The sequence below is a fragment of the Dermacentor variabilis genome, chromosome 6 (assembly GCF_050947875.1).
Source record: "Dermacentor variabilis isolate Ectoservices chromosome 6, ASM5094787v1, whole genome shotgun sequence".
NCBI classification, from domain to species: Eukaryota; Metazoa; Arthropoda; class Arachnida; order Ixodida; family Ixodidae; genus Dermacentor; species Dermacentor variabilis.
The window spans coordinates 113,012,922-113,157,100 of record NC_134573.1 but is presented as its reverse complement, the minus strand read 5'-3'; the positions used below and the strand labels follow the sequence as shown (position 1 = coordinate 113,157,100).

The following is a 144,179-nucleotide window of genomic DNA, read 5'->3' as shown; positions in this document are numbered from 1 at the left end:
TCAAGGGATGTGACATGTGTGCCGTGTAGTCTCAATATTTGTGGTTACTCTTCGGTACATGTTATGGCGTCTCGTCGCAAGGTACGGAGCCTCCAGTGTATGCTGCTGAAAATGAAGCTCCTAAGGAGGCGCTCCTCCAGCTTACGTTGAGACTGTGCTGCACGTGCCGCGCAGGCCTGTGGCTTTTTTTAAAGGGGACGATAAAACACGAACTGTTACCATCTTTGCCACGAGCTGCAAGTGTGATCCCAGGTGATGTCTGTGCAGTTAGGGAATATCAGCGAGATATATGTCAAGACAACAGGTCGCTCAGAATCACCAAGACACTGCTTCAGTCAACGACAAGCATGAGGCTCAGTATAGTACCAGCTGAGCTCAAGTGGGTTTCGTAGTTAGTCAAAAAATCAGTTTCGCCACATGGGCGAATCAGTGAATGCGATAGCAACACGTTAGCATATAACACGAATTTCAAGACTCTTAACTATAGTGGCAGTATGCACTGAAGTAATCGTAATCTAAGTAAAAAACGAGCTGTTGTGCTAGGGGTCCTCTGTTTGTATCATGTCATCGGACAATTTCACTTATGTTGATTAATAAAAGCCAGCGTAATTCATATCAAATTTGCCACCACTTTTGCGTATCGGGTATGTTTAAAGCCTTCTTTGTGGGCGGGTCTCGGATCACAGTCGTGCCAATGAAGGTACATCCATTTAAAGTTTGAGCACCGTTTGTTTGGCATTTTTAATATTAAAGTCTCCAAAGATTTAAAATTACACGCATGCGCAGTCGTTTTGTTTCATGACATTTGCTTGTCGGTTGCCATTCTCAGTATGCTGAGGGATAATGCTGTCAGGACTGTAAGACCTCGTACGAGCAACCTTAGAGATAGAATGGTGTGGCAATGTAACCCGCATATACCGCATGTAATATAGCAGGGCATGGCATATACCATACGTATACCTAAATATACGTGGAACCTCGTGGCGACGCCGACCGCAAAAGTTCGCTTGTGGTGTCCATATAATTGCTCACGAAATAAAGCTTTCGAGTTGGCGTAAGCCTTAACCTAGGTGAGTGAAGGTCAGTTTTCATGTCGTGAGTCTGTATATGAAAATGAGCAGCGTTATTTCCAGAGCATAGGCGCTTGTATGCGAGCGTGCGCAGTGAGCTTGAATCACTGGTGATTACATCTGCTTTTGTTTAGAGAGATCTGTGCATGCGACGATCAGCCTCTGTGCAAATGGTGCACAAAAATCGGGCTCTCTGTATTCACGAGCAGAGTCTGTTTAAATCGGTATGCCTCATCGATGACGTCTTAATAAATACTTGTGTCAATTAACTTGGAGACTTAAGAAATAAGCTGCCAATTCGTGCAGTAAACTGTTGAACTTACTTTTGTCAAATATGGGCTTATCTTCTACAATATTTGGCTTCTACGAAAATTTCTAGGCCTAAGGCATCCTCGTCTTCGGTGGCATATTGGAAGCAGAATCGAACGCACGCCACAAGGGTTTCTCAAGGACAGAAACACGACCAATTATCAGGCTGCGCTACAAGTGCATCGGGTACGTGCCGCTTTTCTATGAACGCCTTTCATGCCAACGTTTTAGCGAGCTGGGCCACAAATGCACTCGGTGTGTGCAGGTCTCTAACGAACCTTTCGTCAACTTTGGTCACTGAGTATAGGCCACTGAGTGCGCTGCAAGCGAGGAAACAATTCTCAGGGTTCACAGGCACCGCGCGCCACTCTACACGTCACGGAGGTTACGCGCGGACTTTTCAGCAGTGCCACCAGACGGCGCAGCGCGTCCAGAAAGAGGAGCGAGAGAGGACCCCGGTTGGTACATGACGCGTTTCCCTACGCACCGGTCTCCATGTCTGTCTCCATGCATTTCGGAGACAACGCGTAGTCTTCGCGTCGGCTTCGCCACATGGCGCCGTCTGCTCTTTAGGAATCGCGAAAACGAAGTCCCTTTCCAGTAAACGCCTGAAACGTAAACCAGTCCTATGCTGGGAATACGTTATATATCAATTGAATCAATACGTTTTATTGATTCAATGCTAAACGCGTTACCGTCGACAATCATCGTGAGAAGGGTTCTGCTGCAACATTTTTTTTTTCAGATATGAAATTTCTTTATGCTTGTCCCCACGAATGTCCTTAACACGCCGCAGTTGTAAAAATTCTGAGGAATAATTCAGTCAAAATATTAAAACCTTTCCAAAGCCATTTTGGCGTGTGAATAATGAACAAATAAGATAGTGATGGCTATGGCTAAAAAACACTTCCAGTGCCCATATGATTTCTGTAGCAAAGAGAGAGAGAGAAAGAAGTTGCAACATCAGAAGCCGCTCAGAGCGAACAGTGTTTCAAGAGCAACTCCTTTGCTATGACAACAACCTCATCTTCCACGGTCCTATTGTCCGCTATCGTCTCCATATATTTGCACAGGCACTGTCAATATTAGGATCTGCGGGGTGCAATAAATACAGCAAAAATAGCCAATGGCAAATGCTGCGCTATGCAGTTAAACTTGACCGAATTTTGAGTTTGTGCTATCTTTCTGTGAGTATGATCTCACTTGAGTTTCGCTGAGATGAGAAATATAGACTGGTGAGCATGAGGTTGAGCTCATGGTTATATTGCGCTCAGTTTTACAAACACGATACTAAGGAAGGACAGGACGTGGACGGACGAAGCGCAAACTACCAACTGTTTGATACTGTTAAAGAACGCGCTTATATACAAGGAGATATGGTGCGGGGGGGGGGGCTACATATAAAAAGATATGACAAGGTGACGACATGTGATTATAGTTTGGGTCAGGCATACATCCTTCACATGCACCCGTTCGCCCTGGCGAACTCGACCTCAGCTTTGATAAGCGCGATGGACGGAGTGCTTACGCACGTCTCTTTTTCTTTAGCTATCGCAAGCGCCTCCCATATTTCTCGCTCCGTTTTTGTTTTTGATGTTCCGATGTTCCTTCCTTAGTATCGTGTTTGTAAAACTGAGCGCAATATAACCATGAACGTTCACCAACTAGCCCCCTTCATTGCTTTACTAAATGAGGTTGAGCGTTTGATTACCGGCCATAGCTGGCATGTTCTAATCGATGCGGAATGCAAAAAATAAACAAAAATCATCTCAGGATGACTGTTGGCGTTAATGCAATTAGAACTAGAGCCGAGTAGCAGCACGCCGTATGACTACTGCCACAACGCGTCATATATGACGGGTGCACTGCAGCAAGGCTCTGATCATGCGCTTCCCATTGAGGGAGCGTACATACGAATGACTACACCACCGCTGGAGCCTGTGTCTGTATGAAAGACCCTTCTACCCGCTAAACACGTTACGTCATCCATCGGCGCCTCTGCGAAGTTGGTTGGTAGTGCTTGTCTGAATATATAATCGGACAATATTGCTCGAAAATATATGACACGGTTTCGATTCCACCCAGTACAGGATACATCTTAAGATACCCTTTTTTTTTCAGTGAAATTTGGTAAATTCCTAGCACGTTCCCTTGTGACCCGTAGAAGAAATTTAAATGCTCGTTTAATGTCATTAACATTGTTTGGATCGTTTAAGAACTTTGGGGTACGCTGCTCTTTATCCCTCTAACTTCTTTCACCACACATGCTCAGGAATTCTGGACATGTTTTTTTGCCACAAGTTAAAATACGTGCAAAAGGAAGAGGCAGCGGTGTCGTAGAGGTAGAACACCCGCCTCGCGTGCGAGAGGTCCGTGGTTCGAATCCCGGTGCCTCGCAATTTTCCACCGGATTTAAAAGAAAAAATCCGCGTGTTGATAAAATTACATAAACAGGCCTGGAGTGTGGCCTGATCCCGGTGACCAGAACCAGTAACACGTACTCCCTCAACAGAGCAGGATTGGCCACCCTGGTGCAGTACTTGGCCACAACCTCCTATATGAACACAACAATCAAACCCCGGCCCTCAGTCCCCAGCAGCTGCGAATCAACTGACCACGGCGGCGGTCAGACCTGCAACGCAGCAGAGGGTGCTAAGAATCCCGGCTCCGCACAGGCCGCCATTGGAATATGAACCTGGAAACGTTTAACGCTAGAACTTTATCTAGTGAGGCGAGTCTAGCAGTGCTATTAGAGGGCAGCAAATGGGATATAATAGGGCTCAGTGAAGTTAGGAGGCCAAAAGAAACATGTACAGTGCTAAATAGCGGGCACGTCCTGTGCTACCGGTGCTTAGCGGAGAGACGAGAACTAGAAGTCGGATTCCTGATTAATAAGAATATAGGTGGTAGCATACATGAATTCTATAGCATTAACGAGAGGGTGGCAGGTCTTGTTGTGAAATTTAATAACAGGTACAAAATGAAGGTGGTACAGGTCTACGCCCCTACATCCAGTCATGATGACCAGGAAGTCGAAAGCTTCGATGAAGACGTGGAATCGGCGATGGGTAGAGTGAAAACAAAATACACTATACTGATGGGCGACTTTAACGCCAAGGTAGGCAAGAAGCAGGCTGGAGACAAGGCAGTGGGGGAACATGGCATAGGCACTAGGAATAGCAGGGGAGAGTTATTAGTAGAGTTTGCGGAACAGAATAATATGAGGATAATGAATACCTTCTTCCGCAAGCGGAATAGCCGAAAGTGGACGTGGAGGAGCCCGAACGGCGAGACTAGAAATGAAATAGACTTCATACTCTGCGCTAACCCTGGCATCATACAAGATGTGGACGTGCTCGGCAAGGTGCGCTGCAGTGACCACAGGATGGTAAGAACTCGAATTAGCCTAGACCTGAGGAGGGAACGGAAGAAACTGGTACATAAGAAGCCGATCAATGAGTTAGTGGTAAGAGGGAAAATAGAGGAATTCCAGATGAAGCTACAGAGCAGGTATTCAGCTTTAACTCAGGAAGTGGACCTTAGTGTTGAAGCAATGAACGACAATCTTGTGGGCATCATTAAGGAGTGTGCAATGGAAGTCGGTGGTAACTCCGTTAGGCAGGATAACAGCAAACTATCCCAGGAGACGAAAGATCTGATCAAGAAACGCCAATGTATGAAAGCATCTAACCCTACAGCTAGAATAGAACTGGCAGAACTTTCGAAGTTAATCAACAAGCGTAAGACAGCTGACATAAGGAAGTATAATATGGATAGAATTGAACATGCTCGCAGGAACGGAGGAAGCCTAAAAGCAGTGAAGAAGAAACTAGGAATTGGCAAGAATCAGATTTATGCGTTAAGAGACAAAGCCGGCAATATCATTACTAATATGGATGAGATAGTTCAAGTGCCTGAGGAGTTCTATAGAGATTTATACAGTACCAGTGGCACCCACGACGATAATGGAAGAGAGAATAGTCTAGCGGAATTCGACATCCCACAGGTAACGCCGGAAGAAGCAAAGAAAGCCTTGGGAGCTATGCAAAGAGGGAAGGCAGCTAGGGATGATAAGGTAACAGCAGATTTGTTGAAGGACAGATTTGCTGGACAGATTGTTCTAGAGAAACTGGCCACACTGTATACGCAATGCCTCATGACCTCGGGCGTACCGGAATCTTGGAAGAACGCTAACATAATCCTTATCCATAAGAAAGGGGACGCCAAAGACTTGAAGAATTATAGACTGATCAGCTTACTGTCAGTTGCCTACAAACTATTTACTAAGGTAATCGCAATTAGAATCAGGAACACCTTAGACTTCTGTCAACCAAAGGACCAGGCAGGATTCCGTAAAGGCTACTCGACAATAGACCATACACAGACTATCAATCAGGTGATAGAGAAATGTGCGGTATATAACCTACCCTTATATATAGCTTTCATTGATTACGAGAAAGCGTTTGATTCTGTCGAAACCTCAGCAGTCATGGAGGCATTACGGAATCAGGTTGTAGACGAGCCGTATGTAAAAATACTGAAAGATATTTATAGCAGCTCCACAGCCACCGTAATCCTCCATAAATAAAGCAACAAAATCCCAATAAAAAAGGCGTCAGGCAGGTAGATGCGATCTCTCCAATGCTATTCACAGCGTGTTTACAGGAGTATTCAGAGACCTGGATAGGGAAGAATTGGGGATAAAAGTTAATGGAGAGTGCCTTAGTAACTTGCGATTCACTGATGATATTGCCTTGCTTAGTAACTCAGGGGACCAATTGCAATGCAAGCTCACTTATCTGGAGAGGCAAAGCAAAAGAGTGGGTATAAAATTAATCTGCAGAAAACTAAAGTAATGTTTAACAGCCTCGGACGAGAACAGCAATTTACAATAGGTAGCGAGGCACTGGAAGTGGTAAGGGAATACATCTACTTAGGGCAGGTAGTGACGGCGGATCCGGATCATGAGACGGAAATAATCAGAAGAATAAGAATGGGCTGGAGTGCGTTTGGCAGGCATTCTGAGATCATGAACAGCAGGTTGCCATTATCCCTATAGAGAAAGGTGTATAATAGCTGTGTCTTACCAGTGCTCAACTGTGGGGCAGAAACCTGGATGCTTACGAAAAGGGTTCTACTTAAATTGAGGACGACGCAACGAGCTATGGAAAGAAGAATGATGGGTGTAACGTTAAGGGATAAGAAAAGAGCAGATTGGGTGAGTGAACAAACGCGATTTATTGACATCTTAGTTGAAATCAAGAATAATAAATGGGACATGGGCAGGATATGTAATGAGGAGGGAAGATAACCGATGGTCATTAATGGTTACGGACTGGATTCCAAGGGAAGGAAAGCGTAGCAGGGGGCGGCAGAAAGTTATGCGGGCGGATGAGAATAAGAAGTTTGCAGCGACGACATGGCCACAATTAGTACATGACCGGGGTTGTCGGAGAAGTATGGCAGAGGCCTTTGCCCTGCAGTGGGCGTAACCAGAATGATGATGATGATAATGATGAAAAGGAAGACGCCTACAAGACAACACGGGCGGAACGTCCAACTGATTTAATTTGGGCGGTGACCCAGGAATATATATACAGATACACGCATGCGTAGGCTGTTTATGAACCTATGTATTCCTGCGGTCGAACAATCTCGTTTCCGATTGTTAGAGCAAGACAGAAGTATCGCAAATGCAACTTGAACCTTTCTTTTTGTATAGTAAGATTCAATGAGGTCACGTGCTGTTTGCTTTCGGCTTCTACAAATAATCTTAATCTCATAAAAACATGGTTGCACATGCAGTCCTTGCAGTGTGCTGGGAAATGTGCCACGCCATCTTTCATTAGATTTAGTTCGCGCTCCCTGGCTCGTTTATTTATGCAACGTCCAGTCTGTCCTATGTAGGACTTGCCGCACTCAAGGGGAATTTCGTACACCACCCCCGTGGCGCATTTCCTATAAGACGCGCTATGTATCTTACGACAGCCTGGCGAGCTGGTATCCTCGCGAGCAGTTCTCGAGCAGAGTAGCACCAGCTGGAGAGGGGTAGAAAAGGCAATGGTTACGCCATACCGGCCTGCCACCTTCTTGGGGTTATGGGAGACCTTATGAACATAAGGAATCACCGCAGGTGTTTCAGTTCTGGCACTTTCTTCTCCACTTGTGGCACTGGTACCTTTTACCTTCCCTAAAAGAGTTTTAGTGACTGATTTCACCAACGAGTCAGGGAACCGTGCTGCTTTAAATCGCTTGATCTGATTATCGAATGAGAACTGCGCCATGTGTGCATACGATTTCCTGAGGGCCGACTCCAAGCAGAGCATAGCAATTCCACGCGTGACAATTTTGGAATGACAAGAGTCATACGGCAGCAACCCTTTCGCGGCACGTGAGAAATATTGCCAGCAAACTTGCCCGTCATAAAAGGGTAATCTTAAATCTAAAAATTGCAGCGTGTTATCCTGTGGCACTTCATGCGTAAATGAAAGTCATTTGCCGTTGTTCTTAATAATGTTTAAAATATCATCGCAGCACATCAATGAGCCTTGTCTCTTAAAAGGGATTAAATTGTCATCCATATCTCTAAAAATATTTAAACTATTCGACGGGCTGACCCGTTTAGAAGTCTCATCGAGCAGGCGATCAGCACTAGATAAGAATATGCTGGACAGCACGTACTGATGCAAATGCCGCGTTTCTGTAAGAAAAGCTGTTTGTCAAACAAATAAAGGTACTATTAAGATTGGCTTCCAATAGCGTTGAAACGTTCTCAAGCGTAACACCGGCTGCATTTTGAAAAGCTATGATGCCGCTGTCTTCTATGCACATTTTTACTGCAATAAAAAGTACATCACGTGGAATTGAATAAAAAAGATCCTCAACATGAACAGAAAACGCATTGCCTATGGATGGATTGTTTCGTAGAAATTGCACTATGTCTTGTGAATAGCCTGCTGCGAAAGGATCTATTTTAACAAATTTTTGCACCTTTAGAATGTGCCTACCAAGTAACAACTACCACGTGTCCGTGCGCTCACGATGCCCCTAAACGTCACATTGGGCTTGTGTATCTTTGCATTGAAAGATATGTTTAGTGCTGCATCTCGTACATTGTTAATGTCTTCGACCAACTTGTCCAAGTTGAGTTCCTTACATAGATTGACAACTTTACTCTTTACCTTTGGTTCAGACTTCCCAATAAAGTTCTTGTTTACAGCCTTTGCAGCCTTCTCATTGTACATCCCTCTAGGAAGTACCACAAAACTGTTTCTCTTTTTCTGCGTACAATATAACTAGATTATGGCCTCTGCAAAAAGTTAGCCTTCCGCATAACAGCAGCATCATGGCTTGACCTATACTCTGAAACGCTTTGCGGACTGTCCACATCTTCAACCAAAAATCTTTCTTTGTCCTCTTGGGGAGCTTTCCAAGCCAAATTTCTGTTAAACGCTGCTAATTCATGCACAGGAATGCTGGCATCAACGCTATAATTAGGTCCTTTCATAAAAAGAGTTGCGGTATCCTCCGGAATGCTGGCATTTCCCAGCAGCACCAGGTTGATTGTTTCTACCGTTGTATTCGTTCCACCGTAGTCCTTGTGGAGCTGGCCTAGTGCTTGGTTCTCCCCAGTACTCCGTCATATGATGGATGACGTGTCCAGACGTCTTCAGCTCTCTCTCCGCTAGCCAAACAGTACCTTTCTTAAAAAGGAGTATCACAAAAACACAAAGTATTTGTTCGCAGCTCTTGCAGGAGCATGTTTAATAAACGCTCAGCTACACAACCTCGAAGACGGCCTCCAGACTACTCATTTGGTTTAGCAATACAAGATCAATTATATGAAAGTTAATTACCATGGCTTCGTGAATTACACACATTATTGCACATTTTGCTCCGTGTAGGGCGGTTACCATCTGAACGCTCGATTTACATTGGTCTATTCTTGAAAATTTATTGCCGTCAAAAAATACCGCCGGTATATTCGTGGTGGTGTACACTTCTGATAAAGGAGGTGCGAATGCTTGGACAGGTTTTCTTGATGCAATTCAAGTTCATTAACTTGGAATGCATTTGCCCGACCGTGGACCTCTGCCTTTACAATGGACTTGCCTGCTTTATACAAGGAACACCTCTGCGTCATGGTACACCACAAAAGGTGGAAGGAACATTGTCTGCGCTCCCGATTAGATTACTGAGCCTTGGTGGCATCAGGCTTGATTGCCTGGCGTAATTAGGAATGAAAAACGCACCGACGCAGGGGCCCAAGCAGGTAGACTGTTTTGGCCACTAGGCAGCCGTAGCCAGCCAGCCAGCCAGCTAGCCAGCCAGCCAGCCAGACAGACAGCCAGACAGCCAGACAGACAGATAAACTCGAAATGACTTAAGTAAACGCTAATAATGCTATTTGTCTTAAAGGGCCCCTCACCAGGTCTGGCCGTTTTGAGCTGACAAGCGCAGAACATGCATTGCGTGATAATGATCGTGTCTGCAAATAATAATAATAATAATATTTGGGGTTTTACGTGCCAAAACCACTTTCTGATTATGAGGCACGCCGTAGTGGAGGACTCCGGAAATTTCGACCACCTGGGGTTCTTTAACGTGCACCTAAATCTAAGCACACGGGTGTTTTCGCATTTCGCCCCCATCGAAATGCGGCCGCCGTGGCCGGGATTCGATCCCGCGACCTCGTGCTCAGAAGCCCAACACCATAGCCACTGAGCAACCACGGCGGGTTCGTGTCTGCAAAGTATTACATCGCTACGCACCGCGCAAAGATCTGAAATTTCAAACCGAACGCCGTTTTTCCTTCCCCTCGCGGCCGCCGCGCTCCAAGCCGGAGGATGACGTACTCGCGTCCCTCCGCCTACGTACTCGAGTCCGCAGTGTGACGTCGCTCGTGGCGACACGTGACTTCGAGAATTATTCAAGGCACCATCAGTTGCTTGTGTGATCTGTTGCTTGAATTGACGAATTAAAGTTTTGAGAAATAATAAAACACACAAACGGAATGTCTGTGTGTTGTTTGCTTTACTTCGCACTGAAGCAAGAGTGATGTATTTCCGCTTCGTCTGCTTGTTCCCCACGGTCCTGTGGTCACGTGCGCAGGTACCAAAACTATGCCATTTCTACTGTGTCCCAGCGCGGCGATCATGGTCTGCGATCCGCTTCTTCTACCTCACTATTCGTGTAGCACTGAATTATATCGCTAGTCATGTGTCCTCGTGCACAGCGCGCAAAATCGTGCGCTGCGCGAAACGTTATCAGCTCGCGCTCAACGCCACCAGCGCCTAAACCAGCGGAAATGCGCGCAGCCAAAAAAAAAAAAAAGCGAGGAGAAATTAGAAAGTGAAGGCGTGGCTCGGGACGTATGTGTGACGCGATCCTCGAGGCCCAGCGTGGGAAAACGCAGGGCAGGAGTTTCGCTTGCGAAGGCTAGACGGGGTGAGTGGAGAGACCATCTTGCTTGGCAGTGGAGCCCGCCTATTGCAAGCGCGTGTTCGCGGCAATGAAATGAGCCGACTTGAAAATTTTTTTGCTGCAGAACGCTCCCTAGAGGACACGTAACAACTTGCAGCGCATAACTAAAATTTTTTATGTAGCCTGGTGAGAGCCTCTTGAATAGCAGCTACATGGAGGAAAGCATTGGATAATTTTTTCGCTAATTCGTAAATGATTTGGCAGTGCGCGCCAGTTTATATTTGGGCTGGGGCGCAAAATGTGTTAATTTTAGAATGCTTTGCGGCAAATAGATTGATTGACTAAGGTTAATTATAATAAATTCTTCGGTTTTGCGAGCAAAACCCACATCATTAAAAGACACGTCGTAGTGGGGCTACCGATTCGCTTCACACAACACAACTTCCACACAGTGCACAGTACGCAAGCATTCTTGCATTTCGCTCCGACCGACATGCGACCGCGGCGGATGGCATTCAATCCTGCTCCCTCGGGCTTAGCAGCGCAACGCCAAAGTAACTGCAACAGGGTGGCTAGAACTGCGAGGTGTGAAAACAGCTCTCTCCAAGTGTGTCAGGATGCGCCATCCCTTCGCAGTGGCACTGCCGTCGGAGGTACTGGGCGACTGCAAAACAGTGAATTAGGGTTTGATTTATCCTACGTGCCCAATAGACAAATGGCGAGACAGAAGGTCCCCATACTGATATATGCGGATGGCATTCTGCTACTAGGGAACAATGCAAGATATTTACAGACACTTCCGAATGTTTGTGGGAACGCAAAATCTAGGCCTTAATTTAGCGCAGAGAAACCAGAAAGTGCAATCTTTAATGAAACGACGAGTAGTGTAGCGTCAATTCAACAGGAAGCCATACACATAGTCAAACAATGTAAATACCTGTGCATACATAACGAAGGAATGACTTACTCAGGCACCCACCAAGATGACTTGAAATTAAAGAGGAAGCGGCATGCAGCAATAATCAAACAGAGCACTCCGAGGCCACAACCATTATGAGGTGGTGTGTGGAATCTGGGAAGCAGTAATGGTGTCAGCGCTAAACGTTCGCAATTCCAATTCTATGCTTAAAATTATATGTCTTGTCGGGATTGGAAGTTAACCAAATATGTTTTGGCCGGTTGGCTTTGAGGGCCCACGGTAAAACCACAAATGAGGTAGTGCAGGGTGACATAGGGTGAGGCTGTGTTGCTTTGCCTGCAAAGCATAATCGTCGTAGTTTATGGTAGCCACTAACCTAACTTCCTTGACAGCCTCGACAAAACAGCATATGAGCACCTTTTCTAAACTTTAGGCAAGGAATCACCAATGCTGCCTCGGTTCGGACGAGGGACTCCGAAATAGCTGAACAAATTGCTATTGCACTAGCCCTGCTGGATAGCTCACGGGACGTCATCTATAGTGATTCAAGATCTGCAGTCAGAGGATTTGAAAAAGGCACCGTATCCAAACAGGCCCTCAGACTTATTGGGGGCCAGGCAATCACGCACCACTTCATTTATTGGTTTCCCGCATATCAGGGCCAGATAAAGGTTGCTCCTCCCAACCTCAGCGAGTCGGCTCACGGGGCTGCGCGTGAACTTGCCCACCGCGCTACCCTCAACCATTCGGAAGCCGACTCCCCAGAGAACAGAGACACGCCCTCCACCTACAACGTGATTACTAAGCACTACTATCTCAGCCATAGAACCTACTTTGTTCCTCATCCGCGCCTCGACAGAGCTGAAGCATTCACGCTCCGTCTACTAGAAACGAATACCTATCCAAATCCGTCGCTCTTACATAAAATCTATCCGGATACTTACACCAAGGCTACCTGCCACGATTGTGGAGATATAGCCACGTTAGACCATAAGCTCTGGCGGTGTGCCCGGTCATGCTCTATCATCGCTAACCACTCGGCCAGATGGGAGGCGGTTCTCCGCAGCCCTCTTCTGGCTGACAAACTCTGGGCTACAGGCAGGCCCACGATGCGGCCGAGAGGCTCAGCCTTCCGGTTCCCACGTGGGAGCGGCCCCCTTCGTGAAGACTCACGATCAACAGGACTTCATTAAATTTTACCATACCATACTAACCTAACTTCCTTCGCAGCCTCGACAAAACAGCATATGAAGACCATTTCTAAACTTTCGTGCAAGCGCTGGAAAATCGAACAGAGTCCGCAGCTTTGAGTCAGTGATTGCGCTAAGCACATCTATACAGAATCAGACCGTTCAGGGACCTAGCGATCCTATTCAGACTGCAACAAAATATTCATACCGATAATTAGAGCACTGCATGAACCCAGGCTGGCCGGAATGCCCGTGCCCTGCCCGTGGGCTCGTCTCGGGTCGGACCCTATCCCGCTCCGAGCGTGAGTGTGGGCTTCAAATATAGCTTCTTTGTTGTGCGCTTTTACAAGCGGCTTCTTCGTTTCCGATGACTTTTATCATTGTGTCTTTATTTATCTAAATAACCTTAACTCGAAGCAACTCAGCTTCGTAAAAGTGTGCAATATCTTCCAAGTTCTCTTACTGCGGTGTTTCATTTGTTGTTACAAATGCCAAATAATTTTTCCCTTGTTATGTAGTAGTATAAACGGACAATACCCAGTGAGGACGATGTAGACCGAGGGTGGTTGTTTCTCTATCTACATCACTGAAACTTTGCATAAGCAGTCCAATGAATGCATACATTTGTCATAACATCTTTATTAAAGGGGTGTGGCAATATGAAATAATTCATATCAATATATTAAGAATGGCAGTACCAACGTACTAAACTCGTGAACGTATGTTAAGCGCAAGCATATAGATGGTATTCCCTTTTTGTGCATTGCGCGTAGAATTTTTTTAATATACTGTGATTATGCGTGAGCTTTTTAAAGGCTTATTAATAATTTTGCAAGTATTATGTACGTTTTTTTATTTTTATGAAGTGTAAAGTGCCATTAGGAAAGAGTTTAAGCTACTGTAAGGAAAGGCGCAGTCTTTATTTCAAGCAATGTGGTAATGCATTATTCACACTATTAATTTTCCCTTTGTTCTCGTTATTCCTCTTCTGGAGTCTCCTCGGCACGTCAAGTTCGTGCCTTTTGCCGGATTGTTCAGCTTGTGCCCGGCGCTTGGTGACGACTTCAGGGTCGGTCGACTAGCATTCTGCCTGCCACCGCTTGCGTGCTGCTCCGTCCTTCTCACTCGGCGCTCGGCCTCTCGATCCCGAGACGAACCCGTAGCAACTGCCAGAGGAAGTCAACCCAGCGCGCCTCCACCTACCCTCCTCCTGCGTGACTCGTCGCCTCCTTTCTCCTTCTCCGCTTAGCTGAGCGCCACGTAGACTGTCCTCTAGGTGGCATTGCTTTGCGGCGCGCTCAGCACGCTCCACGCTCAGTACTTTCCGCGGCGCGCGATTCTCCTCGCCACCTCCAGGCGCCTTCCTCTTTCAGCGCTGTCTTTTCTGGTGGCGACACACATAATCTCACCGATATCACATATGGGGCATGTACGCTTGCGTGCTAAAGAAAAGAAAAATTGCTGTGTGCGGGAAGCAACAAGACGAACAATGGCCATGGACAAGCATGATATGCCCACAATCGGCTGCGTTGAAGTGAACTGAAAAAAATGCTAGCAAAATACTGAGACCACTGTGTAGTGACAATACTTTCTTTTAAAGATTTCCCATTCAATTCGCAAAGCATCATGGGCGTCCTCTGCGATAATTCCAACGAGATCGGTGGCAACCAGAAACAAGATATGCATGACGGAATAAAAGTCATTATGCAGACCGAATTCCCCTGACTTACAATTTGCGTAACCTGTTAAATTGCCTCAGGATAAGCCCAGCCCATTTTAACGCGTTTCGCCCGTCACAAAATAGCGCGCTCGTCTTGAGTAACCTTTCCAAAATAATACACGAATCTGAGCGCTTAGAGCGTTTTATATTTTGCTTCAAGTACAGATAAACAGTTCTATGAGAAGCATTAAAAATATACCCGTGAAACAGAGTGAACGTCGAGAATAGCACCCCTCAATATGCGTGCGTGCTTGCGTGTCTGTGTGCTAATAGGAGAAGAAAGAATCGCGTGGCAATTCCATACTTAATAACATTCAAAAGACAACTACGGTGAATAGTTCATTACTTCCGCGCTTCATGGAGAATGCGAAATTACAAGTGCTATGGAAAATACATGTGTGCAATAAAGGGAAAACACGCGGAAGGCAGGAGATGGAAATTAAAGACCATGAGCAAAATGGGAATAAGGTGAAAGCAGGAGCCACCGTTTCGACAAGTGGTCGCGTCTTTTCCAAGGCGGCGTATGCTTTCCCCGGCACAGTATATATTAGTATTGTTCTTCTAAAGGGGAGAGGGGGTAAGGCGGGTGGCTGACGCAACGACCGAAGGTGCGTCAGCGGCGAGGGTGTAGAATTGAAACGAAAGGGCTGCTATTCACACGGCCAGCTCTGCCCTTTAGAATAACCCTACCCATATATATTGTGCCGAGGAAAGCATATATCGCCTAGAAAAAGGCAACTCCACTTGTCAAAACCTTGGCTCCCTCTTCTACCTTGTTCTCGTTTTGCTCATGTGTGCTATAAAGGTGCATCTACATTTCGAATATGATTTCATGTCAACGATAAATCTTGTAGTGCAAGTACTAAATGGATCCCAAGGAGCCTATGGCTAGAGATCCACAATTCGGCAGACACTTCTTTATGATGTTTTTCCCAGAATAAAAGATGGTATTGATCGATTGCATATCCTCATTTTAGTGCAGGATACCGGCCAGTGCTCTAGTTCCAATGAATTCCTGACACCTGGTACGAGCTTGCATGTATCTTGCTGTATAGACTTTATATTTCCCTCTGTGGCAGCCCAGTCGCTATGCCGTCGCGCTGCTGAGGTGGACGTCGCTGGATCTAATCCCGGCTGCGACGGACACATTTCGTTGGAGTGAAATGCATTAAATTCCGCGCACGTTCAAGAAGCCAAGGTGATAAACAATAATCCGGAGCCCGCCATTACGGCGTGTCTCGCAATCAGGTGGTCGTTTTGGCCCCTAAAATCCCTGAATTTGAATTCGTTTACTGTTAGCGCTCGGCGCGAAGCGCGCTTGCGTGTATCACAATATTGTCATATTGTTGTAGCCTATGCTATCTGTTGTTTATGTCGTCACCGGACCTTGTGCAATCAGGTTGCATGCTCGATGCGAATAGTGTCGCACGTTGTGCAAGGTACGTGAGCATCAGAAATTACGCTGGAATCATCGACGAGTCACGTATAAACAGCCGGCGTGCTTTACCCGCATAACAGATATCGGCGATTGGCGCATGTGCTCGTCACTGTCGTTCAGCCCCAGCGTAACTGTGTATTGTTTTTTCTTTTCTTTTGGGGGGGAGGGGGGCACAGCTTCGCCCACTGAAGAGTTAGTTTTGTGAGTCGCCGTCGTGCCATGGTCTAATTTTTCACCGCCATGACAACTCGGGAACATTTTAAAGTGTGGGCCTAAGTCGAAGAAGGGCTTTTTTTCTTCTTTTTGCCCTCTGTGAGCAGGCGGAGGACAAAGATAGCTGTAACGCATCTCATGCGTAATTTCACGCTCAAAAACCAATTCCCAAGAGCTCAACCTCATGCCAGCAGCTTCTGAAACCCTGTCATGGGTGTATCGACGACTCTCGTTGTATTGACACATCCGCTATCGTAAGCAATATAATCGGGTACACAAGAGCGCGTGTCAGATAGCCTCGAACCCTGCTATGGGCGATGCCCAGTGGCCGCCGTAGGAAACAAAGTAAAAAGGAGGACGCTGTTCTAATAACCGTCGGCACTCCCATCATGTGTCTTTCTATACAAAGTGCGGAACTTCGCATCGCCAGCGCACATTGATAAAGCTGTTCGATATTGTGGATAACCGAAGCGTGGCCAATAGTAGCACTGTGTTGTAGCGAGAATATTCGAGGGAAATCTCTTCGTCTGTCTGCAACCGGTGACACAATACGCGCCATAAGATATTTATGAGGTACTATGAGGGAATATATGAAAATACCTTACGCTAAACATAGGAATGGGCGCCTAAAAGCTGCGCTGTAAAAAGAAAAGAAAAGCATGACTTAAAAATGAAACTACTCACTTTAAGTCACGCCGCACTCTGAACCGTGTTATTGCAATCATCTAATTGGCTATCGGGGGCCAATGAAATGCCGTAAGCTGCGTTTTTTACAAATGCAGGCGCGGTGGGAGTGCCAACAATTAGCGGAAGAGCGCCCCCCCCCCCCTTCCCTTCTGTTTTCGACAGCGCCATCCGCGTATCGCTCTAACTCGGTTACGAGACGATTTGCCCCGCGTTAGCGTGTCCCCGCTCATATTGCTTAGGATAGCACTTATTTATCTTTTTCTCGGGGACAGCATTTCAGCCGCTAACAACTTCGTTATCCCTCAGCGCAAGACGCGCCAGCTGCATGACCGGAAGTTGTATGCTGTTGTTTATTCTGTCTGTTGTGTATGCTCTCGCAGAACCTTGTGTAAGAAGATGGTATGCGCGACACCAACTGTACACACCGGTAGGCACGCGGGCCCCAGCGATTACCCTGGAACATTCGACGAGACGTGCATAAAAGCCACGCCGCTTGACTCGCAGATTAGACTTTCGACGATCGTCGACTGTACCGGCCGTTTCGTTGTGCTTCACTGTTGCTTGTTTCGCCTGGGCACAGGTTCGTCAAATAAAGAGTTAATTCCTTGATTCACAGTTTTCGTTACTGTGTCCTTCACAATCACTACAACATCAGATCTGGTGGAGGTGGTTTGCATTCAGGTACCGGACGTCACCGCAAAGCCGTAATTTAAGCACGAACCGCGAAGAGAGCGCCAACATCGTCACCAACAAGCGACTTAACCGCAGGCTGCCAGGATTGCTATCGGAGTATACGGACCTCTTCCTGAGAAAACATTGAAATGAACGCCAAGTCAACAACCACAAGGGCAACGCTAGTGCCCCCATTATGTTGCGACAGCCCAGGAAGCCACCGATCTTCCGTGGATCATCGTTTGAAGACCCAAGAAACTGACTCAAAACATATGAAGGATCGCTAAATTCAACACTGCAACTCCGACGACAAGCTGGAACATGCGTACTTCCTCTTAGAAGACGTCGCCAGGACGTAGTTCGATAATCGTGAGTGCACCAAGACAGTGTGGAACCTGTTCCATAGTGCCTACTTGAACACGTTCACGGGCGCTGTCCGTGAAGAGAGGGTGGAAGCCATAGAGGAAACCCGTGAAACGAAAGCACTGCGATCTACCCGGAAGAAATGACTGGCCTGTTCCACCACGCCGAGCTGGACATATCTGAGCACAAGAAAGTTCGATTCGTCATGAGTGGTGTAAAGCAAAAACTTTTTGCCGAATCGATTCGCAATAACCCAAGACCATCACAGAATGTTTATCGGGAACTATGGAGATCCAGATAACAACGGAAATGCGCACTCGGCAATATAATGGGGAAGTGCCTTCGTCGAAAAGCGAAATGCAAGCATCAGGCTCCGACGATCTCCGAGAGACCATCAGAGCCGTTGTACGCGAAGAACTGCGCAGGATGCTCCTGTCGACGCACCCTCAGGTAGCCTCGATTTCTGACATTATCTGAGAGCAAAACTACAGTCTATTGGAGTTCATGAATCACCGCAGCCTCAGCCGGAAGCGATGACCTACGCCGCTGTAACCCGCGGTCAGGTTTCCTCTGCGTGATGAAATTATGAATTACTTGACCAGCACGCACGCAGCGCTTTGCCCTCGATGGTGTTTTATCAATGTGTTTTATCAACATTTATCAATGTTGACCGCATGCGTGAGCGTGAATAGCATGGCGTGACCTGTTTTCAAAAATGCGAAGCACTCACTATTGTTATCTGGAGTACGCTCAAGCAAGCACATGATTCCTATCTGGCCATTCGGACTCTCGTGATGCTGAGCTTTTATGAACGACCGATAGCGAGTCACACGGAAAGCTGTCATCTAAGTCGATAGGCGAAAACGTCCTAAGAAGGGTGCAAAATATTCAAGGTTTGCCATTGCGACATGCAAACCGGTACTTTTGCGACGAGACTAAGCGGAATTACGAGAAGTAAGCGTGAAAATACTACGATAACAAAAGCATACTGGATAAACTACAGACGCACACAGGCTGTGTATTTATCCTGTGAGCTAAAATCTCAGGCTTAAGATTATTATCCCTCAAGTGTCGTGTTCTTGAGAGATAAAAAAATCCCATATTACCTCATCCGTACTGACAAAGCAAAGGTCAAAGTGCGGCGCAATATCCCCCCATACGCGGATATTTGCGTCTAAGCACATTTGTTAAACAAACTTCAGATGTTCTCGGCGCATCAATAAAATGGAAAATGAGCTCTATTACAATATTACTAAGGCCGTTTACGGCCATTTTAGCATATATTGCTTATACAATGAAGGCGTACCACATTTTAATAAAGCAGCCATGTTTACCCCCCCCCCCCCCTGACAACATGACTAGAATAATATAGAAGCAAAAAGAAATATTTGTAAACTGAAGGACTGAACATGGCAGAAATATTTAAACTGAATGACTGAACAAGCCATAAATATCTAAACTTGATGACTGAACATGGCAGAAATGTCTTAACTGAATCAGTTAATATGGCGTCTCTGATGCTAACAGAAAGATAGAAGCAATTTCTGGGTGTTCATGATTAGAAGAAAAAAAACTTTCGTGATTAAGCCGCTACCATGCGAATGTGATTGTTGTATCTTTCTTTACTTTGATGTTTTTGTCTTTTTTTATTTTTTTGTCTTTTATTTTATTCGCACACTTTGCGAAATAAATATCGTTGAAAGTGAGCGTGCGTGTGGCTTCGTCCTTCGTCGGCTCGCGTTGCTAAACATTCACTGTAGCCAAGGAAACATTTTATTATTACGAAACACAGAGTTCAATTACCTTAACTCCCTTCAAAAACGTTGTGTCGGCGAGGTGCTGGAGGGTGACGTGTTGGTGTCAAGAGGTCCTGCACGTGGATCACAGTGTTTCAGGAGCTGCCGAGGATGCAGATATGGTCGAAATAAGGAGCTTCCCAGCTCTCTTTAAAATTTGGAGCACGCATAAGCTTCACCTTTAGGAGTGCAACGCCATAGCGTTCGAAGACCCCTGACTGCTTCTCACGCTTCCCGGCAACTGCAGCTTATATAACCGTAATGTTTACACGAAACGCTGGCACCGATCGCTATGCAAGAAGACGAGCTTTCTGGTAGAAACGCGGCCTCTTGCATGGGCCGCGATGAATGGATGGATGGATGTTATGAGCGTCCCTTCCGGAACGGTGTGGTGTGTTGCACCACCATGCTCTTGTTAAAAAGAACAGGGAAAAAAAAACTCGCGATGAAACTTTCTGAACCCATATCCTGAACTTTGTTTTTTCACGCTTCCGTTTGTCGTTTCCCTACTTTTATTCCACCAATCTTCCGATCGCCCCCTACTAATCTCTACTGCGTACACGTTTACTTTCCCCCTGTTCTCACTGAATGCGGGGTTTCAAGGAGGCCAGAGATGCCTAAATTGACCGCTGGGAAGATAAAAATAATTGTGGGGTTTTACGTGCCGAAACCACTTTCTGATTATGAGGCACGCCGTAGTGGAGGACTCCGGAAATTTCGACCACCTGAGGTTCTTTAACGTGCACCTAAATTTGAGTACACGGGTGTTTTCGCATTTCGCCCCCATAGAAATGCGGCCGCCGTGGCCGGAATTCGATCCCGCGACCTCGTGCTCAACAGCCCAACACCACAGCCACTGAGCAACCACGGCGGGTGCTGGGAAGATATATTCACATTCTAATAAAACATGTTCCATCGTTTTCCTAGCTGTACCGCAGCAAACACATGCCTCTTCTTTTTTCTTATATCTCGCTAAATAAGTGCGTGTTCTAAGGCATCCTGATCTAATGATACTCCCTTTGAGTTATCATAAATTGTTTCTTTCCTGATTTCGTTTTTTCCTCCTAAGTAGTTACTCATTGCAGGTTTTTTTTTCACTGCCGCCAACCATGAGATTATCTCCGCCTCTCTGACTCTCCGCCTGACGTTCTTTGTTGCCACGTTGCTCACCATAGAGTTCGCAAACTTGCTGGTAATCTTCCTAGTTCTTTTCTTCCACTGTGAGTCAATGTTTGTCATGTACAAATACCTTACAACTCTGCCATGCCATATACTTCCTACCATATTCCGCAGTCGCTCTTCATCAATTTTACTGCGAGCTTCCCTCACTTCAAAACAAGTCCAGCCCATATCACCCTGCACTACTTCACTTGTAGTCTTCCCGTGAGCGCCCAATGCGAGGCGACCAACTGACCTTTGGTTCACATCGAGTATTGCTTGTACCCCTGATTTAAAGCAAACAACCGCATTTCCGAAAGTAAGTCGTGGAACCATTGCACCTTTCCACGTACCCCGGAGCACCTCGTACCTATTGTACCCCCATAACGCTCGGCGCTTCCATTATAGCTGCATTTCTCTTCCCCTTTACTGTTATTGTTTTTTCCTGTGGTTCCATATACCTATTGCCTTCGTTTAACCGTATACCAAGGTATTCATATCTTAGCTATTATATATCATATAATAGGTAATAATATTAATATATTAAGGTAAGTAATATATATTCATATCTTACTTATATTGTCTTGCCCTAGGTATTTCCTGGCCCTGTATCTCCCCTGTCTGTTCACTGTTTTCATTGAATACCATAACACCTGATTTTCTAACACTAAATTTAAAACCTAAATTGTTGCCTTCCTGTCCACAGATGTTAGCCAGACGCTGCAAAACACTTTGCTCGTTAGCTAGCGACACAATGTAGTCCGCATGAAACAAACCTGGAAGCTGCTACTCTACTGCCGTACCCGCCTGCTTGTATGAGAGATTAAACCCGATATTACTTGCTTCTAGCACCCTTTCCACCCTCACCATGCACATCTTAAACAGCAGTGGCGATAAAGGGCACTCCTGCCTCAGTCCCTTGTTGATATCAACTTTCTCTTCGCTCCTCATCCTTTCGCATTCAACGCAAGCAGTATTTTTTGGCAAGTCGCTCTCAAGAGCTGTATACAGTAATCGCCCAAGCCTTCCCCTTCCAGAATATTCCACAAAAATTTGCGGTCTACGTTGTCATGCACTCCTGTAATGTCTAAACAGGCCGCATATAAAGGTCTCATTTAACTCTGGATATATCAATACACTAAGTAAGGACAAATGGGCTGTCATCCAGACGCCTATCTATTCTGAAGCCATTGTGAAGTTCTCCCAAAATGCTTTTATTCATGCCCACGCTTGCAGCTATAATTGCATGCATTGCTAACCTGTATATGGCCGATCTAATGATCAACAGCCTATATAAGTGAATTCTATCTATCTTCCCCTTACCTATATAAATTAAATTCATTCTACTTTGTCCCTAACCGTCTGGTATTCGTCTTTTAACGCTTTTTTTATGGCTTTCAACAGAGCCTCCTTACTTTCTGGACCTAGTTCAGTAATCAGCCTAAGGGGAACCTTGTCTAGCCCTGTGCCGGTGCGCTTAGGAATTTTCTCTTCGTCTTACTTTCAGATGAAATTTGTCAGCACCAGCTCCTTTTCCATCTGGTTCTCTTGCATGCTATTTTTTTGCTCAAGTATACCATCGTCACTACCTTGGAAAGATTCGGCTGTTATATTTCCGATGTAATTTATTGCCGCGTCCCTTACAGTTTGTTTCCATCCTCGTCTCGGATATGTTGTATTGCTCCCACTTCCTGCCTAATAAGTTTATGTGGTTCCAAAATATTCTAGGTGCTGCTTTTTTCTCACGTATTTTTCACAACCAACGCTCACTTCTCCTTTTATCTTTGCTTGAACCAGTATTTCAACCATAGATTTTTTTCTCTCGGTATATTTCCAATTTTCTGGCTACTTCACCCTGCGGCAACTGCGCTTTTTTTGCCTAGCTGTGTTCTCGGGATGCTTTCTGATATTCGGCGATGGCTTCGCGCATCTCCCTGTTCCACCAGTTTTTCAGTTTTTATTTTCCTTTCCAATGAGCATGCTGCTTCTCTGTCCCTGTTGCTGTAGTTATTACACTTAGAAGCTCACTACATTTCCATTCTATGCGTCGCAATTTTCCAAGTTCTTCCTCGATTCTTGTGGCTATATTTCTTATTCACTCAGCGTTCAAATTTGCACTGGCCCATTGTGTGCTCCTTACTCTCTCTCCCAACTGCAAGTCCCATTTTTAAAATAATGCGTTTATGGTTACTCCATATGCTGCTATAGCCTTCCTCGTCTGTGACCATTTCTCTCAACTTATCATGAATGCTTTCCCTCTGCTATGCGGCGGAGGCGAGCTGCATCTGGAGGTGTCGCAAGGAACTGGTCGCGCCTCGTTATGGTCTTTGAGATTTACGCGCGCCGGGAGGCCATGACCGCTCTATGAATTTTACAAATGCTGGAAAATTCGTTTTTGTTTGAGTTTCCGCGCAACAGAATTATGTCTACTCCTATATTAAAGTTGCAGTCGGACGCTATCATGTCTGTAGGTTGTCTGTAAGTCGTACTTTATGATCTTTCTGACGTATTTTACTTTGAGAAATTCAATTAATTCAGTAACTTCTTTGAGCTACGTGGATGCCTGAGTGTTTGGGTATGCATGGTGCGGAATTATTTTTGCCGAAACGATGGTCGACGCGGAATACTGTACGGCAACGCCAGATTTTCTGCGACACAGAGCTTTTAGCGCTATCGCGCTAATAAAGTAGCCAAGGAAATACGAGGCTGCAGGAAACACCTTAGTTCTCTATTTTGCCCGGAGATCTTCGTTTCTCCCTGCCATCAGTTAAAAAAAAAAGGTGTCGCGCTTACCGCTGCTCTGTCCTTGCTCAATTTTTGCATCTAGAACCCATTTTACGACCCATCATTGTTCAATCTAATATTTGAGACTGTTCGAAACAAATTCATATTTGAAGTTATGACTCTTACTCAGTCTTACTCGACACGAAGATACGCTGTCCACTGAAAATAGGTGCTGATTTTACAAATGCTCATTTACTTGTGAGAATGGCGTACAGAGCCAATTGTTGCACACGTAGCGCAGAAGAATCTCTAAAAGCACATCTTGTGTGGTTGTCCATAATATCAAGATCGGAGGCGTGCCCATCGGAGTGCTTTAGGAAAAATTCATGACAGACCCTTTGCGTAACAAAAGATCTCGGGACCGACGCATCATGCGCCCGCAATGTTCAAGGCTATGAAAACAATGCTGCACTTTTTTGAGTCCGGTAGCTTACATGATCGCCTGTAGCAGACGCCATGTACGCTTGTGCATATGTATGCGTGCATACTATGAACTCCACCTTCGTTATATAACCTGTCCCTCTCCTTCAACACTGCAAGGCAATCAACTAGGGTAAGCCCCGTTAACCACCTTACGTTTTCCTTATGTAGAGTTTCTGTCTGTTTCGTGCACGCTCTAGTAATGTGCACATTTCATGTTGCAACTTTCGTGTTATTTTCAGGAGTACGTGATGAGCCCCAGTGCATGTGTGAAAAATGGAACAATCATGGCGTGGCTGCTGTCCGCTATGCATGGAGTCAAGGATGATTCTTCAAGAACTGGTGAGAACAGCCAGGCATTGCTTGTGGACTTTTGGTCAGCGCTACGTGAACGTCAGAAATACGCTTTGAAGAAGCACGCACTGTAAAGTCGTTTATATGACGTTGAGAAGCGTGTTTCGAATGTCTGAAAACGTATGGCGGCGTAAGTAATTGTAGTTTAACGCAATAGTTTATGGGGATAACAAAAACCTATTTAGCTATGGTGAGCATGATTTCGACCAACGTGTTCCTGCGGCTTTCGGGAAAAAGTCGAGCTAGGTTGCTCTTTTACTTGCAGGGCACAACATAAATTGGTAATTTATTTGTCTGAAAGCTGCTTTCGCACAACGTTACGCGTAGTATGCTCCCTCCCTGCAAACAAAGTTATTAAGTCGAGTTACTTCAGCTACAGTGGGTTTCTCCTTGAGATATGCTTTAGTGTCATAGACATGGATGAATTACCTCCAAGCTGGTCTCCAATTTTTTTCCTTTCTGATGTTTTCTCTTTAAGAGAATGCCTCTCATTTTTATGAAAACGCGCTGCCAAGTTTTGTTAGGCGTTACTTTAGGTGGGGTGTCTCCTGACAAAGCACCGGCTACATCCTGACGTCTATGAACAACCTGTCGGCATTGCCACTTCCGCAATTTACCCGCTCGTCTGTGAAGTTTGACATCGCTGCATTAAACCGAACGCTTCGTAAGCCGCACGATATCTAATAAACTTAATAAAAAAACGCAATGTTTCTAGCGGGTGCGTTTTTCTTATTAGTGGGACAGCTGCTTTTAGTCTTGACACAGAACGGGCCGGTGTAGCAGAACAAATTGATGTTTTGCCAGAATATTTACAGCGTACCCTGTGCGGCACAGCAACGCTCTATAACATTTAAGCAATGATGGTTAATTTGAATATGGGTGTCTCAAGTTATTTCAATGTCGGCACAACACCAGATCAATGTTTATTACATTATTCCTTACATGGAGTGTTTGCTAACATAAAGAAAGTCGCGTAGGAGGCGGACATTCAGCAACTGACACTCAGCTCTTCTGTTAAGTAGGCATTATTCAAATACGTGCAACAGTATAACATATGTTTCTAGGCATACAACATCTAATGTAAATAACATCATTGTAAGGTGCATCCAATGGTTAGAAATATATTAGCGCGTGTTGCGCGCTTTTTGTCAACATCACTGAGAAAACCGCTTACGGGAAGCTCAGCGAGAACAAGTTCCAGCCAAGCATGCCCGGCGAATTTCGCCTGCTGCACCATTTCAGATCCTAACATCACTACCCCAACACTGCAAACAAAATTCGCCCAACTAAGTAAGGTTTTCAACCGGGAATTATCAGATGGGGCACTAGTAACCGGTCACCTGCATTGCTCAACCATACATAACGGATACATTCTCCTAAATATGTAATCACCCATATGATTTCCTCGCCTGTTCACATCATGAGGTTGTGACCACCAAAAATTTAACTCCTCGGTTCCCCTAATATCGTTCGAGATTCTAGACAAGAGACCCTACGTCTGGTTTCCACCGTGCATTATTGTTTTTTTTTCCTTGTTAGTCCTGGGGACAGATTACGAAATGGCTTGTTAAAAGCACTTCTTGTTGGGCTAGTTGGTAGCTATTCATTATAAAATATGAAAACGCCAAATAAACAGACACACACAAGAGAAGAAAACGGGACAGGGCGCTCTGTCCCGTTTTCTTCTCTTGTGTGTGTCTGTTTATTTGGCGTTTTCATATTTTATAATGAATAGCTACCAACTAGCCCAACAAGAAGTGCTTTTAACAAGCTGTCCCGTTTTCTTCTCTTGTGTGTGTCTGTTTATTTGGCGTTTTCATATTTTATAATGAATAGCTACCAACTAGCCCAACAAGAAGTGCTTTTAACAAGCTGTCCCGTTTTCTTCTCTTGTGTGTGTCTGTTTATTTGGCGTCTTCGTATTTTATAATGAAGAAATGGCTTGTATTGATTAATGAACTTAGATGGGCTAGTTGGTGAGTGGTTTGATGAAACACGGTTAAATTGGCGTGTGTAAGTAGGACAAGGAAAGACTACACAGAGGACAAACGCCGGTGACCTCCGTGTATTCTTTCTTTGTCTCATTACTGCACCGATTCCTTACATGCACCGATATAGCCATGTTTCATCATGGCTTGACATATCTGACAGGCGTGACAGGCTTGACTACTGACGCATCTTGAGTTGAAATTCCAGTTAGAGCCCAATAAATACTCTAAAGCGTACAAATTCCTAACACCTTGTGAGTATTCATCCGCTGGATCTACATGCGCGATATGGCGTTGTAACAGAATGTGGTACGACATTTTGCCTTCGCAAGCCTGTCTACACATGGGTTTGCCTCTGCCTATCTCGCAAACATAATCAGCGAACCTAATGCGTGACTTGATGGTGTTAGCATTGTACACTTCACAACATAAATGTACAAGGATTTATCTGCACCAACTTCCGAAGCACACTGCCGAACCATGTTCGCCTAGACGCTCCCGTTCCTTAAGCGAGCGCCTGGTGCACGACGTTTTCTTACGACTATTCTCATCTGGACACACCTGTATGTCGCCAAGAACGAAGGCGGTGAGCGGAGCCACGTGAGCGGGTGCCAGTTCAAACGCACGGGCGTTTTATCTAGCGCATGTGACGGAGCTGGCCTCAGAATTCAATTGTCCGGCAAACAATAGCGCATAACTTCGCTGCTCGAGCAACAATACAAAGATATGGGCGAGGCTTATCGCTTCCGATGGCGCGTGTGGACTTTCTCTGAGCTACATCAATACCGATAGGAGCAATGACGCAGTATGATAAGTACCTCACATAGAAATGTATAAAGATCATCTGACGCCACAACCACACCGCAGAGTGGGCTGAAAGGGTCGAGCTCTCCACCAGGTAAGTCTGAAGTCCTCGGGGTGTCATCGGGTGTCTGTGCCTCACAGGTAGCGGAACAGCTATTCTTTGTCAGCTATTCGACTTGTTCACTTCTTGCGTTAATTAGATCTGTCGTGAATGGGTCTTGCAGCTGTAGGCGTGCCGAATGCAACTACGCCTTTTGAAAAAATCAGAACCGTAACACTGCTATTAATCCAAATATTCGAAAATCGCGCGGCACATTTCAACGCCTCGCAAAAAGCATAGATCGCGTTTTCTCATAACGGCTAGAACAAAGTGGAGTACACGATATTCGTCGTAGTTCCTTTTTATATAGTCGAAACTATAACCATTGCGATGTAATAAAAGTGCTCTACAAACTTCGTTATTCTCGTTTGTAGTGAAATATGTATGTCCAGGTTTTATTACATTACCTCTACGTGCGTGTTCATAGAGGCAGATGCGGCATCTCAGTGCTTCCTGAAAGTCAGCTGTTACAGAGCTTAGCGGTACACGAAATAGTAATTATCTTAATTCTCGTGATAGGCGCTGCTAGCTGCATCATCAACGTATCCGTTTAAGTGATCACCTCGTATCATTCATACGTCTTTTATGTAATACATCTTCATTGACTTTGTCGTCCTTCTATAATGCTAAAGTTGGACTGTGGCTTAAAGCGCCAGTCACATGTTCTCATTTCATGCACATATCGAACTTACCTGAACCGACAGAATTCCGCTGAGTGTTCGGGGGGAGTCGCGTAGATAAAGAGAACGCCCTTTTTTGCACTTTTTCCACTCAAGAAATGGTCGGATCTAAATAAATGAATAACGCTTCTTTCATTACAGGTGCTGTGTCCTTGTCTCCATCATGTTGCGAATCAGCTTACTCTGCGCCTTTGTGGCGGTAACCACAGCGGCAAGCTCTCATGAAATCCTACGCACCCAATGGGAGGCATTCAAAGCTACCCACAGTAAGCACCCTTGCTTGAGAGCGGTTCTTTTAGCATCAACAGCAAGTACCTTTACACTACTGTGCGCAAAAGCATTCTAATATAACTGGCGAAGAAGTAGATGACAAAAAAATAAAAAATAACTGTGTGGTTACATTTTGCTGTTCTAATGGTGCACATGGCAATTGCTTTTTTGCAGTTTGTATGAATAACGTGTCATGGATATGGATATCAACTATGATAACACATTGCTAAAACGTACTCCAGGGAAACCAGCCGTATATATAGACACAACAAGTTCTTTTTGGCGCAACTGAGCAGATTACTATTACATTGGTTATGTGATAACGCTTTCGGAACGTTCCCCACGTGGGTGGTTTTAAGTTAAATGCAGTGGCCATTGAGCTTTGTGTGCGACGCCTAAGCGACAAAATTGCCTTTAGGAAATGCATTCGTGTTATGCGGTTTTTTGTTTGCCTGCTACAAGTGTCACAATTAAATGTTTCGTAGTTCCTTATTGTTCCCGTCGATATAGCGAAATCTTTGGACATATTGTTTTAAATGTGTCATGTAATCTTTATAGGTAAATAAAAATACCACAATCGGCCTTTTCCCTTTTATGCCCAGGAATCGTGCATTGCTCTGTATTCAAAAAGGCCTGATTTCTACGTCGCGCAACTTCACTGACTACAACCTCGTAAATAACGTTCGCACGCAAAAGGGGCACACGTCGGCCCCTCAACAAAGATGATGTGGTCATACGTATGTTTTTTACAATATAATGAAGTATTAACGGCACTTTTCAATGATCGATAATATTTATCAAATGGAAGCATCGGGAATGCGCAACAGCGCTCACTGGCGTCTGCAGGGGGATCCAGTACCGTTTAGCACTTTCATAGACCAGCATAATCTGCTGGGGAATAAATTACAACACCCGCGAAAGCTTCGAGGCGGTCTCGTCTGCATGAAGTGGCGTACCGCTTTAGTATTAGCGTGAAGTCGGCAGTAATCAACGAGTTAAGTGCTAGCGAGAACTTGTGAGTCGAGGGTGCACCACTGCGTTTACGATTATTCCAGCACTGGAAGGAGTAGTCTTATCTGAGTAGCGTAAATGCAATATTCAGTAATACGGAGCAAAATTTAAGCATGCCATTAGTTTTATCCGTCGGTGTAAGGAGATCTAGGATTGCGTGCGCTTCGTCACATAAAGTAAAATAGTTGGGATAGCACTTCACATAATAAGTGGGGTAGCACCCATGGTGGTCCCTGAAAGCTCTTGTAGTTAAGTGTTTCATGCGTCCTTAACCCCCTTCATCAGACGTAAATAAAGTAATCGCATGACTTTTTATTTCTGTCTGCAAACCGCTATTCCGCTCATAGAGAAGTTCTTATCTAAGAGGTGTCGTTTCTAATGCCCGCGTCATTTTCTTTAAAAAAAAAGTGTTAATCGAGCGATGAAAACATTTCGAATGAAGCTTGCTCGTTCTCCAGCGTATAAATTCGCGCCATTTTCGGCAGGACGTAATTCCAAAGTGGCTTTTTCAGTTCTCTTCGCACAACGATTTTCTATAAAATGAGGTGGTTATTAGGAGCATTTCAGTGCACGATAAGCATAAAAACCAACCATGTTAGCAGAATCCAAAAAGGTTGAGTTTCTTTTCCTGACGTTATATCCTTTAGACAACAATAAGTATTATGATATATTTCATTTCAGCGTGTTAATAAAGCGTGTTCAGGTTGCTAGAAGCAAGTATTTCCGAAAACAAAGCGCGAAGTTTACCGAAAGTTCTAAGTTGATGCGCAAAGGCAAACATGCCAATTATCATCTGTATGAGCTATCCGTTCAACGAAAGTGTAACAACTTACACCGCAGTGAGAAACACCTGCTTTAGCAGAACGCAGTAGAGGTTACCGTTGCATTGCTTCGAAAAATTTAACCTGGTACCTAACATTGCATTGCAGAAAAATCCTACCAATCCAACATGGAGGAGCTCCTGAGGTTCAAGATATTTAGTGAGAACACCCTGCTGGTTGCCAGGCACAATGAGAAATACGCTAGAGGCCTCGTGTCGTACAAGCTTGGCATGAACCAATTCGGCGATCTGGTGAGCAATGTTATAAATATTTATTGTTTTGCTTTTAGAGTGACCGGAAATGATGTGCCACAGCTACGATGTTCAAAGTAAATTACGACAGTTTTTTCGCTCTTTAACTGATTCATTCCACATTGAAAAGATTGGCAAATTTGATATTTAGCTTTCCCGCAACATTCGATTGTTCAGTGAGTTCGCGCGCGCGCACAGCCACACATAAACACGCACATAGATACACGCATAACCAGCACTCAAGTAGCGCCAACGCGCTTCAATATATTGCAATGTAGTGAGTCTCGTTACAGTAGTCCTATTCAGGGGCTAGCTCGCGCTATAATATCCTGTGTTGCTTTGTTTTCAAAAAAGAATTGCTAAATATTTTGAACAACGAAGAAAGTATTAAAAGCAAACTGCAAAAATATCTTGAAGCATGTAGCACACCTAGCTTCAGATAATGTAGGTATAGATCAGCCTCGGTGCTCAATTTTACGTTTGAGAAGGAGAGCTTGCCGACATAAACGTTTCTGATAAAAAAAAAACTGCAAAAGAATGTCGTCGTTACCACTCGCCGCAAATCAAGGAAACCCAGAACGCTGAGTATCAGCGTGGTTTTTCGGCATGACCTGAGTGATTAGACAGTGGCCGCGACACGCTGAAGATCATGGAGACGACGCGCTAGCATTTGGCTCACAGCTAACCAGCACATCAACGCGTCATCGGCTAATAAATTTGGTTATTATTATTAAAGTAGGGTATTTAAAGGCTGTTATTAAAAAAATTAACACATACCAGTCCAGAAGCTTTGTCAACATTGTGCCAATAATATATACTACTTATTTAGACAAATTATGGCAAACTGGGAACTTTTTTAAAATTAGTTGTGGAATATGCCGCAAGGCATATTCAGTAAAATTAACTAAACAGGCATCAAATAAGCGCGTGCAGCTCTGCGTGATGCAGGTGCTGCAGCAGTGACAAGCGTTGACGTAGGGCTTTGTACTTGGGTACCTTTAAGCCTATTGACAAAGGCGGCAAACGATTGTGCGAGTCCGAGGATTAGCCCGAGGACTAGCGCTCGTGTGCGCCCGCTCACTTCTCGTGGTCGACGTAGTCAAACAATCGCAAGTATGGCGCACTGAATTGGCGCATTTGCTGTACGTTGTGAAGTTGCTAATGTCATCTGGAACGTTAGGCTTTAGTTTGACTTCCCTGAGCCTTTTCTGTCTAATAGCCCGGGTACCAGTGCACAACCACAACGCGGGATGAATGTCGGCCGTAGGCATATGAGAAGGGCAGTTAAAACGCGTCGCTGGCTGGTCACTTCCTCGTCGTTGTAGCTTGCTTTGAAATCTCAACAAATCTACGCCGTCAAGTGAGCGGTCATTTTTTTTCTTGGCCTAAACATCATCGTATGTAATTAGTTAACAGCAATATTTCGATATGCGCAGTGTAACTATCCCCAGCTTTCGTGATCGTGCTCAGAGGAGAATATCGTTTAGGCACCGTGCATAATGTAATATGTGCCATGCTTACAAGAAATCGCCTTCCGTTTTCTCAATTCCAAACGTACTTAATGGAGCCTAAGTTGTAGCTTTTCGAAAGAGCATAGGGACGTTTTGGCTGCGCCGGCAGCCGTTATTCTTTTGTATTCGTGATGCTTTCTCTTCGAAAACGCTTGTTTAATATAGTGAGTAAAAGGGGGTGATGGCGTGCATCATGTGCGGGAACTCAGGTCTGCACGTTATCGGCTTTATTGGCGTGCGCCTCCTTTCAGCGTACACACAAACTTGCAAGCCAGATTTACCTACTAAGATGTGTTAGCGACCCGTGTTGTTCAGTTCGCTACATTTAAAAGAGCAAACTGTGAAACCTTAAACTTGAATTTTAATTCATTAAAGTAAACCAGCAGTTGCAAGCACTTTGCAGGGCTGTAAAGTGAAGAGACCCTCATTAAACACCTGTTTCCTTCCAGGTTAGCACGGTAACCTTGTCGGTCTATTCAAACTAACAGAAAATAATACGACAGATGCATACGAAGCGGTTCCTATATATTTAGTAAATGGTAGCCCACATTATTCCAATTACTCAGGGGTACAGCTTCAAAGAAACAGCTCGTGAAATTATCCACACCTCTGCAGCTTTGTCGAAGGTCTGCCAGCACGTATTTTTAATCGAGCTCTTGCGCTGAGGTTGCAGTGTTCGTACGCTGGCCAAACTCCTAACAGCCACGTCAGCAGCGCCGAAGATTCAGCACAGAATCTCTAAAACGATTTCCACTTTGTCTGTACTTATGTGAGGCAGTGGATGAACATTGCTTTCTACGGTATTCGAATACTGTTGTTGAAGCACGGCAGTCTCGTGCTATAGGTGGCGAGCACGATCCTTGTGTCGTTTGGCTTCTCTAAGACAGCTTTACACGCACCGTAGTGACTGTGCGTATCTTAGCACTAACGCATATTGATATGTCGCGTGCGATATAGATTCAACGTCGTAAAGAAACGTGTACGGGTAATGAGTTCCTCTTCTTTATTTCACACGAAGCTGCCGCACGAGTTCGCAAGGATGTTCAACGGCTACCGTGGTGACCGTACAGCTGGACGGGGATCTACCTTCCTGCCACCGGCGAACGTCAACTACAGCAGCCTGCCAGAATCTATGGACTGGCGAGAGAAAGGTGCCGTGACACCCGTGAAAAACCAGGGACAGTGCGGATCCTGCTGGGCCTTCAGCACCGTGAGTTTTTACGCCAGCAAAAATAACTCGTATGACTGCGCACAATATCTTCACGCAAGGAATCCCGCCTGTCATTTAGAAGCTCTATTTTGGGATAACTTGGATTCTTCAAAACATTTCCTATTGGCGAAATATGAATACTTTCGTCGAAGGAGCCTATCTTGCAAGGACAAGACCTGGGAGTTTTTCGCTATATTTGACCGGGTGCCTCGTAAAGCACAATGTCCTTTTTTTATATATTCAAGTGCGTGTTCGTAAACAAGAAGACCTTAGAAGCATTACGTGATTTCTTGTGTTTTTGCTGCAATTGTCTTAATGGGTACACGAGGCGCGTTCATAATTGAAGACGTAACCCCTAAAGAAGATGGTATCGGCGAATTGTGATTAAATTAAAAGCATAGGTGATCAAAAGTGAGAAGAATGAAGGCAGCGGACATATGTCCAAAACCATGTTTTTCTCTTTTTTTTTTCATTTCTGAGCTACGCTGAAAAATATGTAAGCGCGCTAAGCCAGATAACACTACACGGCTAATATCTTCCGAGACGAATGCGTACTTTATGTTGCTTTTAGTGCGTAAGAAAAAGTACTTTTTTGTATTTTCTTTACCCTAGCCGCGTTAAGCAGTTGCTAATAAAACGCGCAACTTACAACAGTCGTGAATTTCTACATCGAACCACCAAAAGCAACAATAATTATTTTGCTTCCAGACTGGGTCTCTGGAGGGCCAGCATTTCCTGAAGACCGGCGTCCTGGTCTCACTCAGTGAGCAAAACTTGGTCGACTGCTCCGAAACCTTCGGCAACCACGGCTGCGAGGGCGGGCTCATGGACAACGCTTTCCAGTACATCAAGGCGAACGGCGGTATTGATACCGAAAAAAGCTATCCTTATGAGGCTGAGGTAAGTGAGAGCTATACACATTCCACAAGCACGTCACTAGAAGCCACGGAGCCGGCTATCGACTTCGAACAGCAGCATAGGTCCTCTACGTATTTAGCGATTGCTATATGACGCCTTCAAGACCCTTCAAATTAAAATATGTATTAAAATCCTTTAGAAAGATAATCTCAGGTAATACACTTTGCCGTTGAACCCGCTGCAATTTCAATCTAACCAAAGATACATTAAAATCTGCCATTCAAGAATATCCGAGGCATGGTGGTTGTAAAACAGTGCTAAAGAAGACTATGACAAGCAAGAGACAGACGTGACATGCGTTTTCATCGTGAACGTCTTTCTCAGCGCTGTTTTACAATCGCTATGCAGCTTCACCAACCCGCCCAACTTGCTACACTCGTAAATATCCGAGGGGCGGGAAAAAATGGCTGCAGACAAGCCGAAGAAAGCTCACCTATTAAGGAGATATTGAGTGGGAGTGGGGGGGGGGGAGCTCTCGCAGTGTATTCATTTCTTTTTGACAATGCGAACGTCTTATATTTCAGGATGGCGAGTGCCGTTTCAAGAAACAAAACGTTGGTGCAACCGACACCGGCTTCGTGGACATCGAGCAGGGATCTGAAGACGACCTGAAGAAGGCGGTCGCCACCGTTGGCCCAGTTTCCGTAGCCATCGACGCAAGCCACTCATCATTCCAGCTGTACTCCGAAGGTAAATCCATGTTGCCAGCTTGTATTTTCTGTTGACCGGTGCAAAACGCCTTATATATAACGCCTAACTCTATGCTCCATGACAGTTCGATTTAAAAGATACGTATGTACAATAGGAGAAAAGAGTCAGGTGGAACAAACTGCTCGCTTTCTTTAGCAACAACCTGGGGAAGCAAACAGACATTGAAGTCAAAGAAGACATAAAGGAAAATAATGGTGTTTAGCTGAAACGCTGAAGTAATAAAGAAAGAAAATAAACTTAGAAGAAATTGCAACTATCTGCCCTTGGGGGCCGAATTTAAGACCTCACCCTTGAAATCATGTATGTTTGCAACATAATATTTTAAAATTGTTCCATAAAGCTACTTCAAAGTAACCTGTCCAGGAATTCCTGTATTATCTACTGTGAGTACGCATATCGGTTGTCGCGCCCTGACAAAATTATTTTAGTCTTCACTTCTGCATTAAAGTTGCAAGCCAAGGACAGATGTGAGTTATATATACAGACGTCGCTGGCAGTGTCTGCCATGATGTTCCTTGTGACACTATACGAGGCGTTCCATTTCAATCTAAGAATATTGAAAAACAATAGATAGCACATTTCCATTGCTTGAACTGGATTTACTCTAAGAGGCTGGCATTACTTGTAGAACACATCATAACGCGTAAGCAGCTAATCTGCAACAATTATACTAATAAAGTTTAAACTATATTAAACTTATCGAACATATTGTGATTTCATATTTGTAGTAGATGTGTTCGCAAGGCATATCGACTAGGAAGGAATATACAGGATGGCAGCAGGTTCGAAATATTTATTTCCCAATTGTTTCTTCGAAATACCTTGGTGTTCTAGATACGTCTGTGCTTCGATGGGTAAAATATGTTTCTAAAGAACTAAGTGAAGCTTGAGTGAATGTTTACCGCAGACGTAGCGGCGTGTATCTCAAATGCCATCCTCAGTATTGGTTCCAAGTCGAGATGTTTCGCAGCCTCACTTGCTACAATTTTCTAAATTTCAGTGTGTGCCATAAATTATTTGTTAAAATCTTTATTAGTGAAATTCTGTTATATAGTTGATTACGCGTTTTGATTTCTGTAGAAGTAACGTCCCTATCTTCGAGTAATCCAGTCGAAGGATTACAATCATATATGACATTTAAAAATTTTGAATAGTCTAATAAAACACCCTATATAGAAGAAAATTTATTATTCCCGTCAAGTAGCAGTATTATTACACGTTTCCCACGAACAGCTTGTTACTTTGGAACTAAGGAACTGGTTTTTAGAGAGAAAGTATCGGTGTCGAGGACTGCCGTCCCCGTATTTGTCACTAGGCTTATATCCGTAGATGCACACTTTTTACTGCCGCAGCCGCAGTGTGATGGGACGCCGTGTAATGTAATTGCAGTTATTTCATCAATACAGTGCGCTTCTGTTTGCGAATAATTCGAGCAATCCTGCACCGTACATTTATTGGAGAGATACATGATGTTGTACTTAACTGCGCCAACCTTGCCTTAATTTGCGATGGAAAACTTCGCCATCAACCAATATTCAGTAATTTAGAAATACAAATACGCTTACCAAATATGGCAAGTGTATAGATCAGCACTACGATGAGGGCCTGAGAGTTTTTCGGGAAAGTTAACCTGCCGACTTATTGATGAAAATACAAAGAAATTGTCGCAGCTATCCTTTGTTGACGTCGTAGTTCGCGCGGAACTCGTGCGTGAACTCACCGTGCCAATTTTTTTATAATATTTGCAGGAGTGTACGACGAGACCGAATGCAGCAGCGAACAGCTGGACCATGGTGTGCTCGTTGTCGGCTATGGTGTTGAGGACGGCAAGAAATATTGGCTCGTCAAGAACAGGTGAGCACGATAACATTATATTCTAGAAAAAAAAAAGACTTGTTCAGCATCACGCGAAGTTCAGACGCAGTTGATGCGAGCTAATTGTTATGGTGAAGAGTAGCGCTTTGCATGCTTGAGGTTAGTTAACGTTTACGTTAGTATCTGTGGACTGCAGTTTTGAGTTCGACGCATTCGTAATTGAGAGATACGGGAACAGCTGCGACGCCGATGCATTTCCACCAATCACGCAAGCGGATAGATAGTGGAGTCCAATGGTATCTTTGCTCCATTCGCGAAAAGCAGACGTTGACAGGGATGTCGTATCTCTGGGCAACGAATCGAATGCGGTTCTTTTTTTTTTTCGGTAGAAGCGCGCATCAACGCTGTGGAAGCAGATGTGGCGGCTGTCGCAGCAATGAAAAGCACGCCGCAGCTGTGCCTCACTTAGGCGCGCTACACCGCACCCCACACAGCGCGAACGTTGGCGCGAGAGCAGCGCGTCTTTCCATCGCTGCATTGATCCTCTAGAAGTAAATCAGGGTAGTGTACAACAGTGTAACTGTTTCTACTACAAAGCGAAACCGTCACACAACCTTAGCTGCACCCTAGGTTGAGACAGCAGTTGTGATTTTTTGAAAAATCCCGCTGACAGTTTTCTTTTCGTTTTTCATGTTTTATTTGCGATTACCTTCCAGTTGGGCAGAATCCTGGGGAGACAACGGCTACATCAAGATGTCACGTGACAAGGACAACCAGTGCGGCATCGCCTCTGCCGCCAGCTACCCGCTCGTCTAACTAACGATTTCACGTCATCAGATTACATTAAACGCTTCGTAAGTTGTACGCAATTTGACCACAACAATTAAATCATCCATATTTTGCCACCGAGCCATGTTTTCTGTCCTCGTTTGTTTTCATAAAGAGGGCCGTTGCAGCCCTTTGAACACAGAGCTTTGTGACAGAACAGTGACTTGTTTGTCAAGAAAGTCACTCGCTCTCATAGAGCAACTGTGTATCCTTCGCTAATGCCATGGAAATTTCTTTTGCCTCAGAAGACAGCGTTACACTACTACGCAGAAACACAACTGCTACACGCACAGACAAAGAGCTCAAGAAAGCAAAATTGTGTTGCTCACAACCAGATGGGAGTTCTTTGTATGACTGCCTCTGTTCTGCTGCACATATGATTGTACGATAATATATCTGCTATATTCACTTGACTTTAACTTAGTATAAAAACAAACTCAGAACCGAAGGTACCGCCTTATATCAACTTAATAAATTGATAACCGCACAAGCTTGGCCGACAGTTTGGTATAACAGGTGCAGCACTGAAAATTTTCGCATACTCGTTTTGGAGCAGCACCACACGGCTACCACTTGTTCCTTGTTTATAAGCCCTGAATCCAATTTTTCACAGTAATGCCTGTAATTTACATCTCAGATCTACCTTTTATGTTGGCACTTGGCGGGAAGTTACCGAGCAATTTCTACAATCTATCGTGCCGTCTACAACGCAGCAAAGAGAGAGAGAGAGAAAAAACAAAAAAGTTAAGGCAGGGAGGTCAACCACAGGCAAGTTATGTTTGGAACCTAACACAGGGGAAAGACGACTTTGCAGAAGATTTATGGGAGCACGCTTTTGTTGTCACGCCAGTTCAAGATCGGGGCGTTGTCATGCACAAATCCATTTCATCGAATGTTTGTAGTGAAGGGGCTTCATTGATTTTATTGCGACAGCAATCATACAGACCGTCCGAGCAATTTTTCTGCTGGAGCTCCGACGTGGCAGTGACTTTCCGTATAAAGTTCCCCTTCAATACGATCCTGACGCGCCCCGCGCAGCCTATGCTGAGGTTGCGAGAGAAACTGTGTTAGAGTTAGCGGAGGAGCACGGTGGCATTGCGCGTTGTCTTCCTGCGCACCCAGTCTGAGAGGTCACGTGATCCAGTGCGCTACGGGGAAGGGCAGGTAAGCGCGCGTCTCCTTCACTATCCCGGCCTTGGATGCCCACGCCAGTAAGCGCATAATACACCGACGCGCCATACCGTGGAAGTAATGTGGGGTGGGTGCAAAGCTAGAGGTTGAGCCATGCTGGCTGGTGGCTTCGTGCGCGCTCTGATTCCGTGCGCCTTTAGCCTTTCCAGCTCGCGTAAGCTCAACTTTCCGAGACCTGATGAAGCGAGACGCCGCACGAAAGGTTTCCTTCCTGCGCTCGGCTTTCTTCATCATGCCAGTATTGCGACAGCGAGTGATAGTTTCAGGGCCATTGAGAGAAGCCGGTTCATATCCTGTGGGCACGTTGGGACCACTCTTGTTAATTTATCACTAAGCGAATTTTTAATACAATTTATGGGACCGATAAGGCTACGTGCCTGATTTCGTGTAGTAGTCTGATACTTTTCTATCGTTATCAATATTTCGCCTTGCGGGCGACAGTGGGATTCTTTACACAATTTCTTGTTCACTCCACTCTCTCTCGATTACTGTCTCTTCATAGTAATGGCCCTTTTCAAACCTCTCGAGAATGCCCAATTGTCCCACAATTGCGACACCGTCTAAAGGACTGAAAAAAAAATGAACGGCTTCTTTACATTATCAAGTCCAAGAACATGGAAATGTTACCGGCCACGTTGGCCACGTTGCTGAAATAAGCAAACGCACACTTGCCTTCAGTATGTCAATAAGGAGGTGGCTTTGTTAAGAGACAGTTTACTAATTTTGCAGGAGTGCTCAACATACAAAATACAACATGCAAAACGGAAAGAATGACTGCATGAAGTCAAGGATTTTCCAAAGCAATATCTTTCTTTGGCTCTTCCGCGGGATTTCATCGCCTTTCGTATTTAGCTCTCCTAAACGCAGGACAGCATCTGCATCATAAATTGCCCTGTATAGTCGTCTGTACTATGTCCTCGACGATGTAACGGTAACCAGCTCTGTTCTCGACAAAATTGTGCAGTTAAACCACGAAAAGTAGCTAAATGGACTCACTGCAACAATCTGCGTAATCAAGCACATAACATTTTATTGAACCCTTCTTTGCCTTCCTGCCCGTGATTTGGCACCTAATGGTCAAGTTGGTCGCGGAGTTAGCATGCACGAGAAAATTCGGCGACCTGAAAGGCTGTACCAGAGCAAGGAGGTGAGGTCTCAGCATAGCGCTTGGGAAGGGGCGCTGCAGTAAAAAACCAGTGGTTACCGGCTTTTTTTATCAAAAGGGGGAAATTACGAGTCTGCAGCCACAAACTTAGTGGGAGGGCTTGGGTATGGACATGCAACAGATTTTCTTTTTTTAATATTTGGGGTTTTACGTGCCAAAACCACTTTCTGATTATGAGGCACGCCGTAGCGGAGGACTCCGGAAATTTTGACCACCTGGGGTTGTTTAACGTGCACCTAAATCTAAGCACACGGGTGTTTTCGCATTTCGTCCCCATCGAAAGGCGGCCGCCGTGGCCAGGATTCGATCCCGCGACCTCGTGCTCAGCAGCCCAACACCATAGCCACTGAGCAACCACGGCGGGTATGCAACAGATTGAAGTGTGCAGCAGACCGGAAGGGACGTGCATTGGCGGTGTTCACATTACGTGCAGGAACCAGTGTAATTTGCGACATTAGTGGACATGACTGGCAGGATAGAGCGAATTTTCACGGGGTCGTAAGTAACGTGAAAACATAAGCTGTAAGGAGCCGCAAAGTCCAAAAAAAGCTTCAAACATTGAAGTAGAAGTGAGGATCAAGTGCCGGCCGGGAAGCAAGAGGAAATATTGCCCCGCTTTAAAATCTGAAACTTGGTAGCTTTCGCCATGCGATGCTACCTTTGCAGGCCGTAATATGCCATTGAGCCAATCGATAAGCGTGCAGCCATTCGTGTGCGCCTGTTGGAGGGAGTCAAAGTCAGCGGACAGGAGAAAATCGGCGTATCAGCGTGTTAAGTGGTACCAGCCTACTGGCCAGTCATTGTGTTGCTTGGACCAATGGCTGCAATTACACCGAAGAAGCAGTATGGGCATTGGACAGCAGTATGCGGCGTAACCCCGCGTCGGCGTACCGGTGTTGTTTTCCGGAGAGATACCTAACATAGCTGTCATACCTACCCCGTAGTAAGCGAGACATTCCTTTAGCGTCTGGTAGACGACTTTACACTCACTCTAGCAGTTGCGGGTTCACGAGTGGTCAGAAGGTTGTCAGGAGGAGTTGCGATGGTCGTGAATTCACGGACAAAGTGAGAAAGTGAACAGCGCGAAAGGTAGACAAGGACGAGAACTGGGTGAAGTGCGGTCGCACCGACAGCCAGCCTGCCAGACTACTTAATGGAAGTAGGAATGCAATTCAACACAGTAGTGAAGGTTCTTGATGGCGGTGTTTTGAGGAGATTGAAGACTAGCTAGCAGCAACGTTGTCAAGATCCGGATTGGTTCCACTTTTACAGTGATCATGGGGTCCTATCAATACTTGATCAATTTTTTTTCTCTTGTTGCTAATCGGCACTCTATAGGTATTCAAACGGAAATCCGCCTTGGCAGGATACGCGATAATGTCGTTTAAACACTCTAGATACCGAAAAGCCTCGGCGAAATTATGAAAATGCCGTGAGGTAACAAAGGTGCGCCTTCCGTTTTAAGCAAGAAACACCGTACTTATCACCCTATCTGGCATGTACTGCTGCGGAACTGCTGTTTGGCGCTTCGATAAGAACACTCGGCGTAATCTAGTGCCACCATCGCGAAACCTCCGAATTGCACGGTACGTCAGTGTGCACGAACGCTGAGAAACGCGCACATGCGTCAACCGGGTTCCTCTCTCACGCTTCTTTCTAGACAAACTGCGCCATCTAGTGGCAATGCCGACAAGTCCAGGCGTGACCTCCGAGATGAGCAATGTGGTGTTTCGGTGCCTGCGAACGCTGAAAATTGTTCCCTCGCTTTCCGCACACTCAGTCGCCCATACTCTGTGACTCAAGTTGGTGGAAGGTTCGTTAAAGAGCGGTAGATGCCCAGCGCAGTTGCGGCGCAGCCTGCTAATGCGTCGGGTGGCGGTCCTAAAGAACCTTTGCGATGTGGATTCGATTCCGTTCAACATCGGATAAATTTAAGGGATGTTCTTCGTCATTGTAGAGCGCCATACTGCCAGTGCCACATACCTAGTTAACGAAGTTGGCATAAAGGACGTTCATTGAAGAACGCCACACACAAGTGGCACATAGCCAGTGAGCCAAGTTGGCATCAAAGAGATTCAATGGAGACCAGCCCAGACCGAGAGGCACATGCCCAGTGCTCCAAGACGGCGTCAGAGTATCTTCGTACAGTAGTACCTACCCAGTCTTGCGTCTATAGTGACCCATGTTGGCATGAAAGAGGTTCAAGAGCGGTACGCATGTACACATTGCTGCATACTCAGTGACTCAAGTTGCTCCGATAATTCGTTTAGCATTCGGTTCCCTCGGTGCAGCAAGGAGATTCGCTACCCATTAGACCATAAACTAGCCAGTGATCTAGGAATAGCGGTTAGATAGATAGATAGACAGATAGATATATCCGATAACAGCAGGAACGCTATCCTTCAGCTAAGCAATACGGTACCACGAAGGGAAACAATAGGATTGATAAGCACATCACCTGGACAAGCATAAAGCTTGTTTCAGTCAGCCACAAAGCGTCTGGGTTTGCTGGAGGAGTTTAGTGCTCTACAGAGAAAGGTAAGACTCGTCCGTCGACTTTTTTGACAGGGCGAGACTATAGAATGCTTGAATATCAGCGAGTACGTTGTTGCCTGCGTACGCGGTGACACTGGCTTTAGAACAATCTGTTAATCAACGACAATTTCGCAATTCATCGTCCGATTTTTATTTCTCCTAATATAAGTCATCGGCTTTGTGGTACTGCGTTAGTCATTTTGAAGTTATGCTTGCACTGAAATCTCTATCCCCAAGTAATTTAAATAATAAAAAGGGAGAGCTGGGGCGAAGCGCTTTAATTTAGAACAGACATGAGCAGGGCGAGTTTTCTTTCTTTTTTTTTTTACTCACTCTGAGTCTTTGTCAAACACCGGTAAACAACCGTTACGGCTCAGTGGCGAAAGCCTTCTGTAGCTGCATGGGTCATAGATCGTGGGTTCGATTGCCATCTGCGGCCACTCCATTCCGATTTGGGTGACGAATAGAAGCTCTTGCATTGCACTTTAGGTGCACTATAGGCGCTGACTACGGGAGGCTCCGGGGCCCGAGCCCCCTCCGGAGTTCTTCGGAGGAGGGGGGCAGAGCACCCTCCCCCGGTGATGCCAAAGCCTGCCCCCCCCCCACCACCTAACGTGTCATGGCCAGAGTTTTGTCACCCACATCATTTGAGGTTTCTTTTGACTTGCCTCGACCTTTTAACTAAACATTTTATTGTGACTTATAGCTTACTGCAATATTATTGGCGCGGACGTGTATGGATGTTAATTCACACTTTGCTTTATTTCTACAAATTCGGACAATAGGAGAGCAATTGCTTAAGAAGCAGCAGCGGCGACTGCCTCATCTGTATTTTCTCAGTTCAACATTGTTTTAAATTTCCACTGTAAACACCACGTACATATACAATATATTTGAATATATACTCAGGACAAAGTTTATTACATATTTAAAGAGAAGGAGGTAGCCAATTAACAATTATTTCTAACGTTATGGATAGCTTATGCCTAGAGAATAAATATGTTGATGTATGTTCACCTCGCTTCTCTACGCCTTGCGTGCTTTCTTGAGCCTGCAACAAAAAGAAACCTGCAGACTTTAGTGACTCCTTCGACAGAGTCTTTTATCAACGGCGTGTGAAATGCACGTGAATGATATGTGTCTCGCTATCGCTTCTCTTTCCAGTAAGGAAAGCTAACGACTCATTAAAAACACTTCTAATAATTTGCAGAATTCGTTAGGTATGTAACCATCGTCACTTGCATGCAGATGCAATAAATATAGATAGGGTGTTCCAATTACCTATCATGCACCAATAGTTTAAAAAAACAACAACCTTGCATTCCTCGAAGAAAACCTAGTGCATACTGTTTTCAGTACAGTGGAGTTGCCCGTAATATATTTGTTGCTGAGATTTAATTCCGCAATTGTAATTAATTATCTAACTCGAGACGTACTATCAATTATAAAAGTGTCAATGAGCATTTGTAGGCACAGGCACTGCGGTATCTTAAGCGACATACTAATTCCGTACTAATTTTTTTGCCGACTGATAAATAAACCCTGTGAAATATGGCAAATACCACGTGACTGCGCTCCCACCCGCATCATAAAGCAGCGCACTCGAGCAGGCTCCTTCTAGATAGCCAGCATGAAATAAGGGAAATAACGAAAAAAAATCACCGCCCAAGCAGTCCGTACAGAGGGTTAACCAGCGCAGCTAAAACGTGCGGTCCCAGCGTTTATCACTGGGTTAAACCCGACGGTTCATTAAACGATGGCTTGGTAGCCCTACGGATCCTCAGTACACAGTTGCTGCTTGTGCTCCAGGAGCTACGCAAGGTACACGAGCCGCTTGTGCTGCACAAGCTGTACGAGCCTGTTCTTGCGCCCAGGCTGCAGCATCGGGACGGCGTAGACGTCCTCTAGGCAGCAGCTGGTGTTCAACGGCGCTTTCGAACTCACCGATAATAAGGGCATACTGAAATATTATGTATTTTGTGTTTGTAGTTTGTGCAGGCGTCCCGATTGCGGTATTTACAGTGGTATTTACACGGTATTTTAGAGTGGGGCTGTTAGAACCTGGCTGGGTTTTTCTGACGTCCGCAGCATCGCCGAGTTGGGGAAAGAGAGCTGAGAGACAGCGAAAGCACAGCGTAAAAATAGCATCGCGAATCATAGCAACGCGGCGAGGGTGGGTGTAGCCTAGCGGTGGAGAAGTTGCGGCGCGGCAGGGACACAGGTGGTGTGACGTCATTGATTTCCAATAAAATCCCAGGCGCTCACTTCGGCGGTCCTTTTTCTCGCACTGAAAAAAAAAATGATATGCGTGGCTTTACTATCGCCTACACTCGAGACCAGTAAAGCTAGGCAAATCCCAGCAAAAGTCAGAATAACTGCGTGGTTTGGCACTGCTTTACTGGCGTACCCCCAGCTCCACTGTTATCTGGTGATTGTGATAGCAGAGCCATTCATATATTTTTTTATATTTCGTGAGGTTCTTTTGTCAATCGAAAAAAAATTCGCGCAATTAGTACGTCGCTGAAAACACAAAAATTGTCCTTTGGGGGTGCCTGGAGGTGCCTACTGTTGCGATTGGCGTGTAACGCCCGGTGCAAAAAGGATGATCGAAAGACCATGCCTAATCGAAACCGAGGATGGATCCCTAATTAGCTATGGGTTCCTCGAGTGGTTGCCGGCCTGGCGGACACCCCGCAGTGATTAAGGGCCGCTTTGTGCGTGTGAGTGAGAAGAGGGAGGGCCACCTTGCGACTGTGCGACTCAAGGGAAGGCTCCGTTCCGCCAACCAAAAAGGACCCAAGGGTTGCCGCCAGCTGAGGCAAGCACGTGCAATGTCGCCTCGGAGAGAAGGAGCAGCCGCCCATCACCCACCGTGCTCAGTACGTGTCACACGACGTTGACGTGAGCAAAATCCCGTCTACGATTTTAGCGCGCTTAATTAGGCGGCCCCGCTATGTATTTTTTGCTGACTAATCTCTTCTTTTATATCCTTCACAACCATGGAATAAACAGTGCAAGTTTTGCACTAGAAATCGTTTCGCCTCTGCCTGGTCACCATGGTCGCCTGCAGCCTGCCGACAACGCCACGCTACCCAGCAGTAACGCCGGTCGAGGTTCGAGTAACCGTCGTCGCAACACTACAAATGCCTCACTGAGACTTTGATAATTAGGACAGTACTTCTCGAGTTAGATAATTAACTGATATTACCTAATTAAATCTGAGTAACGAAAGAATTACTGGCGGCTACTCGACTGTACTGAAAACAATATGCACTAGATTTTTTTCGAGTAACACAACTGCTATCTCTTAAAGTCTTTGTGCATGATAGTTGGGGCACCCTGTATTATTCACTCAGTAACCGAAATGAGGCCAAGCCGAATTCACTCGAAATGAGGATGAACAGCAGTCATGCGCGGCAGAGCTTATACTCACACTCGCAGAAAAAGAAAAGAAAGTGAGAGAGGCTGCAATTTCGCCGGAAAGGCGTAGCAGTGTTAGTGATAGTGAAGTATACGAGAATTACATGTAGAGAGATGACACCACCGAAAGACGCCATTTTCTTGGTGGTGCGGGAGGGCTCAAGTCGTGAAATTGGACTCTCTCTCTCTCTCTCTCTCTCTCTCTATATATATATATATATATATATGTATATATATATATATATATATATATATATATGGGGTTCGAAAAGCTGGTCGGGCTCAAGCCCCCTCCTCCCTACTCCGCGAGACAAGTGAAATTTCTTCGCCTATTAGTTGCATTGAAACGCACGAGCCGCGGCCTAAGCGCCACCGGTGGTGCTCTCCACAGAGATTCGCTATTTCGTCAATGCGTTTGCTTTCGGTCGTTCACTTTCTTCATAATGCAATGATAGGCTGGCCCACCTGCTTTCGTTAGTCTCAAATCTTGCAATCATTCTAATTGTCGTGGCAGGTCTTTCCCGCCTTATTGCTCGCGGTTTTGCCAAACTTGTCCCACGGTTCAATACACGCCCGCACTTGCGCATTCGTCGCTAATATATTTTTATCACATTGTACCCACAGTGCTCTGAATAGGCTGTCTGTATTGCTATTTATCTCTACCTAAGCCCCTCGGCGCATCAAAGAATTATATGACGGTACAATTTTACAGCGGAGGTGTATGTGTACCCTCCCATGCATTTTTCAATGTCAGTGCCTCAAAACTGCCGCGCCTTCTTTCGGGAGGCAAAGCAAACCAGTGAGGCATCTGCTGACACCTGGTGTAGCACGAGGAAAGCTAGGAAACGAGCGGTGAGTAGCAGCGAAGGTCGTGCCCGAGGGGCTGCCCGTAAAATGCGGGCTCGACAGGAAGAGGGGTGCCGCGACGTGGGGAATGCGACGAAGTGACGCAAGTATACCACACCAGTAAATTGGACGAGCACAAGGGTGCATATGCGACATTTCAGAGGGGCTTCCTGGACAGACCTTTCGGATTAAGTTGTGAGGCATGCGACAGACTGTGCTTCGAGATTGATTTTATGGTGATTGGTAACGTTCGAGATGTCACGAAGCGTGAATGCAATGCGGTTTTGACAGCTACCCCAGTTCCTGACTCACAAAGCGGCTCGGTTGGGCTGCGCCGAGGAAGTGCCAATAGCCGTAGAGCGCATCGGTCACTTGGTGTGACAGATGGTAGCTAATAAGCCATCTGCTGCATTTCCGCGCGTGCGCAAAGAACCCAACAGGCATTAGTATGTTGCGTGCGCTGTTATGGGTAGGCCGCGTGTAGTGCGTACTGCCAAAGAACAAGCTGCTCGCGACGCCCAACTTTGGGATTGCATACGTGAGTGTTAGCGGCAGGTGGCACGAAACAGCGAGTAGCGTGTCGAGGAGGCTGGCCGTAAGCAGCGGGCTCGAATTGAAAGCCCTTCAGATGGCGTAGCGTGGCAACGGCTGCGGCTACGCGATTCGGCCGAGACTTCGTGGACAAAATGTTTGGCTTCAACTGTCGTGTGTGCGACCAATTGGGCTCTGAAAACGACCTATTGGTGATTGCGAACATTTCTCACAATGATGCTTACAGCTCCGCTGGTCGCCCCCCTTCGCAGGTCGGAATGGCCTTGAATTTTTTTTACTGTCATCATTCTAAGATTGCCACCTTGATTTGTTTTATACAAGTAATTCTCGTGAAACGAAATTGCCGCGAAAGAGCGCCTTTCTTTTTTCCAGGTTTCCCGAGCCTTGCCCCACCATGCAACTGCTCTGCTCAATTTGCTACCTTGTGGCAGCAGCCATAGCCGCAAACTGCGAAGATGTATATCGCACTGACTGGGAAGCGTTCAAATCAGCCCACAGTAAGTATGCGCGTTTAAAGGTCGTCCCACTATTCATACACAAAGAAAATGTAACAGATCTAAAGACGTTTATTAGAACTGCCTGATAGAATTATCAGCCACAACCTGCCACTTCAGATTTTCATGATCTCCGCAAATCACATATGGTCTGTCAGCACAAAGGAACCGCATTCCCGACCAATGGCCACCCACCTTTCGTAAACAGCGGGACGTCACGGGCCATGCACAAAGCGATGGGAGACACATGTGCAAAGAGCTGGCCGGTAAGACACTTGTCTTGCGCCATGACTATCACGGTCATCTGCTGCGACACATTTCTTCGAGTACGTGAGTTCACTGCCAGAAGCTGCACGTCAATGGCACGTCAAGACTCTCTTGGCCAGCGGCGAGCAACGTCCTGATCGTTTCATCATAAACGGCTACCAAAACGATCTGCACTGTGGGCCGAACATATGATTCGACGACATATATAACCATGTGGCGGTAGGCTCGGAACACCATCCCTGAAATTCGATCCGGGGAAGAAGCACAGCATGCATACACGTGACACGTCACAAATAGTCAGCCGCACAACAACGGATCAAATGCAAATGCACAGCACATGAGCTGCGTGCCTGACCACCATTTCGTTCTTAAATTGCAAAACAAATGGTCACAGTCCTTGTCAGTGCAGCTACGTGCAAGGACGGCCCCCAGAGAGCCGCACTTACAAGCGATAAAATGAACTCCGCGTATTTGTTGGGCGTCTGAAAGCAGCCATTTGTCCAGATGAATTGTCAGCACCCACGTTTCTCACCGCTTCCCGCTTCGTGGAATTTTAAGAAAGGCAACCCTACTGCCTTTGTTTAGTGTGATTTACGCATCCAACCACGCAACAGATCTCCTGCATTAGCAACTGGCACAAAAGAAGCAAGAAAACAAAGAACACCCGCGAGACATGAACTTGTCAGCTCGTACCACCGCGCATGCGCTGTGATTTTTGCATACCAAATTTTCCGCCGTCCGAAGAAGTCCGGAAAACACCGCTGGCTTGGCGTGTCCAGGAGACTCCCGAGGAGCGCGCTGGGCGGCCTGCCACAGTGCAAACATTCTATGTGCAATGCACAGAAACGAAACAGCACCCATACACCTGCGCGCAACCCACGTTCACGAATGAAACGTGAGTAACTTTTCATTCCAGAATACGTTAGGCAGTCACACGCACAAGAAAAAAATATTGAAATCCGTTTCGTTTAAACCAGAAACTCACGCAGAACTTTATTCCAGATAAAGCCTACCAGTCGAGTGAAGAAGAGCAGTTTCGGTTCAAGATCTTCACTGAAAACAGCCTTCTGATTGCCAAGCATAACGCAAAATATGTTAAAGGGCTCGTGTCTTTCAAGCTCGGCATGAACCGCTTTGGGGACCTGGTAAGCGATTTGGGTATATCTGCTTCATATGCAAAGGAGGATGGAAGGGAGGTTGTATTAAGCATAAAGTGAAGAACAATATTAACGATTATAAGGATACTAAGTGTAGTTCCTGCCATTAGTGCTTTATGTTCAGGAACGGTAAATTATGCAAGCCCACAAACACTATGAGCATTGCTTTAGGATAATAAATTTTGCTCGCTCCATCAATAAACACATCAAACGATGCGATCATTGATTATAATTTGTCAGAAAAAGCCTCAGTGTTAGTGTCAAAGAATACCTGTGCTGTGCGGAGAAAAAGACTGGTGAGCTTTGCCTGGCGCAGCGCCTAGCGTATTACCCGGGTTAGCTAAGAAGAAAATGATGCTGATGCTGATGACGATGATAACGGTGCTATGCCGAAGAATAACAAGTGTTTAGCATCGCAAAAGGCTGATTACTAAATTAAAGACAGTTTAGGCTTGTTGCTTTATGCTTATTCCTGGAAATCATATCCTCAATTTCTGACTGTGCTGTGCATTGTGGTGAGACAAGATGTAAAGCTACGTCAGCAGTGCATTGTAGTGTGTCCCGCTCGGGTGAGCCGTAAGTGAGAACAATCGGTTATCAAGTGAAGAACTGTCAATGATATAGGTTAATTGCACTTCGCAGTCACCCGTAGTGGTGCCTCGGTGACTATGGCATTGCGCTGCTAGGCACGAGGTTGTCCAATTATATATCATGCAAGAAATCAAATGTATCCGTACTTTGTTGCAAAGGCGTAATTTCTTTATGAGAACGGAATGTGAAAAACCCCGTGTAATATGCACTGGTTGAACGGAAACCTAGAGTCACCCACAAGTACTTGCTGCATAATCAAATTGCTGTTTTGCACGTAAAACCACAGAAATCTATCTATCTATCTATCTATCTATCTATCTATCTATCTATCTATCTATCTATCTATCTATCTATCTATCTATCTATCTATCTATCTATCTATCTGTCTATCTGTCTGTCTGTCTGTCTGTCTGTCTGTCTGTCTGTCTGTCTGTCTGTCTGTCTGTCTGTCTGTCTATCTATCCGTCTGTCTGTCTGTCCGTCCGTCTGTCTGTCTGTCCGTCCGTCTGTCTATCTATCCGTCCGTCTGTCTGTCCGTCCGTCTGTCTATCTATCCGTCCGTCTGTCTGTCTATCTATCCGTCTGTCTGTCTGTCTGTCTGTCTGTCTGTCTGTCTGTCTGTCTGTCTGTCTGTCTGTCTGTCTGTCTGTCTGTGTCTGTGTCTGTGTCTGTGTCTGTGTCTGTCTGTGTCTGTGTCTGTCTGTGTCTGTCTGTCTGTTCTTCCATCCATATATATATATCGCATGCAATGGAACCTTTTGCTCACTAACTGCCTAAATCAATGAGAGACACTATAGTCAAGTACAATCGTACTTTCCGAAATTCATATTCTTAGCTCTTACAATTAACCAAGGTAATATTCGCCAACTGTAGTCATGCCGAGCTATAACACATTTTTCATAACGTGCATTAAACCGTGGACACAAAATGAGAGACCGCGTTTATTTGTTCCCTGCTAATTGGTCTATGTTTCCTGCACCAACTTTTTTTCCTATGCACGTGACGTAAGGATTCGGGAGAGAGTGAATAGAAATTTCGTCTTACCTTTATATGGACTGTAAACAAAGTTTTCATCATCTGTTACGAAGAAAGAATAAGAAGAAATCAATGCGTGTCGATATCGTGTCAGCTCGATGAGAGGGTTGCCGGTGGTGACGGTGTGCGCTTCGAACCTCGCACCGAAATGCACCTCGAAGTATAATTGCTGTATAAATAAGCCCGGCTGCAGATTTTATGCGTAGCTTGAAAATAGTTTTCGACCATGAAACACATTACTGTTCAAGTGGAGTGTCAGCTCAGCGCTTGGAATTTATTTTCTGAACATTCTAAATTCGCCAACAACGCTGCTTTCCCTCAAGAACCGTGCTTCCTTACAGCTAGCGGTTGCTATTAGGACACTGGCTATTCATCTCCCTAATTCTTAGGCAACCCTGCTCGTCCTTACAGCTTCCACACGAGGTTTCGGAAATGCTGAACGGTTTCCGTGTCAGGCACAGAATTGAGGAAAACTCTTCCTTCGTGACATCTGCCAACCTCAACGACAGCAACTTGCCGGAAAGCATCGACTGGCGCGAGAAAGGAGCAGTGACAGCTGTCAAGGACCAAGGAAAGTGTGGATCGTGCTGGGCCTTTAGTGCAGTGAGTTCTAACGCTTATCCCATGCAAAGTCGCCGTATTTTCACTGCGGCTGTTTCTTCAGCTTCACAAGACACCGTATCGTGTGCGGTATTCATGTTGTCGTTAACCTCTTCGGTTATGACTTTACTTTTCTTGACGTGAAATACTACAGTATCCCAGCCTACGCCACTATTTGCTATGATAGGCCAGACTTTTGTTCATATTAAAGTGCGCATAAAGGAATGTGTAATCGCAGGAGCTCGAGAAGGGGAACACAGCATATACACGCAGCCATGTACTGCACATAGCTTCGCTCAACACAGACAATTTACGCTTTTGTGACTCATCAAAGAGCGCATGGGATCTTATGCATCTCGACGATAACTCTATACCTAACATTTTTTTTTACTAATTACAGATAATACGTTATATTCTCTCTCAATATTCGCAAGTGGATGCAGATAGGCACGTGGCATTCTGCTGAACGGTTCTCGTAAGGTTTATGCAAGACCTTAGAAGCCTGCACTGAATTACGGACGCACGTATTCGACTTTCTGCAAATAAGTTTCGTTCTCTACAGCTATTCACATCGCACTGCAATTGGATGCAACGCTAGTTCTCGGTACCTCAACAACTATTCTTTTTAATATATTCATATTTCTTTTCACGCGTGCAAAGGAACATACAAAAGAGACACTGTACACTGCAGCCAGAGAGCAAGATCAACCTTCGCTAGCACCTAGAGCCCGCAGGCTTCGTCGTCTTTTTCGCAGCGACAGGTCCCTTGAGCACCTTTTGAAGGTATCCTAATGTTACCCCCCGGCAGAGAAAGCTCATTCCCGTTGCTGTTAAATACCTAAGAGGCGAGGAGAGTTCTACGGCTTGACCCCCGTGACATGGACAACGTCACTGGTTGTCACAGCGGACAGCGTATAGAGTGGGCGTGGCTAGTACGATTTCATAGATGACATCGGTCACTTGGCGGAGCTCGCTGTGTTGGCCTGTGTAACAGGACATTAGTTTTTCACAAAGACCGACGTACGGGAGGGCAGTGATTGACTTCCGGCCTTGTTCGTTGGCATGATTGGTATAGTATATTACCACATTTTTTCACAAGGTCATAGACCGGGGACATACGCAAGTTAGCGCTTGTGTGTGTCCCTTCCTGCGTCCGTGTGAAAAAAGCTTTCGCGCTAAAATACTATATCAAACATTAGGGGATGGGGACCAAGAAACACGAGGGTGCCGGGGGTAAAATGGGTATCAGAGTGACGGAGGTCGCAGTGACACTACTCGCGCAATTGAGACACTTGAAGTATTATAAACACACCATTCAGTACGTTGTGACAATAATTTTTCCACCATGACTGCAGACAGGCGCTCTGGAGGGCCAGCATTTCCTGAAGACTGGCAAACTTGTTTCACTTAGTGAACAAAATCTTATTGACTGCACCCTAGCATACGGTCCCAGAGGCTGCGATGGCGGAAACTATGACCTCGCCTTCACGTACGTCAAGGACAACAGCGGCATTGACACCGAGGAAAGCTATCCATACGAGGCCGCGGTGAGTGACGTCATGATCAAAGCCCTCATGGCAATACGCAATTACTTAAAATTGCGTCTTGATTACACAGACGGTCTCTCGCTATGTACATACATGCACTCAACACTTTATACCCTTATGGGCATATAAAAGGCATTTCGTTTACCTCACCCTTCAGTGGAAGCTTTATATCTGGGGCATCTCGTGTGTCACTATTTGAAATACATGAGAAACGCAGAGACGATCGCACAATGAAGAGACAAATTTGAACAAAATTTATTCACTTTGAGAGAAATGTTCCTCTTCAATAGCTATCGATACGAAAATTCGGAAAAGAAAAATTCAATCAATGTTATACATTTAAGGTATTTCAAAACCCCAGAAAACAGTTCATTAATTTTATTAACGCAGCCCTCTAACGCGGTATGTTTTAAAACAGTTGAAGAAAAAAATCATCCGCGCTACACTTTCTTCAAAGCGGGCAAGAGCGGAAGCACTTCAAACGCGCTTATTTCCCTCCGATATGCTTTTCGAACTAGGATGGTCCCTGCCGCTTCAAGAAAGAAGATGTCGGTGCCACGGATACCGGGTTCGTCGACCTCAAGATGTTCTCCGAGAGTGAACTTCAGAAAGCAGTAGCGAACGTTGGCCCAATCTCTAGCGGCATTGACGCAAGTCGGAGCACATTCCATTTCTACGCCGGAGGTAGGATTCAACTCGGTGCAGCTTCAGCATGGGTGAATGTTGCGAAAAAAAAAACAAGAACGAAAAATAAACAGTCTAGAATCCCAGTAAGGACGTCATGCTTTTCTATTCTCCGAGGCAAACATGACTATTTAGAGAAAATGCTAATAAAACGCTTGTATTTTCCCGCACATGTGAAGAAGCGAGTGCATTATTACACATAGCAAATTGACAGTGTAGTAAGAAGCATCAGTCGTAAAGGAAAGATTCGCCTTTATGCCCCAACAACGTGGTTTCCCAGTCATGGCGTGGGCTATCTACTCTTCCCTATCCCGTTTCAAACTACTGCGCCATTCATGTTTTTTTTTTCAATACGTTGCAATTCACCCTATTGCAAAAACGACTCAGGTTAACCGCTCAAGCCGGAGCACTAGCGGAACCGAGGAATGAGCAATTATTTTGCCATAGACATTCGCAGTGATACAGGGTGTGTTAGCTAACTTGTGCCAAGCGCTTAAAGATGCGACCGAGAATACAATAAATTTAGCATTGCTCGCTGTCGTCTTGGGCAACTCTAAGTATTTTCTTTTCTGTTCGCTCAGATCATTAACTATAAATATTTATTGAACTAATTTTTGATGAAATCGGAGATTTCCCATTTGATATACAAGTTTTCCATTCAAGACTTTTCGTTTAACGCAATACTTTAAATGTGGGTCAATTATTAATTGTTATTTATTGATCCGAGCTCACGGTATAAATAACTTAGGTCGCTGAAGAGGACAGAGAAGAATATTACGTTGGCTGCATTCTCCTGTCTAATAAGGCTTGGCGCGACTTAGCTGAAACACGCTGCAAATTTTCAACCAAAAGCTTACGAGCGTAACGCGCATCCTATCAGCAAATATGTATTAAATAATTAGTTGCCTTTTACATTTACTTGAATCCTAAATTAGAATTAAGCAATCTCGAACACTTCAGTTTTTATTCCGGTAACCACTATAAACTCCGTACACTATTTAAAGTAAACACCCTCAACATGGCAAATATTCCTTTTCGAAAACTAAGAATAATAACCATGTTGTTAAGTGTGTCCAAGTTCCGGGAAAGAGCACCTTAATCTTTGAGTTTTGCACGTGGCAAAATGAAGTATCAATGACATTTACAGCTAAACTATGTTATGGCACGGGCCAAGAACATTTATATGCGGCATGTGATTACTATGACCTGCAGACACAGTGAACGTCCTAAGGAAAACTCTCAAAACAAATTGGTGTTTTTCTCGCATATATTGACGATGTGTAAAATCTGAGCCTCACTGCTTTTATTTTTTTACCCGACAGGAGTGTACGACGATCCAGATTGCTTCTCTACGTTGCCTGACCACGCTGTTCTTGTCGTTGGCTATGGCGTTCTCGATGGCAAGAAGTACTGGCTTGTGAAGAATAGGTGAGAGTGGGAGTACTAGTCATTAACAATCGTTTCTCAGCTCGCGAAAGCTACGCGATTCCCTGCATGTGTCTGTTTATGTGCACCTGCACGTGTCAGTGTCTGTGTGTGGTGGGGTGGGTGAGGGTTGGTTATTGCTCAAATTAGAGCGAGGCTGATATCTGGCTTGTACATAGTGTCATGCATTACTTCGAGCCCGAGAGGGGTGCGTAGTGACTACGTGGAACAAATGGCGATTTCGTACCTGCGATTAGCAATTATTCAAGGCTGAAGATCATGAATGAATCATGAATATTATAAGAAATCATCAAACACTGACACCGAAGATAAAATAGGGGCGATTACTTGTGCTTAATCAATGAAATAAAGAAACTATAAAATAATGGAAATGAAAGTGGATGAAAAAACAACTTGCCGCAGGTGGGTTACGATCCCACAACCTTCGCATTTCGCGTGCGATGCTCTGCCAATAGAGCTACCGCCGTTTTCCCATCCACTTTCTTGGGTATTTATGTTTCCTAGTAGACCCCTGGGAGTATTAGCCAGCGCCCCCACACACAAACCTTGGAGGTGGACCTGGGACATCCTTTCTACCCCATGTGTCACGAGAACGCGATCATTTTGGGTGAAGACAACTGGTCAAAATACCGATACATGCTATCTGAAGGCATCAATGTTGCGAGACCCTCGTTATATAATGAACGAGAAGAAAGGGGGTTAACCGAGGCGCCCGATTTTTATTAGTCATATCATAAGAAGCCAACAAACAATGACACCAAGGACAACATAGGAGAAATTACTTGTGCTTAATAAATGAAATAACAAAACTATAAATTAATGGAAATTGAAGAGGATAAAAAACAACAACTTGCCGCAGCCGCGGGAACGACACCACAACCTTCGCACTATTTGTTCATCCACTTTCATTTCCATATGATATGTTATGATTGTTAACTTAATGTTTCTTCCTAGTCGAAATATCTGCCCTCGAGTACAATTCTTTATTCAGGCTTGTAACTGTGTTCGCCACCAAATATACTATTTTTCCTACGAGACGGCACAAAAAAAAACATACAAAACGAGAAATTCATGTGCGTAGACACTAGGTAATCATGAAATATAGTAATTTAATAACCTAAATGAGTTCACAATGAATGCACAAATGCACAGATTAGTTTGTGGCCTGCAGTATGCCGTGCAGGTGCTTGTCAAGCAGCCCAATGTACGCTGATGTAATCGTTAAATATTGGGATAACTATGGAGCGAACTCCCTAATATGTAACTCCGTCTACGCGCTGCCCCACAGGTCGCGCGCAGTCGGCTGTAACGCATTGCAGGCTGCGTCGTGATACGTTCGATGTGATACGTATGGCGTAAGTCATGAACGTACGACGTGATATAGGGAAACGGCTGTTCAACTTTTCCCTAAACCTACGCACCCAGCGTCGCCAAGCGGAATGTAGGGTCGGTCGTGGTTTTCAGAGCATGAAGCCTGTGATGTTTGATATATTCAGGCACCGAACACAATAAATGCGGTAGTTTTGTTTATTCTTAATCTCATGCATTATAACAATCTCTGTTGAATCTTTCTTTCATTTTTTGCCTTCTAGTTGGGGAGTGTCCTGGGGTGACAAGGGCTACATCCTGATGTCCCGCGACAAGGACAACCAGTGCGGTATCGCCACTGTTCCCAGCTACCCGCTTGTATAAGCAGTACGTCTTCAAGGAAATAAAATTAATAATGCGGAAAGACAAACAGCACAGTATAATGAGTCCGAATAAGATATAGCGATGCACTGTCTCCTTTTTCTCAAGTGTACAAAGCACTTACGCTGGCCGAGATCATGTGTGGTGAATAAACAGACTAACTTACAAAAGAAAGCAGTGTGGCTCTCTAAACAGCCTGTAGCGTCAACTTCCTCACTGCGAGTTTCCGTCATCCTCTTTTCGTGGTATTTCTTTAAGAATTTTATTCTAAGTGTTGCATACACTCGAAGAAAAAGGAAGGGAATGAGCTATCGATGTTACTCTTCTTGAAGAGTAACTGACCAGGCGCAGCCATTTGTCTTTTCGGAGTGTAACTGCGAGGCGATGAACTGTTACTGCTTCAAGGGCTAAGATTTTCTCTTTTCCAGTGCCGTTCCATGTTAAGGGTCATTACTAAAGCATCTAACGATAATTATGATATTTATGCAGATATAAAAAATACTTGTGCTGAACCAACAAACGCCCCAGAGCAGGATTCACACCCCCGTCTTCACAAGTCAGGTACTATAACCACTACACAAAAACTCCTTTTTTTCTTTATTGTGCGTAAATATGAGTATTCTCATGCGAACAGCATTCATATTCAATTTGCTCAACATACACAGAAAACGAACGCACACATGTTGCATATTCCAACGAAAATTAAAACAAAGAATGCGCCTCTACGCCACACTGGGAAAGTGGGTTTACAACGAAGCTATTGACGAAAGTATCGTCAGCGACCGCGTTGGCGAGCTTTCCATTTGTGCTTCGACGCCGCGGTGGCCGCTGTGAATATTTGCAGCGTCTCTTCTTTGCACGTGCAGCAACACGCGCTTTCCCGGTGGCCCACCAGGCGTCACACCATCAACATTATTGTAGCGTCCGCGAACGCGTTCGCACCGTTTCCGTTTGTGTTTCGAGACTGTGGTGCTCGCTGTGCATATTCGCGGTGTCCATACGGTTGTGCGTAACCCGCGTCCGCCTCAATGAAACTTTATGAACAGTGTTTGCCGTAATGTCGATTACGGTCACAGTGCACGCTATGCAACAGATACAACGAACAGAGGGCGCATGCATCAAGGACAGATGCTTAAAAAAAGTTTACTTCAACAAAAGACGATACGAACACTTTGAGCCAGAACGACGGCACAATCTCACCAGGACGGCAACATATACAAAGTAGGAAGTATGAGACACACGGCACGTCTTCAAAGAAATGTCCCAGTCCACATGGCCTCATTAACATCTAACAGCGTGAACCCCAAGAAACGCACAGTTAGAAATAAACTAATTCTAACAATATTTAAAATGATGTTCAGAATATACAATGTACACGATGGTTATGGGCGATGATGATGTGGAAGAGACACTCTAAACAATTTTGCAGTAGTGCTATAAGATTTGTATGTACAAAAATTATCATTGATACGAGAGCACGCACACACAGAAATCCCGGGTACCTCATACTATGTACATTCATAATATTTTTTGTTGGCCTGGCTACAAGAACCAGGTGAGAACCAGGCTGGTTGAAAAGTACGTCATGCGCGAACATTAGCCAACGACAGGAAACGGCATAACCACTCTCAAAGGAACTACTCTTCACCAAGGATGAGCGACTACTCTGACAGAAGAGAGAGTGGCTTAGAGTAGAGTCTCTCCAAAAGCGGAAACAGAGAGTGGCGGCAACGTTTCGCGGCCACTGCCTCACCCCGGCTTTGCTAAAAACAAAAGGCTACCACTGCAATGAAAAGTCGCGTGAAGAGACCTACTTAGAAAATACCAGATGTGACAAAGCGGTTAATTACAAGGCCACGGAAACCAACATACGTGGCCCTCCAATGTATCCAAGCAACGATGCATTGTAGCAGCATGTGCTCGTTGGATTCTTGAAGAGGCCAATTGGGACACAGCAAATATCCGACCATGCCCCCCCCCCCCGCTAGTTTTGAAACGCTTTAGGAGCCATTGCCACCCTAGATGAAACGTTAAGTCGCGTAGATAGCCAGTCAAAAAAGATGCCGTTATCGCACCCCAAGACACATTATTGGAACGTGGGCGGTGCTCTGCGGGAACCAGAGGAAGCAGTAAGGCTGACATTGTATCCACTACATTGTTTTCGAGGATGTCTACAATAGGTCATATCTGTTGCAAGTGGCGATAAAATGACACAGCCGTTGAATAAAATGCAGACGCATTTAGCACTTGTGGCCCGTGATTCATTACGCCCGGTGAAAGGTAACGAATTTTTGTGCCAAGGAAATAGCAGGCAAGTTCAGGAGCGGAACACTGATCACGCTGTGGCTGATGGAGCAGAAATCGCAGAGGAAGCAGCTGGAAGCGGACAGACACGGATGGGAACGCGAAGCCACCGCGATAGCGTGGTTGCACGAGCGTAGTGTGACATACTAGTTCTTTGCTGACCAACCAGAAGAAGGAACCAAGTAAGGACTGTAATGAGCTAACTTTAATGCCCGCAATGTTGCCTATTAAAAGTTACAAACGTGTACCACATACGGCCGCAAAAAGAAAAAAGAATTGTGCTAAGTGCCTTCTTTCTAATAGGGGTAAATCATGTCTTTCATCATCCTGAATATTTCACCTTACATTTTCAAGTGTTAAAAGCCACACAGAGTCTGATATGTGATCATAGGTGTAAAGACGCCTAAAATACGAATAGAAGCGCTCTTCTGAAGACGGAAAAATGTACAGGCGCGTATGTGGGAACCAATGAACAAATGACGATATTTAAAAAAAAATTGCGCAGCATCTGATATGTCTCCGTACTCAGTGAAAGTTCGAAAGCTACGGGATAAGCTATCTTCGTTCCCGAGATGAATTGTTATGTCATCAGCGAAGGCTGTCACCTTCGTAACACCGCTATCAGGCAGTGGGAGACGGCGCACGTAGGTTTCTTTCAGTACTCAACGCAGAAATGATTCCATGGCTGAGCAGAAATGGTACTGGGAATAAAGAGCATCCTTGATGAACACCACGAATAACGGGCACTTGCACATCCATCAAGAAACAGTATACTTCAGATATTCAAATAGGCCTTCCTGATAGGTTCAACAAAGTTCGACAAAAAAAACGAGGTCACTACTTTAAGTATGCAACTACGTTAAAGGCGATCGAATGCCTTTTCTTGATCTAGTGAAACCAAGAGACCACGTACTGACCTCGCCAGCCCGTACGTCATTGCGTCACGCGTAACAAGCGCTAAACTATGTTTCCCTTTGCCAGAGACTGAGCATGCCTGGTGGTCTCCTGTTAAGGAAGTCATCAGGCTTCCCAGGCGTTGAGTCACAACAGCTGTGAAGGTTTTGTAGTCAATGTTGAGAAGCGTAATAGGCCTCGATTCCTCTGGACGAACTGATATTGGATCGTGCTTGGTAATCATTACAATGCGTACGTCGCGAAAACTAACCGGGAATTCAAAGTTCTCAGAGTAGCAGTTGGTAACAGACATGAAAGTGGCATCAAAATGTTCCCAGATGGTCAGATAAAACTCATCTGGCAACCTATCCGGTCCAGGGGTCGACCCACGCTTCATGGAATAGGGCCTTCACCTCATCAGCTGAGGGTCGTGCACAAAGTAGGTCAGCCAGGTCAGCTGGCACCCGAGGCAGCCCACTAAGCATTGTACGAGATCCTTGAGCATCATGATTCTTTTCCATAGTTTTACGCACCAAGATTTCCAAACACGTTACAGAGATTGATTAATCACGCGCGGGAGGGCACATAGCAAAATGTGCTCATGTGGCCGTAGAAATGAGTGGATTCGACTGTCTAAAAAGTGAGTTTCTTCCAAAGCGCTGTACTTCAGGGTGTACAAACGTATTACGTCTGTATCGACAAGCAGCAGCTGACAAAGACGAAGCTGCGATGAGGCATTGGAAACGCCTCCGTAGCTCAAGCTGCCATGACCGCATCAGCAGAGCCAGTCGATGGACCCGAATGGCAATACGGAGCTTCATGGCAGTATATGCCAATTCTTATGGCATACGTCGTCTGAGTGCACGTCCTTGAGCTGAACAATGCAGACATCACTGCACCTTGAGAGCGTCCCATGACTTTGGGTCAGATCCAGAAAGAGAGGCGCGCAAGAATCTTGACAAACAAAGAGGCGAGTGCGCGTCATGTAGAACGCGAATGTCAAAGCGCCAATGTTTTACTAATGAGGAAGCTGGGAAGCAAACTTCAAGCATAACTGGTCTGTGATCGGAAACATAAGCAGGAGATAAAGGTAAAGTTATCCCATCAGACTATCAGACATACTAAGTGAAACTGATTTGCTCATAAGCACGGTCTAAGCTGTTTGGCAACGCGCCGCGTCTCCGCGTCCAGAAAAATGAAGGCTCATGAAAAAGTCTATATGCATCCAGCAACGAAAAGTGCAGGACAAAACCACGCAACTCCAATGCATTCCAATCAGGTTGGCCTCAACCCGGGCCTTGCATATCTGCACCCGTGTTTAAAACACAATTAAAGTATTAAAATCCCCCAAGAAGCATCACATGATGACTGTGCAGGAGATGCACAGCCAGGTTGCAAAAAATATCATTAGACTTAGTGGAGGTCCACAGGTGCACAATATACGTAACCTAAATGGCGACAGTACACGATCAAATACCAATATCCGCCCTGTCGCACCATAAAAAAACATGATGATCTCGCAAGAGAGGTTTCATGAAAATAATGATAACGACTTTACTAGAGCGTGATGTCGGGAAACAGAAAAAAAAAAGACAATCTAGGTTGAAAGTTCGTTTGAAAGCAAGAACATGTTTAATAGTGAAAAACTTCGTTTCTTGCAAACACAATGCCGTAACTTTTAGGGCGGGCCATATCAATTAGGCTTGTTTTATAGGAATTCCGAACCACTATGCGTTTAGTGAAATAATATTCAGGGTGCCAGCCATATTTAGTTATAAAATTCCCACCCAACGGACGTGGTCGTGTTGTTCAAGTCGGCGCCCCGAGAAAAGTCCAGAGGACATGCACCACACACGTCACAGGGCACAATCGGCCCTCCCAAAAATGCCCGAGGTTTCTTTGGCCTGTGTAACTTGGCACGGCGATCTGGGCTGCCATCTGAGTCAGATGCTGAGATGTGGGCACGCTTTACTTCTGGAAGGAGTGCCATTTTTACGTCTAATCCATCCAGGCTTGGAAAGAGTAATGTTTGTGGCGGTTGGGCTGCGGGATCGGTGTCATATACGACGACAAGTTCGGCAGCCGGTGGCTCATACAGACGCAACAGCCCAATGGGTTTTGCAGAAGAGTCACAAATCGGATGCGACGTAGTAGTCAACGCAATTGAAGCGCGTGAATCCACAGCAGATTTCGGGTGTGTATCGAGCGTCTAAATTGTAGAGTGTTTTAGTTATGTTCAAGATCACGGTGCGATCAGGAGGACTGATGGTAGCAATCGAAGTGGAGGCTCTATCAGCCACAGCATGCTTGTCCTTTGCTACTTGGGAGACCAACGAACATGCCTTGTGATTGCCTGAGCTGCTTGCTTCTTTTTCATTTTCTGACGCTGGTTGATTCGTTGTCAACATGACTTCTTTCGTTACGGCTTCACGCGCAGTCGCAACCGCAGCTGACGGTGGCGGTGAGGTAGGAAAGGTTCCAGCAGCAGCGGCTGTGTATGAGCGCCGCAATGGGCACACGGCCATAGGGTTGCTATCCCCGCAACGCCATCAAGCGCGGTCCCATCCGTCGCATTCGTGGCCATAGATACCACAACGGTCACAGAAAGCTGCGGTGCACTATGCACGGTAGTAGTCGCTGCAGCCACACCGATGAGTAGAACTTGTTGCTGGGCGAGTTGGTTGGGATCGAAAGAATACATTGTTGCGCCAAAAAAGGAAAATAAAGACTTGGGAAGGAAGAGTACGAAAAGACAGATTGAGCGCTGAATCTGTCTTTTCGTACTCTTCCTTCCCAAGTCTTTATTTTCCTTTTTTGGCGCAACAATGTATTCTTTAGCCACACCGATGACCCGCATTGCAAGCCACGGAAGTTAAACGTCCCACGGTGACCACAGACAAGGACGTAATCGGCGACAGAGGTTGCGGGGCTCATTTCTATCCAAACGAAGCGGGCGCCCGTGAGTATATGTGATGCCGTCCGCTCATAAGACCAGCGTTGTCAGACAGAACCTTGCAGTACGGTGATAGCGCCTGGATGAGCACTTCGTTCGGAACGAAGGACGTCAAGAAGATGCAGGTTACATTGGTAACCTGCAGGTTGACGGGAACGACCGGATAACGCTGGCCACCAATGACAAAGTAGCCATCATCGACCATTAGAGTCGATGATTAGAGTCATGGAAGCCATTTTCTTGATGGTAACTTGGATGTTGAGGCCACCCATGTGCTGACCGCAGTATACCTCAGAGAGGTCAATTACTGAGGTCATCTCGTCGACGACGGTCTCGGGATCATTCCCTGTAGGGACAACGACGTCGACGACTTGGGCCTTCGAAGTAGTTCACGACGCTGTACGGGCCATGGCGTGAGAGGTGGACGTCCCTGACGTAAATCACGCAGGGACATCAGCAGAAACCATCTTCTGCTTCCTCCTCCTCTTCCCTCCATCCCATGTGCACATGTTCACCACGCGCGCACGCAGATGTACAAAACTACAGCATACATGCTCGTTCTAGTGGGCCCTTCGCCTAGTGCAAGTGCGTTATTGAACTAACTCAATATTTCAAAGTAAAATGCGTCTCAAAATTTGTAAAGTACGACTTACACACGACCTGCAGACATCAGTGCATCTGATTATAATTCGAATATTCGAGAAAACGTAATTCTGTTAGGCTGAAACTCAAACACAAAGCATTCCAGCGGCTGTTTGTTTTTGTAGGAGCAAACCTTCGCACGCGAACACGAAAAATCCCGACCAACTAGGAGCTAACAGCTTCGCTGTAAAAATCGGCTTAGAAAGGACAAGCGCCCCGATGCGAAATTCACAAAGGAATGGGCTCGAAGGTTCAAACCAAACAACGCCCTTAAGAAGCCTCTTTTCGAAAGACAGACCTTGCCAAGCGAGATTACGCTGCACAATGGCAGCTAATTTGATGTGACGTAATACTTAGAGCACGCTAAGCATCTCAGCCCAGGTGTGGCAATAGAAAAGAGACTCGGTACTTTGTGTGTGCTATGGAGAGAGTCTAATGTTGCAAGTACTTGCAACCACATACGACTGCAAAAAGAAAGCTGATGATTATGATTTGATGATTCAACCTGAGAGACATTACGTCACGTACGTGTAACGCAAACGGGACATACAAGACAAGACAAAGACTGACTTCTCTGTCGTTTAGTGAGCCTCGTTTCAGCTACACATCGCTTCACTTAAAACTGCATTCTCTCTTCTTGGAATTGAAGCTGCTTGATACCATTGGCCAAGAGCTCATGCTGGCACATCAATAACTTGCACTTTCACTGTGTAACTTTCGCTTTTGTGTGCACAAGAAGATCATGGCTCGTGATATTCCACCTTGTTGAGTTCCACGCAGTTTGCTAACGCTGGCGCGAAATGCTGCCCGTCATGTTGTTGAATGAATGGTGCACGAACTTCAAGTTGTATATGTTCTCTGTATTGATACAGACAATACCGTTCCCACCGCTTCCCTAGACGACAGGGGGGAAGCAGCGGAGTGCATGGGGAGTAACTGTTGCCGTTCGTCCTCCCGTTGCCATCATTCTTACCAGGGACTAAACACTTACCTTCTGTAATTTGCCACGGCACGCACACTCCTACATTTAGTCGCCTTTGAGAGAAGAAAGTGTCCTTTTAAGGTTTAACTGACCAGTTACTCGTCTTTTCGCCAGCTTTCTGGTTGTTATCTTTGAGCAAACTGAACTCGTTCTCACAACAGCACCGTGAATATAAATGACATGAAGGTGGTGCTTTTAATTAGTCTTCCCTGACTTTCCTTGTCTTTCTCCCGAAAGCAGCTAGCGCTGTGTGCTATCTATAATATTCGTTGATGTCAGAAATGATCTTGATTTTTATGTGTAATACTGATGGGTCAAATACACTTAACGTCACTGGTAGAATAACTGAAGAGGCGCCCATGTATCAGGATGTGCGTGCACTCGTATATCCATACAAGTAGGAATCATGTAAGAATCATGCATATTCTTTCGAATGAATCATGTTAACCTTGGTAGCTAGATTGATAAACAGCAGTGCAGAAACATGGCCATTTCAACCGCAAGGTTCATTTTGCTGCAGTTATTGATACTCAAGAAGACAGTTAATAACAGTATTAAGCATCTGTGGACTTTCACTGTTGTAATGACAACGTAATCCTGTTGGTAGTTCTTTTTTTGTTCGAGTAATAAACGTCTCCCGCTGACAGATGAGAATCACAAAGTGGTAACATATTCATATTTATGGCAGTAGACGCGAGCCTAAAATGCTCTACATTCTTTCGCAATAGGTGTACGCAATATATTGCACGTATTTCTTCAGCGTAATCTAACTGTATCCCTTCCAGGGATAGTTGGTGAACATATGTGACGGAAGTAGCACCAAAACTTGCAACAGCCAGGTTACATGAGAAGAGTCATTCCACCTTCCGAATTTTTGCGCAACTTCCATCATGCCTACCGGCCCATTCATATGGCTGCGGATGGCTTGCAAAGCAGTCTGCTTATACGCAACACGCAACCACTCACACAGTGTCACTGGATTTCTCAGTCGCACAAGTCCAGTCGGATAACGGGCGTGAATTTTCCGCGCTAACGTTGATAAAGGTTTGACTTCCCTGATATGACACTGCTCGCAGCGAAAAGCCTTTCCGGAGAATTTTCAAACGGTGCGTACAGCATACAGGCTAATCACAAGCTTTGCCACATTATCAAATTACGACGCTCATCATCACAGCAGCCCATGAGGAAGTCCGCGGTATCATCGAGCGTGTCGCTCCCTCGTTTTCGTGTCTTTTTTGCTCTGCGTTCTTTCTTTCCAATGAATAACCAACATGCCCAAGCTTCCATGCTAAGTATCATCATAACAGTTCGTATTCGAGCCAACAAGCAAAGGTACTTTGCAAAGTTCAGATGAATTATGGGGATTTACGAGCCAAAACGTCCGTCTGATTATAAGGAGCACCGTAGTGGCCGACTCCATTATAATTTGGACCACTTGGGGTTCTTTCACGTGCACCTAAATTTAAGTACCACGGGTGTTTTTGCATTTCGCCCCCATCACAATGCGGCCGCCATGGCTGGGATTCGATCCTGCAACTTCGTGCTTAGCAGCGCAACACTACAGCCACTTAGCAACCACCGCGGGCCGAAGTTCAGAAGAGTCAGAAGGTTGAAACGCTTTCCTTTTCGTGAAAGCGTCGTCATGAAAGACGTTATTGCCCACTGTAGATTTAGTTCACAGATGCTGAGCCGCGTATATTCAGCTGTTGATGAAACAGCGACTACGGTTAATTTTACGCATAAAACTAAGGCCACTCTTGGTTCTTCACTGGAGGTAATGGACGCCTCATCTACCACTCCTCCTCCCTCTCCTTTTATTGCATCAATTTTTGCAACAGCAATCAGTCTACGAGGATGCCTTTTGACTTGACTGTTATGCCATTCACGGTAGTTATCACTTCAAGCCGGAAGATATGTTGGTCTGGCCGCAGCTGACAAGTGGCAAAAGAAACTTATCTGATAGCCTGCTACCACGAACAAAACAATTCGTTTCTGCTTTCATAGCTTGAACAGGCAGATTTCTGTTTTATCTGCTTCGATGGACATGTTTTCCCAGAAACCGGACAATTGTTTGATAGTGCCTGTATTGCGCTGTTTGTGCTACTCGTGAGTTCATGTGACACGTCCAACTGGCACACCTGGGAGTGGCAATCTGATAAAGTCTACGCATGAGTGGTAAGTGGCATTAGTCAGTTAACCCAGGGTCTTTCAATATCGTTTGAGCTAGCAGAAAAGAATATTTTGCTGTGGCACAAATTATGCTGCGTATCCACACGCTCTGCACTGCACTTAAAGCAAAGTTTTCTTTCTCTTTTCCACCTCCCCCCTATATGGGGTGCTCGTTGCTGCCTGCTGTCTTGCACAATTTGCAGGTACCGGACATAATGGAAACAACCACAGGATATAGTATAAACTAATGTGAGCTGGGGCGGCAGGTGATATACAACTAAGCGCGTATGTGATGTCCTACACCATTACGCCACTCATCATGTCGTTGTCGTCGTTCCGTTTTCATACCGTCGCCTTCGTGCCATTGTGATGGCTACTCGTTGCCATTTCACCATCGTTACACCACTATTGGCAAGGCATTGTCGTCATACAGTCGTCATCATTCCTTCGTCTACAATTAGTCGTTGTCATTCATCACCACCATTGCTTCGTAGCCATAGACTCATCTTCATTTATTCGTGTTCATTCCATCGTCGTTATTCTGTCGCACTAATTTCAGCATCCCCATTCTATGGTCATTGTGCCGCCTTGGTCATTCCGCCGTCGCCATGCGTGAATTGCGCATGATTGAGCGCCGCACGTTTACGTTGAGAGAAATGTTTCGCGGTGAAAATGTGCCCAGCTTGGCTTTGTACTGTGTAATTGCAAATGCTCACGAGAAAAAAATATAAACAGTCCTCATCACCGATATGAACATCGCCTATATATATTAGACTACAAGACTACAAAATACACCATTATGCTAGCCGAGAAAATTATTTCAAAAGGTTGCGTTTATCTAGTACATTTAACACCAACTTATGACTTACGCTAAATTTTTATCTTTTTCGTTCGAATGGCATATAACAGGAAGTCCAAGGTGGGTCACTTCGTATGCTTATGTCCTTTCAGTTTCAGATTGAAGTCCACTGTACGAAGAGCTTAGTAATGATGCTTCTAATGACCACCATGCTACTGGTCACCAACCTGGTGGTTGGTTTCGCCGCTCTTGACCAGGAGTTTATAGAAGAGCAGTGGGAATCATTCACGTCAACGCATGGTAAATTTCCAATTTTACCGCCTTAGCTCTCGTAACGTGCGAATTGCATGTTGGAAATCACTTTAAGAGTATTCACAGAGGATACTGTGTTTGTCATTTCATAGCATATAGCCAGATTTGTTTGACTGCTGCGAATGGCGACTAAACACGTATACGTACAAAGGAAGATGGGGTGCAAAACAGCAGAACTTAAGGCGTCAACAAAAATAGCCGTCCCATTCAAAACCGTAGCTGTCTCGTTCTTGTCACTACCGAAAGTCAGCCTGGCATTAAAAAATTAACAGCATGGAACTGATTTTTCTCATGTACACTTTATGACGCTATAATGAGGTATGCAGAACAACGCCGTCGCTTATAAGTTGATAGCGACCACACACTCACCTAATGGGTTACCTGCGCTTGTCTCTTCCATCTTGAGTATGAACTTTGCAGTTAGGTCGGCACGATATTTCTCGATCAAGTAAATAGACTGTCTTTAGCCTGTTCCGTGAATGTACTGAACAAACAGCTTTCCCTGTCACCCACTTAGGCACACCGCCGTTTCGCAGTTGCTATGGCGTTATACTCCTGAGAACAAAGTGGCGGTTTGGACTTTCCATAGCAGTCGGTCAATCTCGATGGGGCCGCAGCATAATAAAACGCTCGCACACAGAGCTTGGACTGTGCGCGAAAGAACGTTACAGTTGGTGGAAAGTAAACCGCAGCCCAACTCCAGTGCTAAGGCGTTCCTTCTAGGCCTTGTCGTGCTTCGGGACGCTAAGCCTTACAATTTAAGTAGCTCACCTAAACAAAACGCACTGCTAAATGTGTGCAATCTGACTGTGAGTACCCCTACTTAATTTGGACCTTTTTTGTCGGTTGGGAGAAGTTTTTACACAACTTGGACTGTGAACAGGAAAAAGTATGTGAAAGGGGTTAGGTGGAGAGGACCTAGGGTGATTATAGGTGTATTGCATGGATCCGGTTCATTGGTGATCGACGATGTCGCCCTTGCCACGGTACATGCTTGCCTGAAAACGGTCTCGCAACAAAGGGCTCCCCTCAGTCATGTGTGTTAATGCGTAGATCCGGATTGGCGATTTGTGTAAAACTACAGAGGTGGTTCAAACGGTGCGGCCTGTTCAAAAAATTCGCGCAGAACGTCAGGTTCCCGTAAAACAAGAGAGCAAGAAGCACAACGGCGGCAAGAGAAATTTCAACTACGTCAAGCTCTAATAATAGTTGGGGTTTTACGTTCCAAAACCACTTTCTGATTATGAGGCACGCCGTAGTGGAGGACTCCGGAAATTTCGACCACCTGGGGTTCTTTAACGATATTTATTAAGGGCGAACTTGTGCCCACAAGTAAAAGTCACTGTGGTCGTGAAGAAATCCCCGGCAGTCTTGTCTTGTCTTGTGTCCCAGACAAAAAAGCAGGCGGTTTTCCGTAAGGTTAGAAGTATAGAGAAACTAGATTTGAATAGTGGAGCGTGGGACGATAGAACTGTAATTTAGACTTGCAATGAAAATATTGGTAAGAATTTTGATAAAATAATTGTTATCAAAACTGGCCTCGAACCGTCTTCCTCTTTCTCCTCGCGTGACACCTCGTGCGCGTGGCGCATGCCAGCCAAGTCCAACTGGCCGCCAGTGCCACGAAGATGGCTGCCTGTTGTTGCTGAACAACACCACGGTACGGCGTGCCCAGTGTCAAGGGCGCGCAACTGGAATGTCACCAAGTTTGTCGCGGCAATATGTTCCACTATGCTACACATCTGTGCTCTATACAGGGTGTTTCAGTGAACACTTTTAAAATCTTAAAGGTTGCCTGTGGCAGACAGCTCAATTCTAGTTTATGAGCAGGTCTACTCGAAGCGCTGAACACTATTGCACAAAAAAGTGAAATGCAAAGTCGACTAATAAAGAAGAATTCACTCATTACATTTTTAGCTAGTTATGTTATGACCCATATTGCAATTTACAAATTCTAGCATTGGACTTCGCAAGGCGGATCCACATGGAACGAATTCTCAGGACGAAACCAGTTTCGAGATAAATGTTCTCGAACTTTGCGGAGAAATGTATTGGCGTTCCATTTACTTGTGTGCTTTAGAACATGAAACGACGTTTTTGTTAACAAATTAACCGGAACGCAAATGCATTTCTCCGTTAATTTCGGGAAGTTATACCTCGAAACAGTTTTCATCTTGAAATCTGGTTCCAAGTGGATCCGCCTTGCAAACTCCACGGCTATAATTTGTAAATTGCAATACGGGCCATCACATCATGAGATAAAACTTAATTAGTGAATTTTGTCACTTAGTCGATTTTGCATCTCAATTTTTTGTGCAAGTATTGTCCGCCGCTTCGACTAGACCAGCTCATGAACTTGAACTTGCCACAGGCAACTTTAAAAGATATTTGAATGTGTTCGCTGGAGCACCCTACCGGTAATACCGGTAATGTAGTGCGTAAGTGGAGCTAAGATTAGGCTTAAAATGTGTATTCCAAAGTAAAGCTTGATCGCAAATAAAAGATGTAAGTCGCTATGTGTCCAAGAAAAATAATGCTGCAAAAAGAAAGAAGCAAAATAACATCCTGTCATAAACGACGACCTTTCGCCATTAAGGCTTCATGCTCCTTTCATTAGGCACATACAGTGAGCGCTCGGAATTCGTGTATGTATGAACATACAAGACTATTATATTATTTCTTATTTATGTTCGTAAAAGTTCATGAAAAGTTTCGTTTTTTTCTTGCGTAGGAAAATTGTACCAATCAAAAGAAGAGGAACACAAAAGGCTTCTTATTTTTGCAAGCAACCTTGAGTTGATCAAAGAGCATAACCAGAAATACAACGAAGGAAATGTCAGCTTTAAGCTGGCTATGAATCGCTTCGGAGATATGGTAAGAGAGTAAAATAAGAAGAACGATAGTTTTACCGAGAGGGATGTGTTGGTTACACCATTTCTGTAATGTAGCGAATGCCTCCATTTACAGACACTTGTGTTGTAGTCTAAATTATGCGCATAGACGCACAGAAAGCGTGTTCATAGCTTGCAACCACGTAACTTCTCAAAGACATAAGACGAACATTGTGTATTGCTAACGCCTAATACTCCCGCTGTGTGTAAGACACCAATATATTTACAGCAGTGAACACCTTAGTGTCCTTTGTTAAGGTTAAAGCTGTTTTAGACAACCACAGATAACCAAAAAATATGTCGCTCAAGTTTAATACCTATAAGCAAAACCTTATCACGTCCTCTTCTTTTTCTTCTTTTTTTCCTTTTCAACACGCTAGTATAGCTGCAGTCATCCTCACGATTCAAGATATGTTGGGCTGCAGTCGCTACTAAATAAAACGAAATGTGCGCCTGAGCAAGCGACGCACGCCTGAGCCTTAGAAACAGCTCGTTTCTAAGGCAACACCGCGTTCACTAGAGGCGCTTTTGTACCGCTTTGAAGCATCGAACTCGTGGCTCAGTGGTAACGTCTCTGTCTCACACTCCGAGGACCCTGGTTCGATTCCCACCCAGCCCATCATAGAAGTTGATTTTTATTTATGAAGTGCCTGCCGTGATTTATCGCTCACGTTTAACGCCGCGGACGCCGACGCCGACACCGACGCCGACGACACCGGCTTTTCTGCGACACGAGCTCCTTAACGCTATCGCGTTAAAATGTGAGGAATATCGCCATCAGCGCGAGTACTGCGGGCGCATAAATTGACTAACTGGGCTCTGCAGCTATGACACTCCAAAAAAGAAACGAAGCACGTGTTTGGTAGTAACTACAACCACTTATTAACCAACATTGACTTAGGTGCATAGTATGGGTCGGTAAATCCTCATGAGAAAATTTTCTTACACTTAGAATGCGCCAGATATTGAGGCTCAGAGGAACGCTGAAAACCGCACCAGTAAGACCAGTCAATCGGTGCTCCACGAATGGAAACAGCTATACTGATCAACCGCTTGTTGTATCTCCGCGGGTCTGGATATTCTATTACCCTCTCTAACTTCTACGCCTTGGTTCGTAATTTCGAATTTAACTTGTATTTCTATAATTGGTAATGATATTGGTGGTAGGTAGCTTCAGGGATAAATATATGCACCAGAAGTAATACCATGATACCAAAGCGTGCTTAAATATACAACATTTAATATTTTCGCTTAACAGGTTACTTTAATTCCAGGTGCGCTACTACTTACCAATTTCAATAATAAGTACTGCATTTTAAGATAGTGTTCTACTCGTCGCAGGAGGCAGATTTTTATTGGGCAGCACAGCTTCTTCTGCGGAGTTACTGAAAATTGCGTAATTAAAAATAAGCGCTGAGCACTCAGAATATGACTTGATAACTTTCCGCCAAGAACATATAACACAATTTTATAAATTACAGCTCTTAGAACGTCTAAAGAAGACAAATTGTACAATTTTGAGTAATCTAACAAATGTTGATTTTGTCAATATGTCACCATATAATAATGTGTTCCAAGAGCTGCCATTCACATGTTGTCATTTCTTACTGCGAAGTTACGATATTGTATTCTACATTATTGTCCAAGTTTTTCAATCTTTTAAGAATTTTTTAAGGAAACATAACCGCCTAATAAAGGAATCTGCTCTCTACAAATGTTCGATTTTAAGTTTCTCAACCTTCTCAAATTTTTTTGCAATAGATGCTTAACAAAATGTTTTCCCCATTTCCATGTATATAGACAGGATTTCCCGTGGCAAAGGTCCCTCTAAACAAAGTAGTTACCCTGCGTGTGCTTTTATTTTTAAGCCACGAGTGCTTCAATGTGAGATAACCTTTTATGCCGCAGCTGAGTTCCGAGCTCGCCCAAGTGGTAACATTCACGCCTGAAACAAGACCCAGCTTAGAAGTGTTGGCTTGTTCAGAAGAACCGATCCACCTTAATGCCAGTGAATTGCCTGATGAAGTGGACTGGCGAAAAGAGGGCGCTGTGACGCCAGTGCCCGACCAGGGATCGTGTTTTTCTTCTTATGCATTCAGTGCGGTAAGTAGTTGGACATGACGACGGTTGACCGACAAAGGCTAGCGTTCATCTATTGGATAATTTAGGTGAGAATAGGTTAGCAGCTGACTGCTTCTTTCACCAATATTGACGAAGGAACCTACTGTGCGAAGTGAAAATGCAAATGGCTCTATACAAGGTTCAAACAGAAAGACATGCATGAAGGAACACGGCTGGGGAGGCCTTATACAGTGTAGAGGGAGGCACCTGGTCTTGTGTCAACGTTGCGACTACAGAACATGTCGAACTACACAACCTCTGAATGGCAGGGGATTCTATGCATGCACCGCATGTCAGAGATCAGACGCAACGTCGCAACAAAATTTTCTACAATTGTCAGAGCTACGTGCACGTACGACGCAAAATGCATAATTTATGCTAAACTCAAACGGGAAAGTTGGAATCACAGAGTAGGAGTCAAACTGCTTATGAAAACTGTGCATAGACTCTCATAATCTCGTGCACAAAGCGAAGCTGTGCCAGTATATAACGAGTGCCCTCAAATAAGCAAGAAACGTTAAACTAGCAGACAATTATACAGATCTACAACGGAGTAAATGAGTAATTCTGTGAGCATACTTCTTTTTAAGACGCATGGGTGTCTCGTTTTGATCCATCAAATCACTCCTTCAGCTCCATTTGCGTGCTGGTACTGTACTTTTTCCTGCATGAACTGTCCGAGCTCAAGTCGGTTAAATGACAAATCACGCTTCTACCTCACTATTCACTGACAGTAGTTGACGGCCACTAAATGATAAATTGCATGTCGTTGCTCTTATTTTTTTTATTCAATGAGCGATGGCTGGCACACTTCTGATTAAGTGAGAAATAAATGGTTTGCCTAAAACTTAACTTTTATGGCTAAAATTCAGGGCTCTACAAGTCCCTTAAGCGTTTATAATAGACCCTCTCTGCGATTCAATATTAGTTTTGGTTTGAATAATGTTCTCAACCGACTGTCAAGCCTATTTGTCGCTTTCCAAGTCCGAGAGCACGTAGAAACAAACTTGGGTGTTAACCACGCGACTCTGGCCAAACGTTGCGAGAACAAGAGAAAGCGTTTTAATGAACGTTTTGTAGCCTTCTCGGCTACGTGGTGCTTTAGTCACGTTTCGGGTATTAAATGACTGCATGCGACTCTTACAGGTCGGAGCCCTCGAAAGTCAACAGTTCCGCAAAACTGGCAAACTCATTCCGCTCAGCGCTCAAAATATTGTGGACTGCGGAGCAATGTTTCACAACAGAAACTGTGATGGGGGCTTTATGGATTCTACTTATGGATATATTAAAGTCAACGGTGGTATAGATAGTGAAGAAAGCTACCCGTATGTGGGAACGGTAAGTCGTCTTCTCAGACATTGTCTCTTTTTACAGCGAAACTGTTAAGGGCTACTTTCCCCATTATCGTGTCCGCGTGTAGAAAAATATCTCAATGCACGGTCGACCCGCGGTAGAGGTGACGCAGGCGTTAAGCACTCCCCAAATGTGGGCTGATACCGAAGATAGTACAATACCGGGCCGACCAGTGGCGGACATGCAGTTTGCTATTAAGGGGCCCGCATAAACAGCTTCGCCGGTCATCCTTCACAGAGTGGAAGGGCACTGAGATTTTTTTTTATTATCTTTCCTAAGACGGGAGTGCTAGTAACGTAAAAAAAGACCTAGGCTTTAATTACAACGTAGATGCACTTGCTGTTCTGTGACGGTTGCGTTCTTAAGCGTATGTGCGTTGGCCGTTACTTGTTACATTGCCGCTTTCGTAAGATTCAGCAGGGTAACTTGAGTAACAGAACAAGGTAACTGGTACTGATGTCCATGGCAGAAAATATTGTTCTCGAAGACCCCGTTGAATACTTGTAAAATCTTTCTCCAACTCAAGCTTCCAGCTACAGTGAAAAAAAAATTCTTGCGAAAAAATTTGACAATCCTTGCCTCCATGTATGCGTGTTTTCCTATCATTAGACGCCACGCTACTCACAGCGATAAAGGATTAACATATACAGCCGTTACGGTATATATATATATATATATATATATATATATATATATATATATATATATATACACACATTTGTGTGTGTGTGTGTGCTTATCATCTGTAGGTTTTATGGAATATTTGAAAATCGCCAGTGGCAGATGGCATAACTTTTGTCACTGAGCTAAATTACTCAAAGAGGCGGACATTATTATCACGAGAAATCGACACATATTCAACTAATTCACAGAGATTTGCCGATGAACTTCTTAATTAATTATCTACGGCGCATATTGCGATTAACGAAATGTAGCGGCTTAGTTTGCAAGACGCACCAACTTGAAATGAATTTCCAGGATGACACCCTTTTCGAGATATCATTTCCGAAGTTGTGGGGCGAAATGTATCGGTGTTCCACTTACTTTTGTGCATCATTGCATGAGAGACAATTGTGCTAAACAAGTGGAACAACTGCATACTTTTACGGTGAGTTTGATGGCCCATATCGCCAAGATGATCTCAGTGCCATTTTAGAATTTAATTCCAAGTGGGTACGCCTTGCAGATGCACTCGTTGCGATTCGTAAACTGCAATAAGTGCCGTAAAGCCATTCATCATTAAAAATCATTAGTAACATTTTGTTAATTTGGTGAATATGCGTTTCAATTTCTTGTGCATGTCCGCAAACTCTTACTTATATATATATATATATATATATATATATATATATATATATTGAAAGAAGGGATGGCAGGCGCACGTCCCAATAACTACTTCCTTCATATGTACATGTGTAATGTCGCCTGCTTCAATTATCCACGACATTTGTGGCAAAAACCAGTGTATTTCTCAACTGTAGACTAGTCGACTCAACTACTTGTTTGATATACTGTGAAGTACTTTGCACGCTTTTACACACGTGACCTCTAATAATAGAAAGTCCCTGTAAGATTGACGGAACGATGATTATTCTTTTATACAACCATATTTTCCTATGAATTTAGTCATTGCACGGCGCATAGCATTCTGTTAGATCTCGGATTCCGAAACTTCCTGGCGTCGGGGAACCCCACCTGCATACGCAGAGGGCCGCCCCTCCCCCCGCCCCCCAACCTGGCACTGCCCCATTTATTTTTAGCACATATATGCGTAGCCAGCAATAAGTATTGAACGCCACTGCGGCGATGGCGTTTCTCGCGAAGACTGCCGTTGTGCGGATGCGGCGGTTTTAGTCATCCGATTTAAACTCTAATGTTAAAATTCACCTAGGGGGTCGGATTCGCGTTGGCTGCTCGCGATACCCAAAAATACGAAACCCTTGGGTTCCGCGGGAGCCAGTTTGAAAATTTCTGTACCTGACGTTCCACCGCCGCAGGCAATGGGTTAGCCTGATCTAAATGACTGTGAGAGGAAGGGAGAGAAACGAAGAGGGAAAGGTGGGTAGCTTAACGAAGAACGTGCCCGGTTGGCTACCCTACACTTGGGGAGGAGGAATGTGGAAGAATAGATAAGGAGTCTTTGTCTATTGCTATAGAGGTGTTCACACACAAAAAAAGAAGGCCGCATAAACATAGGCAGCACCAATAAAATGCGTAAACAATTCTGATACTCACTTCAACTAATTGATGGAATACTATTGCACAAAGAGAACAGCGATTCCGGAGCTTCTCGCCTGGAACCATTGAAGATGGACAGGTACTAAACTGTCATTGGCAACTAGCCATTACATCTACCACTTTTCTTGGGCCATTTTCTGCTTTCGAAATAAAGAGTTTACACCCATAACTGTTATCTCCTCTTGGTCACCTTTCAGAAATCAGACTGCGCATTCGATCAGACGGGAGTGGCTGCCACAGTGTCCAGCTTTGTCGACATTAATTCAGCAACAGAGATGGCGCTGATGACTAAGGTTGCTCTTGTCGGCCCAGTATGTGCATTTGTCGACAACAGGATGCCTACATTCGCATTCTACTCCGAAGGCAAGTTTTTTGTTTTGGCTGCAAAGCTGGCACATCAGGAATGCAAGAGAGGCTTGACCCACAGCAACAATCTGCATTTGCTCTTCGCCTCAGCATGTTTTCATGGAAGGCTTCCATTCCACATAGCACAGGCTTCGAAGTCGAGGCGACCTTTCAGCCCAGTAGACATTCGGGCATGGCTTTCAAGCACCATACAAGCCGTATCACTAGGTGCAAGAGCAATGAAAATGAAATCGCAAGGCACAGTAACATACGGTCGTCATTGGAAAGATCCTCTAGACTTCCGGACAAGAGAATATCCTCGCACCGTCTCCTCCCCCCCCCCCCGCTGTTAACATTTATTTAGCGCCAATGTGGTGCCTTAGTAAACCAAACAATGCTTTGTGACAGCTCTTGCGTGCTCGCGCCGAACTGTGGTTGTAGTGGTACCGTATGCAAATGTGAGCTAGACTCCTCATTTGGCATAGTTGAACTCCTCTCAATCGAGGTGCTAAGGCAGGTCTGGCTGTCACAGGCGCAGACTCATGAATGCAGCAGAGTTCAAGTCGTAGTGATAAACGACAGTGACACCGCACTGCATATGTGAATGGCCACCGAGCGCCCCAAGAGTGCAACACGCGAATATGCCTTAGTGCACGTCGTATACGACGTCAAGCCGTGCTTGTGGCTACATTTAGTCGACGGTTCATTGCGTTCTGAAAAAGCTACATATCGTAGCCACCGACGCTCGTTGCCGCAATGGCTGCATAATCTTGGCGGGTATTGCACAACATACCTCTCCTTCAATTCTGTTCGTGCGTGATTTCTCGTCCAAATCAGTAGCCTATACTGCCGATAACTAGGCACCATGCCAGCCGATGTCGAGAAGCTGAAAGAATGGTAACTGAAGATGGAATCCTTACATAATACGCCCCCCCTGTTCACCTTTATCAGAGCCACTCAATGTATTAGGTAGAAGTGAAGCGCTCTTTGTGTGCAATCACAGCGTTCGTTACTGAACATATCGAAGCTGAAAGCTCCTGTCGACGCCAAAGCGTACAGGCCGTGCAGTGCTTGTTATCTCTTAAACAAGGCAATTTTTGGCAGAAATGGTCGAGTCTATACAGGCATAGACAGCAGGGCAGCGTGAAAAAACAGACGAAGAAGGCCTCGTAAACAAAACCGCACCCGGTCTCTTTACATATCCCATGTTCGCCTATGTTTTTTCGCGCTGTCCTGTTTATCCTTAAAAAATGCAGCGACCAGCCTAAGCTAAAGCTTTTTGCGATACGGGCAGCTCTAGCACCGAAAAAGGGCTTTAGGAAGCGTCCCCATAGAGGATGCGCACTTCCACCTAACAGGCAGTGTGCTGTCTCTCTCCTGATATATCGCTCCTACCGACGGTTGAAGCATGGTATGGTACCGAACTTTACATAGTACCGTAAAATGCATATTTCAAGGGAGTTATCTGCAGCCTATCCCAAAATAGCATGGTTGCATAGAAGTTATTGTTCATGTACCATCCGCAAAGTGTTTGACATTCGCGAATTGAAAACGTTTCTTTTGAGCTTCCCAGTCACACGGCGTCGCCCTATTCCGGAGCCGCAACAGTAACACTTTTGTAACTACGTTTGTCTTGAGATTTTGACAAGTTTATTAGGTCAGCAGTGTGATCTGCTTGGTTCTTGCCTGATGGTTTTATTATATTTGCACTGAATTGGCTGCACATGGGAAGTTTGCCTGAAAAGCAAAGTTATGGAGAGAAGAGGCTGAAGCTTGAAGTTTATTCAAGTACACTCTCATACAGCGCTATACGCATTCTCAGCAATTAGCGCAACACAGAAGCAATAATTAGCCTACAAGATGTACGGGGACTGTCCTTAATAAATGTGTCCATTTCCTTCTCTCCTTCAGGAGTGTACCATGATTCTAGGTGCTCCAAAGACACTATGTACCAAGGTGTTCTGATTGTTGGTTACGGAGCCACTGAAAATGGCGAGAAGTACTGGATTGTGAGGAATTCGTAAGTCGGCGCGTAGAAACATTGCATGGATTATTTCATCAATGTTACCCATTGTACAGTAAGTTTATATTTACAGTTAGCGAAAAGCAGTTGTAATGCTTTCGGCCGTCATCACTATTATTCTGAAAGGTCTTCGCGGAGGACATAATCCTAGTGGCCTCTGATCACCCAACGTATATTTCCTATTTTACTTCTTGTTTCAAACATTTTTCGGTGATGAAAGCTAGATGACGTAGGGGATATTTTTCTGGCACCGATGCCGTCATGCAGCTCTGTGCGTGAGGGGAGAGATATATGCATCCTTACAAACTTCGTGCCAAACCTATTATGCCTAAAGCATTGAATAAATTGTGCTATTGAGGAGCCAGCGCTCATGTTGATCAGTTTACCATGTGGCTTTGGGGTAGCGGCGTGCTTCAGCCAACCTGGTCCTTCCCGAGCATAAGGTAGCCTAGCAAACGCTTTTGTGGATACTATTTGTGCTTTCTCACTTTTATCTCTCTCTTACCCGACAAGCTATTGAAAGCTGCTGGAACAAGTAGCTTTTCTATGACAAGCGGACGCATGATTTCTCTCGTAGTTTGCGAAGGATTTAGCAATCACATGACCATTCTATGTGTAACGTAGTCTTTTAGGACCTAAGATCTGCTTAGTTGTTTGAATTAGATGCGCCTGCCAGGGTAGTTCACCGCGTGGCTTGGTGATGTCCTGAGGCCATCTTAATCCATCACTTTATTTTTATTTATTTCAGGTGGGGCACCAATTGGGGTCAGCAAGGCTACATCCTCATCAGAAGGGATTCATATAATGAATGCGGAATCGCCAGCTTCATTACGTATCCTGTCATTTAACGCACTGATCTAGCTTAAGCGGAGGTTCAATATTGAGCGCCAAGAATATAGACAGGTTTTTGTAAATTTTCTCCAGTTGTTTGTAGGTATTGCATATCCGCGTAGCGGAGAAAAAATATACTATATATATATATATATATATATATATATATATATATATATATATATATATATATGATTTGTCATTGCTATCGAATAAAGTACTTTATAAAACCTTGTTATGTGTCGCACTTTCCGAATGGTGGCAGAATTAAAGTGATGCTGTCGGTGGTTCATTATAATGAATTAGTTATATGTTCTATGCCAAGGGTTGCCAATGAGGAACTTCGTCTATTGTATTAGAGCACCTGCACTTATCTAGATAAGTCTAAAGATAAATGAAACTACATTCTTAACGAAGCTGCGCAACTTGAAAGCTATAGTTTGATGCAGTAGCTTCACTCGCTTCCCAACAAATTCTGCAATGTGGTCCCACCTGCAAGTCTAAATTTCTCTCACTCTCCTAGCTTCCCCCACTGCCGCACGACGTGGGTGGTATTCCCAGCCTCCGTGGCTCTTTTGCAGAAGCCAAATGTGAAAACACTTCAGATTTAGGGTCACAGTTAAAAACCGAAAATGAAATAATCGCGCTATTGAGAAGAGCATTTGCTAAGATTATTTGCGTATCGTCTCTTTTTTTCCTGATAGAAGCACGAGGTATCCATAAAGCACGTGGCGATAACGTTCGCGCGCCACGCAGTTGTATGACTGCACCCCGGGGTTCACCTGACACATCGTGCTAGGAATGCTTGCCGAACATATCTCGCTTTCCTGATAACACTCGGTGTTGGCTTTTGTCTAATGCGGTCGCCAGACCACCGGACACTCAGAGATTTCTGCAATTGTACAAGTGTCCATTGTTAGCGCTGTTTCCTCTTTGTTATCGAACTTCGGTAAGCAAATCCTACAATTCTGTCCATTTTCTCGTTATTCGACAATGTCTATCATTGGAGTGCAGTGAATCTTACAAGAGCATAAGCTTGAAAGGTGGTCACAAGATGATACGTTAAGAATGCTCCTCGACATGCTGTCGTTTTGTGTATAGTGTTCCAGTTTGAAAATCCACTAAACGGCAATCTTTATGCTAAACTTTTTCTTCCGGTACAATAGAAACAAGAAAACTATATCGATGAGCCTTATGTACAAGGACCGGTGGAGAATACCAGTACATGACGTACCCGTAACCGTAGTGTAAAAACACTGCCATGAGAAATTGCGTTTTTCTGGCTGGCCCACTCTAGAGCTTCTGTTGAAGCTAAAGCTAGAATGGCAAACGCATTATACAGGAATTCCGAGCGCGAACAAAGCGATACATCACTAATAGAATGATCGTTGCTTGTTTAGTTTTGTGTTTTCATGAGTAAACCATCACTGAAAAAGATTATGCAGACCCCGCGCACCATCGATGTTATGGGAAGCACTTCGCAAGTACCTGGCTGTCTAGGCTTGTTTGTAGCTTCGCAAAGCGATACCATAGGCGGACCTACGTGCTTGCGCAAATTGAGTAGTTGTGTACGCGTGGCGGTCGAGCATCCGTGTGTGTGTGTGACGACAACGGCAGAATGATGACCACGTTGATTAACATCTTATGGCGGCAATGGCGTGGTTTCTAGCCAGCCCTTCGAGGCGAGCTTACGACCCGGCGATTGTTGGTTTCTACATAGGCAGTGGACGGCCATAAACGAAAGAAACACGGATTGTTGTGACGTTACCAGCATCTTCATCTGATGCTATCCTACATACCTATGGCTGTGTCATGTGGTGTGTGTTATAACAATGATGAGATTTGTGCTCCGGCGAAGAAATGTTGAAGCATGATTTACTCCGGCCATCTAAATGTCGCTACAGCGTCGCACATTTTCGACGTAGCGTAAGCTGATACGAGGAGAGTACGGGGAAAGTGGCTCCGTAGCGGAGGTTGTGTAGGTTCGCGCACCAACTTAAAATGCGAGCTGTTAGAAGGAAAGAAGATCAAAAAAGTGGCCCGAGGTGCCCGCGCCGAGTTCTTTAAAAGCTGTATGGCTTTGGAACGATGAAAGTATGCATGTACTCAAAGCTGCCACTAAAGAAAAAAACATCGATTGTGACTTAATGGTTATAGCCCCGGCAGAGGTTATTCGACCACAGAGGTTCATTTCCACCATTCGTCGCTCATAAATATGTTTTTGAAAACAAAGCAAGACAGGAACCTATTTACCCCAAAATGCCAAGCATGAGGGGAATAAAGGTCGGCATTAATATTTGGTGTATAGCCAACATTTTAGTACTTTCTCAGAATCTCAACTTCCGTCTCACTGAGTTATAACTGGATTAAACAACGAAAAGCTCAATCGCGTTTTCCTGTGCCTATGCACCTTCATTGATGGCATTTCGTCAGCTGAAAAAAAACACACTAATTTCCCAGCGCAAACAGGCAAAACCTAACTTGATTTTATAGAGAGTATAAACGGTGACTCTGCGCTTTTCTTCTTCCTGAGAGTGGTATTCACTCACCTTCTGAACTTCTGCATTCGCTTTGGTACTTCAAAACCTTGTGGGATGCGCACAAAAAAAACTTTTCAGTGAAAAGCCTGCATTCTATTTCTCACACAAGAGCAATGCGACAACACCAGCAGTGTTACGAAGATGAATTTTGACATGTCTCTCTTCAACTGGCTTCCTAATCCTACATATTCTATTCACGCGGGAGTGCATAACCACAAGGCTCATGCTATTCTCGTTCATTGTGCTTCCAGATTATGTCACATTCTTTCCTTCTTACTCTGTCATCCTGGATATTGTTAAGCGCTTTAATATGGGGCTCTGCTGGAGTCAGCATTGCAAGCATGGAAAAGGAGTGGAATGCCTTCAAGGTGAAATACGGTAAGCCGTTGTTCTACTTCGATCGCTGATACCTTGTTTGGTGCTTAGGTATCATCTTGGAGCTTTGAAATATTTTTATACATTATAAAACCAAAGACGTGTTTTGTCAATAAAAATCTTCGTCTAAAACCATACGAAGAAAGCAGACAGTGAAGCCAGAGAAATCACAGGTGACAATTATAGTTGTGTTGAATAATTTGAAATGTAGTATTGTTACGGAAAATGGAAATAAAAGCGCAGGAAAAGGCAACATGCTGATAGTGGGAGCCGAGCGCACAACTCCCGCATTACGCGTGCGAAACGCGAAAATGTGGATTTGACTGCCTCCAGTGGATATCTTATTTTTAAGGCGAGAACCTTAGATCTGTATGTCTCAAGTTCGCGTTGTGAAGTACAGAAAATCGGAGCACACGTGCCACTGCTAGCGCGTTCCTTGTCGTGTTCTTCCACATCGCTGCCACATCGCTGCCTCATCGCTGCCTCATCGCTGCCTCATCGCTGCCACATCGCTGCCACATCGCTGCCACATCAATGCCACATCAATGCCACATCAATGCCACATCAATGCCACATCAATGCCACATCAATGCCATATCAATGCCACATCAATGCCGCTAATGATGCCGAAAAAGGCACAGTTAATTTAGGGTTAATAAGGCGCTGGAACCCACGACATTTGGTTGGAGTCGAACCCTTGAACCTTAGTGGGAGTCGAGCCCCGAACCTTTGTTGTTAGTAAAGTGAAGTTTATTAAGGTGAAGTTAATTAAGGTAGCGCTAACTAAGGCACTCGAACCCACGACGTTTAGTGGGAGAAAGCAAATGACAAGAAGTAACAACGCATTCGAATGAGATTGGCAAACAATTTAATGAATGTCTCTTGATCAAGCAGGCTGTCGCCTTCACCCTCATTGGCGTGGGCTAAAGTGACTCAATTTTTGCTGATCTTTTACTTTTATTTCTATTTATTTCCACATTTCAAATTATTCAATCTAACGAGTAATTTTCCCAGTGTTATATCTGATTTAGTTTCATGTGATTGTAACCACGAAGCATTTGCCCCCAAGATCCGATTATTCTCTCTACTTGTAAGTCACTTCTGTCCGGTTAGCGCGTGATGCATATACCAACTTTGGATAACCACTTGCACAATTTCGCTGCACAATTATATTATGACAACGGAGCTCCGAGTTTCAAAAACACTTCTCTATCCCAGCTCAAAAAACCCTGTTCTTCTTTTCTGGTCTGTAGAGAAATATTACTCGTCACCATCAGAAGATGAGACACGGAAGCTGCAATTTCTTCGAAACCAGCTTGAAATTGCAGAACACAACAAAAGATACGCAAGAGGAGAAGTTTCCTACAGACGCATAGTAAACAAGTTCGCCGACATGGTTCGTATTCCAGATTTCTGACTTCTTATGCACAAGGGCATTTAGTGTTTATTGAAAAGTGGTTGCATTTTAAAGCGATTCATTTTACTTGCCTACTACAGGCGTTTTGAGCTTATCTATCTATCTATCTATCTATCTATCTATCTATCTATCTATCTATCTATCTATCTATCTATCTATCTATCTATCTATCTATCTATCTATCTATCTATCTATCTATCTTGTTACGGCCTCCCAGTGGCACAAGTTGTGTGCCAGCTTGGTCTACTAGGTCGTGGTCATGATGTTATCGTGACTGTTCCATCCTGATCGTTCCAGCTTGGCCATCTGACCCTCGTCATGCTGTCATGGTCACACATTTACAACGAGTCAATCGCCCAAGTAGTCCAGTACGCTAGGTATGTCGTCGTGGTAGTCATATTGTCGTGCTGGTTGCATTATCGTAAGTCTAGCTTCGTATACAAATCACGTTATGCCATCGTCGTCGCACCATCGTCGTCATTTCATCATAGTCGTTAAATCCTTACTACGTCTTGATCCGCATCTCGTTATGCCGCCGCCGTCGCGCCTTTTACACCGAGTCACTTCCCCAAGTTGTCAAATAGCTTGGGCAACTAGGTAGGTGCTCGTGTTCAGTTTGCCGTCGTGGTTGTTGCATCGTCGTCAATCCAACTTCGTCATCCAACGCTCATCATTCAGTCGTCATCACGCAATAGTCGTCATACAGTCGACATGCAATCGTTGTAATAACGTCGTCCTAATACCATCATAGTAATTCCATCGTCGTGACTCCGGGTTCATCCGATTCTGGTCACGCCGTCTTCTTCACGCCATTGACGCCATCAATGACCATGCAGATGTCGTCAGGCCATTGTCTTTCTACCCTCGTCGTCATTCCATTGTCGTCATGCCGTTGACATGTCATGGCCGCCATTGAGTCGCTGTCATTCAGTCGTCATGAATTCGTTCTCGTATAGCGTATTCGTGGTATCATCGTGGTCATTTCATCATCGTCCGTCTGGGATCATCATCTGACGCTGGTCATGCCCTCGTAGTCCGGCGACGTCCATGACCCAGCCATTGTCCTCCAATCGTCCTTGCCATACTGGCTTTGTAGTTGAATCGGTGTCATTTCTTCGTTAATCGCAATGGTGTTGTCACTCAATCGTGATTAAGCCGCCGTTGTCATGCTATTGTCATCCCTACGTCTCACCAGACAGTCGTAGACATGTCATGCTGATTATTCCATTGTCGTCATTTCAGCTTCGTCATCCAGTTGTCCGACAGGCGTCATGATACAGTGGTCACGCCATCACACTGGTACGCCCATCGTCATCCCATTATCGCCATGCCATCTTCGTTATACTGCCTTCGTGGTTTCGTCAACGTCATTCATTCGTCATTCCATCGACCTTATGGCGTCGTCGTCATAAAGCAGCTGTCATGCCACCATTCTTGTGGTCAACCATTGCCAGTGATTACCATAGCAAAGAAAGTAGCTATCGCAAACATTGCATCTCGCAAATAACCCAAGCAATGAAAGTGTAAGAATGACCACTACAGATTTTAAATAAACATATATTCAGCAATACGGTGTGTAGCTGCATTGCTTGAATACTAATCACATTACTATCAACAGTCATCGTGAGGGATTCTGCTGGAATTTTTAAGCATCAAGTGCTTTTAACTCCCGTTCTAGGCGACCTTCGAGTGTCCTTGAGCCAAAAGCCATAATCGTTATCCAGGCACTCCAACTAGAACATCATCCGGGCAAGTTACGAGAACAAAACGAGATCATGAGCGCAACCAGTCAAAGCTTTAAAAAAAATGCGTTCACTGGCCGCCGCCCTTTTGTAAAGGCCCCATTACATACGCTAGTCACTGCATGCCCAAACAAGTTACAAAAAATATTGCTTCGGAGTTCTTCCAAATGTTTGTTCACAATATCACTCAAGCTGTAATCTAGTTTTATTTGTTATTTGTAATAGCGGGGGGGGGGGCGTTTAAAAGGCACATACAGGGCACTACCCACTTCCTTTTCATATTTTGGCGCGGAGCGCTGAAAGCCAGCAGTACGCGAGTTCCGCGGCGCAGGTTTTGCGTCGCCTTGAGAAAGCAGCGTGGCGCCTCCTTCAGGTGCTTCTACCCTCCGCGGTGGTTTAGCGGTTATGCTCTTGTGCTGAAAGCACGAGGTGGCGGGTTCTAATCCGGGCGGTGGCGGCCGAATTTCGATGTAGGCGATGGTAATCAACAAACCAATCTAAATTGTCTCAAAGGCTGGCTCACTATAGCCGAAAAGTAGCGTTGTATTGGAACAGATAGACCTTGTCGAAAGCCCCAATTCAGGGGAAAAAAACGACCCAAGTTCGGCTGGCTAAAACCAGTATTATATGATAGTTTATGTAGGAAGCCTGCCAGCACTTCTTTCTTTTTCAGCTTTGGTATAATTAGCAAAAGCGTTTGCGCTTCTATGGCAGATTGCTATTTCGCGAGGTCACAACGTCGTCAGAGAAAGTTTTTGTTTTCTTGATATGAACAAGTCAGGTTCTCTTCATACATTCATTACTGCTTCACAGTAATTCTTATCACTCCATACAGTTTTCCATAGATAGTTCGCCGATTTTTATTAACCTTGAAGCAAGCCTTCGGGGATTCACTGACTTCAAAACGTAGGTTCGTTACCTGCCACGGTAGCATAGCGGCTATGGTGTCGCGCTGCTAAGCACAAGATTGCAATATCAAATGCCGGCCTCGGAGGCCGCATTTCAATAAAGCCGAAATGCAAAAAGCCCGTGTACGTTGAAGATCAATGCAAAAAGCAAAAAGCCCGTGGCACGTTGAAGATCCCCTGGTGGTCAAAATTAATCTGGAGTCCTGCACTACGGCGTGCCTCATAATCAAATCGTGGCTTTGGCGTGTAAAGCCCAGAATTCAATCGTAGCTTCCTTGTATAAAAAATCTTCGTAGATGGCTTTTCTAAAATTTTAATTACAAATATTTACATTCTGCTTTTGTCCTATGCCTGTCTAACTTGGCTTTATCATATGAACACTTCTCTAGCGTATGCATAATTTAAGCTTTGTAAGTAACTTGTCAGTTTCAGCGTTCTCATTTTTTAAATGAATTGGTGCGCTAAAAGCACTGTTAACTTTCAAATTCTGCAGTTACCACAGGAGATCAAGCATCCAGTTGCGGCAAGATTCATTTTCCCGTCGCAAAGGAATCACCACAGTCCGGAAAGCACTTCTTCACGAATGCTCAACATGTCAATTCTCCCTGACGCTGTCGATTGGAGGAACAAAGGGGCTGTGACTCCTGTGAAGACGCAAGGATCCTGCGTGGCAACATGGGCTTTCAGCGCGGTTTGCTTTATCTGATTTCCCTCGACTTCTTTCCAACCTAGAAGTATTGCCATTGCTTTGACGCCTTTGGGTTTTCCAAGCAAAAAGCGCTTAGAGCTTCTTTACTCAGTTTTGCAAAACAAGGAACACTCTGGAGAACAAACTAAGAATACCTATCTTGATGGTAGAATGTCAACGTGTACAATAAGGAAGTTGAGCAGGTCAGAAGAATGCCAGCATCAAAGCGATGTGAGAGATAGTTCACGTTCATCCTGCACTCTGGATGTGAGAGTGCAGAATGAACAAAGGGTATAACTAATAACGTCACTGAGGCCACGCGCCTGAGACAATTGAAAAGACGAGTGCGATTTACTTGGCAAGGCACACACAGTAAAGCGATCGCTTCAAAAACGTAGGTGTTACATTTCGAAGCCGCTATACCTCACGCTGTAAAAATGGAGCCGAAGGTATTGCATCTGTACACTATGAAGTATGGAAAAAGTGGCCGAAAATAAACGAGCACCCATACGTTTAACGGGCAGCGTGCTTCAAGCTGCTTCCGTGTTTGGCAGGGAATTTACTGCTTGCATGTAGCTTGCGTGGCAATTAAACAGCCATATTGTTGCTCCCGTAGGGGGAGCTCATAGCGGCAGCCAGGAGGGGGAGGAGGAAATAAAGAGAGAAGCCCGGGGCGTTAACCAGAATGTGTCTGGTTGGCTACCCTACTCTGGGAGACTGCAACATAGCGACAGCCAATTTTATAAACAGCTTACCAGCTTCAGCACTACTGCCAGATATATGTCTATACAGAATTCTTACATGCTTGCCGCAGCTGATAAATACAAGTAATCTCAGCAGTGTGTTTGTTTGTGCGCTAGTATTAGGATTGTGAAAGTGGCCGTCACGTTGTAGAGGTGTATAAATATATATACATATATTGTTACTCACTCGAAAGGCGTAACATTGAGATGTCAGGTGGAGGTATTCCCAACGGGCTTCATCGGCGGAGTGCCTGTCGAGCTTCAGCTAGCCAGATAAACGTGGTCTTCTTCACCCGTTTGAATGACACGCATCCTTATCATATATATATATATATATATATATATATATATATATATATATATCACTGTCATTTACACTCTACTTATCGACGAGGCAGGACGGGTGCCGAGTGGTGAATGTAGTTTGCATTTTCCGCTAAATCGCAACTGCATTTATTTTCTGCTGAATTACTGTATTCAGAGCTAGTCGCGCTAGCATGGCGGTACATGTCATCTCATTAATTTCGTGCCCTTGTATTTCATTTCATTTCATGCTTTACTAGCTCACTTACTGTGTCGCTTTTTCATCAGTAGCCCTTTTGTTTACTACTGCTATGAATCTAATATAATTTGAAGTGTTCCATGTTCTTGAAGTGATATATACGTACTTGTGCATGCTGATGTAATTGTTTGAGATATATAATTACTTTTCTAATTTATTTGTAACATTCTCATGATCCCAACGCAACTAGACTGGAGCAGTGGAAAGCCATCATTTCATCAAGACGGGTCAACTGGTGGACCTAAGCGAACAAAATCTCATTGACTGCTCTCAAGATTTTGGCAACCTTGGTTGCGAAGGAGGGCGAGCAGACCAGGCTTTTGAATATATAATACAAAACAAGGGCATCGACCTGGAAGAACTCTACCCTTATGCTTCGAAGGTGAGTGATTCATCCCAAATAAGAGTTTTGTGCTGTTTTCGGAGTAAACTGCAAGACGACAAGGGAGCTTGCTTTCGAATGCACAGACAGTTCCCATACGTTTGTAAAGAACATACGCAACGACAGGCCTTCATTACCGTTTTTCACGCTAAGATGCAACCCTCTTAGAGCACTCCGACTGCCCCTAACTTTCGCATGTACAGACCTGTCGATTCGTTGAAGCTGAAAAAAAAAACGTGGTACTTTTCCCGCTTTGATGCAACTTTACTGCAGTGCCCTTAGTAAAAGGCTTTTTACGAAGGCCTACACAGATTTTATTGGAGTGGAAGACCGAAATGTTTTACTCGTGCTACAATGAACAGATAATCTTAAGGGTAGCGTATTTTCGTGATCGTTATGGCGTCAAACGCAACGTTCTCCGGACTTTGTTAAGCCAGCTAGATTATAGATAAGTTTCAGAAACAAATATCCATGGACCATTGCCCCACGCGTCTCAGGCTTACAAAGCAACACGGGCATTACTACACTGTATGAAATTGATCGACCAATTTCAGACGTTTACTGTGCCCTCCCTTCCCCCCCTTGTTTTCATTGCTATAGCACCTACCTCCCTGTCCTTTGTTTTTTTCCTTACCACCTTTCCCTGGCCCATGGAAGCAAACCACACGTCTATCTAATTGACTTCTGCATACATTTACTTTCTCTCCTCCTCGCTGTTCTTCTTCTCCGCCTACCTTCGTATGCTCATTGAACGGCTAAGGAAAGGCGAGCAACAGGCTTCAGCCTGCTGTAGAAAATATTAATTGCACTCAGTGTCAACATCGGAATGCTGATGCCTTCAGACCAATATATAGCCATGCATGGCTCATGAATTGGGATAAGATGTTAATGGGAAAGCTATAAACCGAAAATCTTTTTAGTTGCTGCTGCATATGAGCTACCCTGGCCGCGTAATTTACACAATGACAATATCTGCGCTCCGCGATTACCGATGGCGCCTGCAGTCTCCCAGAGCATGCAACTTATGTATAGCCCAAATCCCCCAAACAAACGGTATTTTACCTTCCTTCTCACCGTGATCCGTGGACAAAACAGTCACAGCGCATTTAAGCTCCCTTCAGCGTGAATATCTTAATTCTTCCTAGTGCGAAAAACAGCACCAATCTTTAAGTCTTCAGTTAAAGGACGGAAGAGTTTTCATCTAGCTATCTGTATAAGTAGACAGGCAATGTTGCGCGTGATAGTCTGTGTGAGAGGTAACGTATGAGTTCAAACTTTCCCCATAAAACTGACTCGCCAGCCTGCCCCGCGAAAGTGCATGTCCAGGGAAGCTGTAAAAAACCACCACTACAACTGCTCAGCGGAAGGGGAGGAGGGTGTTATACAATACCTCATTGCTTTAGCGTAATGGTAGTGATGGTTATTTAGAGTATTTGTGGTAATGGGAGTTATGATAATTTTGACAGCACTCCGTCGCCCATAGCGGTGACGCGACAGCAGTGAAATCAGTTTCTAGGGTGGATATTTTATATACGAAAGGCTAGGGATATCACTCCCCCCGTTGCAAGCAGCCGTCGCCGCGGCAGCTTGCGCCTGTTATGAAGCAAGGCATTTAACACACAACACAATAATGTAGAGCTGAGTATCTCATTAGGCAGCTGAAATGGGCGCCATTCTGCACTACGATCATACATACATAAAATAGCTTCTTCCAATTTCTCACAGAAAAGTGCTACAGAGGCCACCTTTGTTTGCGGTGCACAACACAACTCTACCAAGGCAATTTTTGTAGCAACACTTATCTGGGATAAACAAAAGATTATCAAGCGATGCAGATCCACTTTTCTCGCACACAAGTACAAACAACTTATATTCCATACAAACGGGTATACTAGCTAGTCCAGAAAACATGCTATGCCTAGTAAATTTTCTGTATAGGTCTCCTTGTGCTAATGTGCCGATAAATATTTACCAGAGTATATTGAAAATGTCTGTAGTTTTGTTTTCTTCGTATTTTTCTTTGTTTCGCGATACAACATGCACGACTACTAGACCTTCATTCCGATGTCCCGCATTGCGAACAAGCTACCATTACAAAATTACTCAGGCGCGTATTACAAATGTTTCTGAAATTTGTAATGAACTTGATTTGTTCTATCAAGTTAGCGTAAGCGACATTTCCAAAACAAGAACAACGAATACCACCGCATTTTTTTTATCAAGAAACAGTAAATCCAGAAGAAGCATGTGTCATTCGGCGGCTGATAGTCAGTTGAGGTTGGGCAAGAACAGAGTGATGCACAAAGGTATTAATGAACGCGCCGCTTCGGTGCACGGAGAAATATTTAAAACAAATAAAACCGGCCGCATTCTATGCACGAGGGCGACTTGCAAAAAACAGTTCTCTTGAAATGGTTTCTAAGGCCTTCTTCCAATACGCTGAACGTACATTATGCACTTTCATTAACAGAGCCCATAGGCTCAGTTTCGTGCGACCTGTTTGAGCTGTCTAAAGCATAGGTTAGGTTTCAGAGCTACGTTACGAGTTTAATGATTGGCTCGAAGTCATTCGTCATGAGAATATTGATGTCGACTCAATAAGGATGCGAAATCATTGCAATTTTTCTAGAACACTCGTTTCTGGCACAGCATGCTTCCTTTGCTTATTAAGGTTAACCGTGGCTTCGACGAAAAAAGCCACCTCCCTACACACACGCACATACCTTTGCCATAATAATGAAGCCACTGAAGTCAAGAGTGTCGAGCGACATTACTTGCACAAATTTATTGAACTAAGCTCGAGAAGTTTCTAGCATCCCAAGATAATTGTATGGTAGCCATGCAATAATTTTTAAACAGGAGGGTGCAAGTGTGCGAGCAAACGATTGTCTGCACAAAAAATACGCTGCACGATGTTTAAGCGAACATTGAAATATGCTGAAATATTTTGTAAAGTTAGGTTAATCATGAGGCCGCCCTTAGAACTATAGGAATCACAAAAAGAATAAAATATCAGTTAAAAAATGTTTCCTCATTTTCAAGCTTCTGGAGCTTTCTTTCTGCAGCGGGCTTTCTCTCACGCTGTTTTTTCGAGTTCCGGATTGATGTTACTGATGTGTAGCTTAAGCCATGCAAAGAAAAACTGCTGCAGCAGGTTTACTTATCACTTATTATTATTATAGAAGACTGTTGTTTAGCTGATATTTTAGTACAATGGTCAAACCGCACAAGTGTGCAACCCCACCAACGCGCTGAAGAAAACATTTCTCCATGTCCTTGCCTTGCTCTAGCGATAATTGAGTAACACCGGGCTCCGCAAGAGCTGGCAGAACTGTGAGCTCGCATGATACATCAACTTCTCTAGTGCTTCCGTCGGGTTAATCTTTTGGCCGCTCTTTAACTTCGCTAACTGGCAATAGCTTTGTGTGTCATTTCTCAGTCCGTTGGTGACGTCTGTGGTCTCTAGTGTCACATTTTCCGCTTTTGGCCTCGCTGCGGTAGGGTAGAACATGCAAGAACATCACATCATTAGCAGATTTTGTTGGGCTAGCTGGCAATTTTCGCCAAAGTTCACGCTGTGTAAAGGAACACTACACACAGGTACATAAGACAAGCGAAGCGTCCTGTCTATGCTCGATTGTCGTGTTACATTGTAAAGCGAATTACACTGGCGACAAATGCGTGCCATACGACATCGCTTTACATATATTGGAAACACGGCATGTAAAGGCGGTTCATTATCAACTGTCTAGTGCACGTGAAAAAAAAATAAAAGAACTGTTTTCGTTAAATAGTACTTTGAGTCCATGCAAGTGAGTTCTGATTATATTCATTTGCAGGATTTCAAGCCCAAATATACCTCCAAGATTTAATCAGCAAAGTTCCAAGTTTTAGTGCTGCTGTATATTTATGTAACATGCTAAGCAAGGCTGGTTTCTCAATAGCTGGCTGGGAGTACTAAGCATTAGCTTTTTAGAGCTAGTTTTCTTGATCAATGAAAGTTTTTCATTCGTCTCCGTAAGGATTAGTTAATTGAGCATTTCGTTTACTTGTCCGTACACGTATCTACACCTTTTCTCTCTCTTTTCTCTCTTCCAGTTCTCTCTTCCCCCAGCGTAGGGTAGCCAACCAGACCCTTGACTGGTTAACATCCCTGCCTTCCTATATTCATCTCTCTCTCTCTTTTTCTCTCTCTCTCTCTCTCCCTCTCTCTCTCTCTTTTGGCTTTGCTTTTCTGCAGAACACCCGTACAAAGAAAACTAACTTCCAATAGTTTAAAGCTGCTTGACAAGTGAACATTCGAATTTTAGCTCTGGAAAAATTTCTGCTATAATGTGGCCAAGCAAACTTAAGGAAAACACGGAACCGCGCAGCAAGAACTGGCTTCGCCGTATCGTACGGTGTTGCTTCGAGCGCGACGCGTCTTTTTACGAACGTGAATTCACTCTTTGTCAGAAAACTGTTCGGCTGTTTAACCTGCAATCGGGAACATCGCACACCACAGATGAGCAAGTAATAAAGAGAAACTGATAAGCACTCTGTTTCTTGGCGCACGCGGATCAAATTTCGCTGCGTAACGTCACATGGCACGCGGCGTCGTAGCAGACGAATTGGTAAAGATAGCGCTCGCCTTACTCATGACATTTGCGTCGTACCCTCAGCTGGTTTATGTACAAAAATAATGAACTACAGAAGCTCAGGTTCGCAAGCACTAACTTTTCTCTACCTTCATCGATCATGCACCGCTCTTCCGCTCCAATAGTCGGGCACAGCCGACCATCGAAGTCTTGTTTTGGCAGGGTCGCCGTATCCCTTTATATGAAGTGGCCCGTACAGAGGGGGTAGCCATGGTAACACTCCCGCCAGGACTGCCCCTTTAGTGTACATATGTTACATCTCAAAAATGAGCAAAACGCCGCGTAGTCGTGATTAGAGATCACCTAAACGGGAAACCAAAGTTGAGAGTAGGAAGAAGCGAGGAAAAAATTCTGTCGTGCTAGGCACAGATTGAAAAGTGAAGCTCACCTCAGTCATCGCGCAGGTAAGTGGAACTTGCTCCTGTAATTCAAAACGCTCGCGGTGACTTCTACGCAAATGTGTTATTTTTTTTACTTCTGGTGTGTTCATGAACAGTCAAAGGCGGTATAATGTCACAAAATTTTGGTCACCGGAATGCTCTCCAGCGTAATTAGTTTGTGCAGCAAGCATGCAAATACCTTAGGCAGATATAAATTGTAAGTTTTCTGCCCATGAAAAAAAAATGAAGAGCAACCGCTAACATATAGCAAGCGAAATTTTCGTCTGCGCGTCAGCTAGCATCAATCGGCCCAGGTTGTCAGCTGTCAGCAAGTAGCTTCAGTTTCTTAGAACACCGCGGAAAAACTCGTCACGGGAAGCCAAAAAAAATATTCACTTGAAAACAACCGCGGAAGATCTTTCGCTTCGCCCTATGACTGGTTTGATAAGGATATCGCTTGTTTCGTCACTGCGGCTGCAGAAAACAGTGTGCTTACCTCTAGTCCACTGGGACACGGGAAAATTTCGCGCTGCTGTTCTTCCCCGAGTCGCCACGACCCACAGCGGCACAGCACACCTTGTGCCCTTTCCTCATAGTTTCCGACATTGCCTGAACGTATGGGTGCAACAGAAACAACATTTTTTAACTGCAGAGCGTACGAAAACACGTGCACGCTCGCAGAGAGAGGCACGAGCAGACGAACACAATGGCAGCCTATTCGACAAGAGCAAAAGCGCCACCCGCTGGCGCAACAATGAAGCGACCAAATAACGATATAAGACGCCGAAAAAGAAAATAGCCAAAAGCACATTTCATTTCTGCACATCATTGCGTCACGTTACTTTTGGCTATGCAGGTTGAAAGGATAGAGCCACATATGCAAGGTTATTGAATTTTTCTTCGGCTACCAGTGGCATGGCGACGCTTTATTGCCAATACCGAAACTAGGCCCACTGTCACGGAGGAAGAAAACTCAGGAGAGGCCGTGACGTCACTCTTTGCGAAGCTAAAGTGAAGCCGGAAGTTGGCGTTGTTCATGGCGTTGCTCCGCCTATCGGGCCAGCTCTCCTCTCTTGTTTACATTTCTCGCGAAACCACGCCGCGCTGCGCGCAACCGTGGTGCTCGGACGCGCGCACTCCGCAGCGATACTAAACAATCGTTAGCACGTTAGCATGATTCCGCCCAAGAGGGCAATATTTCCCGCGGATATTCCTTCGTCCGTTGCCATTGCCGTGGTGCGGTACATTGCGTACTGCGTTGAATGCGCGTTCATTTCAAGAACTTTAGTTCCTCGTGTCCCACCTGGCCACAGCAAAATCCGGGAGAGCTCGGTCCAGCTAACGCAGCGCAACAAAACAGGGAGACCAACGCGAACCTGCCCGCATGACGCCTTTGCCACGGTACGAAACCTACGTGGATATGGCTAGACAAATAACGCGTTCTTAAAGTAAAATCTTCATAAAATGTTTCCATTCACGCATATTACATCTTTACTCACCTGCAATGCATGACCAAGCGACGAAAAACAAGAACAGACGACTAACTGTTTCAAAGCGAGCGCGAACCTTGTCGTCTGTTCTGCAACTTTAGCGCCCCGCTGATACTTTTTACGTAACATATAGTCGTACACGCAATAACAAGTTCTCATAGTTAAACAAAACATGTTTTCGCGTAATAATAAAGCTAAAACAGCTTTTCACGTGCTATTTTAGTAGAAAGTGAATCATTGTGACAGACGGAACGGTACTTGCCAAGCGCGTCTTCAAGGTTTGCTGTCTCTCCGAGAAAGATCCCAATCCGAAGTCACAATATACCGGCATTCCCATGCATACCACAGCGCAGCAGCGCCAGATTTCCCTCTAGGTAATGTAGTGAGAAACTCTATGCTCTACACGCATGGCGGCTGCACGGCCTCCATTATCCTCCTTGTTGACTCTCTGATTGGCTGTCCAGAGTTCACGTGCCTTAAATTGGTGCCGGGAAAAGGAAATTTTGCAAAATTCAATTTCTAGATTTCATCAAGGTGAAATGTGACGTGGGGCTGCTAATTTTATCGACCAATACATTTCTTTTGCTCCTTGGCGGCTATATTGCGACGTTAGCACTTCAAAAAGGAACGGAGCGGTGGCGTACAGAAGTCAGTGCAATGCATCTGCAATTTCACGAATGTGTGGTAGCGATCCGATAGGCGCCGGGTCAGGTTGCTGAGTGGCCGAAGGAATAGGCCTTGGGAAGCGTCATAGGAAGGGCCGTATTGTAATCGTCAATTTGACGCTGCGTGACGTTGCACTGGGCCGCCATTTCAGAGGTTTTCCGCCATAATTTCTGGCTCGACGATCGGTGCGAGTTATGCTAATGAGCAGCCTTATGCAACTGCGGCCGAGAGGAATGCGTATCGCCACATTTTCCTCGTCGTTTTGCGCGATGAAAATCTTCTATTCATAACGTGTGCTCATAGTATTTGCATCGCTCTCGCGTGGTGTTGGCATTTGTGTTTTGGGCCACCATTTTTTAAAAGAACGCGTTCATATGAAATAATATTGGTTCAACACAGCAAACTTTCTGCAACGTTGTCCATTTTTTCCCTGCTGCATTAGTACGGCAATCAAGACTAATGAGTTTCGCACAATCACAAATTATCACAACGGCACCTTTATTTAATTTATAAAAGGAATGTACGTAAGGCGGCGCCTCGAAGTTTCCTCACGCGGTACGAGTAACCAGCAAACTGAACCGGAGCAGGGAGCGCCGGCGCTTGCGTCGTGCAAGCGGATACCTCTCTGGCGCACGCAACGTTATCGGTGATATTCGGCCATTTCTCAGCGAGTCGAGCTGAGTCGCGTTTCGCGAGATAGCGATAACGTGGCCTAAAACATCACCACTGATAGGTCCCGTATTTTGTATCAAAGTAGAAAACAAGCGCGTTGGTGCCGACGTACGATGACTCATTCGGTTTCCTGGGTGCACAAATCCTAGCTAATGTAGCACACGACGGCTTATACCCAGCAGACGACGGAAGCGAGAAGCGTTCTCGACGGAGTAATCGTACGCTTTGAGCTAGCTGCTTTATTTTTACTCAGGAAGAAAACTGTTTTACTTTACGAAGAACGTTAGGTTCGGTGCCTTCATTTCAGTTTCTCAGTCAAAACGTCAAATTTGTGTCGCGTTACGAAAGCAAAATGGGGCCATCAGCGCCATTTTGTATGCGTCGCGTCTACGTCACACCTCGAAGAAAATGGCGTAATATCCAGAATATAGCTGCAGGACCAACTTCGGGCCATCGAACAAGCCCGGGAAGCTACTGAAAGACGGGTTCTCTCTGCTCCCTCCGGCGCGTCCTAGGCCCAGGCCATCAATTTGCAGGATATTCAATAAAGTTGTCACACACACACGTTTATATACTGCTGTAAATATTAACACTTTTACAAGACAGATTTGCTGCAACTTATGCGCAAAATTCTATGCATCCTAGGTATACTTTGTGGCGCAAAATACATTTCTTGAAAAGGGACAGAAGAAAGGGAGACAGTGAAGCGCTGTCTCCCTTTCTTCTGTCCCTTTTCAAGAAATGTATTTTGCGCCACAAAGTATACCTAGGAAATCTAAACACCAACTTGCCCAAGAAGAAGTCCTTTTGGAACTTCTATGCATCCCTCTTGGCATGTTACGCGTCGTTCTTTCATCTGAAAACGTAAAAGTAGGTTTTCGTACATTTAAACAACCTAAAGACATGCGTTTTGCTCTGGCGTAGTAGATTGATCAGCCACGTGACCGGAACTGCAGGCTCGCTGCTGTTATCGCGCGCCCAAGCATTTACTCTCCCTAGTGCCGTTTTGTATGTTTCTTTCGTTCGTTATTGGTGGCGTGCCTACAGTAATATCCAGCTACGTATAGCAACAACGCCTACAACCACTTTCTAAACCCTTACCAAGGTGCATGAGTGGGCGAAAGTTGAGTATTCGACCATTCTTTGTGTTTTCCCAGCAAGTACCGGCATGGTAGAGCCATCTATCCTTTAGGAAACGAACTTGTGCGCGTCATGCATGGCCTCTGAAATCGGGTCGTGTTCAAAACGGCCGTCGTTCTAGTGGCATATTGAAATTCGCTCGTTATCACAGTAATGAGTTGAGCCACGAGAGTAGAGAATGCATGACATGTAGCGCGAAAGATGTGCAACCACTTGTGGATTTAGTTTCAATGAGAAATATCACTGAGGAATGATTTGTCATATACAACAGATCACTGTCTTTCTTGGTGTTCTCTTTTTCATGTAAGGGGGCTTTTTTTTACACTCCTTTTTCTTCTATTTTAGACTATGACGTGTGCATTCGACAAGGGAGCAGTAGGTGCAACGATATCCGGATTTCGAACAGTTCCTCAAGGTTCTGAGGAGCAACTCCAGGCAGTTGTAGCCACTGTTGGCCCAGTTGCAGTTGCGGTCGATGCCGCGCACGATGATTTCTTCCAATATCACCAAGGTAAGCTTTAGTGTAATCACCAACAGCCGAGCGAGTTGGTGTGACTTCGCTCCTACTCGTTGCACCACAAACGAAACCCAAGACGCTGTTCTTAGCAAAAAGAAAGGTCATATTTCTTTTGCAGGTTGTAATTCAGCACCGGCCTTAATTTTGCCAAAGATCTGACGGTAAATTCGGGATTTCTTTTTTCTACCTTCAGTTAGCATTATGCAGCTTGCCTAAAAAACAGCACTAAATAAGCGAAATGCGGCATCAAAACTGGAACTGGACCTCACAGTCCGGAGTACTGCTTCTGGTTACGTTGATTAGGAAGCAACACCAGACGTGCACCGGGAAGTAGTAAAAATTAAAGCAACATGTGAAACTGCACCAAATTCTGAATGTTTTTGCATATCAAGATTTTTCTTTTTCCTTCTTCAACGAAAACGCGAAAGCAGAAAGGTGAGCTTTTTCTTTATTGAAACGTACGCTCTTCTGTACGTTGTATGCACGATTCCAGTGAGTGTACGCACTGTGCGCTTCACTTTGCTGAGTGCCTGTACACTCTGCATTACGTGGGGTATGAGCCATTGCATTTTTGCTTGCTCAGGTGGGTTGGAGTCATTGCGCATGACGATATTTATTGTTCAAGGCAGACACGAAAAATGCCGACCAGCGAGAGGCTAACAGCTTCGTTGTAAAACTAGTCGCATCAGTGAATCTATTAAATAAAGCGCAGAGGTTGTTTGAGTGGTCCTTTAAGGCAACTTGCAACCATGGAGACAAGCACGACGGGGACGCAGAGTCCGCGGGCACGGAAAGATGCAATACTTCTGTTATGACAACGAGCGATCAACGGTGTAAAATGGTCAGGCGTCATGGGAAGGCAACAAATGCAGGCATCAGACACGAACGATCGCATGAATACATGGTGTTGTGCCGAGCTCTCGCGTATGCAGAGGTGCCTCCACCGATGTCGCTCTGCGCATTTTTTTTTTTTTTGATGCGAAAGCGTCAAATGGCCAATGATGGAAAAAAAAAACCTGTGTGTCTGTTATGTGTAAAAGCGAAAGGGTGCCTGAATTCCCATTGGCTGCGACGCCACGTGACGAGCCCGCCTCGAAGGAGCAGAGCCGCGATAGCGGGCCAGGTGTCGCGTGAGGGGAGATGACATCGCCGCGACGCTACCTCACCCTCCCTCTTACTCTGGGAAAGCCTGTTCTATCTGCGCGTTTCTCGACCGCGGAATCTCTCATCCACGTTCTCACTGCGCCGCGGTCAGGTCAAATCAAAACGCGTCAAGAGTCTCAACGGGCTCGCTTGCCACTAGGAGTTCATAACTCGAAGGACCGTTCGGTGGTGTTCAATAGGACAATATTTCTCATTCCCAACTCATAAGAAGTGCTTAGGTGTCCTCGGATTTTCTTTTCTTTCTCAACTTAGCGCCTGTGCTAGTGATCAAAACGCCTCATATGGGCAGTGTTTTCAGTTTAACTTTGTTGCGAAATAATCCAAACCCGCAAGGAATGGCAATCGCTCAGTGTGTGTCTGAGCTAAATGTTGCCGGCAGCAACGAAATCACATGACTGATGATGACTGTGCGTCACTCGAATGATGTCTTGCTCCGCTGATGGCCCTACATTTTTCACAGTGACCATATGTGTGAAATCTTTTCTGTGGGGTGAACGGTATGCGCTGTGAACCGTATAGAGCAAATTTTGTGTCCCAGTATCGGTGTATGGCTTTGCGGCCGTGAAGCAAATTTATTCCCAGAGGCTATCGCAGAATTCTCGCCATCGGCGCAGGGAGTATTTGCGCGTTCGCTGGAGTATGTGATGCAAATTTTCAATGACATTCTACTTCACCACTAAAGAAGAGTTATAAAATAGTAATTGCACTTTTTCTAAAGTAGAAGGTGCGTCAACGCTGGTACGAATCTTATTTTTTTAAATTACGGAATGACGTTGATGGCATGAAAGGAATGGGATGGCGATGCTAAAATGATTGCAATAGAACGACGACGGTGGCATCGGGACAACGGTATAAGGAGAACTGCAGGTGACGACGATAGCATCTCGTCGATGTTATGGCGACAACGGAATGAAGAAGGTGGAATCGCGACAACGGCATGATGACAAACGTAAGACTACTGTGGTTTGATGACAATGCATTCACTACGACAAAATGACGATGAGGGAGCAATCACTACGGCATGACAGCGACCTTGTGAAGACGCGAGCTCAACAACAGCATAACGACGATGGAATAAGCCCGATGATTTGCAGACGACGTCTCGAAGAAAGCATGATGATGAAAATAGGACAATACAGCGACAGTAACAGGGCGAAAACGGCGGAAAGATGGCGATGACAGGCCAACGACAGAACGACCACAATTCCATGAAAACAATAAAACGACGACGGCTGAATTACGACAGCGGGATAACGATGGCATGTCAGTGTTGGTGCTCACGTCTGCGCTCCCGTGCATCACCTGCCCCCGCAGGGCGCCTAAATTCGCCGACATCAAGTGCTTGTTTGCCCTATGTCCCATGTTGGCCAAACGAACAACCTTAATTTGCATCGCGTACAGTGTTTGTTTGCACGCACTGTCTCCTGTACCTGCCAATAGGGCCGTGTTAATCGGCACTACATCCACATATTTATAATACACAATCTCCGGTATCAGCCCACATTTCTTGGAGACAAAACGTCATCAAAATGACATCGAGCCCTTGAGCGTGACCTTGCTCTGACCTTGGCTCCGACTAGGCGAGGAAGAAGCTTCGCATTTAAAGAAATTTTCGCAGTTGCCCTACAATCAAGAAATATACACGTACATGAGTTAGCCAATACAGTCGACTATAACGTACATTAGCGCCTGATCGTTATTACCATATGAATTTTCACTATTCTGAGAAATGAAATAACTTCAGTACAAGGGTCAGTATACAAAATGCTAGATGGATACACCTTAATTTTTATTGGTGTAGTAAACTCGCAGTGAGTGCCCACTTAATGACATAAATTGACTGAAACATTGTTCGTGAACAAAACCTGAAATATTTAGTTCAGCTTCCTTTTCTCTATACCTGGTGGTCAATACGAATATGCTAATTACTTTCTTGTGAATTACACAATAAAAATACTATAATGCTAGTTACTGCCTTTTTAATAAATATAGACGAAAAGAAGTTAAGAGTTCTTTAATAGCCATATAGCCACACATAGCAAAATACGCATACAAAATAGCAAATTGAGATAAGGATAACAGCATGATCGTCATGTTCCTTTCTTGATTTTTAGGTATCTATACTAATCCATTCTGCAGTAGTGCTGACGTCAACTATGGCCTTTTAATAGTTGGATACGGCACTGCCAATGGCATAGATTACTGGATCTGTAAGAACAGGTAAGCTCTCTTTCGTTTCTTAGTAAATCCGTAATAGCTCTGTATATGCTGGTATCCGACGGCGTCTTTATCGTGGTAAGCGAACTATATTATGATTCCCTAACCGATACTTTTCAAACTTCAGCATGGGACCGGACTGGGGCGAGCACGGTTACATAAGGATGGCGAGAAACAACGGAAACCAGTGCGGCATCGCTACTTTGGCCACCTATCCGGAAGTCTAGTCGACATAAAGCAAAATTTAGAATGTGTTCTTGCTGTGGTTATGTGTCGCTTTTCACACAGAAAGGAAATATAGACCATGTTATCTAATAATCAAAAATTGAGCACTCAACTCGTATCTCGGAAAATTCGCGAGAATAAACCATATTGCATACTACACCTGCTTCCTGTCTTACTATACCGTAACTGCATTAGCTAGCCCAGCTACCCATGCCCAGCCAGCAGGTTAAGACGTCTTCGGGGCCTACACAGAGCTGATAAATATTTGCTCGCATTGCATTTAACAGACGACACTTGCTATTTTAGTCATCTCGTGTTGATTTACACATGGCACACATGTCTTCCTGTTTCACCATTATGAAATTCTCCATCATTGCTACCCTTAAGTACTCATTCCCCTTCACCTTCCTTATTCAGGATCATACCGATATTTATGTCAACCTTTGCACTTTTTTTGGGTACTTGCCCGATGTGTTCAGTCAGCGACAATAGCATCCTTCTGTGAGGGAACAGGTTCGTAGGTTCGTAGGTTGGTATGTTCAATTTCCTGTAGCAGTGGTCGCATTCCAAAGAAGTCTCGCATTTACATGCAAAGCTGATAACACAAGGTGGCCAATATTATCCCGTAGCGCTTCACTATAGCGGCTTCCATAGCCAACTAATAGCATTCCTAGGCCGATATTCACCAATCAATCTTCACATATTCTCCTCGAAGAGGGTCAATAGGCCTCTCACCGTGCACTTGCACATTAAGAGAGTAGGTGTGGCTTAGAAGGAGGAACAGGATAAACGAAAGGGAGAATATAAGCATGTTGACCAGAAATCCGCCTGGTTGGCTACCCCAGGCTGGAGGAAGGAAAAGGGGAATATAAAGATGAGAGAGAGAGACGGATGAAATACGCGGTGAGTTCGCGCATGTGCGCGGAGGGCACCACAAAGTCAAAGACGTTCAGACAGGTCACTCGTCCTGAAGAGACACAAAAGTGCTTTCGCAGCCTTGTGTACCGATGAGCGATGGGGAAGGTCTTCGAGTAGCGCCTGCTCGGACAACGGCCGATAGTCCTTTCGTCGCAGCGCGATAGGTGGTGCTTGTTTTTATTGTCGCTGAAATTCGACAATAGTGACACAATAAAGGCTCGATGTTCTCTTCGCTGCCGCAGGCGTCGCACGCAGCACAGTCCGTCAATCCAATCAATGTCATGTAAGCCACTCTCAACCACAGAGCCGGGACAGAATCGATGTCTCACGTCGATCAAGTCCGGCTGGATGTCCGAGATGGTGCGAAGGTTTCACTTCATGTAACCCGGTGCGCGTTATACTCGGGCGTAGTAGCATTGTCTATCGTTATAGTACTTCAAGAGCAAATGGGAGCAACCGTCAATGCTGTAAATATGTGATTTTTATTTGCTCACTCCTGCCGCGCTTCAATTCTTACATCTTTCCTTTCTTGTCTTTTTATTCTCGCTTCCCACCTACCCTCCACCCACTCAGGGTAGCAAAGCATATGCCACCTGGTTTACCTTTCTGCCTCTTCTTTTATTTCTCTCAATCGCTTCCCGTCTTTCTCTGTCTGACAATACACTAACATAAGATTCGTAGTTTCCCAAATGGAGGCCTGACCTAATAATCAAATAAAAAAGGCAAGCCACACTAAACCTTCGACTTCAGAAATGGCGACACGTCTCGTCCTCCTTGGTCTACTTCAGCTCCTTAAGCTGCGCGAAGACGCTTCTTCATAAATAAAAAGTCGCAGTTCCGCCCGATAGGCGAATCATCGATTGCAATAACAAGTTAGTAGACAGCCATGTAAAGTAAGGATAGTAGGTTTATCAGCCGTACAAGCTTCTAAACGTTCACTTGCTTGCTAAATTAACAAGCATGATGTCACGCGCCCACAAGCGAACATGAACACACCTCACTCGATGACCGCGCATACCCATTGTCAACACGCAGGAGTGAGAAAGCGCGACAGCAGCAGTGAGCGAATTACATTCGTGCTGCCTCTCGCTTGAACGCGAACTAAGCTGCGAAAACATAGCGCACGCGAAGTTACCAGTACTCGGCGCACTCTATCTCCATCACTGCTCGCTTTCAAGATATGGCCCGCGCGGCCGCGCCATACGCACCCGCCGCCACACTAGAACGTCCTCTCCCCTCCTCCCGGTGCCTTGTGGGAGACGGAAGACAGCGCGCTTCCTCTCTGCTTTCCTCCATTGCGGGCGTGAGATTGAGCCACCATCGTCGGCTCACCCTCGCACGCTTGCGCTCGCACATACAGCATACGGCGCGCGGCAACGATGTCATCGCCCTTGGACTTTATACGGAACATCACGGCGATGGCCACAGAAATTCGCTTGGAGTGTCCATATAGTTGCTGTAACAATAAAATTAACAGTGAGTTAGCTATAGGGTTCTGTGCGTTAGCATGTATTTTCTTAAAGAGCAGGGAGATATGAAGCAATAAATTGGTGTATTAGAAATTTGTAATAGGCGACAACGCTATGCAAGCAATCGGGTCAGTTGCATTCGCGCAGCTGGTCCTTGAACTTATTTGGAATGTCTCTTTCACAGAAACACCGCAGACCCCTCTGAGAACCAATTTAGGCGAAGAAACATCCCCGCTGCTTGTCGATTCCTAGACGCAATAAAATTGTTCAGGAAAGGGGTGATTACAATAAAGAATAGACAAAACCACACTACTTGGTAAGTATCAGTTGTACTCGAAGTCTCTGAAGAAGGAAAAAAAACGAAAATTCGCATAACGAAAAGCTTGCTCTTCTCTCACACTGACTTCGAAAAATGTGCAGGAATAACGGTCGTATGCGTACGCAAGACGCAGAACTAGTTTGGAGAAAATGGAATATGAAAAACGTATCATACCAAACATAATTTGTGCGCATGCTAGATTACTGAAACAAAGAAAACAAGTATAAAGATCGCTTTTGGTCACGTCGTTTGTAATCTGTCAGATTACAATCCGTAATCTGCATGGACATTTGGGTTTCCGATGTCGCCTCATTATAAGCCAAGCGCCTTGTCCTCTGCGGACGCATCCTTTCGCTTTTCTGTTGTATTGCGTCATCTTTCTTGCGTACAAGTTCTTAAAAACAGCAGAACTTATACACTCGATTGTACACCCTATCGAATATCGTGAGTCAATGTCCTAAATTGACCTTATTCTTGGACCAACCTTTTTAATTGCCCAGCTGTAATACGCAGTGTGAGACGTACTTTATTCGGCGCTGTAAGGCCTAACCACACATGGCAGTGGCGGAAATAAAAAAGAAACGACGCTGCGTTTGTATGTGTGAAATAAACAATGCCGAAAATAAAGAAGTGAGAAGTTGCAGTCATGTTGTGGGGGCGGATGAAACTCGCAATATATATGAAAGATTTACAATATGGCACCATTTTTAATATATAGCCATTTTTTGAAACGTGCTATGAAAGCACGCATTTTAACTTGTCGAACGTATTTGATTACCTCGAAACATGCCCGATTACGGCATGCCCGACTTCATGGATCATTTTCAGCGACAGTCGCTTGTCACTTTTTTGATTGTTCAACGTTGCCGTAAGTAAACATTTTTTCCCCAAAATCTTGGTGTTGGTATCCTCTATTTCGAGTAAGTGAATATACTAGGGGACTGAGATAAGCTTATTTCTCGTGGCATTGTGTTCTGCAAAGATGTACAAACGTGATATTTTCAGTTTTCTGTGTTTCAGCCATTGTACCAATTGTTTAAATTTCATTGAATCCTCGTATATATAACATTTGCATTTACTGATACCTGCTCATAACTGATTCCTGTATGTACCTGTTATGCGCAATATAAATTAGGAGGTCCCCCTAGTTTTATTTGTCCCTTTGGACATCCTATAGAACCGAAAGTAATATTCATTGGCAAAGAATTATATAACTGAAAAAACTAAACTTGCCTTCCCCTCGCATGCTTAGTTGTTGCACAGTAACTGAATTGAGAAGAACGTTTAATAATATAAATAGCAGATTTCTACAATAATAAAACTGACGCACTGAAAACATAAAAATAGTTCACGTAAACGAAAGAAAGCAACAACTCAAAAAATATCCGCTACGATTTGACGTGGTATCGCACCCCCTCTACTGGCCGCTCTTGTAACACGTGCGTGAGGATGACTCAATAACTGACCAGAGTACACAAGCCCAAAAAGTAGCCGCAATATTGTCCTTCTTTCTGTGGGCACAGTCGGTACCGGTAGTATTTTGTAGGCAACAAAATTAGAGCTATGGACAACGAAAAAATATGATGATGAAGTGGACAACGTTGGGATGGCACGAAAACACAAATAGGGGTAATGCAAAGAAACTAGAAAAAATATCTGCTTAGAAGCCTCCAGGACAAGGTTTGGGACTTTTGAAACATCTGAACAACTCCAATGATTACAACCGCAAGAAAGAAAAAAAGAAAAAAAATACGAGGGAAGTCTAATGTAAACGCGCCCCAGTTAACTTATACCACGCTGGACATGTTGAGCCGAAGTCGCACCTCTACACCACGTAGCCGCTGTCACCAACTGCATTGAAGATACGTTCACACTCATTACCTGCAAATATAGCAGTCTTCTATACTTACCTGTGCTTTCCTATATTTCTAACAAACTGAAGATTATTTTGATTATTCTCTTTTGTCGACGCCCTTCTGAGGCTGTTACGTTTAATATTGGAGACACTTTGTTTTCAAATGCGGACACTTGGTCGATGGTGGCTATGGATTATCATCCGCATGAGAGAGGTAATCTTGAAACAACAGCAGCCATGTGCACGGCAATGTTTTCAAAAGAACAACATTAGCCAAGCACCATTTTAATGCATATCAGTGTACCACATAAGAGCTGTCTCACCTATTTACCAGCTCTTAGATGCAATTTTCTTTCAAAAGCTTGTCATGGCAGATCTTTTTTTTTTATTGTAAATGAACCACAGACGCTCACATTTGCGTTAACGTGTTCGTTGCAAACGCCCCGTTACAGAATATGCTGATGCATATTAATTATTTCAAGCCGGTAATCCATCATATTGCCATAAATTAGCTTTGGAAGCATGATGTTCTTTTAACATCAAGCGAGATAAATTCAGGAAGAGTGCCAGAAAAACTAAATTCCCCCGGTTTAGGACCGGCGGCCTCTTCATTGTGTTTAGCAACGTCACATCAGCACAACAAGGAGAAATATTAAATTACACAATGTGTGAAACAAGATTGATCGACTGACCTGGTGCACTGAACAGCAACAATGTACTCTTTCAAAACACGTTTGCACAACAATGTGAACTATACATTCGGGACATTGGCTAACATGTGCACACGTTCTGCTTTCCTCGCAGCAGTAAATGTTGGAAATGGGTTTGTTCCCGTCTCTTCTGATAATCCTGCGCACTCGAGCTGGACACGTATATATATGTATATGAATATAAACAGGCTTAAAGGTCTCTGTGCTTCGGTTTCTGGCATATGCTATTTCAAACTAAATCTTGCAACAAACATGAGTTCCCTATGATGCAAGAAGTCAATGAGCTCAATGTGAGACAATTGCACATCCCAGCATTTTCCTCCACAGCACGAACTACAGCGAGGAACACATACGACTTGGGGGGTTAGTCTTCACGAACGCCTTGTTGAAGCACCGAAACACAGCAACGAGCGAAGGCTTCAGATACCTTGCTCATCTCCGACAACGATAAGCATGCCACACGTGATGCTGCAGCATGGCGTCCACTTCGTCATATGCGAGCAATCTATAAGAGAATGCGCAGACTTCTTTTGGCAGTACAACAGTGTACTAGCATACCAAGGAACTGTGCCTAACTTCAGTATTCATTTGGGACAACAGGAAAAGTGCACATACGTCAAAGCTTGTCAGTGCTACACAACTTTTCACTTGGACCTAAATTCATAACACCACTTTCTGTAAACTCTTTCTCTTTAACGCTGCCTAAGTCTACAGTGAAACCTGGTAAGTGGAACGAGCGCTTGCATTAAATCTGCATTTGGCCGCAGCCCGAAGAGAATGCTAACTATGTTGAAACGTTTTTAATCTCTTTCTGAGCAAATGCAATTGTTCTATCGCTTCGCTTTCACACTATGTACATAGGTCATATTTGACCGTTTCGTATTTTGAATAATACGCACGCTAGTGTAACAAGGAGGAGTGCGTTTCTCTCAATAAACATGCGACAATTAACTGTGTGTAACTGTGTAACTTTTACGCCGGTGCAGTGTATAACCGCTTCACAGCTATCTTGGATGTGAGAGGAACCCGCCGTGGTTGCTCAGTGGCTATGGTGTTGGTCTGCTGAGCACGAGGTCGCGGGATCGAATCTCGGTGACGGCGGCCGCATTTCGATGGCGACGAAATGCGAAAACACACGTGTACTTAGGGTTAGGTGCACGTTAAAGAACCCCACGGGGTCGAAATTTCCGGAGTCCTCCACTACGGCGTGCCTCATAATCATAAAGTGGTTTTGGCACGGTAAACCCCACAATTTAATTTTTAATTTTGGGTGTGAGAGCAGTGCGTAACGGTGCGTGTTCGTGCCTTCTGTTATGCTGTTTTGAGACAGAGCCCGTTAGGTTCTTCCAGTGTGCAACACCAAACAGGCAAGACGGCTCCCTTGTGTTTCTCCTTAGTTTAATGGGCTTACTCCAGCTGACGAGTGCCACACATTATAGGCCAAGCAAGCCAATATCCGTAGTACTGTCACTTGTGAACGTCATCTGCCTTTAAACAACGAGTGCCCTACCCCTGCTGAAAGGGCAATGTATGTACACGATACAATGAGCTGCAGTTGTGGCAGCTGAATGACAGTAGAGGAATCTTTTACGAGCTGCCGCCATTTCTTGCGCCGAAAATTCAAACGTGGCCTCACCGTGTGTCAGCGCAGAAAACCATTTGACTCTCTCGGACAACTTCTCGTGCGAATGAATGGACCTTTCACAGTGTTTTTAATTTAGGTCATGTCTATAGTGCTGTTTTACTATTTGCGCTTCCGTATCTTTTATTCCGTTAGCAGTAGTGTTGTTGAAGTGGAAGAAAGTGTATTTGTGTGAAGGGTAGGAAGCCGCTCACCTGGTAGAGGGAGAGGGGATACTTGTATGTATGTATGTATGTATGTATGTATGTATGTATGTATGTATGTATGTATGTATGTATGTATGTATGTATGTATGTATGTATGTATGTATGTATGTATGTATGTATGAAGCGATGGCGTCTCCGGTAGAGGCCCGCAACGTGCATAGAAACGCACTGCTCCCGCGTTCTAGACAGATATGTCAGAGACTGTATACCCCGAGATCACTTCTTGTGAGTTCATACTGTGAAATGTGATTCAGCATATATACAAATAGCAGGCACAAAAAGAAAGTGCATCATTCCACTGGCGAAACGTATAGAAATAAATTGCGTTCTAACGTAACCGTTCAATGTTTTCTGCAGCTTCAATTTCTACTCTAGGCAAACATGTCCTCCTTTTGTTTAATGCTTCGGCCGCGACTAGACTGCTGGACAACAAAAAACAACGTTGCCAGGGTTAGTACTTGCGGTGGAAAGCTGAAGGGCTGCTGACGACACGCAACTCTAAAGGAAGTTAGGATATCCCTTACCATAATTAGCTATAGCGTGTTATTTAAAATTTGTGCAATGAATGTGAATGTGCCATTTACATATGCGATTTAGGTATCGCTATTACGGATTTCATTTGTGAAAGAAGCTGGTATTTACATCCCGTCATTAAAAGTTCTTCCAAGCACAAAATAAATATAGTTTTTGGAATTGTGTCATTCGATAACGATCTGCTAAATATTTTTTCGATTATCCCTCTCAGGTTGAACAATAAACTCTGCGCCATCATAATGCTAGAACTTCATTCACTTAAAAGTGATAGGCTGAAACAATAATCAATTTATTTTGCAGGCCCTGTATCATCTGCTATAATTATGATAGCTTCGGGCGGGGCTAGGATTAATTTTAAGTTCTTTTTGTGGGTCCAGTCAAGGACACAAATATTCTAATCAGAAAACGCACTACCTCTATTTATGCTTGAAATGCTATATATACAAAAACTTGCGACGCGAGTGAGCCTCGTCCTATGTTATGTTCAACTGCTCCATGATTTCCACTAATAAAAATTTGCAACGGGTCTTAAATGCTTTCAGTGTATCGCTAACAGTCAACTTAAGCAACAGCTGCAAACTAAAGGTGCGATATGACAAGCTTAGTTGACTATAGCTTTGCAGGATCTTAGTTAAACAAATTTTCAGGTACCCAGCCTTCTTCAATAAACGTGCTACGCCTGGCAACTGATCCATTTTTCCACGAGGACCAGGGCCAGGTAAGTAAAGCTATTTCATTCTATTTCTGTTTTTCTTATCACCGTTGCTTGGTGGTTGCAGTGGCGCTCTGGAAAGGCTATCACCGGAATTGGCTGTCCGTTTAGGGTGTATGATAAATAAAAAAAATAGAATGGAACGATAAGAAGTGTAACAGTACGCCGACTGAGGCTTTCCAATAGATTAGGTGCGAACAATTTATTGTAGTATAATAAAAGCCTACAAGCTAAGATACGAGAAGCACCTAAAATGAAATCGTGATAAAATACTCGAAACACAGTTCTATATATACGATTCGCTTGCTTACTTCCTTCTGCAGAAATATTTCTAGCCTGCTTTTTTTCTTGAGCACTCTAGAGACTGTACAAACCGTTTTTACGTGAATCGCACGTTAACGTCAAGTGAAAAATTAACATGGCCAGAGGCGATACATGCGCTGTACAATGGTGGTAAAAAACAAAGCCATGTGTCTTGTTCTGCGCAGATCACGTGAAGTAGTTTCACGTTAAGTTGTCAAGTTAAGTTGTCACGTTAAGTTGGCACGTCGATGCTCTCATTTATGTCAAAACTCCGGATTGCGGCCACGTTGTACAACACAAAAGTGCAATTTCGTGCTGCGCCCATTGTGTAACACTGTATACTGTATTGTTTTCCGCCACCGCTCTTGGACCACATAATCGAGTGCACATGCAAAAGGAAAAAAAGAAGAATTCGCCCCTGATAGTTTCTAATCCACATGCCTCCCTCGTTTCAGGCAGCCTCAAATTAAGGATGCTACTAGAACAACCAAATATTCGTAAACAACCGGACGGGTAATCAATAACGTTAGCAAAAAACAAGAACCTCTATTAAGCACACAGCACCTTAAGTAACTTCGGGAAGGACTAAATAGAATGCAGCGTTTGTTGCGCACGAGATATGAAACTGCGAGAACCTCGAATTTCAAGCAATGATGAATACACTCGTTTGGTATACATTTGCCAGGTAACTCGTAAAACGGAATCACACTACTTAACACCTCCAATGCATTCATTGAAACACTGGCTACATCTCGCACCAGGACATATTTTTTTGCCACGTTTCTAAGAGGTATATTTGTATCACAGAGGCAGGACGCGGATTTTCCAATATTTTGAAAGGATCGTTTCCAGTCTCCCGCATGTGAACACACACTACAGATAAAAACAGATTCGGTACAAGACACTCAAATCGACACCAAAATTGCGGTGAAACCGCACAAAAATGTGGTTATGCGTTCACAAACCAAAATTAATCTTGCGTTCATTACGCTTGAAAAGTAATCAGCAAGCATCATTGTACCACACGGTGCTTTGATGACGCTGGACCACTGCATTTCAGCTGCAGTCCTGCAGCGGTCTGTCCATGCATATATCTACGGTATATATATATTGTATATATGTATATATTGCGCGTGCTTGGCCCAAGCCTTCTGCTGCCACAACTTTGGTTTGCAGTGCTCGCGACACTGAGAACAGCACATCCCTGCTGCTAGTCCAACTTTTCTATAGACACAATTCGGTGCCACTTTTTTGGAAAAACACAATCTTGTTCTGCCTGCTCTGGGCGACATCCGGGTCAACGTACCCGAAATTTCTTTATCATCGTGCAAATTCGAAAAAAAAACTATTCAATTGGCGCCGCTTAATTAAGAGACGAAATCGACGAAATAGTTCAGTGAAAGCACGAGCCAGTGCAAAAATTTCTCTTTGGGTGATTCTCTTCAGCGTCCCACAATTTATGTTGCTTATCAGACGACCGCATTGCGCTCCAGTCGTACAAGAGAGGGTGCAAGCAGATGCTAACGCAGAAATTTCAAATACTGATTCCCGCTTAGGACTAACTCTGGCTTGGCTTCTTTCTTCAGTGCGAGTGCGTAGCTGGCACAGCTGGCTGGCGTTCGACATGACGAACAATGCGAAAAGCAGTGCAAAATGGTTAGCAGTCTGTGCGTGTGTTGCAAGACAGACAATGTCTCTGCCTACCTGTCTATCTTTCACGCCTACTTGTTTGTGCCAGACGTCATTGAGACCTCGACTTGGCGGCTTGTATCAACAGCAGATAACAAGCGCTCTGCAACGCTCAGAATGAGGACAGCCTTCGATACGGTAGTGTTCACGATGTCATGCTTTGTGCTCGCGAGCGCCTTACTATCTATTTCTCCGCCATGCTCCGTCATATGGCACTAATGGACTCGTCGGAAGTCTCAACTCTTAAGTTTTAGAAACTGCAACAATTTAATGAGGGAAAATTAGGTGTTGTTTGCTTCAATGCTCGACATTGTGCAATCGCACAATGTGGAGGATTGTAGGAAGAGAGAAAGGAAATGATAAAGGAAAAGTAGGGAGGTTAACCAGGACTGACCCCGATTGGCTGCCGTAGACTGGGGAAAGGGAAAAGGGGACGGAAAGATTAAAAGAAGAAGAGAAAGTCTACTGGGTATATCGTACGATCACTCAGTCCGAATCACAGATGCTGACTCAATCCAGTAGCTTTCAAATATCGCAGCAGAGCTTTTATGGCATTGTAGCATAACATTGTAGCATGGTAGGAATGTCGGCATTGTAAGTAGGAATAGCGCATGCTACATTTTACGCCTCGTTGGGCCAACGTTAACAATGATTCAAGCTTCAGGAAATGTTTATACCAGTGAACATTCATGAAGATATGGGCGTTCTCTTTTGCTGAATATAAGATGCAGACTCGAAATAAAGGAGAATGCATTTGCAGACACTGACAAACTAGTTTGGAGATTTGCGAGTGGACAGCATTGGAATTGATCTGCATACGGTCATGGTGAGTCGAATCGATAGCATCAATGTTTCCCAGCTAGGTATTTTTTCTTTTCATACATCACAAAAGCCTGCCTTATTGCAAGCACCTACACAACATAGTCACGCCGGCAACGGGCGAAACAGTCTATAATATGCAGCGAACACAAACATCCGGAAGGGTCAAAATGCGTGAGGGAATTCGGCAGTGTGAGATACGCCCTTACAGACTGCCTTTCTTACGTCTGTATTGTTCGCGTAACATGTATTATGTAATATATTGTGCCTGATATTACGGTACTTATGCTGCCTACCTAAAAACGGCAATAATCGGTGATCACAACAGGCACGATGAGCATGTCGGAGTATCTCTAGTCGTTAGACAGCGCTACCTCAGCAGTATTGCAGCCCGTTTTCAGCGAAGCGAAGTGGTAGTCTTGGCCTCTCTAGCCGAGTCTCTTGTAAAAAAAGGCTGCTCATTTACGTAGCAGCTCTCCGTAAAACACGGCCGCTGCCCATATCATACCTGGCGCCACTGATCACACGATACGTCGCGTGAAATGCTCGAGCAGTGGGAGGGGCGCTCTGCTTAAAGAAAGAGGATGTTGGTTCTATGCAAAATTCTAATTGTTTCTGCGGCGTTTCCTATTTTGTATACCGGTGGACAAGTCACGAACTTTGATTGCGAGACGTCCTCTGAAATTTTCTGTTTCCATATTTTGGTGGTCAACAAATCCGAAATGTGCCATTAAGCTCGCTAATCAAATAGTAATTACAGCTGTACGAAGCGTCCAGTTCAATTATTTTCTCTTGAATCTCGCTACATTAATTAATTGCATTTCTTTGTGCTCACGGATTCCCGGCGAGCCTAGATTTCTCGTCAGCTAAAGAGATTGAAACACGATTGTTTATGTTTAGGACTTATGGTCATGTTGTTCTTTTTTTTACATATATAACATGTATGTAATGAACAAACTGGGGTACAATAAAAGTTTTATCACGATAAATAATTTTGCCAAAAATAGCTAATCCTTACATACAGTTAACTAGCAAGGAAAGCGTTCGTGCTGCCTTGATTCCATTCGTAGCTAAATAAGAACACGCAAATTTGAAGAAAAAGAGTGCTTCGGCAAAAAGCCATAACCATCGTCCTTATGGTACGAAAACAGGTGACTTCACTTTGGCACTTCAATGCCGCTCATTCTTTTGTGATTATGAAAAGAATAGTACTAATTATCTGCTGTTCCTGCTACTGCAACTGGCGTGTTGCCACTGGTGTCTTACAGGGCATCCTTAATCAGCTGCAGCTCCTCGGCAAATTATCTCTTCTTGTACCTCAAACAACCTCCTCGTTATCTAAATACCAATGATACAGTGCATTTTCTAAGTTTAACTGAAACACACAAGATAAACCAGATAACCCTCTCCCGTTGGTTTGCTTCACCGACATGCAAGCACCTTATGCGCCGATATGCCAGTGAGAACTTAGACACGGTCTTCGCCCTCATCAAAAACGTGAAAAACAACACACGGTGCGCTAAAAGAATCTGGTGCAGCCCTGTTAAGCTATATGCGCTCAAATTGGGCGGCTGCCAGACGCTTTGACAGCTTTCACGGCCAGCAGTCGCCGATTTCCGTAATATCGTCGTTCCAGGATTCCCACGAAGACGTCACTGTTCGCACGCTGGACACACAGGCCGGCGTACGCATCCCACCAGTCGACACGAAAGATCTTCGCCTCACTGCACGTCACGCGAAGGCCGCTATCTCGGCTCGCACGCCATGATCGGAGCCACCGATAGGCGAGTTCCGGGGTTGTCACGTGCGGGGTTGGCCGGCGACGTCGGAAGCGACCTTCGGAGCGTGCGACGCCGACGCGCTGGGCTGCTCCGCGTCGTCAGGAGCCGTGGAACGTGCGGGCTTCTCGACGCCGCTGTTAACACTATAGTTCACGACTCCGGCGCAAAACTTCTTCGCGAACCACGTCGTAAAGTAATGCAGAAGAAAGAAAGGCTTGCTAGGGCGTTAATTCACGATACGCGGTGAAGTGGAAGCGTTCGCTCCGCGAGCCGAACTGTCCCCTCCACTTGGGTTCTACACGTCGGTTGGCGATCGCCGTGGTTTGGCGAACGGGGGCGGCCTCGCCGGCGGCACGGGTCCCGGCAGGTGCTGCGGCCGGTGCACGCTGCAGTTGAGCTCGGGCAGGAAGGGCGTCTGCCGCACGGCACACGTAGGGCTGTGCTCGAGCTCGCGGAGCGGCAGTGACAGGCTTCGCGATGCCTGGCCGGCTCGGCGAGAATGGCGTCGGCACAGAATCACCGCGATGACCGCGCACAGCAGGACCACGCCGGCGCCGGCTCCGCAGCCCGCCAGCAGCGGTAGGTTGCCTGCGAGCGGGGAAGAGACGCACCTTTGTCCAGGGTGATCAAAATTGAGTTTTACGAGTTGTCTTTTATTTTAAGTAAGGCGCTAGGAAGTTCACCTATGCAAATGAGTTATGTGGCCAGGGAGACACGAAGTAAGATCATACTTATCACCGTCTGCCGGCCAATTAACTAAAACTGAATAATGTATGTTTGATTGCCTGCCTTAAGAGGGCGTGTTTGATCGAAAACTTAGAGGCAGTTGACTTTAATAATAATATTTGGGGTTTTACGTGCCAAAACCACTTTCTGATTATGAGGCACGCCGTAGTGGAGGACTCCGGAAATTTTGACCACCTGGGGTTCTTTAACGTGCACCTAAATCTAAGCACACGGGTGTTTTCGCATTTCGCCCCCATCGAAATGCGGCCGCCGTGGCCGGGATTCGATCCCGCGACCTCGTGCTCAGCAGCCCAACACCATAGGCACTTGAGCCACCACGGCGCGTGCAGTTGACTTTTTACGCAACTCCACTTGGCGGAATTATTTTAGCATGATCGTGTTTCAAGATGTCCGGCTTTAAGTTTTAATTTCCGTTCGCATGATTACGAATGCGGGACCGTGAGGATCGGCGCAAAACTCCTCCCGGATGAGACGCGGCTGTTGGGTGCGTCGGAGGCATAGGCGAACATAATAACTGTCCACCTTTCACTCTCTGCTGGTGGAATGAACGAATTACTGCGTACTGTGGCGTACGCACTACACATTATCCTGTTAAGGGCGATCAAGGAAGGTAATTTTTAGGCACGTTTTTGTACTATTTGACGTCTAGCCGGGACTTGTCACCGCGTTAGCTTCATTGCCATCTAAGACCGCTTCCGCCGTAGCGACGCCTCTGGAAGGGGAATGAAGAGAACTACGTTGGGATCCATTGGTGCTTACATGGGTGCTTTTATGTCGACGAGGTATTCTACTGAAAATAAAAATTCACCGACGAATACAACACTCCCTAATGCGAAATTTGAGTGCAGTAGTGCCCGTGTTTTCATTTCGCGACATATTGGCTGGCGCGGACAATCTACCTTGTGCGGCACGCTGCAAACTAAGCGATTTTCGGTGCGACTGCCTCACTCATCGGGAGATCGCGAGAAGTGGCGCGTGTGTGACGTCTGCGCGCAATTCACAGCAGCCGCCACAAAACAGGTTTCCGCTCAATGCAGCGCTTTGTTTCCATACAGACGAAGCGCATTACGCTGGCGCCATCTCGTAACCACGTTGACCGCAAAGTCCTTCGGGCGCGGCACTACGCTTCTCACGCTTTCGCCATACCATCCTCCTCCGCTTGCCGCCTTGTGGTCCCGCTGCACCCTCCTCGTCCACTTTCCTCCTCGCGATCTCTTCGTTATCAGTCTTTCCTCTACCGTTCGGCTCCACATTCATTTTCGTCCTTCGTTGTGTTCGTTTGCTCGGTCACGAGAGAGAACGCCGACATTCGCCGCGGGAACGGACGCCTAAGAGCTGCGTTAGAAATAAAGAAGTGGCTCTTGCAATGGCTGAGATGAATAACAACGTCTCATTAGCGCTGCGGCTGTACGCGGCTCGCCACCCGGACCGGCCACTTCCAACAAAGCCAAACTTAATAAACATATTTCCATGCTTTCGCACAACAGGCTCAGTACACCATCAAAGACAGACCAAGAAGATAATTGTCGATGGACTTCGAAATTGACGTTCTCGCCTGCGTAACGTTAATGCCAGAAATCAGTATCCGACGGATTGCCGATGAGTGCGGAGGGAGCTTCGGAACAGTCGCGAATGAGCTAAAGAAGCACAGGTTCCATCAGTGACATGTTTGCCTTCACCAAGACCTAAGTGAAGCAGACTTTGAAAGGTGGCTTGACTTCTGCAATTCGGGCCTGATCAAAATTGATGAAGAAAAGGAGTTCCTGCAAAGGCTACCTTGGACAGATGAGACTCAGTTGTGCCGGAATGTCACTGTGAATGTTCACAACGCCCGTTATTGGTCACAGGAAAATCCACGCTGGCTGCGGCAACACAAGCACCAATTTCGCAGTAGAGTTAATGCATCGTGTAGCACCTCGGGGACAGGGTCATTAGACCTTACTTTTATTTCGCGACAACCTAAACTACAAGAAGTACACGAAAGAAATACCAGCTATTGTCACCGACAAATTTGTCTCCAATCTCACCCTAACGACCGGCGCTAAGTGTGGTTCCAGCATTAGGAGCACCACCATTTTTCTCTACATCTGCAAAAAGCTAGTTGGACAGTCATTTTCCGCGACAGTGAATTGGGCGAACAGAAGCGATGTTTTGGCCACCGAGATCTTTTGAACTTTCTCCGTTCCACTTTTTTTCCTTGGAGCTACGTTAAAGATCGAGTTTATGCAACAGAGCCCACTGACAATAATGACATCAAGAAAGGAATAATTGCGGCCTGTGCAAATATCGGCCCAGAAGTACTGCGTTGCAGAGCTATCGAGTCAACGCGAGAGCGGTTTATGCATTGCGTTGCTGAGGAAGGAAAGCATTTTGAATGTTTTTTACAGCATTGACATCGTGATGCGCGTCATGTTTTCATGAAAAGTGAGATTTGTGCATGGGCACATCGACTTGAAAGAGCAGAACGAAATATTTATTGCCACGCCTAAATAGTTGTTGTTGTTGTTGTTGTTGTAGTTGTTGTTGTTGTTGATTTCAATAAGAATTACAATATTTAGAAATTAGCAGTCACTTTATTTCCGTCACCGACGCAATGACAACGACCGCTCGTCAAGTCACTGCTATGCATGCGCATTGCCCTCCAGCTTTTCCGCTGGCTCCCTTATCTCAGAATGGCAGCATCCGCCATCGTTGTGGGCTGCGGGGCTGCGGGGTTGCGGGTTTCGACAGCGGTTACGGGTGCTCCGATTTACGATTTCGCCGAAAGTGAAAGGGGGCCAGTTATCGTCATTGCCTATGCCACTGCCCCGTTGTCATACTAAACACCGCACGCAACAGCCGCTTCACATCAGACATCAGGCTTTGCGTCGTTCCTCACTGTCTCGCATGTGTTATCATGCGAAGGGAAGTTAAAATTTGCGGCCGCATATCTCGGGAACACGGGCATGCTAGAGCAATTCTGCCACGTGGTACTGTGTAGAATCACGACTGCGTCTCGCTTTTCAATACAGACATGCCCGCTTACTGCAGTCATTCAAAAGTTCATTATTTAGTTTTAGTTAATTGACCGTCAGACAGCGGTAATTATCATCTCACTTTACGTCGCCCTGAGAACGTAACTTACTTGCATAGGTGAACTTCACGTGCCTTCCAGAGCCTGACTTTAAGAAAACCGTAAAATTCATCACCTTGTATATAGAAAGCCGTGATGGTAGGGCTGTAGGCGGCATTCTCGCGAAACCTCGAGAGCTTTCGCGAAGTGCACTGCATGCAGCGTCCACAGCGCTTATCACCTTTGATTATAGCATTTCGATCACTGAGTTCTGTATTGGAAACAGTAAGCTTTGGTAGATTTATTTAACGAAATATAGCGTGACAGAAAATTCCATAGCAAGTAGTAGCAAAAAACGGTGATGTCAAAGTTTAACATGCCCGAAATATGAAAACGTGCAGTCCATTCGGTTGAAATATGCCCCCTACGTTCAAGTAAACATTGTTGGGCAAAGTGAGCGTTGACTCGGTACTCTGCATGGTTGGTTGTATCAGGCCGACTCACTTTGGACCTGTAGTCAGCGCCTTGCCGCCAGCAACTAAACACCCGACGAGTGCTTTGTTATCTCTCCTTGGCGCAAGCTGCCGCTGTCATATCGGTCATACGGGAACGAGGTGAATGCTGTCAGATCTTGCAGTCTCTGTTCCGCTTTCGATTCGACCCCTTTGTGTCGGGTTCATGTAAACGAATGCGGTGTCAGCGTAAACAACAGCTTCTGGGTCTCTGTGCATGCATATATATCGACCTCGTTTTCAGATACCCAGTTGTATGCACTTACTGGAGGTCATATCATTCTTCTGCGGCATTCTTCTTCTCCCTTTGATGGTTGTAGGCCTACGGATTGTTGTTGCCGTAATGAAGCCGCTAGATGTTATAGTAATCGTCGTGGCCTATGTCATTTAGCCATGTCACGTCTTGGTGTTATTGTTTGTGCATGGATGTTTGGAAGCGGTGACCTTTACGGGACGCCATGTCTTACAGCAGTATTCAGGCATATGCTGAGAACAATTTAAATACAAATATGTCCACCAGAACTTTGTCTGACTGCAGGTGAAACTTGATCGGGCGACTAGCTAATTCTCCAGCCACGCTCACGAGAAACAGACCAGAGGTTTGAAGCTCCATTCGGCGCCATTGTCAGGTCTGGCTTGTCGAAAGGTCACTGAAGCAGCTAGTTTATTTGATTGTGCAGCTTGTACTTGATAGAGCACGCTTAAACAGCGAACAAGTTATACGTACAAAGCTCTACAAGCCACAGTATTTAAGCATATGTCAAACTTTCCAGCAATAATTCTGACTCGATGTGATTATTTAACACACACTGTTACTGGTTGCAAGGGCGATGTTTAGTTTCGTTTCCCCTAAATGTCGCCGTAATTTTGTGTGGCAAATTGTACAAGGTAGTTGCAGGAAAAACCGTGCGATTATAATGTATCGCATCTGCCACCGTGCACTCCTCCCTGCATACGTTGTGACTGGCTCAAAGCTCTACCTCAGTTCATAAATAGCGCTCGAGCCCAGCAATTGCATGCAGCATGCGCAAAGCTATAGGTCTGCCGGAGGCTAGCACTCCACCTTGCCACCCTCCCGCGAATATCATAGAATATTATCGTACGAAGACCTAAAGCTGTATTGCAAACGGTGCGTCGTGTACTGAAATATACATGACCATCGCGCGTGTGCAGGACCATAAATCATGTGCTCATAAAGATAATACAAACAAATAATACAAACAAACAAAAAAATAGAGGTTGAAGGTGTTCACAAGGCTGGCAGTTTGAGTACGTTGGGTACTCCATAAAGACTACTAAAGAAGCGCGAGCTGGACACAGACGTAAAAAAGGCACATACACTCTCACACATCGCCTCTGTATGTGTGTATGTGGCTTCCCTTAGGTCTATGTCCCGTTGGGGCTTCTTTAGTTGTTTATCATTGAAGATGTTATAAATATAATGATCGCCGCCGCTATAACTGTTGCCTTCGTTCCTACTTTCTTGCGTTTGTGTGTGTGCGTGTGCATGGTAAAAAAGGGGGGGGGCGAGGTGTAGCAATATTATTTACCACCTTTTACTGGTGAACTATAGCAATAAAGAAACCAGACATAGCGGTATCACAAGCTTCAAAGTCAGCGGGAAAGAAAAAAAAAGCAACTCCACGTTGAGTATACGGCTCTGCATTTCCCAGGTAAATTATTGAGGCAGGCGTCTGTGTGCACCGAAGCCTAGAAATTAGATCGCTCGTAAGCGAGATTCCCCAAGAACTGCGTTAGTTTCGCTTCATCACTCATGGTGCCGTCTTGGCCGGCGGAAGGCGTATCGGCGAGCTTACCGGCTCACCCTCGCTGAAGACCATGGCGGCGCGATGCCGATAGACATAATTATGCGCATCGGTCGCTGGCGCAGCGCATTTTCGGCCTGGCTACAAGCCTCACCAGTGCAGGGGGAGCTCAGTTTGATCAGGCACGCTGCCAGCGACGAACTAGAGGGGTGCCGATGCAAGGTGGGAAAAAGGCTTTTGCGGAAGCGCGATCTTGGCTCCCCGTGGGGCAATTTATCACGGGTTTACGACGTTAGCCGAGGTTTACTCGAAGAGCGATGAGCAGGTCTTCCCGAAACGGGAGCACAGGGTGGCAGTGTCGGAGTGAACCGGGCAGGTACGGATTTATGGAAGCCCGTTTATGGACACTGGCCAGCTCAGGCAATAGCTGATTACCGCAAAGTGCGGAGTATGCCATTTCTGTACCGGAAGTATTGAAACAGTGTCTCCCTTATCATATCTGTTAATCAGACATAGTTATCTTCAAAAGTAGTTTTTCTCCTTCTGACTACAGAAATATATTGTCACTGTTGATGCATAATGGGCTGCTTGGTGCCAATATTAGGGACAATGAATAATGGTTGCCCAATGATGCCAGAGCTAAAAAAAGAAGCTGGTGGATTCATCACATCCCGCCGCCGTGGCGGGCGTTCTACAACTACGCCACGGCTTAGAGTGGAACAAAGAGGTGAAACTCGTTTCATGTAGACGCAATTAGTTAAAGAACATATCCACATTTAACAGGGGCAATATTCAGTACTTAATATATAAGAAGGCTGTACGGTGATATTAACTGCAGTATGAAGACGATGGGCCGACCGCGAAGATGATGGCGACATGACATGGATGGCAAAGACTGCAGCGTGGTGTGACGACGACAAGCACGACGGTGACGGCGCTTAGTCCATCGACGCTTGGTTGATTAACACCAAAGACCGCGAAGGGCCGTACTTGCGAGAGGAACGCTGAGAACGACTGACGCAGCACTCTTCGAATGAACGCGCTTCGCTCGGCCAAAGCTCAGTAAGCCTCCGTCATCTTTAGCAGATAATTATCATTGCCAGTTTAATCCTCAACCTTGAACGTCTGCAAGTCTAACCTTCAGTCCATGCATTCTCCAAATGGCCAAATGCAATATACCGCAACCACAACGTAGAATGAGCGGCTATCGTGCTCTGCTTTTCAGCACGAGGTCGCGGGTTCGACACCCGGCCGCAGCTGCCACATACCGATGAGGGAACAATGCAAGAATGCTCGCGTACAGTCGTTATGAATATGAAAGCGAACAGCGAATTTTTTAACGATGATAACTGGTGATGCATGGGTTCAAATATGGCAATCTTGAGTATCACTGAAAGCTTTTATGGAGGACATGTATTCAGCTCCGATGGACGTTTGGAAAAAAATGGGTTTTCCTGTCGTATCGATGGCGATTTTACATAAATTTAGGCGCGTGTTAAGTGCCCCATGTCCCAGAAAATAATCTGGAACTTCCCACTACACACGCAGCCACGCTCTATACTTGACGCGTTACAATTTACTCGTAAAAAGCGTTGACAGCGGGGGGATCTGGCTTGGGTTCATCTTTTTTAATAAACTGCGTGCTAGGACAGGACATAACGAAAGTGAGACAGATTAGCCGAGACTACCAATTGATTTATTGGAGGTTCCATCTAAATGATTTCTTGCTGCGTTGTTAACATTGATAGTGACACGTCACTCATGCTGGACACTATTTGAGGTGGAATCTGTGCTTTGAATAAATCAGCTGTTATTCTGCGCTTGTCAGTCTGATTTCTTTCCTTGTGGCCTGTCCCACCATGCAGTTCGTTAAAAAAAATATTTCTCGTCTTGGTGTAGCGCCCAAACGATGGCACTACAATGAAATACTTGCTATTACTCAGGAATTCTGCACATATGAGACCTTTTATCACATTCGTGTTCAATGTTGTACTTGCATTAGTGCTGCCAATACTTGTCCCTACAAAATTTTTAACGATATCTCTGGTTTAGTCTAAAAAAACATTAGCAGCAGAGGCACAGGGAATCGTTCTTTTTTCATGTCATTAAGAGAAAGAAATATTGCGCCTACCCTTCTATCAGCCAATGTGCCTAACCGCCCCATCCAAATATAACCATGAATATGCGATCTGTAGTAGAATATCCATGTACCGATGTCACGACGTTCAATTCCGGGATATGGGGTACGTGGGGTGTGTCATTCTTTACCGATAGCGTAGGCGAGCCAACTCACACTTATCCTCATCGCTGAAGTCTTCACCACTACAGTTGGGCAGTCCATCGCATACCAGCGACCTGTCGATGCAATACTCTCTCGTCTCGGTGCAACTGCGGGATTCCGAGTTCATGCAGTACTGGCTCTTGGGGCACGTGTACTCCTTGCAGACGTCTGTGAAAACAGAAAGCAGGAATAAGAACACCTGCACGTGTTGTTCATTCGGCAAGTAGAAAGAGTTTCTTGCCCCATTGAGTGCAGACAGATACAAGACAGAATATATTCGCTACCGGTCCGTGGCAACGGACGATAAGTAAGTATAAATTTAAATTTATTCCCATGAAAATACATGCAAACGGACCGGAATACGAGATGGGCTGTTGCGCTCCGATTTTTATCTGAAGTTGGTAAACCACGTAAATTGCTATCACTGATCAGGCACTATGAATTGATCTTTGAACAAATGCGCATAATCAGCTAAAATATAATTTTAAAATTATAATGTGAACCGCGTTAGTGCTTTTTCTGCATCCATCACCTAAGCATCAACTATTGAGAGAGTGTGGAAATTCGTCTGAAAAAAATAATTTACGAAATGGATTTAGTCATCTTTGCAACAGTTATATTTGTTTCGAATGCTATAAAGTACTTGGAATTGCATGGTGTAAATGTACAGTACTATTTTTACCTCTTTGGTAGTGCGATCTGTCTGAATATGTATATATGTGTGTGTGATAGTTTCGTCGTCGCCGCAGTGGTCGCACGCAGCCCTATCCTTGCGACCGAAGCGGTAAGCAAGTGACTTCATAAATGCGACGCCAAGCCACAATCGACAAAATACCGTTGTTCTGGGTCGGGATGATCTAGGTGGAGGATGAAGTTACAGACATTGGTCCTGTCAATGTAGACGTGTGTGCTAGAAACTAGCTGTGTTCCACAACGATTCTAAGGCATCATATGCAAGCATTCGAAGCTTAGCTGCTGCATCTGTTCTTGACTGCGGGTTTGCTTCCTAAACACCGTCTTCATGAGCAGATCGAACAGCTCCTTCGGCATGTTCGTTACCCATTATGCCACAGTGGCTAGGGAGCCACTGAAATGTGATGTAGTGTCCTTGCTCGGCGAGGCGATGAAGCAGCTCTTGGATTGCTAGCATTAGATTTTCGTGGGCTCCACGTCGTAAGGTAGGAAGCAAGTAATGTGGAGCTGCCTTAGAGTCACTGAAAATGTTCCATTTTTGAGGTGGTTCCTCTCAAATTATGCGTAGTCCGCTACGAAGAGCAGCAAGCTCCGTGGCTGTTGATGTAGTCTTGGGAACTTCAAGGTTGTGACTTTGACAGGAAAAAAATCTCTGATCCTGCACAACCATCTACAGCCATCAGTGTATGGATTGGTAGGACTGTTGTATTGTTGTTGCGGGAGTTGCGGGAGTTTCCGGGAGTTTGCGAGAGTTGCTTGAGAGCTCGTCATGAGAAATGTGCCTTCGTTCCAATTCCAGGTACTGTCAATCGAAATCACGGCTAAGCCAAGTATCAACGGGGATGCAAGACACTTGCTGGAGCTGCGTAATATCACGCAAAGTATGCACAACAAGGCAATGTCGTCTGACGGAAAGAAGCACGTGGTCGGTATTGTGGCAGTGAGGCGAGATAGTGGAGAGGGGCGCGAGCAAGGTGCATGACGTGTGCTCTGAGGGCATCCCTACCAAGGGGAATTTTGGCAGGGTCGTAATGCGCAACTGCAATGGTTTCGGATGTTTATGCACATCGCGGTATCCCTAGGCATATCCTAAGCTCATGAGCTTCAGCACTTTCGAGTGTACGGATGTTAGTTCTGTAGGTATTGGTCAGCACTGCCAAGCTGTACACCAGATACCCGACAAAAAGCGTCCAGTACATGTGCATCATCACGTGTGCCGAAGTACCCAAGGCTTTTCCTCCATGATACTTGAAAAGATGAGAGATGGCGGTCAGGCGCTTCTTTAGGCAGGCCACGTGGCGACTCCAACAAAAGTCACGGTCGATGATTGCCCCTAAAAAAATGTGCGTTTTTCCATAAGAGTTCTTTGTCATCGTCCCTAATACAGCACACATAGGCAGTCATTCGCGATTGCACTGACGTGCCTTGACCACTGGCCGCTTTCGGAGCCGACAGTCCCGGAGTGCCAACCCATCGCAAAACAGTAAAAACACTGAAGAATTTTGGCGTTGGAGTGGCTTATGAGATGGACTAATTCTCGTACTCATGGGCGTTAACGAGCTTCCATATATATATATATATATATATATATATATATATATATATATATATATATATATATATATATATATATATATGTGTGTGTGTGTATTACATTGTAAAGAAAGACTGAAGCGGTTGGCGCAGGACAGTGCTAATTGGAGATCGCAGGGAGAGGCCTTCGTCCTGCAGTGGCCATAAAATAGGCTGATGATGATCATAATGAAAGAAGAATTGGAATGGAATAGTGGGTTGTCCACTTCTTATGTGCACTGGCCCTCTCGTATGTGGTGAGCCAGTCCTCCACATCTGGGTCAGCCGCGCCAGTGGAAATGGCAGGTTCGCGGTGACGAGGCCCACCAGGACATGCGGTCAGTGCAGGAGGAGGTGTTTGCTTGGAGGCGTCCTGAGTCATTGTAAAGGCCAGGGTTTCGGGATCGAAGTTCCAGGGTGGGAGATTTGCGGGCACATCACTATCCACCAAATTTAAGGGTGTTTATTAGATCGGACTAGGAGCAGCGCTGCGGTGAAAGTCTAGGCGGGGCACGGACTCCAAGCGCGAGCGGCACTCACGAGCAAGAGCGCTGAAGACGACCCACTATGCCGTTGCAATACCTTATATATATATATATATATATATATATATATATATATATATATATATATATATATATATATATAAATGGGGTGAATGTTCTTAATATTCACGGCATTTTTCGAGATTGCCGATAGCGGATAGCATAATTCTTGCCCTTGAGATGTATTAGTCAAAGAGGAGGACATTACTGTTACGAGAATGCAAAACCAATATTCGTCTAATCAACGAGAATTCACTAATTAACTTCTTAATAAAGCACTTGATCACACATATGGAAATTTGCGAATTGTAGTCGGTACATGGGCAAGACGTATTCACTTGAAACAATTTTCCAGCGGGACACTAGTTGAGACGTATTATTTCCCATAGTGTGGGACGAAACACGTGAGCGTCCCAGTTACATTCGTGCTTCGATGCATATAAGGACGCGTCGTTAAAAAAATAATAAAGTGGAACAACAGTGCATTTTTACGGCCAGTTTGATAGTGCCTATCTCCAAACTGGTGTCGTTCTGGCAGTTCATCCCAAGTGAATCCGTCTTGAAATCCCGGCTACAATTGGTAAATTGCAATATGTTCCACAAAGCAATAAATTATGAAGTTAATTAGTGATTTTTCGTTAATTAGTTTAAGATGTGTTCTTATTTCTCTTGCAAATATTGTCCATCTCGCTGGATAATCCAGCTCAAGGACTAGAATCATGCGATCTGCAATAGGCAATTTTTTCAAAATTCGGTAGAACAGAAATATGGCGACAATGTATATATATATATATATATATATATATATATATATATATATATATATATATATATATATATATATATATATATATCAAACAAGTTTCCGTACACTTTCATAAATATAGTACTGCACATTTACGCATGTAAACTACAGCAGTGCATTTTTTAACGCAATCGCTTTAGCACCGTGTTTCAGCAAATGTTCACTCCATGATAGCAGTGCCGTTACTTTTGCTGCAATATGTGTTAGATTCAGTAGAAGTGTACGGAACATCACTTGCGTATAAAATGCCTTAAGTGTACTTAAGATAAAATGGTTGGTCACTCTAAAGGCTCTGGCATTGTACTGACCTTTTGGTTGAAAGGTTACAGCCGTCCACACAAGCTTAAATCCTATTATCTGACCTGGCTGCTTGATAGGGGATGCCACGGTGGTTCGTAATCTGAAAGCAATTACATTTGTAAATATCTTAACCCAATAGAAACTTTTCCTTTACAAAATGCATTTGCTTGCATCTAAGCAAATCTAAGTAAATGAGTTAGCGACCTCACAATGAAGCATCGTAGTTTTTTCACTGTGTTCAATATTACTGGACTTTAATTCCAAGGAAAAACCTCGTCATGCAATGGCATGTGGACACTTACAAACTGGAGTCAATCGATAAGAGGCATTCCATCTCGACTGATCTTTTCCTTTTTTTATTAACTATTAGACTGCTCAGATCAGACAGCAAGCATAGACCTCCCAAGGATGTCATTTGGTGGCTTGAGGGTTTTGACGTGAATTCCTGATTTCATTTATTAATGTTGTTTTGGAGCTGAGCTTGTAAGCTCAATGTGTGAGCTGCTAGTACCAACGTTATATTTATCCGCTTTTAATTTCAAGCAACTCGACTTGAACAAAATGAAATTATTATTATTGTACAAAGCAACACAGCATCTAGATAAATTTGTATTTCCCGTATCAATTCTAAGCGCTGTCAGAAGCACTTCAAGGTTTCGTTTCTAGCTTCGTTGGTTACACGGTGTTCACAGAAAAGCGCGTCTAAAGTTTTCTAGCTGGCGCATCACATAAAGTAACATCTTTCGCTGTGATTAAAGCATGGGTCATAAGAAAGTTGAAGAGATATGCATTGCCTCGTTCTTTAAATGTGTTAGCCGTGCCAATGTTCCTATTTGTTGAGGCATAAAATTTTCTTTAGACCAGAATTTTTAACTACCTTTGTGAATACGTTTTTGCGAGTAATTGACACAATTGACGGGGAAAAAAACGAGTGAAATAAAAATCCTGATGTGAGACGAAATCCAGCGTTCTTTTTCCGTAATCTTCATCGACTATATGATAAGCAGCATTTGCAGCAGCAATTTAATAAAACGCTGTTCAGTGCTGCCTATTTTTTTTTTCATGAAGAAGCGACAAGTGCTGTGCTGTTTCAGTATGAAACCGCTTTTGCCGATGCTATGCCACGCGTTACAATACAGATATGAACACTTCTAGCACCCTTCTTTTATCCACAACTCCTGTGCTGTAGCTTCACTTGTCCCGCTGTAACAACATGATTGCCTCGCACTCCGATGTCAACGTTCCAAGACATATATATTGGTTGGCAGCTACACCAACACTCAGGAAAAAGAGAACTGTACCAAATTAAAATAAACGTTGTGACCAGAAACACATTGGAAACGCAAAGCACTTTCGTGTATCTTCACAAATTTGGTTTTGTTTCTTGCGTTTTTTTTACCGCTCTGTGGATTAATTGGATTTTATACGATATTTCCATGTTTTAATTATGAACTGTTCATCTAGCGCATTGACTTTAAAAAAGATTATGTGCATATACGGTGTTATTGTTCATTTACAAATCCGGAATGTGATGCACTCAATTATGTGTAAACTTCTAACGTCTAAGCGGTTCCTCGCCAACTTGTGATGTGGGGCGTAACAGACCTGTTCGAAATGGTGCGTGCTTTCTTGTTTTTCTTTCTCTCTTCCTAAACGTCAGGAATCCAGATTTGATTTTATATGAATTGCAAACGCCATCTGGTTTTGCAAGGACAATCACATATCTGTAATACCGGTGTCACACCTACACTCCTGATGGCGATCGGGGCCGTTCCGTACTAAACTTGATCCGGATCGATTGTTGGCTACACGGAAGCAGGGTTTCGGTACGGGCTAGTTGGTCTCCGTAGTTCTTTTAGTCCCTGTTTTTGTACGCGCTGTAAGCGTTGTTTGCTACGCGGTCATTTGCGATCGCAATCTTGCGGGAACCTGATCCGGACAGTGGCGATCCCTGAATCGCAATCAGGCATCCTGAGAGCGATTGCAGGCTGACCGTCTGCACCCTCTAGCGCAGTATTCTGGAAATGCTAAAAACAAGAAGTGAAGGCAGCTCAACAAAGAAAAAGGTTAAAAAATATTTTTATCAGCAATAGTAAACTACAAGATTAAAATATTGTCCAAATTTAAGCATATTTCGTAAATCTGAATTTGTAGTGAAGCCAATATGCAGTTCTTAGAGTTGTGAAGGTCAGCAGTCGATAATAACTCGATCTGGGTTGCTGGACGGTCCAGCAGCGACCATTCTTGATCGCGATCAAGAAATCCGATCCTGAGGGGCCCCGATCGCGATCAGAAGTGTGTGTGTCACAACGGCGTTAGAAATCACGAGAGGAAGGAAATAGCTGGCCGATGGCCAGCAGTTGGGTTGCCGAAAAAAAAAGTTTGTTGCTGTAAAAACATTTCTAGAAAAAAAGACAATCATCTAAATTTTTACTAAATCTTCGTGTAATGCGTCAAGAATGTATAACTTAGTTACATGGTCTTATGCAGTAAAGTGGTATCCTGTGTAATTACAACACAAGTCTGCGCAAAATTGTTAACTGCGTCTTTTCACAGACAACTTCAACTATTTCAGTAATGTATGCACCTGTGCGCTTTTATACATATTTTTACGTGTTCTTGTATTTATTTTAGTGGCTTCCTGAACTCCCTTGCAGAACCTTTATATAGTCGTACTATTCCACACTATTTAGTGTTTTTCGATGCCTTTCGTGATTCCGTTTTTCGTTTTCTTTTGCTATGCGACTTGGCGCAGCCATTGCCACCTAAAGGCACGGACTTCTCCTATACAACCGTGTTATTTAGGAAAAGGGAATTCATTCATAAGTGGGAATATAAAACAAAAATTTCAAGCAATTTCACCCACCTGACGAGTATTCGGTTCCTCTTGGACAGCTCAGTCTTCTCGTCAGTATTCTTATAGTATTTGAGATCTCCGCAATAACGTTTGAGCTGTACAGGATTCACCTTCAGATTCGAGTAGCCGTCGAAAATGGCAAGCTCCGCTTCGCCACAGTTCGCTGCGGGATGACAAGAGAAATAAGTTCCGTGAGTTAGCAGCCAACTGCGACTAGTAGAGTGCGTCTATTCTTTGCTGAAAAACCCTTTTTCAGAAATGTAACAGATAAACGTCAGCCTTTTCGTCGTAGCTGTTATTTAGTCATACAAATGTCATTCAAGTATATAGCTGGTCTATTTAATCAAGCGAAGAAACGACTTACCGAATACCGAAGAGTTCAAATAATGATTGTGAATTCTCGATAGCTTACTAAGGAGCGCGAAACTGACAGTTTCTATGACCGAGCGTTGCCGATACCGACTCTGGCCTTGATTAACAGTAAGGTTTGATTTTAGTGCTACGGGGAGCAAGGGGTGTGGGAGGGAGGGGCAGTCAGACAAACGCTAGAAAAAGAAAGACGGAAGAGCATGGCTCCTTTAAGGCTTTTATATTGTTTGAGCTTGGGGAAAGGACGAGGGAACTTTGAAGATGACACGCTTTTCGAGATATGCGCCACCAAACTTGCGGTAAAAATGTAGCATTGTTCCACTTGTTTTTTTAACAAAACGCTCGGGTATGCAATGAATCACAAACCTAACTGGAACGCCCACGTATTTCGTCGGGAACTTTGGCAATGAATATCTCGAAAATATTGTCATCTCAAAATCCATTCTAAAAAAATGCACTTTGCGAAATCACCGGTTAAAATTAGTAATTAGCGATAAGTGCCATAAAGTAATAAATTAAGAAGCTAATTAGTGAATTTTGTTAGTTAGTTGAATATGTGTTTCCATTCCTTGTGCAAGGTGCGTCCGCCCCGTTCTATATTACAGCTAAAGCATTCGAAAGATGTTATCTGCCATAGGTGACATATAACAGCTCGGCAAAGCATAAAAATGATCACCTGGTATACAAAGGGTTTCTCAGAAACAAAGCCTTGTAGTGGAATCAAAATTCTTACTGGGGTGAATGCCATGCCCGGGGGGTCGCTATACCTTTTGACCTAACAAGCGAGTTAGCAGACCGCCGCAGCGAGGCAGAATTAATCGACAACTGGAAATCACTCTCTTCCTCTTATGTTCATGTCAAACCAGCTAGAGCGACTGCGCCATAGATGTATTGGTCCCTCGTTCGATACCCTGTACCAAACAAATTTTTCTCCAGCAATGAAGATTTTTTCTTCGTTACTGAGAAACTTTCCTCTACGCTGCCAGCTTCCGTCGAACTGATCTTTTTTTAAATGAGGTTTCCTTTTACTCCTAGTTGTCGATTAATTCTGCCTCGATGTGGCGGTCGCTGTACTTTTTCTTTTACTGGCAATCGAGTTAGCAGACCACCACAGCAAGACAGAATTAATTGACAACTGGAAGCAAAAAGAAACTTTATAGAGAAAAGCAGTTCAGCGGCAGTCAGCAACGTGGAGGAAAGTTTCTGAACAACAAATAAAAAACCTCATAGTTGAAGAAAAATTCGTTTTCTGTAGGGTATCGAACGCGGGACGAATGCCTGCCCGATGCAATTGCTCTAGGTGGTTTTAAATCAACATAAAAAGGCAGAGAGCGAGGAGATGTCTCATCCGTCAATTTCCTCCCTCAGGATGGACAAACAGAATTTTTCACATAGATACAATCTTGCCGTGGGGGTGCTCACCAATGCTGCCCTTTAGCTGGAGCTCTAGGACGCGGATATAAATGTGCTTGTCATAGTCGACGCGTATGAGCCAGGTGCAGTCGACGTCCTTGGGGAAGGTCTCCGGGTAGCCCGGAGACACCAGGTCACCGCCCACGCCAGTCAGTGTGCCGCCACAACCGGTCACGTTTCGCGTGGATTGCGGCGGGTGAATGAAACCTGTAATAAAATCGCCAGCGAGTAAGAGACGCCGGTTACGCCTTTAACACGGCACTTCAACAACGCTTTACAACCTATGAGGCTCGTCCAGACTTCGCCTGCAGCCAGAATCACGGAGTCAACGGTGTGCACGGATGCACCTTCGGTGTCGTGCACCCCTTAGCATGACCCTGCCAACCGTAATTATACTCAGCCGAAAGAACGTTTACAGCAGCAAGGCTCGAGATGGGTGTTGGCTACAGCGTCATGGTGCGTTGCTCAGCAAATGTTCGCATCCACAGGCGGGCAAATTGGTTCACTAAGTATAGTAATAAGCGTTACAGCCGAGATCGGGAAATTGTGAAGCGTTTGTTTTGAACTGGTTTCAACAGGAGTGCTATTCTGGGAGCTAGCTAATGTGTTAAGATGGTCTTGCATGCGTGCGCACGCTCACGCGTTGATGACTGTGTGTTGGGGGGAGGGCAGGAAGTGTTAAAGGGAGGTTTTTATACCTGCTGTAAATAATTTTTTTCAAAAAACATACTCAAGTTTAAAGTTACGGAAGGCTTATTTAGATTTGTAGCCTGCATCAACACCCATTATAGTTATTTTTGCAAGGACAATGTACGACACCAATTTTGTGCACATGACAACAGAATCTTGCTTATCGATTTGTTTCATTATTCTAAGGGGCTTATAGACTGTATTCCAAGACTGTTTTCTTTCTGCGATAACATATTTAGTTACATTGACGACTATATTTTACGTGGCTCTGTGATGACTGTGGACACAGTACATTGATTTCCGTGTAGAAGTTGACACTACTGCTCCTCGGAAGTGCGTGTGATACGGCACAGATGTCCCTTATGCATTAAGCGCCCTCTCGGTAATTATTTTGGCAGTGAAGTAATACTATAAGTAACGTCATGCACGAAATCTTAATCCGACGTGCTGAAGTCGGCGGTTGACGCTTCAGAAGATCCATAGAAGCAATTCCTTGGAGCAGTAAGGCGCAAATGGAAATGCTTTCCATCACAGCATGATGGTGTAACAATCCACTTTATCCGAACACTTCCTCCCAATAAGTACATGTGAAAATTAGTCGTCTAGCAGTGTCTTTCCTGTTGTTGTTGTTGTTGTTGTTGTTGACGTCGTCGTCGTCGTTGTTGTTGTTCTCGTTATATTATTTTATTTTGCGTTAAACCCTCATCCACATACTCTATTTCTTTTTTCATCTGAGACAAAAAGGAGTTGTGCGGTTGTGCTCTCCTGAAAACGTGAGTTACTTCGTATGAACACAGCCGTGGAACTAGCTACTAAAAAAAAAATTTCATGTCATTTTTTCTTCCTGCCGGCGCCACAGCGTATATCATATGTTCTTTCTTTTTCTTCCTTTACATATCCAACTAAGGAGCTATTTTACATAAGGCATACTCCATCCGCTAATATGTTTTTTTTTCTACTGCCACAACGCAGTGTATTCGCGATACATTTTCAATGAGCCCAGGGATATTTTTCATGGAGGCCAGAGCATAGGAAAAGGGAGGGCACATTCCTGAAAACTCTTTTTCAGCATTAAGATAAAGCACACCGTATTTGACGCGCTGTGCGGAATAAGAAAATTCATCGCACCGGGAAGAACATTCCATTTTGCAACATTCCGTTGCAGCCATAAAACAGGTGACATATGCTATCTTAACACAACGACAAGATTATTGCCCTCCGAAATTGATGGCGAGGACAGAAGGTGTTTCTTCTTGCTCCGTCCCGAAAAGGCCTCATTTGCTCGCCCGAAAGGCGAAGGATGTCGCCGGGCAAAGGAAAAGAGACCAGAAGTAATGCTACCTCTTAAGACGGTCATCCTCATCATAATCAATAATCCAGTTGATGGCCTTCGTACAACGAATGATTTCTCGAGAAAACTATGGAGTCTTCTTCCGTTCGACACCACTACTTGAATAAAAGCAAGCATAGAAGCCAGACAAAAAGTGCCTTCTGTTTGCTTATAAATTTCTTTTTTGTAGTGCTTTGTTTGCAGCTTTTGGCATGGCATTTCCTACGTTTCTTTATTTCGCCTTCCCCTGAAACCTTTCATCCAGCCCATTGCAGTTGCAAGCTTCCTTTTAATATGCTCCTTGGAGAGACTTTTTCGTATTCATTTCGCCACCCTACGTTTTAAAGCTGTTTTTTTTATTTTTTCAGACGAGTATGCGGAGGGTTGACTCCGAGAACTAGCAAGAAAATGATATGGCTGGAAAGTAAGACTATGCCGCGGGATGTATCTATCTGTTGCTGTTGTTGCAGTGAACCATGCGCTGTGACGAGACGAGCTGATGCAGCCTTTTCGCTGAAGCGTTTTCGTGAGCTCTGCTTTGGCTGCGTAATGAAGAATAATTTGGTTGCATGAAGCAGCCTTTATAGCGTTTGGCGTTTTGTTTTTGTTTCCTTTCTTTTGTACGTTCGTTTGTTATTTCGTGAACGTGCGGGCGACGGTGTATGTTGCGCTTTACTATATGTAATTTGTAACACCGACAGTGACAACTCGCGGCCGTTTTCATTTCTAACAAAGGAGAACATGTGATGTTCCCTTTTCTATTTGCTCTCTTTTTTCAGTACTAGGGGCGCTGCAAGTGGTTTAACAAACCCCGTGTTGAGAAAGGCTTTTACTTTCTAAATGATGGAGGAACAGCTTGAGGGCCAGCTCGGAGCCCAAGCTCCAGCTCTGGCTTTCGGGTTTTGTTCCACTACGCAAGCGTTGCACTGCACTAGATAAAGCGCTGTGTCACAAGGCGATCCCAAAATATTGACATTGTGTCAAAGTGAAAAGTGACGAGCTAATCCACCAGAAAAGAGCAAGATGTCTGTGGCTACAGTGCCACATTTTTAGTAAATGATAAATTTGATGTGTGTGTGTGTGTGTGTGTGTGTGTGTGTGTGTGTGTGTGTGTGTGTGTGTGTGTGTGTGTGTGTGTGTGTGTGTGTGTGTGTGTGTGTGTGTGTGTGTGTGTGTGTGTGTGTGTGTGTGTGTGTGCGCGCGCGCGTGTTTGTGTGCGCGTGCGTGCGCGTGTGTGCGCGTGCGCGCGCGTGTGTGCGTGTGTGTGTGTACTTCTCCAACTACCCCGGTCATGTACTAATTGTGGCCATGTTGTCCCTGCAAACTTCTTAATCTCATCCGCCAACCTAACTTTCTGCCACCCTCTGCTACGCTTCCCTTCCCTTGGAATCCATTCCGTAACCCTTAATGACCATCGGTAATCTTCCCTCCTCATTACATGCCCTGCCCATGCACCATTTCTTTTTCTTGATTTCAACTAAGATGTCATCAACTCGCGTTTATTCACTCACCCAATCTGCTCTCTTCTGATCTCCTTAACGTTACACCCATCATTCTTCTTTCCATAGCTCGTTGGGTCGTCCTTAATTTAGGTAGAACCCTTTTCGTAAGTCTCCACGTTTCCGCCCCGTAGATGAGTGCTGGTAAGACACAGCTCTTATACACTTTTCTCTTGAGGCATAATGGCCACCTGCTGACCATGATCTGAGAATGCCTGCCAAACGCACCCCAGCCCATTTTTATTCTTCTGATTATTTCAGTCTCATGATCCGGATCCGCGGTCACTACCTGCCCTAAGTAGATGTATTCCCTTACCCCTTCCACTGCCTCGCCACCTATCCTAAACTTATGTTCTCTTCCGAGACTGTTAAACATTACTTTAGTTTTCTGCAGATTAATTTTTAGACCCACCCTTCTCCTTTGCCTGTCCAGGTCAATGAGCATGCATTGTAATTGGTCCCCTGAGCAAGGCAATATCATACGCGAATCGCAAGTTACTAAGGCCAATCCGGAAGTGCGTCTCCCAGAAGCCGAAGCTCAAGGACAGCGCCACACAGCTTCGCTGTTCGACCATCGTCACGGACTGGAAGCGGCGGTGATTTTTTGATCATTCTTCCAACCGTGTGGTCAATCTTAGCAATAGGGGGGGCGTGGCTCTGCGCGAGCCAACGACGAAGCGAAATAAGAAATATATATGGAGAGAGAGCGAGAAGGAAAATTATTATATGAATGTGTGATTGCATAGGTGGGGTTCAAGAAGTGAAAATTGAGCATTTGGAAAAGAGAATTTTATTCCGGGAACCGTGAGTTGAGCCTGCTGCTGAACACTCAGTGGCCTTTTGAGCTGTTTTGAGGTATTGCAAGGAGATATGATTAATCTATATATATGTAGAGCGTCTGCAACATTATAGACTGTTACTAACACTTTCTTTTTTACTTGTCTATATCGATTCTTGCGCATTATGCAAATAGATGTGCTACCAGGATAACATTTACCGCTGGTCCTAACAAGCTTCAGCGATCGTACCACGATTTCGGGACGTACTAATCTCAACTGGGAGTAACCTACTTGTCAAAAAGAAGGAAGGAAACACCTTCTTATAAATAAAGCGACTGGAAAAAGAAGTGAACAAGTGTATACAGAACGCTGTCTCCATGCCGCATTGTGAAGCCAAGAACTCTCCTCAGCGTTATAGGAGGAGCAATTATTAACTAGAAAAATGGTTGCTGAGACTCGCATTGCTCTCTTGAGCGCTGTACTAATTACAGGCGGAAAAACAAAAAAGAAGAGAGAAGCTTTTCAAAGGGTTTTCAGGCGTTTCGTGTTCATCTACCTAACTGCGATCTAGCTAATCGTTAGAGGGCATTTTTTTCTTGTTCAAGACTTATGGGTCGATGCACGTTCCAAGGCTCTGCACCCTGACGCATTAGTACCAAGTTGGTAAAATATAGAAAAGTGAGTTGTTTAAGCACATTACCTGCTGGAATCGATTATTTCATCTATAGGGGCCAATTGTGGCTTCTTTCACTTGCCTCAAAGTGGTTTCTCTTAACACTTAATTGCGGAAGGACGTTGCACTAAAATTTGCCAGAAAAAGCAATTTTCGCAGTTCCACAATATTTTCAGAAGTTAGCAGGCGAAACTCTTAACAGTAAAAAAGCTCAGGCGTCGAGATTACGAACAGATGTTATCGTTAGCTTGTTTTAGATGTTTGATCAGTATCTTTACCTCTCTCGATTTTGGTGCCACTTCTGGAGTGAAAGTTCCTTCTTTTTATTTATTTATTTATTTATTTATTTATTTATTTATTTATTTATTTATTTATTTATTGCTTAGGTAGCGACGATATTACCATCTGCATATAATCTTCGTAATAAGGCATGAACCATCACTCTATTAAATCAGGGACCACAAAGGACCTCACGGCATGGGAACTGGTAGTTTTTAAATCCGATTACAAGTATGTTACTTTACATCCGGATGTGTAGAATACACCGCTAAAGTCAGCGAAAAAAAAAGAAGAACGTATTGTTCAGGAGCTCTAAACTAGCTCTAAAGAATAATCCTTAACGAAGTTTACTAAGACTGAAACCAGAGAAGCGTGAATAGGCGGAAGATGTTTTGCGTATATCTTTTGTTTTGCCTGCTTTATTTATTGGTTCTTTGTTTTCTCACCCCCTTCCCCCCCCTCCCCGCTGTAATGCCTACGGGGGCTTTGGGTATTGTGAGAAATAAAATAAAAATAAATAGATGGGAACCTCGAAATGCAAGTTTCAAAAGTAGAAAATTGTGGCAGCGGTGGGATTCGAACCCACGCCCTTTCGGACTGGTGCCTAAAACCAGCGCCTTAGACCACTCGGCCACGCTACCGCTGGCTTTGCGGGGTAAATGCAACTGGCGTGAAAGCTTTGTTCGGCCAGCCCTACCTAAGGCTGCTAGCTCCTTCTGCTCACAATGACCTCGATTTACAATCTGTACGCCGTTCACTGCCATCTGTGCACTTCACTTGAGAGAACAATTTACAAAGAACCGTGCGCAATAAATGCTCCGCAAAGCTGGCATGGTCTCCTCGAAGAAAGTGTGCCTTGCAAGAACATTGGTTGAACATTTAGAAATATCTTAATGTTGCTTGATTTTTAATTGCGCTTGTAACCAAGAAAAGACACAGTACTCTTTAGAAGGTGGATGAAATTTCACTTTTGTTGTGTTGTCAAAGTCACCAATCATATCGCCAAGGTTTTCCTCCATTGCCTACGCTACTGTCCTAATGCCGCGGACAATCTCGTTGCCGTTGCCCACGACGTGGCCAAATTGTGCGCGTCATCAATTTAGGCGGCTGTCATTCGCAACACCTCCATATATATGTATTCCGGTGACTAATGTCTGCATCAACTGATAACATAAGGCGTTCATTGGCGTTCACACTGGTACCCACTTGCGCTCACTAACACCCGAACTTGCAGCTTTCGAATGATTGTGAGAGACAGATAATACGCGTGTACCTGCATGTGCCATTACGTGGCCATCTTTGACGTGTAATACGACCTCAAATGCAGCCAAAAACTAGCGTCCAGTGACTACCCCATACTCTCACTCGTTTTCACACCTACATACACGGCTCCGGAACAAACGGGAATGCGCACTTGAAGTAGCGGGCTGACGTGTCTTGCCGTAAGATCTTTAACATCCTAACGACAAACGTCACGGAAACAACAAAATGACACTTCTGTTTGACGGTGAAAAATTCAGCGCAGAACCGAGGACAACCGACGAAGAAGAGACGAGACAAGCACCTGCGCTGTTGCTTGTCTCGTCTCTTCTTTGTGGGTTGCCCTGCGTTTCGCGCTGAATTTTTCACCTTCAAAATACTATGTACCAACTAGCCCCAACCGAAGTTTTACTGACACTTCGGTTACCTTAAAGTATTAAAATGAACGCTTACTCTCGTCCGTGAACTGGAACATGCCGAAGAATCCAGTGCGCTCGTGGGCGTGATTTGTCTTGAAGATGATCTCCATGCGCGGCTTCATGGTGAGAAGCGGCACGGGAACCTCGACACCGCAGTACCGTCCGACCAGCTGCCGCACGTTGGTCACGCTTATGGTGCTGATGTCCACGAAGTCGTTGAGGCACCTGCGTCATGTTCACGTTTAACTCACGCGCCACACGCCAGGCAGCGAAGTTGCTGTCACAACCGAGCGAACCTTCTAAGTGGATTTCAACAGCCCTTTCTGAAATGCAGGGGTAATAAAAAAAAGAATTCGCGTCTTAGTTAGTAGCTGAAAACTTACCTCGATATAGAAAATGATTACTAATTGTATAAACAAAGAAATACGCTTCGAACGCAGGGCAATAACCACTAGTTAGAGTAATGGTAACTTCTGCTCGTCGGTGTTTTCTGAATGAAATAGTCTTGCCCAAGGGCAGAACCACAAAAGAAGACATACTGAGGCATATCTATCTGTATTCGTGTGTGGTTGTGCCTCTGCTACACTACGTAAGTAAGCAAGCACTAACTAGTTCAACATGTTTTTCCTCCGCAGTTGGTATTTGTTCATTCAATGCTTCTACAACACAAGAAAGATAGAAAAACTAGAGGAGACTTAAAAACAACAAGACCGCCCGTGGACTAACTACGTTTCATTGATAAAAAAAATTATCTCAACGAATTTTGCGTAGTGGTTGAAAAACGCAAGCAAGATGTCAGTGTCTTCTTCCTTCACGCGGTAGAAATACAGAAAACAATGATCGTGGTATGCATTAAGCCCGACAGTATCCGACAACCGCAAATATTTGTGGCGCCAGTTTATCGAACAGATTAAGAGGAAAAGCCTGCTTCAGAAGAAAAAAGAGCGAAAGCTTTGATCAGGCATGGCCATTGGCATACGGGAACTCGAAGACTGTAAGCACAATGTGTTCTTGCATGGCTATAAAAAATGAACATTTTTTTAATGACCGTACCTGACGGGCCGGGATAAAAAATAGTGTCAATATCAGTCTCTGTGAAAATTAATGTAAGACAATGTATCCTCCAAATGCGGGAGTTCTGCGCTGTCGTGTAAACTAGTCAAAAGTTACGAATGCAGTACATCTGTTCGCAATCCACCCACTCTTAGGCCAGCCCACTTATGCTGACGGACTCGCACGGACCGTACCTTAGACACTCTTCTGCATCTTTTTCAACTGAACGTAGCTTACATACCTTGTTTGTTGCAGCCTATTACAAACAAGACAACCTCTAGCAGCACCTACGGTGAAACACCAGACGCTTCTGTTGATCACTTGCTCTTAGACTTCACGAGATGAACGACAGCCAGTCCATTTTCACGAAAAGGTAAGCCAGGTGTAAAATTTTCATTATGAAAATACTTGAACCAGTTTCCTGCTCCGCTAAACAGAGATATGCTTTGACAGCCCTACGAGAGTTCCTTGTAGACCAAAACATAACTTATTTGATTTGATTTGTACATTCTCAGAAACTCAGAGTTTTTGACGTCAGGAGTACGTGAAAACTAGCTTTCCTGTCTAACGTGTATAGCAGTATTTTTATTGCACACTGGGCACAAACTTCTTGCACTTGGTAAGGGTGTACACGATGTGATTCTCCTGGTTTGTATTTTTGTCTTGTTTACATTTATTGCTACGCATTTAGCCCATTTAAGGTCTAGAATACGTATGTGTGTATATGGAGAAATGGGCAATTGTGTATTGAGATAGCCAGTTCTAATGTAGATTACCCTCTCATTTGTGAGCCGTTACTAAACAACAACATAAAACGAAAAATAACGAAGGTGTCTGTTTGTTGTACAGATGCAGAGCCGCACTCGAAAATGCTTGACTATCAATCTTAATGTTCCAAAACTCGAAACCATTTATTATACTATCGGCTACAACTTGATCTACACTATGTCTGGTTGCTGTGAACAAAAATTTCTAACTTTCCTGCATGACGGAAAAACGTCCTAAAAGTTTAACAGTGCCAACGAAGTAATTTACACGGTATTGGTCTCCGAATGCGTGATACATATACATAAGTTGATTGCACGCAAGAGCTATAGGGGGCGATGGAGTGACGACGGTGGAAGAGTATTTCTCGGTAGGCTATGTTGATGCGAAAGTGTCAAATGGCTCATTGAGAGGAAAACCTGCCGTCCGGCGTCTGTAGCAGCGAAACGGCGCCCTAAATTCTCATTGGCTGCGGCGCCCCGACACGTAGGCGCCTCGAGGGAGCAGAGCGGGCGAAAGGGAACAGCTGCTGCCCCTGTAGCGCACCAGGTCTTGCGTGAGGGAGGAGGGCGTCGCCGCGACACCACGTCACCCTCGCTCTCGCTCTCGCTCTCGGAAGCCTGTGTTATCCGTGCGTTCCTTGCCCGCGCAAGCTCTCGCCTCCGTTCTAACTGTGCCTCGTTCGGGCCGAATCAAAACGCGCCAGACGTCTCAAAGTGTTCTATTGCTCGCAGGGCGTTCCTGACTAGAATAACCGCTCAGCGGCATTCAAACGGACATTAATGCTTTCGCATTCAATACTCATAAGAAGTGCTTAGCGGAGGTATTCTGTAAGAGTCCACCTAGTGGAACTGTCTATTTCGTCTGCTGCTGAAGTGCTGATTGGCTGTGGCGCCTCGCTGCTGCGGACGCGCAGACCAGCCCAGCCATTCAGAACTTCAACAGCTGACGAAATGAACGTGTCAACTAGGTGGACTCTTACAGAATACCTCCAGGTGTCATCGAATTTCTTCGTGAGCTCTTGTCTTCATCATTATTGCTTGGTGTAAAATTGCCTACACGCTTGTGTTCAATTGAATGCTATGGTATTCCACGGATCCTACGGTATGTTGCACAATACTGTAGTATGGTATAAAATACTAAAGTGAGTGAATAATATGGCTTTCGATGTAATACTAAAGGTTACGTCTGATCTATCGGAACCGCTAGCTGATGTCATGAAGAATCATGCAGTATGATATTTAGCAAAAGCATACAGAGACAACGGAGCATTAAATTGTTACAAAAGACAACCACTCTAATGAAATGTTTGAAGCGTTGAAATATACAAAGACTATAAATATTTACGTGGGTAAAGCTACCTTCTTGTTTAGAAGGAAATCCAACAACGTAAAAGATGATACACAGGCAAGTCGTCAGACACAGCGCTAACAACAAGCTTTCTTGAGCTGTTTGATTTCCATCTAAACATGAACCAGCCAGCTCAGTTCAGCACACTCCCAAGTTTGGCTTGCTTTTTATGGGCAGCCCACTCACTAAGTGATTGATGAACAAGAAGTTTTCACTCAACAATTCGAATAAAATTACAGCGTCAGAACACGTTTTTAGTATTGAGCAACTGCTATATTTCTTTTGTATTACAAGATCCCATGACCCATAATCATATGATCACTTAATATCACTGAGCGAATATTTTCTTCAATGTGCCCTCACAACATTTGCAAGCCAGCAACGTTTATCTTTCCACTTTTTGGGAACACTATAGATTAGCGACCAAACTGAAAGAACAACTCAGGATACACAAAATGATTAATTATTGAAAATGTAACTGATAAAGTGAAACCCAACGTTCCGCCCTTCTTGGAAAGCACTCTGCTCTGTAGGGACTTTTTTTTTTTACTGATCAAGACGAGAAATTTCTGTGGCATGTTCTGTTTTGAAAGCATTACAACAAAATAATCTGTTCGACACTATTATTATGTTTTACAACATCAAAGCACTTTTTAAAAACAATGATCACAACCACTGATTTTGTCATCATGTAATGATGCGTCGTTTTGGTGCTCGTTTTCATTTTACCGCGCATAGCGTTTAGCTATATGAACTCATCGCCTTTCTTCTAATGAGTACTGAGCTTAGCAAGGTCACGTTGATAAGGTGCCAGGAAACAGCAAACCTTGTTTATTGCCTCAAACTAATGCGAACTCTTTGTCAGGGGTCGTGGTTGAATGAATTCGTACTTGCCCTTTGGAAAACGGCGGTTCGAGGTCGAAATGCAGAAAGGTGATCTTGAGCGTTTCGGACTCCTGGCCCTTGAAGAGGTAGTAGCAGTGGATGCTGGCCGGGTAGGGCTCTGGGTACTGAGGCGACGAGAAGTTGCCAGACTTGCTTGCCAGGCTGTCGAACTCCATGTGGCAGATGCCCAGAACAGCCCTTGCTTGTAATGTCAGCAACGTTAGCCATTCAATGAGCGTTACAACTGGAAGCATCTGCAGAGTGAACAGACACGAAGGCGCGGAAGTTTTTACGACGCACGTCGTCGGCCGGACAGAGCCTGCACTACAAAGAGGACGTTTTCGGCTACGCCAGTGCGTTCATTTCATCAAAACGAATGTAGAATGTGCATATACCCTGCCCATCTCTTAGTTGAAACCGCACTTGAGTAAACGTGATGGCTTAGCAACTACGGTGTCGCGCTCTTGAGCAGAATGTCACGGGTTCAATTCGTAACCATGGCGGACACGTTTTGATGCGGTCGAAATGCAAGAATGCCTGTATACGACGCATTGGGTGCACGTTAAAGAACCCCAGGTGGACAAAATTAATCCGCAGTGCACCTACTACGGTGTGCCGCCCAATCAGATCGTAGTTCTGGCGCGTAAAACCCAAGAATTTATGTTAGAATTGGTTTGTATACACCTGAAGGAAAAAATAGAGGGGCACAGGGTCACAAAACTTGACTGAATAATGAACGACAGTAACGAGGTGATCAGTGACAGTGTAGGAACAACGACACATCGCATTTATATTGTCGCTAGATGGTAGTGCTGTGCATTTTTCTAATATTTACTGCGACAACAGTAACCATTTCGAAGCTGCGCTCGCTTTTTTGTTTCACATTCGAGATCTCGTCAATTGAAATTCCAATTTTTCAATTAAACACTCCTTCTCTTTCAGCGTAATCTATCCCAATGTGGTCAACAGGAACGAGACTTAGCACACCTCCATAGTGATTGAAATGTCGACACGGCTGCACAATAGAGCTGTGGAGCCAACATTGTTAGTTACGGTAATCGCGCTCATTGCTTCGACTAAACCATAAACGTGTAACCTACAATGTGACAGAACGGCCTATCGTAACGTGTTTGCGGCGCCGCAGACCAGTGTGTTGTCCCGTTTTATCACTTTGTAGCTTGTGTGTTCGCGCTTTTGTTACAACGGTGCACTTCTGACAAACACAGTCCTCGGATATCGCGCAATTTCAGCGCCTGACACTCTGCGCGGAGTTTACGCCGTGAGCCACGCATACCCGCTCAGTGGCGGTGTCCGTGGATTTATTTCGGAGGCAGCAATATGCCGGCTATATAC

General features: G+C 44.8%; 3 protein-coding genes and 1 non-coding gene across 4 annotated transcripts; 2 read left to right on the top strand and 2 right to left on the bottom strand.

Moving 5' to 3' along the window:
* Positions 1-27,298: 27,298 nt before the first annotated feature.
* On the top strand, positions 27,299-37,515 carry LOC142585054 (procathepsin L-like). The gene is made up of 8 exons (XM_075695511.1): positions 27,299-27,402; positions 28,230-28,354; positions 30,299-30,441; positions 32,971-33,162; positions 33,871-34,062; positions 34,605-34,770; positions 36,540-36,645; positions 37,323-37,515. Exons 2-8 carry the CDS (start codon positions 28,252-28,254, stop codon positions 37,420-37,422), a joined length of 1,002 nt encoding a protein of 333 aa, XP_075551626.1. The 5' UTR covers positions 27,299-27,402; positions 28,230-28,251; the 3' UTR covers positions 37,423-37,515.
* A 4,709-nt stretch (positions 37,516-42,224) lies between these two features.
* LOC142586261 (uncharacterized) lies at positions 42,225-102,126 on the top strand. Its single transcript, XM_075697508.1, has 22 exons — positions 42,225-42,328; positions 47,516-47,640; positions 48,907-49,049; positions 51,099-51,290; positions 52,643-52,834; positions 53,353-53,518; positions 54,841-54,946; positions 56,557-56,650; positions 67,549-67,696; positions 70,440-70,582; positions 72,508-72,702; positions 73,867-74,058; positions 76,509-76,674; positions 78,568-78,676; positions 79,428-79,518; positions 82,302-82,428; positions 83,679-83,821; positions 86,986-87,183; positions 88,676-88,867; positions 98,198-98,363; positions 101,648-101,753; positions 101,878-102,126. The coding sequence occupies exons 2-22, from the start codon at positions 47,538-47,540 to the stop codon at positions 101,975-101,977; spliced, it is 3,072 nt and encodes a 1,023-aa protein (XP_075553623.1). The 5' UTR covers positions 42,225-42,328; positions 47,516-47,537; the 3' UTR covers positions 101,978-102,126.
* A 4,689-nt stretch (positions 102,127-106,815) lies between these two features.
* Positions 106,816-143,075, bottom strand: LOC142585052 (neuropilin and tolloid-like protein 2). The gene is made up of 7 exons (XM_075695510.1): positions 142,836-143,075; positions 138,808-138,998; positions 131,854-132,051; positions 130,072-130,225; positions 127,214-127,305; positions 123,303-123,458; positions 106,816-115,520 (listed from the first exon to the last, which is right to left on the bottom strand). Exons 1-7 carry the CDS (start codon positions 143,000-143,002, stop codon positions 115,228-115,230), a joined length of 1,251 nt encoding a protein of 416 aa, XP_075551625.1. The 5' UTR covers positions 143,003-143,075; the 3' UTR covers positions 106,816-115,227.
* On the bottom strand, positions 137,656-137,735 carry TRNAL-UAG (transfer RNA leucine (anticodon UAG)). The gene has a single exon. It is a non-coding gene; the product is annotated as a tRNA-Leu (tRNA).
* Positions 143,076-144,179: the final 1,104 nt, after the last annotated feature.

Bases quoted from the DNA above. Each gene is read 5' to 3' on its own strand.
- LOC142585054 (XM_075695511.1), top strand. From the start codon at position 28,252: ATGTTGCGAATCAGCTTACTCTGCGCCTTTGTGGCGGTAACCACAGCG. The intron at 34,063-34,604 runs GTAAGTGAGAGC...CTTATATTTCAG, and splicing joins GCTATCCTTATGAGGCTGAG to GATGGCGAGTGCCGTTTCAA. The intron at 34,771-36,539 runs GTAAATCCATGT...TAATATTTGCAG, and splicing joins ATTCCAGCTGTACTCCGAAG to GAGTGTACGACGAGACCGAA.
- LOC142586261 (XM_075697508.1), top strand. From the start codon at position 47,538: ATGCAACTGCTCTGCTCAATTTGCTACCTTGTGGCAGCAGCCATAGCC. The intron at 74,059-76,508 runs GTAAGTCGTCTT...GTCACCTTTCAG, and splicing joins GCTACCCGTATGTGGGAACG to AAATCAGACTGCGCATTCGA. The intron at 79,519-82,301 runs GTCATTTAACGC...TTGTGCTTCCAG, and splicing joins CCAGCTTCATTACGTATCCT to ATTATGTCACATTCTTTCCT.
- LOC142585052 (XM_075695510.1), bottom strand. From the start codon at position 143,002: ATGGAGTTCGACAGCCTGGCAAGCAAGTCTGGCAACTTCTCGTCGCCT. The intron at 138,999-142,835 runs GCAAGTACGAAT...AACATGACGCAG, and splicing joins GAACCGCCGTTTTCCAAAGG to GTGCCTCAACGACTTCGTGG. The intron at 130,226-131,853 runs GTGAGCACCCCC...GTCATCCCGCAG, and splicing joins CCAGCTAAAGGGCAGCATTG to CGAACTGTGGCGAAGCGGAG.